Source organism: Centroberyx affinis, unplaced genomic scaffold (assembly GCF_046629955.1).
Source record: "Centroberyx affinis isolate AG114_WGS23_722 - 3 ecotype Tasmania unplaced genomic scaffold, CSIRO-AGI_Caff_v1 ptg004008l_1, whole genome shotgun sequence".
In the NCBI taxonomy this organism is placed as follows: Eukaryota; Metazoa; Chordata; class Actinopteri; order Beryciformes; family Berycidae; genus Centroberyx; species Centroberyx affinis.
The window spans coordinates 1-137,052 of record NW_027281817.1 but is presented as its reverse complement, the minus strand read 5'-3'; the positions used below and the strand labels follow the sequence as shown (position 1 = coordinate 137,052).

The 137,052-nt window shown below is 43.5% G+C and overlaps 8 protein-coding genes across 15 annotated transcripts; 4 read left to right on the top strand and 4 right to left on the bottom strand.

Moving 5' to 3' along the window:
* Positions 1–4,193: 4,193 nt before the first annotated feature.
* Positions 4,194–30,482, bottom strand: pax3b (paired box 3b). Of its 5 annotated transcripts, none has more exons than XM_071542065.1 (9): positions 30,398–30,482; positions 29,437–29,672; positions 28,860–28,989; positions 28,220–28,363; positions 12,888–13,087; positions 11,479–11,644; positions 10,315–10,535; positions 6,404–6,689; positions 4,194–4,228 (listed from the first exon to the last, which is right to left on the bottom strand). In XM_071542065.1, exons 1-9 carry the CDS (start codon positions 30,480–30,482, stop codon positions 4,194–4,196), a joined length of 1,503 nt encoding a protein of 500 aa, XP_071398166.1. The 5 variants fall into 5 exon arrangements, with proteins under 5 accessions (XP_071398166.1, XP_071398167.1, XP_071398168.1 ...); XM_071542066.1 differs by having other exon boundaries at positions 6,404–6,683; positions 10,321–10,535; XM_071542067.1 differs by having other exon boundaries at positions 4,211–4,228; positions 6,399–6,683; positions 10,321–10,535; positions 11,470–11,644.
* A 7,813-nt stretch (positions 30,483–38,295) lies between these two features.
* Positions 38,296–39,136, bottom strand: LOC139663409 (RING finger protein 228). The gene has a single exon (XM_071542064.1). It carries the CDS (start codon positions 39,064–39,066, stop codon positions 38,296–38,298), a length of 771 nt encoding a protein of 256 aa, XP_071398165.1. The 5' UTR covers positions 39,067–39,136.
* A 2,421-nt stretch (positions 39,137–41,557) lies between these two features.
* sgpp2 (sphingosine-1-phosphate phosphatase 2) lies at positions 41,558–51,358 on the top strand. 4 transcript variants are annotated; one of them, XM_071542077.1, is made up of 5 exons: positions 41,558–41,750; positions 43,048–43,185; positions 47,991–48,170; positions 49,986–50,075; positions 50,567–51,358. In XM_071542077.1, exons 1-5 carry the CDS (start codon positions 41,640–41,642, stop codon positions 51,107–51,109), a joined length of 1,062 nt encoding a protein of 353 aa, XP_071398178.1. In that variant the 5' UTR covers positions 41,558–41,639; the 3' UTR covers positions 51,110–51,358. The 4 variants fall into 4 exon arrangements, with proteins under 4 accessions (XP_071398178.1, XP_071398176.1, XP_071398175.1 ...); XM_071542075.1 differs by having other exon boundaries at positions 41,558–41,867; positions 43,024–43,185; XM_071542074.1 differs by having other exon boundaries at positions 41,558–41,873; positions 43,024–43,185.
* Positions 51,359–52,271: 913 nt separating this feature from the next.
* Positions 52,272–64,484, bottom strand: farsb (phenylalanyl-tRNA synthetase subunit beta). The gene is made up of 18 exons (XM_071542073.1): positions 64,390–64,484; positions 63,880–63,935; positions 63,555–63,709; positions 63,249–63,321; positions 62,972–63,087; positions 62,659–62,809; positions 62,452–62,560; positions 62,288–62,358; positions 62,119–62,180; positions 61,534–61,585; positions 61,354–61,415; positions 60,170–60,377; positions 59,975–60,055; positions 59,795–59,887; positions 58,689–58,806; positions 57,953–58,105; positions 53,778–53,925; positions 52,272–53,305 (listed from the first exon to the last, which is right to left on the bottom strand). The coding sequence occupies exons 1-18, from the start codon at positions 64,445–64,447 to the stop codon at positions 52,510–52,512; spliced, it is 2,562 nt and encodes an 853-aa protein (XP_071398174.1). The 5' UTR covers positions 64,448–64,484; the 3' UTR covers positions 52,272–52,509.
* Positions 64,485–70,795: 6,311 nt separating this feature from the next.
* On the top strand, positions 70,796–105,893 carry LOC139663413 (fatty acid CoA ligase Acsl3-like). Its single transcript, XM_071542070.1, has 16 exons — positions 70,796–70,918; positions 76,838–77,020; positions 77,167–77,542; positions 80,702–80,879; positions 86,008–86,117; positions 87,062–87,200; positions 90,290–90,440; positions 92,938–93,061; positions 94,103–94,174; positions 98,613–98,752; positions 99,205–99,377; positions 100,756–100,830; positions 101,468–101,659; positions 102,708–102,822; positions 103,552–103,709; positions 103,804–105,893. The coding sequence occupies exons 3-16, from the start codon at positions 77,168–77,170 to the stop codon at positions 103,959–103,961; spliced, it is 2,160 nt and encodes a 719-aa protein (XP_071398171.1). The 5' UTR covers positions 70,796–70,918; positions 76,838–77,020; position 77,167; the 3' UTR covers positions 103,962–105,893.
* A 1,474-nt stretch (positions 105,894–107,367) lies between these two features.
* On the top strand, positions 107,368–109,721 carry kcne4 (potassium voltage-gated channel, Isk-related family, member 4). Its single transcript, XM_071542078.1, has 2 exons — positions 107,368–107,427; positions 108,167–109,721. Exon 2 carries the CDS (start codon positions 108,205–108,207, stop codon positions 108,748–108,750), a length of 546 nt encoding a protein of 181 aa, XP_071398179.1. The 5' UTR covers positions 107,368–107,427; positions 108,167–108,204; the 3' UTR covers positions 108,751–109,721.
* A 20,157-nt stretch (positions 109,722–129,878) lies between these two features.
* LOC139663418 (secretogranin-2b-like) lies at positions 129,879–133,632 on the top strand. The gene is made up of 2 exons (XM_071542079.1): positions 129,879–129,935; positions 131,425–133,632. Exon 2 carries the CDS (start codon positions 131,433–131,435, stop codon positions 133,488–133,490), a length of 2,058 nt encoding a protein of 685 aa, XP_071398180.1. The 5' UTR covers positions 129,879–129,935; positions 131,425–131,432; the 3' UTR covers positions 133,491–133,632.
* Positions 133,633–134,153: 521 nt separating this feature from the next.
* On the bottom strand, positions 134,154–136,519 carry LOC139663414 (AP-1 complex subunit sigma-3-like; the record flags this gene model as incomplete). Its single annotated transcript, XM_071542072.1, has 4 exons — positions 134,154–134,656; positions 134,746–134,883; positions 135,102–135,210; positions 136,341–136,519. Coding segments are annotated over 4 exons (462 nt in total), but the record flags the coding sequence as incomplete, so codon positions are not given.
* Positions 136,520–137,052: the final 533 nt, after the last annotated feature.

The window sequence follows — 137,052 nt, the reverse complement described above, 5'->3', positions numbered from 1 at the left end:
TATATTATTAGTGATGCAGTGGTAAATAAAAAAATAAGGGTAAACTATATGACCTCCAGTCAGTGACCATAAGGCAAATAACCACTAATATAAACAAAAATCAATTGTAATTGTTTTTTTCCCTTAAAAGACCCCATGCTTATGCAATTCACATCAATTTGATATTACTTACTATGCTGTGAGTTTACATTGTAGAGTTTTATGACGGTGTACAAAGGTGGGTTAAGTCTTTTTAGATTTGATGGGTTTACTCTGATTTGTATGTTACCATGTACTGTGTTCACTTATACAAAGCAACTCAGAGGCACAGCACACATGGTACAGACGCATAGACAATCAGAACGCTTAGGGTCCACACACACACACACACACACACACACACACACACACACACACAACAGAGTGAGAATGACAGAGGCAGCTGTTGGCATGATCTAGAGGTCATGTTAGATCACAACACTGAGGAAAAAAACAAATTCTTTAACCCAGGGGGTTGTCTAAGATGTGAATTACTGGATCACATGGTTATACAAGGCTAGAATGAGTGTTTTTGTGTGTGCGTGTGCGTGTGTGAGAGAGAGAGAGAGAGAGAGAGGGAGAGAGGGAGAGAGATAGCGTCAGAGACAGAGAGTCACTTTGTGTGTGTGTTTGTGATAATGTTTAACATGAGAAAGTTTTACATTTTATTGCATACATTTTACAAAGTCTGAACGATCACAGCGGCGACATATTTAAACTCATCAGGAGCTCTTCTAAAAGAATCAACCTATATCATGTACTCTATAACATAAAAGCTAATTATCACCATAATAAATAATTGTACAAAAACATAGAGCCCATAATTGGAAACTGTCAGTGGCTTTAAACTCTATACAGATATTACTCTTATCTATAAACCAAAAGACAGATGGGAAATCTGTTAATACTAGCGTATTGATATAAAACTAGACCTTTAAAGAAAATAAAGCAAATATGAGAAATGTGCATGGTTAACCGGCATATTTGACCAATGCCAGTGCTAAAAACTTCCTTTAATTGCATTTTTTGGAACATGGAGGGTTTTTTCCGTTGTGAAATGCCAACGAACACCATTTTAGGAAAAAGACTGGTTTGAATACAGTTATGGCAAAAAACGACCTGTTGGCAGTTCCAGCGCTGAACAAGGGCCCAAGGATCCAAAAACTTGTCATTATCTGGCGGTATGAAATGCCATTAAAATAGTTCCATTTAACTACACTCTGGGGTGTATTAAAGAAATAATAGCCTTTTCAGTGCAGGGGGAGGCTTCATTAATAAAAGTAATGTCTTAGCTTTGGAATTTCGCAGGTGTGATTTGTCTTCATCTTTAATGGTGCGGACTGATTAAGAAAGCAAACACAGTGTGTGTGTGTGTGTGTAGGTGTGTGTCAAGTGTGCGCACATCTGTACGGCAAAGCGTGTAACTGCAGTGCCGCGCGTGTGTGTGTGTGTGTGTGTGTGTGTGTGTGTGTGATTAGAGCGCCGCTGAGCTCGTACTTTTCCAGTGTGTCTCGGTGTCCTCACATTGGCCGAATTATTCGGGCTTAGCAAACAGAGCTGACAAGACTATGAGTGATCCTTAACGTTGTTATTGACTTAGACTTTATTTATAGAGTGTGTGGTCCGGCTGCACGAGCTGCACACAGCGCCGCCCCTCCAAGGCCCGGGAGCAGACACGATTAATCAGAAGAATGTTATAATTAGGCTTAATACCCTCGGGCTGCAGAGACACACACCTACACACACACACAGAAACAACACTATATGTGAACATGAACATAATGTATGAATGCAAACACACACACACACACACACACACACACACACACAGAGGGGGCCCTGTGTGTGTAAGCAGGGTGGATGGGTTGCAGAGGTTTTTGGAGGGGCTGGGTGCGCTGTTTGTCCAAAGCGCTCTAAGGCTTGTTCTCCTCATTGGAGAGGTTGTTAAACAAAAGTCAGTTTGTTACAGTAGCAGGGGGCCAGCGGGGGTATTAATACACACCAATGCAGATGTCTGAGCGTTTACAGCCATCCGTGAGAAAAGGCTGTTGTGTTCAGTGTCAAATCGAATGTCTGGTGATCCCCATTTGGCCGCGGCTATTTTTGTTGGAGGGTTCACATGAGTGCTTTCAAAAAGTACATATTTGTCTCCTATAGTGCACTTGTATTCTCCCATAAGAGTGATTCAGAGTCACTTGCTTTCTTTTGGGCAAGCTGTGACAAAAATAAACACAAAGACCCCCATTGACCCTGCAATTACAGCCGGACGCCGGGAAATAAATTAATAACACGGCAGCTATTTTCAGAATTTTTTGTTTTATTATAAATAGTAATAATACTGCGCTTGTACACATGACATTACGTCATATCGCTCTGTCAAATAATAGAAAAAATATATCAAAAATGAAAGGAACCAATGGAAAGAAGTGATTCTTTCTAACATAGACAAATGTACAAAATAACAGAGTGCTCGTATCAAGGCTTGAACGGCAATTTGCTGAGATCAAACAAACTAACATTACATGTATAAAGTATTCTTGTTTTATATCACTCACTTGTACAATGCAGCAAGGTTTACAATTACATTGTTGGCATACAGTACATTGGTGACAATAAATATGTCTGGGACGCATTAGAAACCCTCTTGATATTTCCTGCTTTTGCAAAATAGAAACAAAAAAGGTCCCAAGCGATGCAACACAATAAAAACACAATTTTGGCTTTGTCATTCCTGGTAATTTATTGTTTACCTTGGCATTCCCTTGATTCAATCTTTTCCTCATGACTCTGCAGTGACTTCAGTCGTTAGAAATGTGGTCCCCTCAGTTCGCTATGATAGCAATATTAACAATGTTTTGTGTTTGTTTTGGACCCGAAAGCCTTCAAAGGCACATGTGTTGTTCCTTTCGCAATGTCCCGCACCAGATCCAGAGTGTGAATCCAAAGCGTTGTGTAAGAGGCGTGTTCGCTTCTTTTCGTTTTAATGGCGAGGTCGACTCTTAAGATACGTGATATTGCACTTCTGGTCAACTGGGAGAACGGTCTCTCTTTAGTCTGAGCTCTCTCGGTCTCTCTCGGTTTCTCAAGTGTCTCTCGGTCGTGACTTGTGACCCGGTGGCTTTCTCTCGCTGGGAGGGGATCTTTAAAGGGTTTTCACCCCCGCGATCGATCTCGCCTAACCCCCCCACCCCCCACCCCCCACCCCCAGCCACTTCTTCACCTCCCCCCCCCCTCTACCGCTCTCTCATCTGTCACTTTCCCTAAAGTCACCCCTGACCTCCCCAAGTCCTCCCTAAAACTACAAAAGGCTGGGATGCCTGCCTCACCGTCTGAAACATCAATGAAACAGAGAGAATGAGAGAGAGAGAGAGAGACAGAGGGAGGGAGGGAGGAGGTAGGAGGAATGTTTGAATGAACTTTGTCGGAGGCACAGCTGCGGCGTACATTAGAGTTGTGTTTCTGACACAATAAAAAAAAAAAACGACACATTCGTTTGCTCACTCGCTCGTTTGTGTTCTCCGTCTCTGGAATTCCGCTCCGCGTGGGACGCAGACATCTCAAATAAATGCAACGTCCAATAAAATCAACAAAGCCCTTTTCTTTCCCCCCTGAGCACATACGGTTTGGGGATTAATTTGGAGATACAAGGAATTTCATATGTACTGTGGCCCTAAGACATGTAAACATGCTCCTCCGAGTCTCTGGCTCAAAGGCTGGTAGTCCGCGATGATAGGTTTGGGTTTGCCGTCCCAACACAGACCCCACAGGCAGATTTTGAGTCCATGGTCGGCGTTTGCGTTGCTGGTTTTTTGCTCGGAGCCTGCGGATGGTGCCCCTCCATGGTGCTGTAGATGGTTGGCGCTCAACATGTGGTGAACCAAGCGACCACATTAAGGGACGCAGCTCTCTCCGCCGGCATCTCTGCCATTCATCCGCGATACCGATGCCGCAACGCTCTCGGTAAATCAATCGTTTTTTTGGTCTGATATTCCTTCTTGTGGTCCCTTCTTTCTTTTTCTCGTCCATTCCTCCAGCGAGATTTAATAAAAGTCCCCCCCCCCGGTGGAGAATGCGTCCTGGTGAATGGTAGCGAATTTTGGTCCGGATTTACGTGAAGATCTCCATCAATGTACACACCAACGCGCTCGTCCCTCCGTGGGGCCCGAAGCCTCGGATCAGGTGATCTCAGGCCTCAAATAAGGAAGGGCACCTAAAGAAGGGATGAAACACAGTTGTTAAACTATGGCCTGTGAAAAAAGAAAAGATAAAAAGATGGAAAGATGGTAAAACAGATATATGGCCGCAGTAAATCGTGGGCAAATGTTGTAGCGTGCCATTCCACTAACATATGGCTATTGTTAGCATAGCATGTGCTAACAGCGTGTTGGGGTGTAAGGTCGTTGGAGGGAGCTGGTGAGAACAGAAGCTTGTAAGGACGCCTTGTGTAAACCCCGCTTCAAGATTTATTAAACTTAGGAGGCATGAGCGCCAGCCACTGCCACTACAGTGAAGCTTTGAAGAGTGTTGGGAGATGCTTGTATGGGAATTTTAACACATTCTTCAAAGGAATAATCCGCATAATCATATAAATAAATGTCGGTTTTGCTCTATCACCAATTGATATAATACAACAGTGATTCAATCTATATCCAGTTCATGAAAGCTTTTACATTTGCTGTTCTTAACACCTGGTGTCTGGTAGTCATTTTACATCTCCAGTTTGTTTGGAATAAACAGAAGAAGAGCTGGGTAGTTAGCATGAGCAGTGATAGCCACCATGGCTGAACAGACAAAGAAAAGAGCGCCACCTACAGAAACTCAAACTGCATCAACAGAAAATCCAAGGAAAAATGCCTCAGCAAAGACTGCTAAGCAACAAAGACAAACAAAAAACAAAAAAACAAAGATCTCATGGATTACCACTTTAATTTCCGTGGGGTGGAGAGCTAAATCTAGTCAAAATCTACAGTAGTGTAGACCGGTTCACAGTCTCGTGACATTGCACTGGAACCTGGACCAGTACTGTCCAACGCTGCTTCCCCAGCTGACCTCAGTCCTAGCACCTGTTTCCAATAGCCGCCCTGCCAGAGGCTATTAGGATCCGTCCACCCCCAGAAAAGACCTTTCCTCTGCAGCTCCAAACCCAACCGCACACCGGCTATCCACTCGCACTGATTAATCACATCAAGATGGACTGCTGAGGCTTGTAACAGTGTGTTGGTGTACGTGAATGTGTGCTGTCCTCATGGCTGTGTGTGTGTGTGTGTACATGCCACATACTAGAGGTGGTTCCCGTGTGTCGCCCTAATTCCTTATTCTGTCCACATTGAGATATTTCACCGAGATATCTCATTAGACATTCGCTGCTCTCGGATATTAAGTTAGATATTCATTCGATACCTGCCGCCCCACAAAGCTCCGCGCAGTCAGATCCATTGGACCGCTGCCACGGCTTTGAAGGGCCCGGTTGCCGAGGGGTTGCCGCGAGGTCAGTGGATGAACCTGATTGGTCAACCCCCTGCGGACCAAAATTGGAAACGGCGGCCGCTGTAATCACGCTGCGGCAGAAAATGACGTTGCCTTCCAAAGTTAGACGGAGGTTTTGTTTGAAGTTGACGTTAACCCTTAAGGTAACGGTAATGTGAAGTGAAAAGGCCTTCTCACTGCTGAACAGGTAGGTATTCTGTGAGGGCGAGCGGTCCGGGGGAGGCTATCGGACACTGCTGGGGCTGCACTTTATCCTGATGGGAGCTGATTCTATGGCTAACAGGTGAGGTACCAGCGGATTTGATCCAAAATACTTTAAGTTGAGGACCAGGATACCTATTGAACTACTTAACAAATCTCCCGACTTTCTGTGAAACATATCTCATGAACCAACGATTATCAATTAACAGTCAATGCGGAGGGAGTCCATTGAGAGTGATGGCAAACATTCAAGATAGTCTAATATCAAATATCAAGCCTTTTCCAGCCTTTTGGACTTTGGACCGACTTGCTTGAGGAGCTTAGGCTGCTAAATTTGTATCATTTAAATCACTTCTTAAAACTCATCTTTATAGACTTGATTTTATGCAATGACGTATTCTTCATTGTTTTAGGCCTTCTTTTTTTGGTTTAATTTGTCCCTGCTTTTTTATTTATTGCTTTCATAGATTTTGCTGTTGATTTCATTTCTGGTTTTACTCCTCTGTAAAGCTCTGTAACCTTCTATATAAGTTCTATATAAATAAAGATTATTATTATTAGTAGTATTATCAAATAAAAGTGCATAAACCAGAAGTAGTGTGACACATTGCATTTCTTTGTGTGGGTCTGGGGTCTGCATGGGTGCAAAAGGTAATAAAAGGGGAAGAATAAAAAAGTTGAAGTCTATTGACCTTACTTTGTCCGTACTGGCCGTACTGGTAGGAGGCCACGTGGTCGACGCTGTAGCCCGGCGAGCCGTAGGAGGGCGGGCAGTAGGACTGGGAGCTGGGCAGGGAGGGCAGAGCCGGCATGGAGGGCACGCCGGTCAGACCCTCCAGGCCCTTGATGTGCTCCATGCGCTGGCTGCAGCTGGCCGCCATGCCAGCAGGGGGCTCCAGGCCGCCCGTCAGAGGGGAGATGGCGTAGTCGCTCTGGGGCTGGTGAGGCACGCCGCCCGGGTTCAGCAGGCCCATCACCTGGAAGGAAGGAAGGAGAGAGAAAGTGGAATGATTTTTGGGTGACTTTTTTTGTTTCATTTTGTATTCTGCCAATATTAAGCTGTGTGGGTTTATTGTCCCCCATGTTGAAATCAAGCGGAGGACAATGGATTTGTCTCCTTCCGTGCATTTGTTCGTTCATTCAGACACTGTTGAAGGGATTGTGACAAAACTTTCACCGCGTTGTGGTTTTTTTCAAAATTACACTGACTGGCCCACGCTGGCTGCTACAATTACAGGTCAAAACAAGGTGACATACAGTATTTGTTACTGATATGCCCATAGGGGGGCTGCATCATCGGTGGGGGAATGCATGTTTTCTGTTGTCTTATTATATTCTGAAAAGGCTGTATAGCTGCATTCTCCATTGAATATGTCTCACATCAAGCATAGGCCTACAAGCACGGGAGTGTGCGTAACACACATTCACACACAAACACAGAGACAAACACACGCTCACACACACATACACACAAAGGAAATCTCCCTGCCACGGACATCAAAAGGCTTCCAGCAAGCCCTTCCCAGACAGCCGGAGAGATAGCACCACAGAGGAAGAATTAAGCAATTTGTCTCAGATCCGCGGCTCCACTTATTCTAAAATTCCTCCTCGCCGCCGCTCCAAAAAACCATGGCACGAGATAACGGTTTATCTCCAGCAACGATATACTGACAAAGATAACGCGAGAGAAAAAGGCCTCTGAGAGCTCATGCTCCGTTCAAGCTCAGGATTTATTCACAGTTGGAGAAATCCGCCGGCTCTTGACCTGGTCTCTATTAGTGACCAGATAATCAAATTTGGGGGACTATTTCTTGGCCGGCAAAGGACGGAAAAGAGCCGCGGGGCAAAGTCTGTCGATGGGGTTCAAAACAGACCCGATAACACCGACCCCCCCCCTCCAACGCTCGCTGACTTTACCTGTCCGTCGTCAAAGTGTTCCGTAAACCGTTAATAAGGAATTGAGATCGCCTTCACCACTTATGAAAGTAACTCCAACTTAACCTGCTACCTTTAAATGCATCACATCCCACCCCCCCCCCCCCCTCCCTTTCAACAGAGCCGAGACCTCAAGGCTCTTCTGGCTGTCCTAATAAGAAGCAGGTACGCTGCTCTTTGGGTCCTCTTGGCCCTCTAAGTGACATATTATTCTACATCCACACACACACATGGTCCTGCTTAAATCATTTCCCAAGCAGGGGGGTTAAACGGAGGAGCCCATGTTGATTTGGAGAGGGGAGTTGTGTTTCCTCCCGAGCCCAGTAACATTTTCCTAAAAAATTAACCTGCGTTTGGAAGGTTTGGTTTGGACAGAAAGGGAACAGGGACGCTGCCCTCAAACCGGTGGATTCTACTTACTCTCGTGCTTTCACTTTTTTCTCTCCCTTTATCTCTCTCTCTCTCTCTCTCACCAAACCCCACCCCATCATCCCTCTCTCTCTCTCTCTCTCTCTCTCTCTCCTGTGTCTCTGCCTGTCTCTTTAGCGTGAGATGGCTGCTGGCCGGCCCATCCAGGGTGTTTCATATTGGAACGGTGCCGTTGCCAGCGGCCTAAATCAGTGCGTCCAGGAGTTAGCTAGGGGAAGAATGTCGGGATGGGGGGAAACATCTGAGACGGGACATTCCTTCTCTGCCGTATGAAATATATACAAATAAATTAGAACCTTTGCTTTCGCATGGAGGAATGCAGAGGCAAACATTTTAAGAATGCAATCACGAGAAGCCTCCCTTGAGGCTGCAGTATGGCGCGGTATGTGTGCGCGAGTGTGTGTACGCCCATGACTGTGTAATATTGTTTGCTTGTATGGTGTATTCAGCAGTCCTGTATGCATGTGTCAGTGCATGTGATTGAATGCATGTATGTGTATGTTCGTCCCAGACAGGCACTGACTGCTGCACAAGAGAGGCGAGTAAAAAACATAAAGAGAGGCCTGGCGCGTACATTCAGAGGAAGGGATCACACCCCATGTTTAGACACACACTAATAACCCCAAACTCACACACAGCTGTCTATCCAATGTGTCAGGGAGAGAGCAGAGAAAGAGGATGGTGTGCAAGGAGAACAAAGAATGCAAATGTATTGTTGATGGATAAAGTATATAATTTATCCGTTACTTCAAGATACACTGGCCTCAGTGGACTTTACAGTTTTCCTAATACGCATTAAGCAGCTGAGCCGTAATCCAAACAGAGACGTTAACTGCATGAATCAGATAAAGGGATTTCCATTAGACATTGTCAAATCTTAAAATGTAATATAAATATGTATTTGTTTTGCTTTAGTCCTGCCCACTCAATCACAATTCCTTGTATTGTTGCAGTTGTGTTTCAGTTTTTACTCAAATTAAAAGGTTACATGATCCATTATCATGTAAGTGTCACGAACCCCATTCCAAACCTCTTGTTTAATTTTAAAAACTGCGTATAGTCATCAATCTACCGATCTAAATATAACGTTGAAAAGTTAACTTATGCATGCTGTTCAACCATATCATGTAATATTTGTGTAAAAATTGTTGCAAAAACCTTAACTGATCCTCAAAATGCAATGGGTTGATACATTTTTTACACTATGTGAGTCTGTATGTGTGTGTAGCTGTGACTGTGTGAACCTGTGAGCATGTGTGTATGGCCGTGTTATATGTATGCATGAGTGTGTCTGACCCCGTCTTCATACTGCTGTGGCCTATTCTCTGAGGAGTTAGGAGATTTCAGTCTGTGCCAGGCTCAAATCTCATTTTCTGCCTGTTAAGGTCTTCCTCCATGTCTAGGTGCAGAGGCCCTGGGACTTCATGCCTGGATAATTGGCTGTAATTGTCTTTTCACCTCTCATTTGTCACACACTCCATTGTCCTCCTCTGTCCTTCTAGAGTCATCTCACTTTTCCCTTCCAAGTGCCAATGTGTGAGTCTGTGCATGCGTGTGAGTCGGAGAGTGTGTGTATGTATGGTACACCTGGGCAAAATATTACTCGAATAGATGAAAAAACACAGCGTGTTTGATTTTTTTAAAGCTCCTGATTTATTGTGAGGCTGTGTGTCTGACAGGATAAATCACGCATATCTCAACCGGGTTCAAGTCTTTGAAACCATGTTCAAATCTAATTCTGCCCAGCTTTGGTGTGGTTGTGCATGTCACGGGTATCATTCATGCTAGGAACAATAACTTAGTCTGTGGATGAGTGTCCAGTGTCAAACACATAAGTCCTGTGCCGCCAGCCTTGTACACTGCAAAAAATATCCATCTTAACAAGTTGTTTAACTTAAAATCATATTTTTCTTGAAGCAAAGGAAAATATCTGCAAATTTTGCTTGTTTCCAATGTAAATCAACTGGTTTCAAGAATTTTCAAATGACTTTATCTTGATAGCAGTCACGTTTTTAAAAAATTCTGCATCGGAAACAAGTGAAATCATCAAATTTGTTTTTACTTTCTTTAAGGAAAACAAGATTTTAAGGCTCAATACTAGACTGAATGACATTTTTTACAGTGCAGTCAGCAGCAGTACTGATTGAGCTAATTCCAACCCATGCTTCTGAATTAGCCAGAGAATAGTGTTTCTGTTTGATGTCTAACTTTAACCGGCTCATGTATACACATTTATGGCTCCGGTCTCACCTGCGGAGAGAGTCCGTTCCCTATGGCGGGGTTCATGGGGTTGGCCGGTCCTCCGGGGCCCACGAAGCTGTCCGAGTAGCCCGAGAAGGAGTGGCGTCCGGAGGCGAGGCAGTAGGCCGAGCCCCCGTCTCCCTGCCCTCCACCGCCGGAGGCCTGGTGGCCCGAGGAGGGAGGGAGAGGCTGGGGCCGGTGCACCGTGCTGGGAGGCTCCGACACTGCCGAGGACAGGACAGAGAGAGGGTTAGGACAGTGTTAAGCACTATTGGTACAGTGGTGAAACATATCAGTGGTAAGTACTTGGTGTGGAAAGAGCACTAAAATATCCTGCTCAAGTAGAAGTACTGTTATTTGCTCAATTTTAACTTCAGTAGAAGTAAAATCACTGGTGTTGAAATCTACTTGAGTAAAACTAAAAGGTAGCTTGTTCAAAATGTACTCAAAGTTACTTTTTTTTTTTTTTTACAGTTACATAAAATATTTTCCATGCAACGCTAAAAGGACAAGAGGACAAACTAGGTTATCTTAATAATATTTTTTTAAAAGGTGCATGACTCATTCAACATGATTACATTTGCAATTGTGGACAGTGAATTATAAAATTGTATCACATCTGTAACGATGTGATCTGTAGCAAAGTACAGTACTTCAGTCAAAACATGCTTAACTAAGTAAGTAAGTAAGTAAAATTATTGATTTCAAAAATTACTCAAAACACGACGAGTGCCCAGTGAAGCTACTCAGTTAAGTAACGAGAGTAAATCATGACTTGCTTTAACTCTTATTTTAATGGAGACCAATGAAAACGTCAAACCAGAAGTTTACTGTCCATCTCATACGGCCATTGTCATGTGAAAAACTCAAATCTTTGGTGATTTTCATGTTTTAACTTCAGTTGAATGATGACATGCTCCTCTATGGGGGTGAGGAGGAAATTCTATTAGCCCTTAGAAACCCTTTAAACATCTGTTGGATATAACACAAAAGTACATTTATTGTCAAGCTAAAAACAAGGCTGTTTCTCTTAAGCTTCTGAAGAGTTGACAGTTTTGTAGACAAATGTTTTATCACCTAATAGCAGCGATATTTATCTTTTGCATGAACAGCAAAGAAGACTATAGCTCATGGTCTGGATACGGATTCTATAATCACATCCTCTACCTTGTGCTATAGATGAGGGGGGGTAGGGGCTGTCAGAGAGCTGGTAGGGGGGGATGCTGGACATGGCCGAGGGCGGGAACCCCCCCGGGATCAGGTGATTGAACGCCATCAGCTGATTGGCTCCCGCCTGCTTCCTCCACCTCGCCCGTCTGTTGCTGAACCACACCTAGACAGATAACCATAAGATTAGTGTGTGTGTGTTATTTATGTGTGCTCCTCTCAAGAGTGCAGTTCTTCCAGCCAGCAATGCCCTCTCAATCTCCTCAATGCACACACACATACACACACACACACACACACACACACACACACACACACACACACACGTGAGTGCCATTTTTGAGCTGGAAAAAGTCAGTTGTATAAAAATGTCAGTTCAAAACTGAATGTAAGCTGCAGCTAATAACTGCAACTAGGAAATTAAAATCACATGATTGAATGGTATCCACACACACACACACACACACACACACACACACACACACACACTCACACACACACACACCAGTAGATTCAACAGTAGATTCACATGATCATACCCGCACTTTATCTGTGTAAACTGCAGCAGAAGAGAGAGACAGTGAGAAAGTAAGAGTGGTGTGTGTGTGTGTGTGTTTTGTGTGTGTGTGTGTGTGTGTGTGTGTGTGTGTGTGTGTGTGTGTGCGTGCATTGTGGTTAGCTACGTGCAGTGTGTTGAGTGTGTGAGTGACATGCCGTGTCCATATGGATGGGCCTCATGCTGGGCCTGCTTACACTTCCCATATGGAGCCTGTGGAGGGGAATTTACTGGGCTCCAGATCAGAACTGGGAACCTCCACATTGGGCCCCTGGGAGCGTGGATGAGGTGTGTGTGTGTGTGTGTGTGTGTGTGTGTGTGAGAGAGAGAGAGTGTGTATGTGTTATTGCATGGAGCAAAGGCAGGTCAGTAGGTAAGTGTTGGTCTTGAAAGGTAAGAGAGTGTGTAACGCCACAGGGTTTACCTGTAAAGGAGTGTGATATGTACGTGTGTGTGTGTGTGTGTGTGTGTGTGTGTGTGAGAGAGATAGATAGAGAGAGGACACTCATAGTAAAGACAGGTGTTGGACGAGGTCAGATGGAGGTAAATGTGTGAGCAGGGTGTTATATCGCTGTTGTCATGTGAAAACCCTGTGAAAACTCCAATTTTGGTGATTGTCACATTATAACTTTTTTTATTTTAACTACTTGAAGGATTCCATGCTCCTTTATGGACTGAGATTAATTCTACAAACCTGGTGGCTTATGAAACCCTTTCGCAACCTCATTGGATAAACTCTTGAGCTCAAACCAAGGTTATTTTTCTTCAGTTCCTAAAGAGCTGACATTTTGGAGATACCGAAACGTCTTCACTGACAGCAGCGATATGTCACAGCACCCGTCCGGCCTCGTACCTGCACCCTGGCCTCGGTGAGCTTGGCCCTCTGGGCGAGCTCCTCCCTGGTGTAGATGTCGGGGTAGTGGGTCCTCTCGAAGGCCCTCTCCAGCTCCTCCAGCTGCTCCGCCGTGAAGGTGGTCCGACTGCGCCGCTGCTTCCTCTTCAGCGGCAGGTCCGGCTCCGACTCCACGTCCGAACCCTCGTCCGAGTGACTCGCTGCTCAAAGACAGGGGAGAGAGGGGGGGGGGGGTTAGCACAGAAAAAAGAGAGAACCAGAATAATACACACCCACACAACAGTTACAGGAATGTCAGTCTGTAAAAGCTGCAGTGAAACCTGCCTCACTCTGCCTTAAGGAGCTGCTAACCACCTAAAAGATTTTCATTAGTTTGGCTTTTAGTGTCCCATGATGATCTGAATGGCGTTTCAGAGGCTTTTCCACCCTGACAAGAATAAAATCCTGGGAGAAACACTGAATCCTTGTCATTTGTTGGCATGAAAATAGTCAAATTTAAAGATATTAAATATCACCTATCAGCAGCTTCAATCCAAAGATATCGGAGTTGGTATCGCACTACAAACACTTCGCTACAAACACTCATATCTGTCAAACCTACAGAAGAGCAAACAGACTGACTGTGCTTTCAATGTATCGTTTTTTGATAGCTCAGTCCAGTTGTAAAACCGAGCAGGTGGCATTTGCTGTAATATCACATTGGCTAATCACAATATTTGGTAGTATATGGGAGTAACAGAAAGCAAAATCGCAAATTAGCAGTACTGCCCCCCCTCACACAAGAGCTGATCGTCCTGAGCCATGTGAACTTGTTTGCTCTCTATTTTCTCTTGTTTACTTAAACCTCTTATAGAGAGGGGGAATTTTCTTTTCTTTAGATGCACACACACCATCAGGCATCAGTCCTGCTCATGGTCTTGTGGCCAAACAGACCTCCATTCAGAAGGAATATTCCTTGCCTTAGGAATAATCCCACTGGACAAGATTCCCAGGGCACCACAGGGGGACTGGTGGACTAAAAGCCACACAAAGGGCTAATTTGGATCCAGGGGCCATTCTTTGAGCGTATTTGTGTGTGTGTGTGTGTGTGTGTGCGTGTGCATGTGCGTGCGTGCGTGTGTGTGTGCATGTGTGTGGACAGAGTGCGTGGGCCCAGTAGCCTGGATCCCAAGGAGCAGTCGGCTGGACGGAGAACGGGCTATCTGTTCAGTCAACCAGGTGCATGCTGGTCTACTTTACTTACAGGCTAATTCAGTAGAAATGGTTATGAATCGGCTGTATCCTTTTCTCATCTCTCTCTCTCTCTCTCTCTATTTCTCGCTCTCTATCTCTATCACACATTTGTCAGGTGGTGATAAGAGAGGAGACTACTGTCTATGTCAACCACTTACCCACCTAACCCCATGTCTGTCTATACAAGCACACACACACACACACACACACTCAAAACTTTCAGCAGGGTATAAAGCAAGCTAAAACGGTCATTGGAATGGGGTCATTTATGCTGAGTGAAACACATGAAATACATAACTCAACGTTTCACTTTGATTAAAAATGCCATCATGAAGCCATTTTGGAGTTGTCATCAAGTGTGATCTTCAGCCTGATTGAGCTGCAGTGATATTATCGGCCCTGACAGCTTTTGTGCCTCCACTCTTCATCTCTCTCTCAGATCAGTATTAATACCATTGTGCGCTGTGCTCTATAAGCCCGCAGCTCGGTTTTATACCCAGCACTTCAAACGGCCCATTGGCTCCCTCGCAAGTTCACCGAGGCCACAGCGCCGACTTTTTGTGTCACACTTAATGAATTCCCCCTCAGCACAGGGGAAGTTTTGTGTGCAACACTGTATTAGTTCCCCCTCAGAAGCAACAATAAAAATACAAGAGAGCCCAAATAGCTCGGGGCCCCTCATGTGAAACTGATCCTCTCTCCCCCTTCGGCGGTTTCCCCTTCGCAACACCAATAGCGGTGGGAGTCAACTTAACATGCATTAGGAGCAAATTGGTAAAGAAACATTCAACCATGAGGGAGGCAATGAGTAAAATATTTTGAAAGGGGGAGCGAGAGAAATGGAGACTTCGCCTTAAGCCTCTGGCGAATATCTCGCAATTTTGCACTCGGAGATTGCGAGCTCTTTATTAGCCGACTTGGGAGTTTAGCATTTTTACAGGGATGAAATTTGGTTGGACACCTTCTCAAGTGCATGCAGAGAAAAGAGAAAAAAAATTCAAAACACCTACTGTGTAAAGATTTCAAGTGAATCAAGATAGCAAACTCTTTTATTTACAAGCTTCATCTCTTTGGAGGACCTTTTAGTCTCGACACCAGGGCGACAAAACGCAACGACATTTTACAGGACCAGTGGGGTTGGAGGGCTTGTTTTTTAGACAGTGGGGAAGGAATTCGGGGTGTGGAGCGTGGGGCTTTGGAGTTTTTGGACAGGACGGCTGAAAAACAAGAGACGAGGCCTTTTGTAGCCTCCCCCTCCGGTTCCTGGAGGAGGGCCGGTAGGAATGCTCTCGCCCCCCCGACTTTAGCAGCATGCACGTTCCACAGCATTTCACAGGGATTTGGGCCCTGGGAATGCCGAGGCGGCCGGGAAAATCCTTAATCACTTTGGAATTACCTATCGGTTATGACTGCTACCGGGGATCCGAGAGCTTTTTCAAAAGAAGCGACAGAGTGGCACCTCCGAAGTCTCAGGAGCCTAGTCTTGATACAATCCTGAATCAGATCCTTTATAGAAGATTGAAGCGGGCTGGATTGTTTCACTTCAACACAGCGTTGGACTCCTAGGTTACTTGATGTTAAGATAAGACGATAAGATGAAACTTTAATGATCTCCCTGGGGAAACTGGGTCATTGCAGCAGCAAACAGTAATGAGATTCAGCAAAGAGAAAGAATATGAATAAGCATGGGGCAAACATGGGCTATTAAACACAACTGACAACTCTAGAGCGTAGTAAGTACAACTATTAGAGTGAAAATGACAGTATAACAGTTTAGAAAAGTTAGGAGAGAACTTCAGACCTGCACCTTTGTCCATTCAAACGATAACGAATTCTTAATTCACCCGACAAACTTTTTTGCACACTTTCTCCACCGCACCGCCCTCCTTAACCAAGCACCACCTACTCCCTCTCCTCTCTCTCTTTCTCCCTCCTTCTCACCCTTTCACCCAACTCACTCTCTCTCTCTCTCTCTCTCACAGCCTCTCTTTGTCTCCCAATCCCTCCCAATCACTCCCCATCTCCCTCTCTCTCTCTCTCTCTCTCTCTCTCTCTCTTTTCCACCCATATTTCTCCCTCTGTCTCTCTGGCTCTTTGTTGCTTCCAGAGAGCCGAGGTCTTTGCCGGCGATTTCCACGCTCCATCTGTGGAATCCGTCATGGCTCCCTCGGCCCTTCACAGTGGCGGGCTGTCACCTGCCCCGCGGGGGAGCTGGGGAGGGAGGGAGGAGGAGGGGGGGGGGGGGGGGCATAAAGAGGCTCCGCAGAGGGCTGGGGGGGGGGTGGAGTGGGGGTGGAGTGGGGGTGGATGGGGGGCACAGCCGGGGGCGGTTCTACCCCTCCCTAAAAAACGCCACCCCCTTCCTCCAGAGGGAACAGTAAGAGCACCTGAGGGGGAGAGGAGGGCAGAGGGGAGGGGGGGGGCTGTTGTTGCCGATTTAAATGTACCCATGGGGATAGTCCGTCTGAGCATCTGTGTTGGTTTTTGTTGTTGTTGTTGTTGTCAGAAGCAGAAGAGGTCCTGTGTTCTGCATGCCCTTTTCCATGTGCGGACACTAGTGGAGGTGAGAGGAAGAAGTTCCTCGCGCCGCTCTCTTCCCACCCACTGATTTTTCCCCTCTCTACTTCTCTAAAAAAATAAAAACACCCCTTCTGTCTCTCTCTCCTTAGTTCTTATTGTATTTCTTTTCCATGCTACTGTACAGTGGCTGTATCTAATGCCCCAATCATTCTTAAAACTGTTAAAAAGTAAGGAATCAGCCCTCAAAAAAAAGGAATTGTGCATTGTCCGCATTAAAAGTGCAAATATCTACTGAGACATCAGGTCTGGTAGTCCGGTAATTTAGCTCATACATAATGCTACATACGATGGTAAGATGTTAGATATGAGCTAACTACTAGAAAATACTGTTCATCTCAGCTTTCAGCTGGTAAATACTACTTGGAAACTCTGATGGACCCTGATTTCTCTGACTTCCCCAATTCCAACGTCACCAACAAGAAAATACCTGTAGTCAAGTGTCGGGAATGATATATTTTCAAAGTAAACAAACAATATTAACAGTTTTCCTCACATAACTCATCTGGTGACTATTTGCTTGATTTTTCGTTTGTGGTTGACATTGCGATGTTTGGTTTGCTGTAAAACATGAACTTGTTCATGAGCATATGTGTGAAAAAGCTTATTCTGTTTCTTTTCCTAGCACTGGCATGGCAGTATTTTACTGTTGCACTCATTGTACATTGTTCTGGATGAGAGCGTCAGCTAAATGCCTAAAATGTAAAATGTAATGCAAATGAAATGATGGCAGGTGATGGAAAAGATTCATGGGGCGACACATGGGGTGTGGGGGGGTTCAGTGGCAAAGTTGTGCCAAGACAGAGGGCAAACACCCAACCACCCCTGCCACCCACTGCTCCCCACTGCTTGGCTCAGAAGCTCACACACACACACACACACACACACACACACACCACACACACTCTCTGCCCGCTCTACTCCTGGCACATGACCTTCTACATGCACACACACAGCAATGGGTTTTCCCTGTCCCTACATGCATCTTAAGACTACGGTAATCTAGCTTGTCAGCCCTGAGGCGTCTCCACACACACACACACACACACACACACACACAATACTTTGCGAACGTTAACAAGAGCTGCGTATGAATGCAAAATCATGCCGGAATCTGAATCAGTGCGTCTATTACCTCCCTCGCTGAGACAAAGAGCAAGAGAGGGAAGGATAGATGGGGGAGAAAAGAGGGTGAACCCCCCCCCCCCCCCCAACCCCCCGCTCCACGGATCCTTTCCAGCTCTGTAAACCTGTGGTTTGAGAGTGCCCCGTTTGCCGTCGCCGCCTCGCTACCCCTAAGATCTGATCGCATCGATTTGGCACCGCCGGATAGCCTCGGCCAATCAAATTATCCACTCTATCCCTCCTATCTCTCCCTGCCTGTATACATACGCTATATCTTAAAATGCTGTATTTATAGCCCCTTGTAAACACTTCACTTCTCCCTGTATACTTTTGCTTCACCTCAGCTTAAAGGGGAGAGAGGAGGAGGGGGGGGGGTGTAGATGTGGTATTGGCTCTTGTCAGTTTAACGAAATATGAGAAAATAGGAGCCTTAAAAGGGTAAAATTATCTGAGTGGGGACGGCATTGGAAAAGCAGCCTAGGCAAAGATCGCCCGGGAGCTGTGGAGCATTTGCTTCTTTAAGCCGCAAAATACGAGAGAGAGAGGGAGTTGGGGGGGGGGGGGGGGCAGAGCAGAGCAGGGCAGAAAAGAAAACTGTTTAATTTAACCAAACTGAAGTCCTGAGAGGCACACAGTGCATGGGACTCCAAGCCAAAACAACCTTTCTGGAGCCAAGAAAGCCCAAAATGGCTCCCGCCGCGCAACGCCATCCCAGGGAGGAGAAAAACGAGGAGGAGGAGAAGGAGGAGGGGGGGGTTGGGGGGGAGAATAGAGGATTTAGCTGAAACAGACTGTTGGAAAGACTTCGGCATTGGTGATTTTTGTGGAGGGGAGGTGGGAGGGTGGGGGGGGCACGTCGGACGGGGACAAAAAGGCTTAAATATGTCCACTGAGACATGAGACAGGACGCATTGAGCGTGTGTGTGTGTGTGTGTGTGTGTGTGTGTGTGTGTGAGAGAGAGAGACAGAGAGAGAGAGAGAGGGGACGTCTCAAACTTGGATTTTGGGGCTTGGGGGAGTTGACTGACCATATGTGTGCTATTTACACCCCTCTCTGGACATCCCAGTAACTCTTCTGGGGCTTTGGTTAATAGCGAGGGTAAATTGAGCCTGTGACACGTTCCCCCTCCCCACACACACACACACACACACCCACCTACCCCTCTCTCCAAAAAAAAAAACACAAAACAAAAGGCAGAGGAGACAAACGCAGCATTTATTTGGGCGGGCCGGCCATGCTGCTCCTATTCAGGGGCCGGCGGACTAAGTGACTGGCCGACTGCATTAAACAGTACATAGAAGTCAAGGCAGGCAGATGCTGGGCTGGATAATGGCTTAACTGACAGCTTATGGACCCATCTGCGCCCCTCTTTCTGGTGGGTTAAGAAAAAGATGGTGTGAGTGCGTTCATGTGGCTATGTGTGTGTGTGATTGGTGGGGGGGGGGGAGGACTCACTTGACTTGCTAAGGAGGAGTCCCGACCTTCACAGCTGCCCTGTAAATGAGAGTGTGTCAGAGACGGTGTGTGTGTGTGTGTGTGTGTGTGTGTGCAGCCAAAAAGCGGAGCGTGTGACTATACGAAAAATGATATACGAACAGACGAAAGCAAACCCCGACGTCAATTACAGCCTCGCAGAAAAACGACAGGACACAAAGGTGTACAGAGGGCCGATGCTGTCAGCAAAGAATCATGGGAGTCGTGGGGAGTGTGTGTGTGTGTGTGTGTGGGGGGGGGGGGGGTGAGAGGAAATGGTTACCTGTCACTTGTAGCGAAATGTGTTTCTAACCCTGTTTCCTGTGTCGGGCTGAGGCTGAGTGCCCCCCCCCCGCGCTGCCCTGTGACCCTGCTGCTCTTCCCGTGGCTTTTTAAGTCTGAAACTCACTTCCGTCTCCAGTCAGTGGACAGCTTGTTGACGTTCAACGAGGCAGCTGAGTGCAGGTATACACTGCCACTGAATTTCCCTCTACCACAGTTGACAAGGAGAGTGCGTTTGACAGTTTAATCCCTCTGTGAAACTGCCCCCACCGACTATAGCCGTCATAAATCTTCCAGGTGAAATAATGTGAATATTCAAGAACAATCAACAACCACGACCCACTGTAGGTGTATGTAATGTGCTTTCCCTTTCAAGTCCCAATCATGTTTAGAACTGTTGTGGACCTTTTGAAATGTAAGAAATTAGCCCTTAAAAATATGTATGGAAGTATGTATTGTCTGCATGACAAATGCAACTATAACAATATCGACTGAGACTGAGAATTTAGCTTGGATATAATGCTGCATTCACATTATATGGGTAAGACAGTAGATATGAGCTTACTTGAAAATACCGTTCACCAACTTTCAGCTGGTAAATATGACTTGGGAAATCAGCTTTGGCAGCTGATTTCTCTGCCTTCCTGAATTCTGATGCCAAGGCACAAGGAAATACCTGTAATCAAGTGTAGGGAGTGATATTTTCATTTCAAATAAAATGAATTGCCACAGTGGGACTCAGCTACTTGCTGGATTTTTCGTTTGCGCTTGACACTGCCTTTGCCTAAGCCTCTGCTGTAAAACTTAAACTCAAAGTACATGTGTGTTAAGTGTGATAAAGTCGATCCAGAGCAACAAAAGTCCAGCAAAAACTTCAACCCTGGCATCTTGACGGCTTTGAACAAATTCAAACACATGAACACTTCTGAGCCGCTGCTTTTAACTGTCAGGTCGTTCCATCGGTTATTCCCATATGCTGTGAATGCGGCATAAACACTCATTTTTAACCCATCCCGCCGCGACACAGAGGCCTCCGGGCTAATTAGTTAACAAAGCTCTGAATGAGAGTCAGGCTTCATCAGTCAGGTGATTGACAGCTGCCTGTCCCCCCATCAGTAGTTTAGCTGCTGCATTCACTGGCCTCTGACTGGCCTCTGCAAACTTTGACACCCAACCCTAACCCCTACCCATGCAGATACACACACACACACGCACACATTAATAAGAGTCATGCAGACACATGCTCACAAACAAACACATAGGCACAGATGCATGAAAGCCGTGCACACAGGAAAACACACTCTCCCTTTCTTCCTTACTTTCTCACTAACACACACACACACACACACACATACACATTAAAAAACAACCTCTCTTCCCCTCTCCCCCTCTCCCCCTCTCTCCCCCCCCCAGCTGTTGTGCCTATAGTGCATACTTGCACCAGATAAAGAGGGGCCTTATTCTAAGGCGAGCCATTCTACTTGACCTTCGCCGGGCCTTTTCACTCTTTCACTCCCTTCAAACCGTCTTTGGGGCTCGCTAACTCGCGGCTCAATGTGGCTAGTCCATCACGGGTGAAGGCTGGGGCGCTGGAGAGGGTCTTGAAGGGGGAATACCCCAAATACCCCCTGCCCCTTCCCCCGACACACACACACACACACGCACGCACAAGCCCCCTCCCTCCCCAAAAAATCACCCTGACTTCAAAGTTGGTGTGCATTCATTAATTGCCCTTTGAATTGATATCAGAGGGTCACAATAAGAGTGTGAAAGGAAAAAGAGGCTTTAATGAAGCATAGAGCGGCCATTCATTTGCAGATAACTATGTTTTCATGCTTGGATAGTCATCGTGCATGGGCTTATTAGAAAAAACTCACGAGAGAGGGAGGAGTGCGGGACGCGGAGCGAGGGACAGAGGGACAGAGAGAGCCCCGGGGGTAAAGGAGAGTGATTTGGTGCTCGCCACTTGGCCCTCGTGCCCCCCTCTGCCCTCGTGCCCAGGGACTCACTGAGTGACACATTCATTCATTCAGCAGACAGACAGAGCCCTCTTCACCAGACACTTGGCTCGGGCCAGCAATAGCCAATAGCTATTATAAGATCCATCGAGGGCTTATCAGTTCTGTGGCTTTGAACAGATAGGAACAGTAAAAAGTGAAAAACATTTGAGACATGGTGCACAGCAGCAGACAACTTACTGAATTACTTTAAAAATATCCAAAGTGAAATATGACTTGAAATATGGCAACAAGCCCTGGCAAGTTCATTCCATGTGAGAAATTATCAAAACATATTTTGCAAGTGTGTAACTTTGTCATATCAAGACAGCACCACATAAATTAAATTACCACTGTGACAGAGAAAAGAATCCAAGAGAATTTAGATCATTAATCATTCATTTGCCATACAAAAAAATAACCTCTTCATATTATAATCATGGGCAATGACATAGGCATAAAACATGTAAAGTGCCACTTCAAGTACATCTTTCAATCTCTGAGAAATGGTTCTATTAGTAAACGCCTCACAGTATAAGCACTCAACGTTTCACTGATAACTACTGCAAATAGATGGAGCACAAAAGTTCATGTTAAAAGTCAGCCTCTGCTAAAGCTCTGCAAACACCATCATGGCACCCTAAACACACAAACCCTGCCCCTTGTGCGCTCTCAACCCATTCTCTGCCTCCCCTCTGCTCCCCTCCCTCGCTTCTTATCACTCCTATTCCCTCTATCCTCTTTCTCTCCCTCTCTTTCCTCCACATCCTCTCCTCTCCACTCCTCTCCTCTCCCCCCCTGGCACTGGTCCAGTGTGTGCCCACACATTACATTTGCAGCACGCCATCCTTCGCCCCCGAGTGGCGGAGAAACCCCCGAGTTCCTCGCTCGCTCACATTATTTACACAAACAAAGTCCTGCTCCATTTCTGTGACAAAGCCAGCTAAATCTTTATGGCTCTTTCATGTATTGTCCGCTCACGGTTCCCTTTTGTCCCCCGGCCATTGGCCTGGGCCCTGGATACAATGAGCCCGGGAGAATGGAGGCAGATTGGAGGAATGCGCCTCAATAAACCTAATTATGACATGATGACTGCGCTCACCATGGTAGGGGTTTTTCAAAGATCCCGGGCTTATTCAATTAGCCCTTTCCAGGATCCCCTTTCACCAAATAAAGTTATCCCTTTGACTGTTTGCATTGCAGAGTGGAATGTGTGTGTGTATGTGTGTGCGTGCATGTGTGTGCATGTGTGTGTGTGTGCATGTGCCTGGCCTAAATGGAAATGTGTCGGCCCTCAACAAGGCTCCTCTGTATCATCTGGCTAATTTCACCTAACGAAGTATAGGCTTTAAAAGATACACTGTGAAAATATGAAGCGGGAGGAGAGAGGGGGCGGGGCTACCGGGACTGTTTTAATCATTAACTTTGTCTCTGGGGTTAATTAGTATGTTGGGAGTTTTGGTATAGGGCCCAGCAACAGGCCTTGGGGGCCAACTATACTTCCAAATGTGATATTATGCAGGATCAGGGCCAGAAGAAGAGATAAACGTTTGCAAGCATTTGCAAGAGCATTTATGCTGCATTAACAGTTCAGTTAGGCCTATAGGACACATTTCTGAGAAAGAGGATATAAATCTTTGTTGGAGAATGGAGGAGGGGGTAGGAATGTTTGAGTATCTTTCTGTTTTAAGTAATATTTACTTACTGCATGAGGGATATGGAACAAAAATACACTTTTATTTAAATTTGTCTATATCATATCAAAACATAACCGTTTAAATTACATTAGATTTACTGCGTTAGATCATCATTGTGGTGGTCGAATCTTTCCTTAAGCAAGAAATATTTACCAAATACCCACATTTTTTTTTTCCACAACAAAAGAACTGCCTTGAATTAAAGACAGTTAGGGGATTAGACACTGAACTGTGAAAAACTAAGGGCTGGACTGGTGCTCCACCATTAAAAAAAAAATAATGTTATATTAAATCAATGTTTGGGCTCAATGACGAAAAGGCCTTTTATATAATAATTAGTTCCGGACCTCGGTTCTGATTGGCTGTGACACGTTCGAACCAGTTGTAAAATATCCAATAAACTCACACCTTTCGCATAACAGTTAATTAAAATATTGACCGAATCATCACTCATACCGATGTGTCACTTTGCAAGCACTTAAGCTACTGTTCAAGACCTATAGGCTAAGTAGCAGGCACTTTAAAAAATAAAAGATTTATTGAACAGTTGCGTTATTTTTATTACAGAGGTATTTTACCGCCGCATTAAGCAATAATCATTTCAAATTCTCTAGCTGTGGTATTATTTTCGTTTTTCCTGTCAAAATGTGATGTCATTTTCAACACGTCACACATGTCTAGTGTGAGATAGGCCTAATATAGCCTACAATTCTGTTATTTTTCATTTTTTAATAACACATTGACACAACATGTTATTAGGCTATCTTGTGTTGAAAAGTTAGACAAATGTGTGTTATCTCAAACTAAACACACCAATCTGTTGAAAATGACACATCCTTAATACGAGTATAAACACGAATAAAGGTGATGGCCAACTTTGGAAACGAAAAAGACTTTATTTAGGCCAATGGGCTAAATTGGCATTAGGAAAATGCACCGAAACTCAGTTAGGCCTACAATTAACCCACAAAGGCTAATACAGAACTTAATTAGAAACTTGTTGGAAACAGACTGACTTTCCTTTGTTGGGGCCCTGCGCTCTGGAGGATGGAGCCCAGATATTAAACGAGTTGTGCGCCGCAGGCAGGGAGAAATAGAGAGAAAGAGTAGGAAACAGAGGGAGAGGGGCGGTGTCGCTCTCCAGATGAAAGTGAGATGAAATAAAAGAGTCGATTTAATCTGCTTGAAGAGATTTGGAGAGCAAGAGGAGGAGGAGGGGGTGAGTTTTCGGAGCTGCGCGCAGGACGGGTGGCCGGGGGCCCCATTGTGAAGCTGCGCTCCGGGCCAGGCCGGCGCTCTCCGGGGAGAACATTGGTCCCCATTCACCAAAAACACTGTTTAATACACTCCCTCCGTCATTAAATGTGACATAGCACAATATCGACATCATTTAGAAGACATTAATAATGTTCGAGAGGCCAAGGCCGGGTCTCATCAAAGAATCAATAATAGATCATGCATTAGAGGCTGAAGACGTTTCAATATTCTCAGTCTGAGAACATCACTTCCCTTTCTTGGTCATAACAATTAAAATCCGATTTTGTTTTATTACATCAAAGTCTGAAAGAGGCAAAGAAGCCGACAGTGTTGCTTTGTCTTTCTTATAAGGTACTTAAGTGACAAATGCAGCGGGAAAAGGTCATAAACTATAGCCTACTCAATTATCCAAAACCAACAAGTAGCCTAGTAACTTTTGAGTACAAAAATATTTCACCAAAGTGTTCTGACGGCAGAAAAACTAACTGGAGAGCTACCAAAAATTGATGTATTAACTTTTTATAATGATCTAGTCAACAAGCGAAATTATATACCCGGTATCTAATGGGAAAAGCTCAGTCACTTTTCTCAAATGCACTCTACAGGGACATGTGCCATTATCAACACTTCTAGTCAACACACATTTCGTTACTTTTCGGCACAAGGCCGAAGGCCTATGTTAATAAAATCTTAAGTCAATATGGGCTGTTATTAACAAAAGTTCTATTAAAAGGTAATATGTGCTGTTCCAAACTAGACACACGGCTGTGCTGAAAGTGGCACAAACTTGTGTGTATATTGATGCGTCTTTGTGCGTGTGCATGCGCATGTGTGCGTATCTGTGCGTGCGTATGTATTGGGAGCGAGCACGCATCCCTGGGCTATACGTGAGTCGATTTCAGAGGCCTCAATTGTCATTCTGAATGGCATGCAGTCGGCGTCTTTAGCCGACCCCAAAAAAGAAACATTTTGTAGGTGAAAACGGCCATTTTCCCTCGGTGAACGGGCCTCTAAACCGTGCCGGAGCGGTCCCTGAATAATTCATCCTTCATTGCTGCCTCATAATGTCTTTTGTCGGGCTTTTCTGTGGAAAAGCTCTCCTCTCCCCTTCTTTTTCTCTGGCTGAATTATAAACAGGTTGCCTTCTTCTTTAATGGCGGCCAAAGCTGTTTCCAAGCCGGCCTTTTGTCCGCGCGCAGCCCAAGCATGAGCCCCAAATAGACTCTCGCGCCTTTGTCTCCCAAGTTCATCCTCGAGCGTCCCGTTGTGCGCGCGAGGCGTGTCTTTGTGAGGAGATGGAAACCGTTGAACAAATGTTTGATCAACTCATCTGGGGGACATTTTGTCTCGTCAAACTAGTCCTTTCTCCTTCTGGTCCCTTAATTCGCTTTACTGTCCCTGAGACGAAGAAAGCGGTTACGGGGACAGCTGAAATGCTACCCTAAATGTTGAAATTTCGCTCCTGAATTTGTAGAAAAGAGGGAAAGGGAAGTGATGGAAACTGAACAAATGTTAGCTCAACTGATTAGAGGGACGTTTTTGGAGTTGGGTTGAGTGATATTTTTTTCCAGTAGCCTATTAACGAGGAGTAGGCTATAACGAAGTAGCCTACTATTTCAATTTTATTATTAGGCCTATTATTTCGGTCCCCCTCTGAAAAATCTGACTGAGGTTGAATTATCTAAAAACTATGACTTGTGTTTCCCTCATAATTAGCCTATTAGTCTCCCCCTTTCACCTTTTCAGTTGAAGCAGGCTCACACTAAGCTAGCCCGGCCTATATGAGCTAGCCTTGAGGAAAAAAAACACCCTAAAGTTTACTTTTTCCGGGTGGAAACAGTGGGCTGTTCCCACTGTTTTGATTTTATCGAGCAAAAGGATGACAAAAACATTGGACATCAACGCTGTTTGGTTTCCCCAATCATCCGCACAGAAACACACAGGCGAGGCGACTGAGCTATCCAGATTTTTCAAGATAAGAGAGGATGGCATTTGCCAAGTTTGGAGGGTGTAACGGAAAAGTAATGCATGCTAACGGGTATTGTAACGAATTACTGCTCCTAGGGAGTAGCCTAATAAATAGGCTGAGTAATTAGCCTACTTTTTGGAGTAATGAGCCCAAAACTCTCTCTCTCTCTCCCTCCAATTCGTTTAGGCTACTGTCCCTGAAACTTGTCAGAAGAACGAAGAAAGCAGTTACAATGACAGAAGAAATGGTAGGCCTAATGTTTAAATATGGCAAATTATAATTTGTATAGGCTACTTTCCAGAGTTTTCCCAAAAAAGTTTGGATAGTTGGACCTACACTTCAAAAATGTCCATTAACAACTTATTTAATCTAATGTGGAGTCTTACATCTTATTTTTATTAAAGCAAGTAAAACTGCTGATGGAGGCGAGATAATTCCACTAATTCCACCATCATTTTTTATAAGAGTGGATTAGCCTTGGGCCTCTTCTGCCTTGTTTTAAGACACTGACACTTGTTTCTAGAAAATTCCTGAAACAAGTGAAACTGCTTTGGATCAAGTGGAATTAGCTATCTCGCCCATCTAAATTATCTTCACTTGTTTTATGAAAAATTAGATTTTGTGACTGAATATAAGACAGAATGACTTATTAAAATCGTCACTTTTTACAGTGTAGGCAGCCTTTACATTTTGGCCTGGAACCACTTGGTTAATAAATATTGATTCATTCAACAATAGACGACCAAAATGTGACCAAGAATAAACGGAAATGGACCAAGAGAAAAGCACAAAACTTGTCACCAAAATTGTCTTTTTGGGGGTATTACGCATGTATGATGGCTATCTGAAAACATTATTGCTAATCCACAAGAATGCCAATTACAACGAAAACTGATAAAATCTGAAAATATATGCATAATAACTACGCCTATGCAACTCACTACTTGGCAATCCCTCCACTTTCCTTGCTTTTACGCACAAGCACGCACCCCTGAACATATTAAAACACACGCGCACGGGCGCGCGCACACACACATATACACACACACACACGCGCACACATTCTCCCTTTCCCGCAAAGAGCCATCACCTGCTGTTTGATTTACGGTAAGGCCTCATGGGAAAAGCATTAGCCGGAGAGATATGGTCGATAAAGAATTCCTAACAAAGGAGGACACACACTCTCCACCCCCATCCAACAACTTTACAGCATGCTAAAACTTCACACAGAGGTTAGTTACACGGCTAAATAAAACCACTCTCATTTACACCCTTCTCAGAAGCATGCAGTGGAGTGCGATCAACAGGTTGGACGTGTGGAGACTGAAGGTTCCTATATAGTTCAGTGGTTCTCCAAGTGGGGATCCCCAGGGGTTCATGAGGAGGTTTCCCCCAGCAAAATGAGCAGTTGAATTTCACTTTAATCTAATTCACTAGAAATTATCCCAATTATGAGAATGTAGAATGATGGCTATTTGTAATATGGGGTTCATTCTCCCCACTAATATCTCCCTAGGTACAGCTTCGACAGACAGTTTAGCAATTCAATACTAAATCAACAACACCAAAAATCTTTCCATGTGGGGTCCTAATCTGATCAAATGGGGGTCCATGGGGCTCTAATGTGCGTCGATTTATGAAAACGTTCGACAGCCCCGGCTAAGATAATAACTTAGTTTTTTTTTCCACATGAACAACAACAACGTGAGGAGTTCACTCACATCTGTCTCCTAAGATCCCTTCGATGCTGTGTTTGGCCCGTCGATCGTTGTCCTCCAACTCCTTCTTCTCTATTTCATCTTCGTCGTCGTCTTCGTCTCCTTTCCCTCCGAACTTACTTCGCATGATGCGACTGATGGAGCTCACTGAGTAAAAAAAATCGTACACAAATAATAATTAAATAATAATTAATGTGCTAAAAATACATTTAAAATGTAGCCTAGTTAATGAAAAGCATTGGCAAAACAATTACATAAATTATCAATAATTTTAAAAAAAAGTTGCACCAAATTTATTTTGGCCTAAATAAACTTTTTAAGACTAATAGCATAATGTCCTAAAAAATGAAAACTTTGACCGAAAAAAATGTAAGCTGGCATAAATAAGTTAGAGAGGGGAAACTTTTAAATTATTTGTTTTTGCATCAAGATAAAAACAAATACATACTATGTGGACAATGTGGTCTATGATATCTTAATGGTTAGGTCATTTGGGTAATAAAGGCTAATCAATGATGATGATGATGATGATGATGATGGTGACAGAAGAAAAAGATGATGGCCAACTACATTCTGCCTGCAGACACTCAGGACAAGCGCCTCTACTGCAGCAAAAAAAGTTTCATTTCTGGCTGTTTTTTACCTGAAGGAACGGTGTTGCGGTCACATATCCCATCCTTCAGTAATTTATCCCGAATCTCCCAGCTAAACATACCCGGGTTGTCCCGCTTGTACTCCTCTATTCTCTTCTCCACGTCCGGCGTTGTGCCCTGCTTCAAAGATCAGAAATAACCCAGAGTTCATTCACTCTGTTGTGGCCGTTTGGGGATCAACCCAAACACACATTTTGTATTAATGGGGCTAAAAAGTGCTTAACAATACTCAGATAACTTTATGACGAGTCCAATAATGTAGGTGGTAAATCAAAAAGTGGGTAGCTGTGACTTGGAGTCGGTGATTATCTTAAGGCACCACAGCCACCGTTATAAACAAAAGCCAGTTATATGATCAGAAAAGCATAGATTTAGACCCTATCCTCATAACTTACATGCATGGATGCAACTCCACACTATGAATTTACATCATAAAGATTTAAACCAAACCTAAAATGGTGGGTTTCTACAAATAAAAAGCTTGGTGTACTGTGTTTAGATGAGTTAACCTTCCACTACATCTATAGGAGCCCTTGGTGCCGTCGTTCGTGCTGTCCCATAGCCTACCTTGGGTTTGCTGCCACCGATGGCCCCGGGTCTAATGGAGCCCGTCTCCTGGTACCGGCACAGGATTTTGGACACGCAACCGTGGGAGACCCGGAGCTGCCGGGAGATGACGCACGGCCTGATGCCGTGGTGGGCCATCTCCACTATCTTATGTCGGATGTGGTTGGGCAAAGGTCTGCCGTTTATGAAAACCCCTCCGAGCTGGTTCACTCGGCCTTGACCCAACGGGGTAGACACTACATCAAATGAAAATAAGAAATTGTCACCATATAGACGTAATGCATGTAGACCTAGTACAGAATACCACGGGGGCATCTAATTTTGAATTAACCCAATGGCAATTGAATATACTAATATCAATGACAATATATTTATTTAGAGTGAAGGCCGCTCTACGAAAAACTGCACCAAAAATAGCTGTCAATAAATATTTTATAGGCTACCTACTTAAAATTATATTATAGCCTAGTTAAGGTGATCAAATTAACGTATTCAAATTATGACATTATTTATTTATTATTTATTTGGAATTACTAAAATATCATAATGCCAATTTATTCAATAGGCTACTGAATTTAGCCTATTTATTTCATATACAAACTAGGCTGGATTTGTTAAAAGTTCCTATAAGGTCCAATAATGCCAACCAAATAAAAAACAGAATCAACATAGGCTATTTACTTGTACCAAATACAGTAGATAGGCCTCAGCTGTAGAAATAATTGAATGCATGAATTGCAAAATATGGGAATTAGGTGAGGTGCAATTCTTTGAAAGTTGTGTAGCCTACAACAATTGTAGAAAGTTTTCGGTCATAAGCTGAAGCTTGGGAGAAGAGTGTGTGAGAGGCCTGTGACTATCCGATAATAACTTTTCAAACTACAAGCATCGAAGCCCAGATATCTCTTGTCTGTCAACATCCAGCACTGTAAATCGTCCTTTTGGCGTGGCGGTGTTTTACCTTCCAGTGGGAAGCCACTGCGGGGGTAGTTCTGAGCCAGCGTGGGTCGCATCATCCTGGGTATTGACCCCGCCAACGCAGTCATACCTCCACCACCCCGATGGCTACGGATACCTCCTCCTGCCTCCTGCCTCCCACCTCCTGCTAACGCGGAGGCTGCTGCTCCACCGCCGCTTTTGGAGCAGGAAGACTTCGTTGAATTCGCGCAGAAACGTCTCGTAGCCTATTACAGCTCCCTGGGAGGTTAGCTTCGGTTAGGGTTAGCCACACAGGGCTAAAGCCAAGCACCAGTGTCCCGGGAGAACAACTCCCGCCTCTAAGGAGTTAAAGTTGACCAAAACAGAAGAAAATGGAGTCAGAGGGAGTATTTTCTCCAGTTTCTCCAGTTTGCTTCCCCGGTCTTGATGCTCTTGGAGACGTGGATGCCACTGCGGTTTAGCCAGGACGCTGTTGTTGTTGTTGTTGTTTGTTGACACCGGTTCAAAGTGAGAGGAGACGGTCAAAAGTAGCGGAGCTCTTCTCTCGCCCAGTCAGCGCTCCGGGCTGTGATTGGTCGAGAGAGGGCAGCCGGTCCGCAGCGTTGCGCAACAATTGGCTGACGGTGAAAACTTTCCTCCTATCAGGGAAGCTGTCACAGTTCTGCTCTGGACAGGACAGGGGCGTCAATTCACTAAATCCCAAGCTATTTCAAAGTCAATGCATCTAATATTATTTGCCATCAAAAACTTCCAAAACTCGCTTATAAACACACTGGATTTCTAGGGACAAATTGGAGCAACAACTGGTGATTAAGAAAGAATATTATTTGATTTATGTGATCAATTAGTAGACGCAGGTCACCAAGCTATGTTACACAGACGCACACAGCTCAGAGGAACACTGGTCCTGGTGTGACTTTTTGGAATCTGGGTTTCCAATACATTTCTGGCGATTTTTGTTCTATCTTTGCTCTCCATTATAATGATAAAAAATACAAGATCAAAATTGGACTCACTGGGCTTAGGACATGGCGAGTACCACACCATATTCATTTGAGTCCATCTATCATTGGTCACCAAAACTCTGGGGACAAAGTGGAGCAATGACTGATGACTAACAAGCCTTTAGCATTTGGTCAATGTGATAAATTATTAGACGTATAGGTCATTCAACTATCTTACACAGACGCATACAGCTTAGAGTAACATTGCTCTTGAATGTTTCCCTGATATGAATTTTGTTTTCGGATAGCTTCTGTCGATTTCTGCTTGATCTTTGCTCTCAGTTATGATATGATAAAAACAAAAAAAAAAAATTAAAAAAAAAAAAAAAAAAATCACTTCTGGACTCAGGCTATAGCGATTACCACGATTACTTTTTCTCTGACAGATGTGACAGAAGTCACATGTTTACGCATAAATAGTTGATCAAACAAAAAAGAATTTCAGCTTTGGGATACCTTTATTTCGAATTGTATCATCACACTGTGCGTAATATCATCTCCCAAGTGTTTACTGCTGTACATTATCGCACACGACCTGTAATTTGTTCCCACCCCATGGTCTCATATATGACACAAATGGTGCCAAAGTGTGTGCACCTCAAGGAATTTATTGTGGTTTTCAGACTGAGCACCAACCAGCCGAGAACAGTCTGAAGGGGGGCGTGCGCCACAGCAGGGTACGACGCCAGGGCGGCCGTAAAGGCAGTCTAGCTCTCTGGCACGGCCGGATAAGTGTGTTAAGTGTATTTTCATCACCAAATGTCTAATAACCAATACTGTCATTGCCCAAACGGGGGAGGGGGTGCGAGGGAGTCGGTGTCTCTCTCTCCTTACTCTCTTTAAAGTTCAGCTACTCTTTTTACGCATTGAGTATCGTGGGTCACAGCATCCCTTTAGTCCCTAATCAATCACCGAAGCAAGGGTTCCGTTCCTGAGCTTTGAAATCAGACAAAAGCTCGCTTCCCTTCACTGTCCATCACTGCAGCCCCTTCCTCACAATTTGACCATCAAAGTTGTCCCACTGTATGAGAGGCGTATTCTAATGAAAAACCTAACTTGATGTTTGAAATTAGAATCTTACAGTTTGTCATGCTTACAAGCCTTCCCGATTAAATTAAAGGCCGGAAAATGTTTTTTTGATTATTGTAATTTAATTCATATTTGTTCGCCTATTTGTTTTATCTCCAGCTCCTGGTGTGTCTCGTGCGCCTTTGGACACATGACAGAGCAGCAGCGTGATCACACCTACTTCACGTCGGTCAGGTGAGGTTTTACAGTGCGATACCTCGTGGAAATATGGCACAGTAATCAGGATATCCACAATAATATTACAAATGAACCAGTACATTCGAAGATCTGAAACGGTTATAGTTTTTTTTTTTTAATCGCCAGCTAGGAGACGTAGGCCTATAATAAATATTCTCTAGATAGAAGTGCAGTTGGAAATAGTTTTTTCCGCCTCTGAGTTTGTTCAGCGCCTTGTAGGAAAGCTTTGAAACCCTCCATGTGATTCCATGTGCAAAACAACAGTTGAAAAGCACCCCAAGCCAAGCACCTGATCAGCCCTTTCATGTCGGAACCCACTCACCTATAGGCTACAGAGCAATACCGGGGCCCCAACGGGGGGCCACTAGAGGCACTGTCATTCACCTCTATTTACGCAGGGAAGAGGTATCCCACAGGCTAAATAGGATTCAATTAACATTTGCCTCTTTTAGTGGCTTTGAAAAAGGCACTTCAAATGTTGTCTTTTCTGTCAAAAACGCGCACAGACAATGGCTGGACTGCTGGGTTTAAAATAAGCATGGCAAACGGGGGGTCTTTCACCTGCTAAGGAGACTATTATTATCTTCATTCAGAAGATTATTATTATCCTCCGGGATAAAGAAATCGCACAAGATAACATAACATGGCTTCAAAAGGGAAGGGAAATGTGAGTTGTTTGCGACTGCTTAGACATTTGTAACTACTCTAGATAAGCTTTGGGGGATAACCCAGATAATTATTTTCGCCTTAATTTACGCCAAATTGGCCAAGTGCTTAGTCCTGCATTTCATCGAATGAATGACAGCACAAACACAGGCATGTAGGCTAAAGGTATTACAGGCTGTATGACACTTGAGGCAAAAAAGTGCAACTGAAACAGGCTCAATACCTGTTCTGTTAACCTAACTTTGTAGACCTATGTGGTTTAATAAAATTGTTTGAGCGGTTTGAGTATCAGAATAATAATTCTGAGGGTGAGCTATATGCATTATAGCCCTTAATATGAGTCCCACTATACTGGGACAAACTTAAGGTTTGCTTGCGCTTCTCACATTTGCATCGAGTTATTCCTAAAGGGGAAAACATCAGTGTTACGCTGACGAACGTGACGATTTAGAGGGTCAATGATCTTATTGAAACTGGATATTACAGCCAAGAAAACAGAGGGGGCGAATGGAAAACAGAGAGAGGCATGATGCATACCTCGGCCTTTCTTTTAAAGCGACACTGAATCCCCGTGTCCAATCCATTACCGGGGGATGAAATTCAAAGTCAGAAACCTCGCTTGATGAGAAATAAATTAGTTGCATCACATGCTCTGTGTGGAGCGCCGCATCTACAAACACATTTCTGTCAAATCAATTAGTTACCACTGCATCCTATTATGGTCATAATTCATAAGTCAAATCATGATATAAGACTTTTGAGGCCAAGGGCCGTCATAACGAAAAATCACTGTAATATTCCTATTGAGGCTTATAATGTGTCTGTGGTAGCCTACTCAATAGTGAGTTGACAGAGTCTTTACTGTGTTTTATGGTATTTAATTATCTCCAATGATATCACTATAATATTACTATAATATCTATAGCTCAGATATAGTAATATTATAGTGTTATCATTGGATTACTCAATGGCGAATTTATAGTGACTTAATCGTACTTAATGATATTTTAGATGTTATCACTATAATAGTACTATGGTATTCGTATAGGAATAACATATATTTTTTCTGTGATTTATGCATATACTTCAAAAATGTAGGGTTAATATAGTTCTTACTCATTTGGCCTCTGGACGTGTAAATGCTGAAAAATGTTATGTGTTTCACTGTATAATTTCAATATTTTCATGAAGTGACAACACATTCTATCCTGGATTAATATAGAACTGAATTGAACTAAGCATGTCTCATGATTGCAATATCGAGATATTTTTTTATCGAGCGTGACATATGGGAATACAAAACACAAGCTATAGGCAAAAGAAATATGGTTGAAGAGGCAGTGGTAACGCAAATAAACAGAACACTCCTGTCAAATTGTTACTGATGATTTATAACCTTATCCTATAGCGACACAGGAGTGAATGGGAAGGTTTGAGTTCTCAAAAAGCAAATAGCCAAGCACACAAATTCAAAGAAAAAGGCCTATAAAGTCTGATGAGGGGCTTTAAAATTAATTTGCCCCACATCCCCGCAAAAATATCTACGTTGAAATTTTCTTTGGCTTGTTGTCATGGTTAATTTGTAAACACACATTGCCTCAAACTATTTTCCAGCAAATCAGTGTAACTGTAACTAATTGAAAAATGCTGCTAGCCTATACAATACAATACGTTTTATTGTTGTAGGTCCACACTGACTTGACCTATCAGCTAATGGAGACTTGTTTACGTGGTGTTGAAAGGGTGAAAAATAGAAGAGACAGATGCTGTTTGAGGAGAATACTGTGTGGCATTTACCTAGTTAGCCTTAATTTATGGGGCATAAAACATTTGGCTAAAACATGTTGAAAAGTATGAATGAAGTATGAAGCATGCCTGAAAGATTAACAGGTAGGAGCCCTAATTAGATGGTGAATGGTTAACTGCAGTTTCTGTCTGTTCTATCTGTCCCTTATGTTCAGTTGACCAAAATCTTCTAAAAAAATGTATGGGAAAAGGAAAAGATTGGTGGCTGAATAGCTGAATTCTATGCAAACTAAAAGGGAGCCTTGTTTGGATAGGTAAACAAATCTGGAAAAGAAAAAAAATCTTAGCCTATGATATTACAGGCACATCAGCATCCAGCCCATACTCGAAAAGGTATTTCCTTTTACTCAACTATTAGAAGTTTACACAACTAGACCTACATAAAAAAAACTCAAACACAGTTCACACTGTGGGCCTATATGCTTTTTATAATCTGTAGTATCATCTATCTTCCAGCAGGGGGCATGTTTGATACACAGCAGGATGCTAAAAGTGTCCAGTTGAATCTAACTCAGTTCATTAGTCATTATGTAAGACCAAGCATGATAAAATAGCAGTGGCCCTACATTCTCCTGTTATCAAGCTATTCTCTTATCAATTATATATGGACATGCTATTATTCATGTGAATTTCACTGTACCAAGACAATGAATGAATGCAATAAATATCCATGTTTCCTTTATTACTGAAATGTGTTTATGTATGTAAAACAGCACATAAAGAACATTTCTCTGTGCAAATACATTTGGTACCTTAACAACAACCACAGATTCTCATAAAAACCAACAACATTTTCTAGGTCCTCTTAAATAAATACAATAAGCTTACATTTTTCAAAGATACCCTATTACTTGTGTCAAATAAGAGGGTGAAAGTGCATCATCTAAAGTTGGAAAAAAGGTAGAAGAAGATGATTGAAGCAGGTGTGGGAGTCAGATTGGGGGAAGTTTGAGAATCATTTGTTGACGTGTCTTTGCCATTTCCCCAGCAACGAGGTAGGGATACAATGAGCGTGCAAGGGCAATAAGTGCTTGGATAAAACCACTCGGGTGTCCTAGTCATCACGAAATTGAACACTTTGAATGCTAAATGCTGACAGGAGGGTCAAGGGGCCGTAGTGTAATGCATTAATCCCATTCACAAGCTCAGTGGACCACAGTACATTAGAATGTCACTTTTATATCTAGGGCCACATTTTAAAGGCGTTACACTGTACCACCAGTAAGGTATCAGTTTTTGTTATGCCATATTTAAGAATGTTGTATTATAAATAAATAACTGTATATTGTAGTGACAACTACAATACACTGAATTTACAGACAGCGCACAATAATATTTATACTAAGATGTTAGGCCAGAATAGGCCTTGAGTTTCAGTTTTTCCATTAGGCTACATTGCTTTGTCTGAAGTTGCTTTCTTTGAAACACTAAAAAAGTCAGTTCAAGGTCCATATACTGATATTGGCTGCCATAATGTGCTGCTGAGGCAACAGCCCCCAAATAGACCAGATTCTATTAATTGCAGTTCAGTAAAGTTCAGTATTTGCAGTGTGGAGATATTGCACTAACACAAACTTTCTGGGCCCATATTCTAGTATTTTATTCTTCCACACCTCTGAATAATCTCAGCCACACACAGGCAGCCGATGGGGCTTTTTAAGTTCCCAGAGTGAACTATACCCTCTAACCAGACGTCATCATCATCATCATGTCTGACCTGACAGGATACACATAAACCATAAAAAATATCAATTCTCACTTGCATCTTTGAAAGAAGCCATCGCAGAAGAGAGATGCTTTTTGTCTTGTAAACAGGTCAAAGCTGGTTTGAATTGAGCTTCAGCCCACCACCTGTGGAGATGGTGAATTGAAGCTAGACTTAAACCCAGATTCTACCCGTTTAGACATACACACACTCACAATAATCTCTTCAGCTAGACCTTTCTTCAAAGCCAGATGTGAAAAGCCACATTCTTCACAAGTATAAATAGCTGCAGAGATGGGAGGCAGCTCCATGTTGGAGACCCTGTTTCCAACTTCCTTTCTCTGTCAGATCTGTAAATGATGTGACAGGAAGAGGAAATACTCCCTGACATCCCAGCTGGATGCTGGCTGTGACAGGAGGCCCATGTATGATTTTCATCATGATTAGGGCCTACCATGAAGTTTGATTGAACTTCCTATTGATTGCTTGAGCAGCTGATTGATTGATGGTCGGGCAACTTTGGAGAGCAACAAGGTGAGGCACACAAGTGAAGACCTGCGTTTAAAAAAAAAAAAAACATTTAAAAGGTGTCGCTCCACCCTGGCGTTGACCTACCAGTAGCCTAACATGCACAAAAAAGATAACAGACCGTAGGTCACTTGAAATCTCTTCCAATCACTTTGAGCTTTGCTGTGGATTTGAGATGGGTGAGGTTTGCATTTCTGCATCAATGGAAATGATGGCATTTTCCAGGAAAAGTTCACTTGATGACAGAAAAGCACAAGGACTAGAAGCATTTAACCCAGGTTTGCAAAATAATCACACCTATCCAGTTTTACACCAGTCTCCAGTTCTCTGTGTAACAGCTATACTTGTGGACTATTTACAGTTTTGATTGTGTATACAATTTCTTTTTCACTGAATGACATTTTAGAGGCTTCTCAAATAACCGTATAGGCCTTGATATAAAACAAAACAAAATCCATCATCTCAAAACTCAGAAGTGAAATATCTGTACAATACAATAGTGCTTTGTTGAGATATAAGAGTGAATCATGGACAGTTATCATACAGTGAGTGGCATAGTGGCATATGCATATTATTGGGGGGGGGGGGACAAACCCTGGAAATGAGCACTTCACATTCAGTCATCAAACCAACCATAGCTTAGTCCTACACCAAAAGAGGGTCTAAGTCTTGGGCAAGTTCTCTCATCAAGACACCTAGTCAACTAGGCATACTGCAATTTCAAGTGCATAACTTAAGTACAAGATTATCAAGGATCATGTCGGCCTATTGCTCCAAACAAGATGAAGGCCTTTGGGTGTTTGCTATACTGTCGAAAGGCCATTTTTGGACGATATTTATTCCTAGAAAAAAAGTAAAGGGAGCAGGAGTATCAGTTGCCAGTAGTATGTACATAATCACACACCCACGCACAACAGTAATCTTCATCGTCAGTCATAATCATCATCAGGCGTTTCTCCGGGAGTTACTGGTGGCAGATGAGCGGCCTGTCTCGTGGTCGGGTCTGTATTTGAGCCAGCAGATCAGCCATGTGACGACCACCGAGAACATGGCCAGGATGCTGGCTACCGACAGGCAAATGGGTCCCGCCGGCGAGGGAGGACTGCTGTGACTGTGCACAAAGATCAGGCCCATGAACAGCAACACCAGCATGGACAGAAAGGAGAAGATCACGCAAACGCAGCCGGTGGTCAGCGCCACTCGCTTACAGCTCTGACAGCTGTCGTAGCGCACCGAGTCCTGGGAGAGGGTCGTGGCCGTGGACACGGTGGTGGACGGGGTCGCCTGGCTGGCGGTGGACGCCCCCGACGCCTCCTCCCGGCGGAGGGCGATGAGAGCGGGGTGCAGCGGGGGAGGGTACGGCGGCAAAGCGTCCTGAGGCAGCGGGTCCGAGTCGATGTAGAGCGGAAAATCCTCCGTCACCTTGGTGTTGTTGGGCAGGTTTTGTATCCGGTAGTCCGGCACCGGGGTCCGGTGGCGACAGACGGGGCAGCTGATGCGCCATGGCCGCTCCTCCCGGAGGTGCAGCGTGTTCAGGCACTCCTCGCAAAACGTGTGCAGGCACTCCAGGATCTTGGGAGCCCGGCGGTCAAGGTCGAAATAATTGTAGCATATTTTGCATTCATACTCCTCGTAGGGAAACGCCGAGGAGGCCTCGCCGGGGGGTTCCGCTCCGTTTGATGCCAAATCTACCTCTGCCATGTCATCTTTCGCCATTCACATTCTCCGGTGAACACAAAGGGAGCTGGCGGACAGATGCTGATGACGGTGCACGTCTCTCCTCCTCTCCCCCACCTCTCCTCCCCGTTCATGGAAACACCATCATCCCAATGCAGACGTTTGATGTGCTTTTATAATCCCCACAGCGTCCTTTATAAAGATCCAGGCGTCTGCGTCTGAGCCTAAATGGTCGGGATCCCGCTTAAATATTAAAAAGGTCTCATTTCGTGCTCGGTTGTGTGGGAATGGATGATGTAATGGTGGTGACTCCAATGCGAGGGCTCATCCATCCAGAGAGTGTGCGCATCCCACGAAACAGAGAGGGGGGGCGGTCAGTCGCTCACAGCTCACGGATGTTGTTCTCTCGGTTTCCCGTTATAGTCCCTCTAGCTGGAGAGAGAGAGTGTTGTTGTTGTTTTCAATCCGTTTGGTGTGGAGGACTTATAGACACAGACCAGACGATAGTCCCATGCTCGATCGCACTTACCCAGCATCCCAGACAAAAGGATGAGCTAATTTGCTTAAGTCAATCAGGGGCGTCAATTCACTGAACCCAAAGCCACAGCAAAGTCCCTGCATCTAATTTACCACTCAAACTTCCAAACCAAACTTACATCGACCTAAATTTCTGGGGACAAAGTGGAGCAATGATCGAGCCAATATTTGGTCAGTGTAATAAATGAAAACAGATAGCTCAATTAGCCTGAGTTTCGTAGTGGTTCTATAAAGTAGCCTACTACGATGACTCAAATAAACATGTGATTTGTTAATATTAAAAATTGGTAAATCAGAATAAAGAATCCAGTGTGGTTGTTAAAAAGTTATTTTAACACTGATACTTTCATGGTTCTTTACAGCACCATAATGAGTCTATCATATATAGAACCATGTGAGCATAATGCTATAGAGAACCTTTCTAAATTGTTCTGTTATGTCCATCAAAAGAGACATTTTCTGGTATAGAGCCCTTTTTGTTAACAAGGGTAGGTCACCAAACTATTTTGGACAGACGCACACACAGAGCAAACATTGGTCCTGATGTGACTTTTAAAAGATGGCTTCCAAATAGTTTTGTGAAGATGTTTGTCTCAGTTAGTTAGGCTGAGGTAGATTATGGCGAGTACCACACCTTCCCATACCCAATTGACATCCATCAATACTGCTTGCAATAGCCTTACATGGTCAAATGACATGGTCAGTAAAAAGTGATAAAGTTGCTATAGCCTATGACATAGTTTGCTAACATAAATTATCCTATGATACATACATGGCCTACAGTCCATTTAAGACTTTATCTCACCCGCAGGTGAAGTGACAATTGGGTTTAAGTTTTTATTTCAGCTTCCAGAGAGACAAAAGAGGGTGGCACTAGGCAGCAATGACTAACAAACATTTTTTATAACGAGACCATAGAAGACCCCTATTGGATTTTGTCCCAGGAAATCCAAGGACTGTTGTTGTTGATTTTGTATTGATTTGTATAACTGTCTACTGTACATGAGTGAGATAATCATGGAATAATCATTCTTATAGATTCTCCAAGGGGGATAATTTCTAGTGAATTCAATCATAGTGAAATTAAACTATTCTCCATTTACTCTGGCATCCCCTGAAACCTCATCCAGTCCCTTGAGAACAACTGATCTACATTATGGCCGGTGACCTCCAAGTAGCATTTGGCCATGGAATCCTCCTCCACCTGTTACTGTTATGAGATTTCCTTTAGCATGGTGTAAACTATTACTAGATGGCTGGTGGTGGGGAGACAACAGTGGGGACAGATGCCAGTTCTAAGGAACACCAGGAACCACTTCAAGGACCATATTGCTTATAGCCTGCAGCATCCAGTTTTAGAGCTGCTAGTCATCACAGTGATGGTGATGATGGAGAGTTTTCAAATTGTCTCTCTCTTTATCTAAAATATTTGTAGTCACATTTTGTGAAAGTGATATGCTACATTCCAAAGTGCCCCCCCCTCTCTCTCTCTCTCACACACACACACACTCACACACACATCTACTGTCACTCAGTTATTGAACAAAAGGGCTTGCAGATTTAAAAAAAAGAATTCTGAAAAATTAGCTCTGTGGTTTGTCAAATCAAAATGCTCAAAACACTACTTGACTGGAATCTTACAAATGTAGACTGTTTTTTTACAGCTGAAAGCCTAAATCTAAAGCTCTTATTTGGCTCTGGATCAATCTTTCTCTCAGTCAAATCGACAGTTTAATAAATGAATCTCATATTTGCCTTATTTTGGGCCTTTAAGGATGACTAACTTTCTTCATGGAATACCTTTACATTACCTACTGTGTGTGAGATGTGATCCTGCAGCTCATTGATATGTTCTGATATGTGTACCATTCCAGTCTAAAGGTCGGGACAAACACTGCTCAACTTACTCAAGACTACCTGTCCTGCCCCCTTCTAGCCCCGCCCCTCTGCGCACACCTGTTACACACACCAGCCGCACCTGAGCGCAACTCTTTCCACCCTGCGCCTGGGATGCGCCCTCCACTATTTTCAAGTCTGCCTCAACCCGCTCCTGCACTCCTTCAAGTTAACTTGACATGCTAGAGCTCTTGGTTTACCTCCATGATCCGGAGCTTGTGGCCCGGTTCCAGAGAAGATGCGGACTCTTCCTCATCGAGGCCGCGCATCACAGCGGATTGAAGACGCGCGTCTCGACGGGAACCCAAACCCACGCTGACAAACCACGTGGACAGCTGAAGGACAGACGCGACCACCAAGACAAGCATTCAAATTGTAACGTTAAATATGAGGAAAATGGAGGTGCCGTTGGTGTAAGTCGTTCACTGCAAAAAATGCTCGTCTCAGCAAGTCATTTAATGTTGTATTGAGTTTTAAAATTACATTTTTCTTAAAATAAGAGAAAAAACAATCGTCCAATGGGGTGAGATATTACCATTTATTTGCATTTGTTTCCCACGCAAATCAACTTTGATGAATCGCCTTATTTCAAAACACTGTCACTTGATTCTTGAAAAATTAAAAAAGAAAAAATCAAAATGTATAGAAAACAAGTGAAACAGGTTAGAAAAATAAGATTTCAGGACAGAATACTATAAATAACTTTAACATTAAGATGGACATTTGGATGTATTTTAAGTGTATGCAAATCACACTGACTGGCTTTTCTCGTTTGTCTAGCTGTCTGTCTCGGCCTTCAGATTGTCTGCGAGATTACAAATTGTTTGGGGTGTTTACATTCTGGTCAATCTCGGTCAACACCCTTAATTTATTAACAAAGTGACAGTGACTTCAACTGTCTGACCAAAGTTGCTTTCTGGCATAAAACAAATTATTGTATTATTCCCCTGCAATTTGGCGTTTTTAATCAGAGGATATCATCTTTAATTTCTTTAAATGCTTCTTAAGATTATCAATCCAAATAGCCTACTGCCTTTGTCTGTCTATTAGCTGCAGTATATGCCTATATTAGAAACAAACTGCAAGTCAGAAGTGTTTTGCCTGAGGTCAAACTGACAGAAGCAAAGCAGCTCGTTTTAAGGTGGCTCTATATGCAAATACAGTATCTTACTGTGATCATTGAAAGCTGTTTATTTAGCAATGATCTCAGCATAAGGAGATAACTTGACGCAGGCTCTTGAGATTGAACAAGATGGCTTTAGTCCTAAAAAGAAAGTCGAAATAGATTTTGTATGGCAGGGTCACCTCTATGTTTACCACAAGTCTATAAAACACTAACTGTATGAAACAGCTGCAAAAAGATGCTGAGATCCTGGCTTGATGTCATTACTTTTGTCATACCCCTCCCACACTGCATACAGGAAAGGGGCGTAGCAAACGGAGTGTATGCACTGGACTGTGGGATGAGCCTGGAGGACCAAATGACATCATGTCAGGAGGTCGCCATCTTTATGCACCTGGCCCCTTAATATCTTGTGGTCACAGGTGTTTGTTCCCTTGCAGGGCCGTGGCAGGCCTCAGTACGAGGTGAGGAACTGGCCGCTCTACTTCCTGTTCCTGCTCTCAGCAGGTCTGGGGCATGAATTCTTCTACATCACCTGTTTGCCCTGCATCCACTGGAACCTGGACCCCTTCCTCTGCCGCCGCCTCGTCAACATCTGGACCGTAAGTCACAGGCAGTGCGTGTGTATGTGTGTGTCCAGGCGTGTCGGAGGGAGAGGCTTGAGTATCTGCATGCCTATCTGTCGGCCTGCCAGTCTGACCACCTCAGTGAGCTCGCACGCTGGCCGTCAGTCTCATGTCCATCTGTTTCACAATGCCACCTCTCTTCTCTCTGCCCGTTCCTTCTCCCTCTCTTCACCTTTCAACCTCCTTTCATCCTTCTCCCCTCTCCCCTCCGTCCCCTGGGTGACCTGTCTCTGACACCACCATGTCCATGTCCCCAGGCCTGGGGCCAGTAGGGCCAGGCAGGCCGGGGCCCCTGACAGGGCCAGAGGCCACACATGAGGACACATCAATGGAAAAAGACAGAATCTCTCCCTAAGATGTTTATTCGAACAAAATGCAGTGTATTATGATGACACCCCGAAAAACATGTCAAATACATTCCCAGAAGGAGTGCGTTTGACGTGTCAAGAGACACGCACACAGACACACAGACAGCCATACACTCTCATTCCCACAGAGTGTGTGATGGGCAGTGTGTTTGTGTGCCCTTTGTGTCCTCGCCCCGAGCGCATGGTGGGTGCCCTGTGTCTGAACCCCTTGTTTGGGCCCCCAGGGGAGGAGATGCCATTCTTCTGGAGTCCTGACTGCACCAGACCCTTGTGAACTCAAACACTGCTCCTTTCAACCACACATAAACACACACACACACGCACGCATACACACACACACACACTCTTGCCAACAAAACGCACTCATTCCCCTCCCTCTAGTTAGACATTACCAGTTTTCCTCTGTGTTCTCCTCCCCCTAGTCTACCAGCAGTGTTTTATTGGCCTCATCACTGCTCCGAGCTTTCTCTCTCTGGACCCACCATTTGGTCTGTCAGCCCTCGGGGCGCGTCACACCGGACATCTAACAGCACCCTGCCATTGTGCTGGTGGAGTTATCTAAGGTTCACAGACTGCACGCACACACACATACACATACACACACACTCACACGCATGCACACAAACACAAAATAGCCAAACTCATGCCGACAATTGAAGTGTAAACATGCAGAATAAGACCATGAACATACACATTGTAGGCACACATAAATGCACATAAACACACAATCTAAGCATCTGTTTGTATGTATACACACTCACACACACACACACAAATTTGCGCGTGCATATGCACACTAGTGTCCTCGACTACCCTCTGTTGGCATACTTACAGGGTGACTTTGGTTGACTTAGAAAACAATGACTGTCATTAACCATATGGTCATGAATTACATTAATGTGTTATACGGTATTAATGTTGCTTATTATGCAAATCATAAATTGAATGAGCTGTCAGCAATATCAAAAAGTTGTACTTTGCATAATGGCAGATAGGGCATACACTAAGATAGAGATTACTGAAGAATGTGTAGAAAGATAGTGTGCTCATTGCAGCTTGAAAACAAAGGAACAGAAAATCATTAACAAATTATCAGCTATAATCAAGGGAAGACTTGTATTACTGGTGCCATTGTGGCCTGCTCAGCAGAACAGAGACTGTACAAGGCTATGGAACAGTAATATTACAACATAAAATAAAACAACACAAATGTATCTTAAAAAGAACACCAGAGGATTGCAAGTCCATGAGCAGGTCAGCAAAGGCTAAGTGCAACTTCAAACTGGACCCAGAAGGACGACTGCTGGCCCATTAAAGCCTTCTCAGTAAATTGCAGGAGCCATGCTGTGGGGATATGGCACACTGGCTCCGCAGTCCCACTCCACAGTGATATTATGGAGGTAAATGTTATATATTTGCAGCAAACACTTCTTAGTTCAAGGGAAGGGGCAGCAGTATGACTCCCAGTACAACTAGACCAAACTCTATTATTTGCTGTGAGTGGGAATTTTGGAGGCATAGTTAACTTCTGAAACTGCCAAAAAAAGGAATAGCATTTTTACATCCTTTTTATTTGTTTAATTTCTTTTTAAATCACTGCCTCTTATGTCTTGATTCAACCTTTTACTCTTTGATTTTAACAAAACTATATGTCTCCTAAGTATAGCTTTACCATAGTTCAACTTCTTCCAAAGTGTAGTAACTGGTGGCTTGTAAAACTTTGAAAGTAGCCTCTCCAACCCTGGTTATCCTACCTGAGCTGTCATGCACTGTAAAACTATAAACTCGTGGCCAAACCAGCTACTGATCATATCACTCTGGAATAAAACAAACATCTGTGTGTGTTCTTCATACAAACACTGACTTGTGGAATAGCCCCTCTTCCCTACACACACACATACACAGTCCAATCCCACACACTCACTCACTCCTACCCGCATGTTGACAGATCAAAGTCCAAAGCCACACTGGGCTCGATCAATACGCTTATTCACGAGAAAACACACACACACACACACACACACATACACAATCTAGCGTGGCTATCTGTGTGTGTGTGTGTGTGTGTGTGTGTGATCTGACCTATCTTTAACTCTTCTCCTCATGTGACCAGGCTGTCCCTGGGTCAGTCCTTTGATGTGACCCATACAAAGACGGCAATGAGAGGCTGGGGTGATGGCTTTACTGGGAACAGTTGGACCTGGTGTTTTTGGTTATGGAGGGGACGGGGCGGGGGTATCATATTATGCAAGCACTTGGAAGTAGTGGGCAGCCGCAACAGTGTGTTGGCAAAGAAGTGAATCTAGATGATGTAAACACAGTATTTCTTGTATGAATACACTGTCATAGTGAATGGACGGACTCACAAGTGCTAAATGGTTGTGCCACTGTCTCTCCTCTGTGTACGGTGCAGTACATGGTACCAAGTATTGTGTGTGTGGGTACAGTGTGGGTACATGCAAATGTTAGAATAGTGAATTTATCATTCAGCCATGACTAGAGGCAAGGACAGATGGACATTTGTGGAAAGAACAAGTCACTTATTGTAGTAATGAGAGATATTCTGCCTTTGTCCCTTCCGCCCTCCTCTCTCTGTCTTTCTATCTACTGTCTATCTACTGTACTGAGCTAGCTCGTTATCTCTCTCTCTCTCCTCTCTCTCTCTCTCTCTCTCTCTCTCTCTCTCTCTCTCTCTCTCTCTCTCTCTCTCTCTCTCTCTATCTATCTATCTATCTATCTATCTATCTATCTATCTGTCTATCTCTTTCCTTCTCTCTCTCTACTGGTTTAGGTTGCTGTCTGTCTGTCTCTCTCTATCTCTCTCTATACTGGTTTAAAATGTTCTCTCTGTCTTTCTTTCTCTCTCTGCTTACTGGTTTAGGTTGTTATCTCTCTAATGCGGTTTAGGTTGCTGTCTGTCTGTCTCTCTGTCTGTCTCTCTCTCTCTACTGGTTTAAATTATTCTCTCTCTCTCTCTCTCTCTCTCTCTCTCTCTCTCTCTACTGGTTTAAATTGTACTCTCTCTCTGTTTCTCTCTCTCTCTGTGTCTCTCTCTCTGTCTCAACTGGTTTAAGTTGCTGCGTGAACACCGGGTCAGTAGACCTACTTTTATATCTCATTTGCCATGGTAACAAGCATTTTCTAATTACAGTGTCAGTAGAAATGGTAATAACAACCTCTCTATTCTCTCGCTTAAACACACACATTAGTCTCTCTCTCCCCCTCTGCTCTCCCGCTCTGCTCCTTGCTAAGACAGCCATTCATTAAATATACAAGGCAGAGCCTTAAATAAACCTCTAGCTGGAGCAGCCTGCCCCTCTGAGTGCCACTGGGGATCTCATGAAAGAGAATAGGCAGCACATTTGGCAGGACACACACCCATACACTCTCCCCATACACACACACACACACACACACACCTTGCACTGAGTGTGTCATTGTGTCAAGAGCGTAAGCCCTCTGTCTCCCCACCAGCTGAAGACGCTGTGTCAGCAAACCATGCCTAATTCGATTCCTAGTTTCCTACAATAGATTTTGTTACTGTACGACTGCAGTATCTGCAGTTTTTATCAGGGCGGGTCTCCACTCCCGCGCAGGTTTTTTTTCTTCTTTTTGTGGAGATTGTGATTACTTATTTATGAAAGTGTGTGGTTAGTGTTATTACAGCATAGGCTAATCAGGACTCCACTTCCTCTGCTCATTCCTTTATATCATCTTCCTCCATCTCCATTTTCTGCTTTTGTGGCCAGCAGAATGGAGAATCAAATGTTAGCAATGCTCTTCTGTTGTCCTTTTGTTATTCAGTTGTAGTGATGTTATGGTGCTGATTTTGATATGTTAAGCCTACAATACTGCGAGAAAAGAAAACAATATCAAACTAGGATAGTTTCTTAACTGAGAATGTCTATTTTTACTTCAGAATATAGAATATATTTCAGATCAGAATATTTACCTTTAAAACAACGTACTAGATGGCACAAAAAAGCTGTACCTGTACCCCACTTGGTATTTGAAACAGGATCTTCTATTTAAATTTTTAGTACTATATAAAGATCCAACATAAAAGGGTTCAATGTAGCACCGAAAAGTGACCAGAATGTTTCTATACAACACCACAAAAAAAATCTTAAAAATGGCCAGTATTCAGTATCTTTTATTTTGAAGTATTCAGTTTGTGTTTCCCCAGAATTGTATTCTTGGCAGGGTGGAAAAGCTTCAGCATTTAGACCACGAGACACTAGAACTCTCCCTTGAAACTAATAATAACAATAATACATATCCATGCATAATTGTGTGGAATCTGATCAGCCCGATATATCAGCAAACAGATATTTGGTCTAACTCTACTTCTAACATTCAGATCTCTCCTCTCCTCTCCTCTCCTCCCCTCTCCTCTCCTCTCCTCTCCCTCAGTTGGTGATGTATGTCGGCCAGGTGATGAAGGATGTGCTGAAGCTGCCTCGCCCTCTATCGCCCCCGGTGGTCAAGCTGGAGACGCGCGTCGACGCCGAATACGGCCTGCCCTCCACCCACGCCATGGCCGCCACCGGCATCTCCTTCACCCTCCTGCTCAGCGCCACCTCCAGGATACAGGTGGGTGTCACCGCTGGCGTCTCCACTGGCACCGCACACGTTGCTGAATGATCAGGGGAACAAAATGGCATCGATGTTCAATGTTCTTGTCATCCTTTTGCTTGATGAAATCAAACTAGTGGGTATACTTCCATCCAGAGAAAGTAAACTTTACTGGCATCAACTTATTTTTTAAGTTGAAATTGAAAGTAATTGGTAAATTATGTACTCCTGCCTGCCTTCCTATGAGGGCTATGAGGCAGAGGCTTTTGTTTCTGCGGCTAAGTAGACGTTGAGCCATAGTTGTAACGCTGGTTTGGTGTCTCAGAAGTAATGCCAATGGACACTGTTCCTTTAGAGTGAGGCAATAGTCAAAGTTAAACTGGGAAGGACTAAGCAAAACAACAAAATGAACAGCTACCCTCCAATAAAAGAGTTTAAGTGTTGCAGTGATGAACTTGCAAAGAATTGGAGGTACTGTGGCACTGGGAGCCTGTGGAGGGAGTTTGTTTACTGGTATAGCTGCGTGGGATGAGGGGTGTGGCCCTCCTGTCCATCACCCAGTCCTGACTGAGCTGTTGGACAATGGGCAGGGAGGGGCGGAGCCGGCAGTCACCATCAGTCACCATCAGCCACACCCACCCAGCTGCTGTTTGGTCTTCTGATGGACTCAACTGAGTCAATGACTGTCAATCTACATCTCCACCTCCCTCCTTCCCTCAATTTTTCTCTCCATTTTATCTCTCTCACTCAGCCGCCGAATCAATAAAAGTCTCAGTCAGTGGCTCAGTCAAGCTCTGTGTTCAGTCACTTGACGTGCCGAGTGGCTTATAGGTCAATTTAGAAAGCGCTGTATCTTTCACTCGGTAGTTTACAGTCCATACAGCTCTCAGGCTGATTTTGCTTTGCAGTCACATCCTTTTGGCTACTCTGCCATCACATTTTCTCGCAATACTGCTCTCAAGGTCAGAGAAATCAACTCAACTCGAGAGACCCACATACAGTAGAGCACTTAACTGCGGCATAAATTCCTCAAGGATTCCCTTGAAAGGGCACGCATAGCTATAGATGAGTAGTGGGCTGTTGCAGAGGTCCTGAATAGCCACGAGGCCCCGGGGCGACTTTCCTGGTTCCCGGAGCAGGTCGGAGGTCACGACAGTCAATCACAGAGTGACCCCCTCCTGTCCCTGGCATCCTTTGTGCCCATTCAAAAAAAAACCTCTTCATGAACTGCCAGTGAATAGGCTTCCAGCTGCAAAAGACAGGAAAAGACACAGGAAAAGGAGCGAGAAGAGGAGGGAGGGGGAGGGTGGAGGAGGTGAATGAATACACAAGGCCTCTCTTCTCACTGTTATTGAAATGGAGGGGGGGAAACAAAAACCTGCCGCCATAGGTAAAGCAGGGAGGGAGGGAGGGGAGGGAAGAGAAGACGGAGTGGACAGTAGAGGAATAAAGGAGTAGTGACTTGATGATAGGCCCTACGTCAACCTGGTAGAATGGACGGCTGGCAGAGGGAAGATTTATACGTCTTCGTTAAGAGGATTGACGAATGGACGATTTGATTACAAACTAACAAGAAAAAGAGGAGGATAAGCTGAGGGGGGGAAAGGAAGGTAAAAGAAGTGGAGGATGACAACTGTTTTTGTGTCTGCTTGGAGGAATGTTAGGAATTTTAGGATGGTGCCATGACACATTGCACACAACTACTTTCACAGATTTGATCTTTTATCACTTTATCAAGGAGTGCTGTTTTGTCTGGTCAAATGGTTTCTGAATATTAGTTTCGGTGATTGTTCATGATAAGTGTGTGTGTGTGTGTGTGTGTGTGTGTCTCAGTTCCAGTTTGAGGTGGGTCTGCTGATTGCAGTAGTGCTGTCCTCTCTGGTGTGTCTGAGCCGTCTGTACACTGGCATGCACTCAGTTCTGGTGAGCTAGTCTCTACACACACACACACACACACACACGCTACAGTATGCAACATTCAAACCCAATGCAGGATTCATAATTCATATCTGCGTCTGGTTAGACTGTCTGGCTGAGGCTCTGGACCAGGAGTCCAGTAGTCTAATTCAACATGCTCTTTATGTAGAGTCTTTCATTTAAAATAATGCATTTTATTGATGACATCGTGTTTAGTCGCATTAAGAGTTATTACAGGCTCAGTAATCCTTAATTACACATTTATCAGTGGTAACCTCACCACTGAATAGTACTTTATGAGTATGAATTTAGCCAATAGTGTTGGCTGCAAGTTTTAAAGAAAAAGAAGTGACAACTCATTACTGGCTCTTTGTAGGAGACACATTTTCTGAATATACAAATAGTAATGTATTCAGGAGTTAATGTATGCATTACTGTACCAGTAATACCACATTACTAGTTCATTCTTGCCATTGTCTCCTCTCTTCTGCCTTTAGGATGTGATCTGTGGCGCTCTGTTCTCAGCCATCCTGATGCTCCTCACCTACCCATACTGGGAAACCTTCGACCGCTTCCAGCTCACCAGCCCCATCTCCCCCGCCGTGGCGCTGGTACTGCCCCTCCTCCTCAGCTACACATACCCCGAGCTGGGCCATTACAGCACCACACGGGGGGACACGACCACCATCCTAGGAGCGGGAGCCGGGTCCTCCGTGGGATACTGGGTGAACGAGCAGCTCGGGCAGACTTTTGAGCCTCGAGGGGTTTTACCCGTACCCCTACCCACACTGACGGCAAATGCCCTGGCGATAGGCACCGCCCGCTGCTTGGTGGGCGCTGTGGCATTAGTGGGAACTCGACAAATAGTGAAGACGGTGAGTCTGCAGGCGTTGTATTTTTGGTACGGAGTGCCACAAAGTGACAGAAATGCCAGAAGGAGGAGAGAGATTGAAGTACCGTACAAGTTTGTCACATATACATGTGTTGGCCTCGTCAATTCTATATTGGTCAATAGAGTCTTCATTCTACTGGGGCTATGATCCAATGGTGTAATACTGATATGACTGTGGTACATAAGGATCTTGTTGGCTCCTTAAAATGTACAATGCCAAAATGTACCTCATATTTATCTCCATATAAATCAAAAATAAAACTTTTTCATATAAGTGAGCCGTTTCAGTTGGGAATGATTCACGTGTGTACTTGTGACAGACCTGTAACTGTGAGCTGAAAGCAAATAAAATAGTTTGCTCACATAACAAATGTTGACATTTTTGTTCAGTTTATTAAAACAATTAATTAATTCTTGATTTGACCAATGTTTGTATTTTGTGGAGGTCTAAACCAGTGATTCTCAACCTTTTTAATATCAAGGACCCCTAATTTAGTCCACATTAGGGCCACGGACCCACATTTGATTATATTTTTTCTTGCGGACCCAAAGCTGAGAATATTTTTATTGTTAGATATGATTTTGTCCAGATTTCCTTGACTATCTGTATTGTAGGCAGAGAGATAACAGTGAAACTATGACCAAAACAGTCATTCTTCTACATTCTAATTGTGTTGAATGAAATAATGGTAATCAATTTGCTGAGGACCCCCTGGCACCCCCTCATGGACCCCTGGTGGTCCCTGGACCAAACGTTCAGAACCACTGGTCTAAACCATAGCAACTTTTTTTTTCTTTTCATAGAGCCAACACATTTTCTATGTCAAAGTTCACTGCCATTTCCTCACGAGGGAGAACCCCACCTTGAGCCAGACAAGCTCATACCAGTCAGGAAAACCAGATCAAAACCAGTTCAACTGAAACTTTGCAACTGTGTCTTTGCCCTGTAATGCATATCACTTGGTGGGTCAGAGCAGGCCCTCTGCTATCCCATATTGTTCTGTTTATACTCAGGGACAGCACTGCAGGAATGTAAGAGTTAACTTCCCTTTGCTACAGTAGAGTTTGAAGGAATGCCGGGGCACCTGTCAGACTTCATTGCAAGTCGTCTTGCTATCTGCTTGGCTCGCGGTCATATAGAAGGCTATTGGCAGGAAGAATTTCACTTTGAGGCGACAGACAGCACTGCTTGAATGTTGCCGTCTCAACAGATACAGTGGACTTGTGGAAGTCTATATGTACTTTTAACTTGATATTAAACATGTAAAACACATGCAAAAAAGATGCAAGGTACTCTCTCAAAAGTTAGGATGGCTTTATTTGATGGACGTAGGAAAGAATGATTTGACCAAACAGTGGAAATTTTCCTCTTCAAACAAATGACCTGAGATTTGGCTATCGTATTACATGGACAGGGAAGTAGTAGTGTAATTTTCCGATCAGTCACAGTCCGGTACGTTTCGCCTGACTCGTAAAACAAGACCAGAAATCAACAGATGTCATTTTTAGGGAACTTTACTGCAGCAAGTGTGTAGGCCTACGTGTGACTCAGATCTTATTGAAGGCGGCCACGTCCATTGACTGAACATACTCGTCGAAGGCGGTGATGGCGTCCTCCAGCTGATCCGTGCCCACTTTGTCGTCCTCCACCACGCATCCTATCTGCAGCTTCTTGATGCCGTAGCCCACTGGGACCAGCTTGGACTGCCCCCACAGCAGCCCGTCCATGCTGACGCTGCGGACGCACTCCTCCAGCTTGGCCATGTCCGTCTCGTCGTCCCAAGGCTTGACGTCGAGCAGGATGGAGGACTTGGCGATGAGGGCCGGCTTCTTGGACTTCTTGGCCGCGTACTCGGCGAGGCGCTGCTCCTTGATCCTGGCTGCCTCGCCGCTCTCTTCCTCGTCATCCGAGGCGAACAGGTCGATGTCGTCGTCGTCGTCGTCGTCGTCGTCGTCGTCGTCTTTGGGTGAAGCGGGGGGACTAGTCGCGTGGACGTACTGGCTCTTGCATAACGGGAGGCCGGCCCTCTCCCTGTGGAAGGTCTTGATGTGGTTGTACCAGCGCAGGGCGTGGCAGAGGGCTGGCGAGGGGGCGGAGGGGATGGCGTCGAACATAGCCGCGTCGGCCCGGGACGCCGCGAAGCCCTCGATGTAGCTTTTATCCACCAAGAAATCGTTGAGGGCTTTCAGGCCGGCCGGTGTGCTCATGTCACCGAAGACCGTTTTAGTGGAGGCGGGCGGGGAGAGCGGGGCCCGCAGGGATCGGTCTTGCGTGGGGAACTTGTGCTTGATGACCTCCTGCATGGGGACGTCGTGTGTGAGCAGGGTTTCAGCAGTGTGGCCACTGGAAGAACCAAGGCAACAAAGCAACAGGTAATGAGTCACCGAGCTTAATTACCATGCGCTAACCCCCAGGCACAAATAACCCAAATTAAGAACAGACATGCATGCACATGCCCACACACACATGCACACCAATCACACCACAAACTCAAGGCACAATGGATTCTTGTTCATTTTAATTCTTCTGACTTTTGGAAAAACAGCCACATCACTGATATAAAACACTGGCGCTCCACATGATGCTGCACCAGGCGGTTCATCACTTTTCCCATGCTGAACAGATAATCTGGGGCAAAATTCAACCACACAAGCCAAATACCCTCTCAAATGTCAATTTGTGATCTAGAAAAAGAGTCTTTTAAACATGAATTTCAAGCCCCATATCATATTTTCTCAATTATTCCTGTACTGCACTGATCTGGGCTGAGACTGCTGTGCGTTTTATGCGTAGGGGTTTAGGAATGTGAAATCACAGGAAGGGTTCGATGTCGATCTCCACGGCGGAGCAGGGCATGGTCAGCTCGAAGCGGTTGATGACGTCCGGGTGGAGGACCCCGAGGCGTCCTACGCTCTTCCCGCGCACAAAGATCTCTGCGCAGCGGCCGGGGAAAAAGGTGGAATCTGAGAGAAAAGGAAAAAAGGGAAAAATATTAGGGAAAAAAAATGTGCTCTGTGGTTTTGGTACAGAGACACTGTACCAAATGGATTAGGCCTCCATTCCATCTGGCGCTGACATGAATTTCGTATCCAGATTGTGTCCAGATATGATTTAGCTGGATTACATTTACACCTGGCATTAAAATACATGTCTGGAATGCACACTGAAAACAGATTTCTCTTTCCCTTGCCACTTCCTTTCGTAATATTTACCTCATTTAACACTGACAGTAAACACCTCATCTCAATTGTTCCCATCTGTGACTATAATGACAATCCATTTTTGAGCAGCAAATGTAAAAGCTTTCAAGAACTGGCTATAGGTTGAAACATCAATGTATTAAGCAACAGAGTAGCACAACTGATCCAGTCACACTGTATGCATGTCAATGCCAGGTGTCAAGGAGGTCGTTGAGACAAATTCTTCACAGTCCAGATTTGAATAAAAAGCCTCAATAGCCAGTGAGATGAAAACACCCTTGTCAATCTGAGAGGCATTTGCTCACTTTGCTCACAAACATGCAGACAGACACACAAACTGGTCAGAGACTTTAACGAGATACAGGGTTGCTATGGCGACAGCTCCACACACAGACATGGCATCTTCCCATGGTGCACTGCTCCTTCCCACGCTGCCTGGCTAATGGGTTCCAGAGCCCACTGCTTAGATGTTCACTCATCACTATGGATGAAGGCTTACAAAATACATGGGCTGTGCTTGGGAACGTGTGTGTGTGTGTGTGCGTGTGTGTGTGCGCGCTCAGGCAACTACAGTAGGGACTTTTTACCATTTGCTTCATTTGCCTGCGCTGCGTCTGTTAAGCGTATTAAAACGGTGGAGTGTGTTTGCGTGGACGCACACGTCATGTACTTGTACCCCGAGCAGGGTGCCATGGCAACCATATAAATAGCTCTGGTACATCTTAAATAACCAATCAGTCAATGAAAATCCTACACTTGAGCCAAGCCACTTCCGCCCACTCTGCTCTAACTTTCAGCGAAGCTCTCAGCAAGAAGTGGAGTTAGACCGATGTATCAGTTTGCCAGTATAACCGGCTGACACCGGCCTTTTATTAAGACCTGGAAATCAGCCAGTCAGTGTCGTCTACCTCCGATATGATGGACGTTCCTCCTTGAGCACAGCTAGCCAATGTTTTATTATTAAATGTCTGCTAAGAGAAATCACACAATGACTCAACAGCTTCAGGGGTGTCAAGTCTGTAAAAGCCTGCCTCACCCTGCCTTAATGAGCAGCCAGCCCATCAAGAATAATTTCATTACCCCGGCTTTCAATGGAGAGTTTTAGTTTCCCCATGATGGTCTAAATGCTGTTTCAGAGGCTTTTTACACCCTGACAAGAACGCAATTCTGGGGTAAACACTGAATCTTTGTCATTTTTGGAAATATTTGACCTATAAATGATCAGATTTAACCATATTTGAATATCGGCAGGTCCACATCCATAACATCTGTACTGGCTCTCAGAACTCCACGTAGGCCGAACCCTCAAGGTCTCAAGGTCACTAACTGAACAGAGAGGAGTCAGGACGAGCAGAGTGTCTCCCCTCATGATGGGTGTATGGGCCAGGACCCTGCATTGGACACAGTTGTTAAGTGAAACGTGGGCATCTGCTTCTTAAGTGGTTTCTTCCTCCACTTCTGATCCCCTGACTGCATATTCCTCCCCCCCACCCCCCTTTCCCCTTTGAGTGGAGGAAACCCAGCTGACATGTATTCCCACTGCGGGCATCTTAGCCAATCGCTCTCAGTCTAGCTGGGAGTGGTGGTGGACTTTGGCTTGGCTAGTAGCGGTGTGTGTGTGTGTGTGTGTGTGTGTGTGGGAGGGGGTTAATAGTGCCATCGCACCCTGCTGATGGACAGAGGTGGGTGAGTGTGTGTGTCAGGTGAGCTCTTAGATGGGGTCATGACCTTGTAATGGGGTTAAGGACACGCTGACATATGTGTGTGTGTGTGTGTGTGTGTGTGTGTGTGTGTGTGTGTGTGTGGGGGGGGGGGGGGGGGGGGATTAGACTAATGGTGCATGAAGAGTGGAAAAAAAAAATAGCATAGGAGAGAGACAGAGTGTGTGTGAGTCCAGCACACTTGTGCATCAGTGCGCACTGTGAGAGCGAAAGCATTTTAGTTCCCTGTGTGTGTGCTTGTGCGTGTGTGTGTGTGTGTGTGTGTGTGTCAGATGGGCAGTGCGAGCACCCGTGGGTGGGTGTTGTATGTGCCAGTCTGTCTCGCTGCACGGCACTGCAGCGGGTGACGTGACTCCCGTGCGCTCTCCCACACTGCAGACATCACACGCTCCCGCACCCCTCCTCGCCCACGCCTCCGACCACTCTCCTGTCATCCCTCTCTTTTTGCATTCTCTCTCTCTCTCTATTTGCCCCTCTTCTCCATCTCCCTCCGTCTTATTCCTTTCCCCTGTCTGCCTCGCTTCATCTCCCTCAGTGATACTTGAGCCCATTGATTTGCCTGCTGTCTGAACGGGCCAGCAGAGCCATGTAGCTATCCTGTGGTGTGACCTTGGAGCGAGCGAGCCAAGGGGAGAAGGGAAAGGGTGGGGGGGGCAGGATGGAGTAAAAAGAAGGAGAGAGAGAGCGAGAGAAAGAAAGGATGGAGAGAGGAAGGATGGAGCAAGGAATCCAAAACCCAAATGATTTATGAGAGCTACTTTAGGAAAATGAGAGCCAAAATTTGCTTGTGTGGTACTTCTGTCCCTCAAGCCTGACTTCTGATCTCAAAGCATTGGATCATAAGGGCTCATAAGAAATATGAAACCTAACAATCATACAGCCAACTGTGCCTGTCACATGTCAAAACTGGTTAATGTCATTTTCCTATATAGTAGTCATTTATGATACAGTTTACAGGATCAATGTACTCTATTAGTGTGAAAAGCAGCCGTTCAGAGAGAAAAAAAAAAGACTCTTCAAAAGCTTTTGAGGTTTGGAGTGCTGATGCAAGAACGCTGACCTAGCCATCTCATTCATGATGTCTTGAGAGAGAGAACTTTTTGAAAATTGGCACTCTTACTCAGATATATTTCATCATTAGAGTAGAGACGCGCAACACGGCAAAGTGGTCTGGAATGAGCTCTGGCTCACAGCCCCTCGTCCTCTCTCATTAAACTAGATGACAAATGGTAGAAAAGTTGACTCTCTGGGTGGAAGCATTCACAATTATATCCAGCGAAAGGATGACAAGAACATTGGACATCGACGCTGTTTGGTTTCCCCAGTCATTCACAGAAGAGGGGAACCAACTTATCCCGATTTTTGAAGGTAAGAAGATACAATCAACAACTTTGGTGCAACAGAAAACTAATATATGGAGTAGTGTGACGAGCAGGGTTCACACCATGGCCTGAGGTAAAATTCCATGACTTTCCATGACTAACCTGGAGCGCTTCCATGACCTTAAAAATGTTCCTCCTTCCTGGTTTGTTCATGTTATTTTTCTAAAGGGGTGAACAGTCTGGTTTCCACTACAGATGGACTGAAAACCCATCGACTGCAATGACTTTGTGAACCAAGCTGTAAAACACATTCTGGTATGTTCCTGTCAAGTGACCCAATTGTAAAATTCCCTGATACACCCTGACTTCCCCAGAGAATTCATCAAATTCCCTGACTTTCCTGTCTGGAATACGCCTCTCAAAGCTCCATGATATCCACAACTTCCATGACCAGTGGAAACCTGTTGTAACAAGTCCAACGCTGCGTAGTCACTCCTAATCATAGGCTGGATTTACATAATCACAACGAAATCTGCCTTTTAACCTCACGCGACCCACATTCGTGTCTTGTTCCTCACCAGCGTAGCGAGGAAATAAACATGATTTGAATCACAGAGGGGCTCTGGGATTTCCTTTTTCCTGTATAAATCCAGCCTTAGGAGGAATTTACCAACACAGCACTTTAAGTACTACATTCCCATATCCCCGGGTGCTGGTTCCCATCCCTCCTCCCCCCAGGCGTCTCACCGTCTGCAGCCTGGATGTGGTAGCCCTCTCCCCGGGCCGGCTTCACCTCCAGCAGCTGCATGGCTCGGTCCAGCAGGCCGTGGATCACCTCGAAGCCCGGGCTCTTGTTGTAGTAGACGGCACAGAGACGCCGACTGTTCCTCGCTCCTACGTCTGGACCGGGGGGGATTGAGAAATTGGGAATATGGTTATAGAGATGTATTGGCTTGCTGATATATAGAGTATATTGGGTCGATATCAGCCAGTCAGTGTGGTCCACCTTTGATATGATGGATATGATTCAGTTTGATTGATTACATATTTATTGTTGAGTTGATCAATACTACACTGGTTGTCTATTGGAAGCCATTAATCTGAACTGATTCTAATGTGACTTTTTTATCGATTGCACACAAGAATGCATGAATATTATTTATTATTAGTGGTAGTATTATCCTGGATTTCAACCTGGAGTGTTTTAGTATCCCATGGTCTAAATGCTGTTTCAAAGGGTTTTCTTCCCTGGTGAGAATAAAAACACTGAATACTTAATTTGTTTTGGGCAGAAAAATTGTTGATACTGAATTGTGGCATAAAATATCAGCTATTGGCAGCTTCAGTGCACAAATATTGATACGGGAATTGGGCTTCAAAAACCCTTATCAAACCTCAATTTAAAGGGTGAGTTGGCCACTGTATGTGATAAGCAAGTCAAACGGGCTGTCACTTTATAATGCACACACACACACACACACACCTTTGGTCTCATCCTTCAGCACCACGTCAGATATCTCAAACAGTTTCAGGGGAAGGGGCATCTTCCTGTTGGCTGCTACTGTTTTCAGCAGGCCAGGCAGCAGGGTGGTGCGTGCCACCTGGTGGAGGAAAACAGCAGTGACGTTGGAAACATGACAGTCAGTCAGAGAGGCAGAGAGCGCCCTCTTATGGACACAGCCCTACCTACCTAGTTATGATTAAATGGGAGCCCCAGGACTTGTTTTCTGTGCTTGCCATTTAAAGTATAAGAGGTCTTTCAAAATGAAAAACATTGCTGCAAGTCATTTAGGCTTTTTCTCCTTTTTCTTAAAACTTCATCTGCAGTTTTTGTTAAGTTCTTCAAAGTGTCAACATCTTAAAACAAGGCAGAATAAAGCAGATCACTCTACTACTATCAAGATAATGACACTTATCTCAAGGAAACTATTGAAGCAACTAGCTCGTAGTGTCCACTAAACACACACAGCGTCGTAAAGCATGACCCACGCAGCAATCGACATGAATGCAAAACACACAGAGGTGAAACCGGTATTAGTCTTCTCAGTGCACAACTGCAAATTGATCCAATCCGACTGGGCCAAAAAAGCCTTGAAAGTTCCTTTAAAGCTCTGCTACATGGTTTTGAGAATGATTTGTAAACCCTTGGATATTATTTGTACTCTCATTCCAAATCCAGAAAATAACCTTTCTGAGCAAAGTGAGCTGATGTACAGGAATAGTTCACCCCAAAATGAAAATTCAGGCATTAACTGAACCCCATGTCAATCGAAAAACTCTATTGAAGTTTGTACGAAAACCAAACCTACAGCGCCATAGTCCAATCTCAGCCTTCTCTCAAACTATTGTTAACTGCCATCTTTTTTTCAAATGTCTCCAAACAGCTTGTGCAGTATAATCTGTGTTTTGTAGCCAAATGACTGCACTGTGGGTCCAAACGTCCAATATTTACCTCATTATCTCCTACTTACAAGCTGTTTGGAGAAATGTGATGGACATTTTATGGCTTTTGGAGCCACTAAACAGCTATTTTCTAGTTTCAATCCGTGCTCCAGGGTCTACATCTATTCGCTGTATACTCTACGTTACCTGGAACTCGGCGGTCTTGGGGTTGGAGATGTGGACGGCCCTGGTTTCGGAGAGCTTCTTCCCGAGCCTGTCTGCGATGTCCTCTTGAGAACACTAGGGGAAGAGAGAGGGGACAAATGACTATCAGCACTTCAGAGAGGAAAAGAGTGTTTGCGTGCGTGTCTGTGTCTCTTTTCTCACCAGGGCGAAGTTGAGGGCCTCTGTGAATCCAGCGGCGGCCAGGTCTTGTCTCAACAGCTCTGTCAGCTTATTCAGGGGGAACTATGAACATATAAAGCAAATACATAAGAACACACACCATGTTTTAGATGAGTCACATTGGTATTTGGGTACGTGCACAATCAATCACACACACGCAGAGGGAAATCCAGGTACCTGATTGGCTACGGTGTAGGTGCGTGGCGTGGTGCGGGTGATGTTGTTGAAGCCGTAGGCCATGGCGGCGTCCTCCATGATGTCGCAGGCGTGGATGACGTCCGAGCGCGTGGGAGGGATCTCCACCTCGATCTCGTCGCCGGCGCCCGTGGGCTGGGACAGCAGGCACATCCTGGTCAGCAGCTGGGCGATGCGCTCCGTCGACTCGCTGGGGAGGGAGGAGCGAGGAGACGGCCGGTCATCAACAGGTTGGATCCAGAATGTTTCTTAGGGCGCGTTCACACCAAGCATGTTTGGAGCGGTTTACTCTGCGGTTTACACTGCTTTAGTTTTATAGCTATAAAGAGATGGATGTTGACAGTTACCCGTGCTTGGAAGGCTTTGCATGTGAAAAATATAAAGTAGTCCGCACACTGCACTACTCCCATTTATACATTTATTTACCAAATACTGGCTATCTTGTGACGTTTCGAGCCTTTGTGCTCTTCAGACAGGAAAGTCTAGCACAACAAAATATAGGAAATTGGGTTGTTGCAGCAGCAAATAGTAATAGAATACAGCAAAGAAAAACAGAAGACATATGCAAAGAATATGAAAATGGGGTGTCATTAAACACAACACAACCGACACAGTATGAAATAGATGACTAAAAGGAATGAAAATCTATGAAATATAGAATGTATGACGGCACGCAAAATAACAGTAGATGCACAGGGAAAAAAATGGATGAAAACTATGTACAATACGGAAATATACCAAAAATACGAAATCCATGCAGTATGAAAATAAATGGAAAATTCTAAATATATGAACATACTGTATATGCATTATGTAACAAATGAGAAAAATATGAAATGTGACAGAATGTGTGATGTGCGTTGTATTCCCAGTCAATGCCCACTAAGGTGCTTCAGATGGAGTATTTTCTTTCTTTTCTACATACATAGTGTATAGTTTGAGTGCCAAGGTAGTGTTCCTAATTACTGCCCCCATTTACAACCCCAGGTGTGAAGGTGTGAAACTGTGGAACTGTGGGAGTGTGAAGTAGGGTGTTGCTCCATCAGCTGTTCCCTGAGTTAATAAAAGATAATTAAGTGGACCGATGCCCACACAGCACTCACTCCATAGTAAAATACATTTCGTATAATGTTTCAGTTGTTACTGAGTCGGCTCAGATGGCTCACCTGATGCCGACTTTGCGGTTGATGAAGTCACTGGACAGCCTCTCCTTCCTGTAAGCCAGCTCCTACAGTCAGTACAAACAGGGAAATGACATAAATTAGACAAACCTAGGAGGAATATATCTCACAGTAAACTACATAGGACCTGCTACAAGCTGGTTGTAGTGGGAATGTATGCAGTACCGGGTATACACAGGTCCTGCCGTCTGGGTACACCACCTCAGCCTCCTCCACCCTTAAGGAGAAATAAAGAGGGGAGATGAGACAGAATATAGAAAATGTTATCCTCACAATAGCTGTGCTTCCATCTAACCATTAAGAGAAGTTTTGAAATTACAATGTGAATCAGGCGCGTTTCAGCTGGACTGAAGAGAATAAATCAGCATCCTGAACGTAGAACAGAGCTACTACAGAAAACACATCCACAAGAAAAATGGAAAGAGGCTTTCAAGAATTGGGCAAGTTGTTATTGTTCTTCAGAGTCGGCTAATGTTGGCCATATTTCATACTGTCTGAGGACAAATACAAAGAAATACACTTGCCAAGATTCTACTGCACAAACTACTGTCCATACAGAACATTAGTCAAGTCCAAAAACACATTTGAACTGTTGTGAAATGAGACTGAACCAAGCCTTCATTGTTATTTATTGATTGAACAAATGCACTCCCATTGCTATTCATCATCGAAAACCAACTGGCTGTTTCCATTCAGCCTTTCTAATTGGATACATAAATACACAGATGAGAAGCCAGATATTGGACTCACGTGAAAGGCTGTGAACAGTACTCGCTGAACATGGTCACCATCATGTCCAGTACGATCTTTGCCTGGAGGGAACATGGTCAGATTTAAGTCAGTTTTCACCAATAACAGTGACTGGAGGCTTCATGTTATTCGGGCAATTCTCATTTCTCTGTTCTCCTCTTAGCCGTACCTTGGTTACGTCTGTGGCCGTGCACTCAATGAAGACGTTCGTTGTCTTTAGGGAGATTTTTGAATGGTCCCCTGGAAGACAGAAATAAGTGTTTGTTAAAAATTACAAATCAGAATCCATTTGGTCAGAGGTGAAGAGGGAGACATGAAAACCACAGCACTCACCGTTGATGATGGGAGGCATGGACAGGACGACGCCGTTGCTGTCGTAGATGACTGGGTACGCTGGCTTGTCTTCAATAATGTGAAGGTAGTGCCTCAAGTGGCTGTCAGTCTGTAGGGATCGGGAGCACAGCATTGGGTTAAGTGTGGACAAGCTATAGCAGCACATAACTGCCCATCTGACTGCTGTCCAGCCAATCAGCTGCTCACCTTGTAGAGGCTCATGAGCTGGGTGGCGGTGTACTCTTTGGTCTGGTTGAGGGGTTTGAAGCAGATGTCTCCAGGAGGCTTGGCCGTGTACGTGAAAGGGCCTGAGATGGTGTCCAGGTCATGGGTCCCGATTGCCACCAGGGACCTCTTCCTGCAGATACATCGGTTAATGGTGGAACAATATTAAAACAACAGTGAGTCATCAATCACACACACACAAACAGCAGTCAAGGTGACATCATCCAGCATTGCAGCCACAATGATGCAGTCAACAACAATAAGCGAGTGAGGTTAAGGCAGCGGCTGATCTCACCTGCAGATGTTCTGGTGGAGCTTCTCCTGCAGCTCGATGAAGCTGTCGTAGCGCTCCTGGGTGAAGGTGATGTTCCTCAACACCGCCGCCACAGCGTGGGGTCGCACCGCCGCCGTCTGCACAGGCACACACAGGACACACAGTTATCCAAAGACTATTGCCACATTCTGACCAATGGACAAGACAGTGACACCTGTGGTTAGCTTCAGTTTACGGTAAACGATTTGATCTCCAGTAAGATTTTCCAGTTGATCCCCAAGTCCATGTTTCCACCCACCTCCTTAGTGATGATCAGCCTCTGAGGCTCTCCGCTGGTGGGGCTGACACGCCTGTAGCGAGGGGCCTCCATCCTGAGTACACAAATGCAGTCAGTATGCACCAAACCCAATATGGAGAATGAACTTGTGTCTATACACCTTCTTTGACACAACCAGGAACAAAACACACGCCCTCACCCACAAGAATGCTTTAACTAACGCTGTTAATGCATAGTCATTTAAACTGAAAAGGTGTTTCTTCCTGAATATGTCCAGGGGTTTAGTGTCCATCACATAGTCTGCCCATGCCAACACACACAACTCACTTGTTCTTGAAGACCTGCAGTCCCCGGACCAGCCCCTCCAGACACAGCAGGTCATAGCGGTTGGCTGGCACATCGATCTTGTACAGGATGACGTCAGACGCTCCGGACGCCTTGGAGTCGCCTTGCTCACGACTGATTATCTCCTTCTCTGAGGTCTGCATGGGGGTCAGAGCAGAGGGGCCACTGCTTATATGTTGTAGTACAGTAATACTTTTTTTTACATTATTTACTTAGGTGACTGATCAGCACTTATCTGGAATTAATGAGAGGACACTCAATAGGATCATTAGACTGGCTTCATCTCTTGTGGAGTCACTTTACTTACAATCTCATCCAGCTCCAGCCCAAACTCAAAACACAGCTCGTCAAACTCCTCATCGGCTAGAAAAAGGCAGAAAGTCATAATTAAAACAAGTCATATACTGTACCTACCAAGTACCCACTACAGTTTCTGATCAGTAATCTATCTAAGTTTAAATGACAGGAGCCAGGAAATGATGCAATCACGTTGAAATCTAACGCGGAGATGTCAGCATGTCAGCAAGTTGGACACTATGAACAATTCTAACCACAACAGCGCAGAATAGTGTAAAACTAAATTAATATCTAGTATTTAGTCAGTACTGCCATGAAATACATGACTGTATTTATTTAAGAAGACAGCAGTGGCAAAGCTAACTCGGTAGCCGCTCCATTCATAAACATCTGCTACGTTGCTAACTGGCATGCTAACGAGCTTAGACAGTTCTCGGTTTATTTTCCAGCGTCAAACGGACGCTCGTTACCGAAACAGACCGTATGTCCAATAATTGAACATGTAGTAAGAATGACTTACTGTATGTTCTGCCCAAAGCTTGGAAGAGAAGATCCCTTTTGACACCGACAGTCGGCATGTTGGCTGTTGGCTGCTAATCCTCCTCAGCCCTGTGGAAAAGGACCCTACGAGCCGGCTGTAGCTGTCTAGAGCGGTGCCTGACTGAAAACCAGCCTCCTGTCAGTATTGCGTTCAATACTACGACTTACTTTGGAAACACTGTGTCCACAAATGTAACGACTGAAATTCCATCCCTGTTGGTGGTTTAAAAATGACACCCACAAAGAAAAACGATATCAAACCATAACCAAAATTAAAACAGTTCCAACCAAAAAATGACCAAAATAAAAACTCAAACCATTGTGACATCCTACATGTACTCGATATTTATTTCAAACAATCTTACACATATTTTAAAATACAAAAAATACTACTTTCAAGTCTCTTCACACAAATTTAGTTTGGAAATTTTTAGACAAACTACAAAACATGCAAAATAAATTGAATACATATTTCAGATGCATTTAATTAAAATACTGCTCTTCTCTGACTCTCAGAATATGTCATAGTATAAATATATGCAGATAGTATTTGCAGTTGTTTTCTTTATTCAGTTTCCTGTTCATGCTGTTTATTATTTTTTTAACAATAAAGCAGTTAGTGGCCCATTGGTATGAGGTACAAAAACGTATAATATCGGACTTTTTCTATTGTTCTTCCACAGATTGAACCACATGAGGGAGCCAAAGTCTTGAACCTACAGAGTCCAGCCTGCCACAAGCACATCTGACCTCTTCCACTGCCTTTTACTTTCTAACCAAAAGTAGTTTATTATCAAGGTAGGTATCCCTATTAGTATCTCATGGTTTCCTCAGTTTTGAGTTCTTCAGTGTGTGTGTGTGTGTGTGTGTGTGTGTGTGTGTTTGTTCAACCAGGTTGTAAATCATAGTTCACCCTTAACAAAAACCAATATAATATTCCTATAAATCCCTTTGTCCCTAAATCCCTATATATTCTATAGGGATTTATAAAGATGATAATGACCTTATCATACTTTATGATATTGTTGTTGTTGTTTCATCTGTTATGGTATCATTATAATGTTTACATACTATTTGTATAGAGACTTATTGTTTTGCTGTGATAGTTTTATGCCTTCTAACTTTCATTATAGAATTAGTATAGTTTGTTATAGTTTGTGAAAATTAGGCAAGTGAAATAGATGTAGGCCAAGGTTTAGGCCCTAATAGTTGCTTCTCAGTGCAGTTTGGCATGTCTCACAATTATGTCAGTGTTTCTTTGTGTTTGTGCTTATGGCCACTGGACCTGACAGGTGTTCATGGGAACATCTTAGTACAGCAAGCCTACAGTAGACACACTCGTACCATGTTGTGCCTTTGTGTGCAGATGACACCTGGCGGCTAAAATATGATACTACAACAGGGGGCAGCGCGGCACGAGAGGCAGGATTGTACGACTCGTGTTTACACTGGGGGGAGATTCGTGTACTGGGAGGCAATCCTGCACAGAACACCGGCACTCTTTCGACTTTGGCATTTTCTTTAATTTCCAAAACTTTGGCTAATGTAAGATTATTTACAGTTCAAACAAAACTATAATGTCTTTCTCTTAGTAAATCCTTCAACAATTCATAACAAATGAGTCTATATGTATTGGCAGTGGCACTACAAGTGTCCCTTGGGTAAAGTGTAGTAGGCCTACTGGTGATGGCGCCACTGTTGGCTACCGTTAGCAAATTAACTAATTGGCTTCCTGTCTGGAATGAGTTTGACATGATTTCTATTTACATTTTTTTGAGGAAACTATTAATTTTATATAGCTATATTAGAAAAATGATCTGTTCCTGTTATAAAATGTTGCTCTTGTCTTCCAGCTAAACCGTGTGCCTAACCATGCTAGTGCTAGCTAGCCAGAGGATGCCTCCAATTAGTGGCAGGTAGGCACACCTGTTTGCTCATTGGTTTTAGTCATCTAACTAAAGCCTAATGTTCAGTTGGGTTTAACCAATGTTTTTAACATGTGGTGTCTAACATACACCGAATGTACAAAATATTAGGGACGTCTTCCTGATATTGAGTTGCAGCTCCTTTCCCACAATCCACATCTGAGCTGTCTCAAAGCTTAAAAATCCTTCTGTGACTGGTCTGCTTCACTTTATCTCTATCTCCTCCTTTGTTACTGGTAGGCTATAGATTTAATAAGGGAAATCAATAAGGGATAATGACTGTTATCAAGATTACTTATCAGTGGACTACATGAAAAGAGAACGTGTCTGATGTTTTGTACATTCAGTGTAGATGTCTTAATAATGTGACATCTTTCTTTATCTCCTTTTGAAACTTACTTACAAACATAGTCACAGAGGAATAGTGGTGGTGGACCATGAGACGAGACACTGGGTCAGATATAGGCTAACAGTCCCAAGTTCACACCCATGAACTTCCCCATTGGTCGACTCCTACAGTCAGCTGTAATACGGGTCACCTTACTCTCTTCCTGGGTAATCTGTGAAAGAGATTAAATTTATGAGTAAATCAAGACCAATGAGCCTATTATATTGCTCATAAAGTATCCATACACTGTGCGCATCGTTCCTCTCTATCAGAGTATTGTACAGTGTGTGTGTGTGTGTGTGTGTGTGTGTGTGTATGTTGTGATTCTGCTGTATGGCTGACTTAACCTTAATTAATCCAGGGAGCATGGAACGATCTGCTTCACATTCATACAGATACACACATTCAAATTTAGGATTCGCTGCCCAGTACAACCACAGTCCTCTAATATAGCAGTATATAAATAGCTCAAATACAGGCCAAAGCAATATTATACAGGTCAGTGGTCCACATCAATAATGCCAAGTGGGAAAAAATATTCAGCCTTCCCAACAGCTCATTGATACATTTTATTATACTGTATCTGTATACTTATCTTTCAACATGTAGCCTATCTATACTGGATAGGCCATGCACTATGATATGCCATGATTAAAAAGTTTCATTGTGAATTGTTGATTTAGTGTAAAGCGAACTACTTGGAAACCATTCTCTAGAGCATTCAGTGTTCAGAACCCCGACTGAATGTGATTTTCCGCTCTGTCATGTCCCCTCCTGCACACCAGGCACATTGAGGTGTGATCTGGACCCATGGGATATTTGTCTTGTTGTTGACAGTCAACAACAAATAATAAAAAATTATAACAATCATGGTTGGACAAGATAGGAAGAGGAGATGATGCCTGTCAGTCGTTTGGAAAAGAAACCTGGGTTTGTGTTCATTAGTAACAACCAAATCAGAGAGCAACTGTGACCTCATTAACTTTTTAATTATATGAAATCAAAAGCTCCTTTAAAAATATGAGGTGGCCGACAAGTTTGGGGTTTTTCCATCTCCACTAAGTCCTTCTACATTTCAGGTTGTGGGTGTTGGGTTTTCGGTCATAAGGAGATGAACTGACAACAGGAACAGACTCGTTTTTAAGGGACCGATGATATTCAAGGCTGATAAGCAAAGACTGTTAGAACTATTAACCAAGTCATATGTTCAGAGGAAGTGGGGGTTTCTGCTACTCAGTGCAGTGAAAACATGAAAGTTCATCAGCAGATTGATTGAATATCACTTGTGGTGATATTCAGTAAGTATCTTAATGTGTATGGCAACTTAATTGATGTAAACATACAGCATTTGTGTGTGTGTGTGTGTGTGTGTACAGTATGTATTTCCATGAGGGAGAAGTATTATACTCAATGTGGCTCAGTGGCCCTAGCCTATTTGAGAATGATTAGCCCCCTTCTGTGCCTCTGGATGTTGGTAAAGTTGCAGCAACATAATATTATAGGGAATGTAAAAGTAAAAACAATTAAAAGCTGTAGTGTTTACAGTTTTATTGTTAATCAAACGACTCTTATGATAGCATCCCTGTCCTCACATGAGACCATAAATTATAACGAACAGCATTTTAGTTATTTTTATTCATATGTAAATCATCAAATGTCTGTTACAGCACATGCTCCAGGCTTATGAATTTGACAATGTGTGAATGAGTGCATCTTGAATCATTTGCCCATATGGCCATGTGAACATAGGAAGCAGCTACATGCCTATGGAGGTGCTTTTGTGTCTTTACTTTGAAAGAGAAATGGTTGAAAAAGAAAAGGTTGAAAGAAAAGAGTTTTTTTCACTTTCAAACCTTTTTTCACTTTCAAAACCTTTTTTTCTCCCAACTTTCAAAATAAAAATACAGAAGTAACACCATGCATGGCCTTATACGAGAAAATCCCTCATGATTTCTGCACATGACTACTGAGCATAACAGATGGTGTTCAGATTAGAGATTTGAAAGAATGTGCCCGAGTCATCTGACTGGGTGTTTAGTGGCTAAAACCAATGACAGATACATTTGGATGGCGGATTATGCATATTCTCCCATCAGTAATTTGCTGAAGGAGTGGTGGGAATGAATAATTAGCATAACTCTGATGAGAGGGAGGAGAGCAGCATGCCCCATTTCATTACATTTCATTTTTCTCATAGCAGGCAGCCAGTGAATCTGTCAGTCTGCTTGTCTTTCTGTCCCCTTGATATTTCACTCAGCCGATGCATGAGAGAGTGGATCAGTGAGTCATCATCAGGCTGTCAGTGGCACTCTCACTGACTCACACACACACACACACACACACACACGTGCACATTCAGACCCACTCCAGTTTGTTTGGAGTCTAACAACACACAAAGAAAGAGAGATATAATAAATATAATCAATAATCATATTGCATGACAGACATGACATATTGTACATCAGATAATACTCAACTTTATTCCTCTTTCCTCAAATCCCCCAGATAATATCATGTCATCATCATACTGCCATACGCATCATACTGCCATACGGCCGGGCTTGTAACCAGAAGGTTGCCAGACAAGTGCATTCCCCGCCCTCATCAACTCTGTGTGTGTGTGTGTGTGTGTGTGTGTGTGTGTGTGTGTGTGTGTGTGTGTGTGTGTGTGTGTGTGTGTGTGTGTGTGTCAAAGAAGAGGAACATCCGAAGCGGAAGGAATTGAAACTTTCAGTGTAGTGCTTGATTTCATGGATTTATTGTGAAATATCTGTGTAAGAAAAAAGGAACGCAAGTTCTCTGATAGTCATCTGTACCAAATGGGTCAGATGCTGGGTCACAAGTCCCCCCCCCCCCCCCCCCCCCACACACACACACACACACACACACACACACACACACACACACCTACCTGCCAGCAGAGCAGGCATTTGAATCATGTCACAAGAAGTTTAAATTTAGAACACTCTGACACATGGGATGCTGAGGAGTGTATTGTTATTGCTGAAAAAGCTGCACCGTATCCTCGAACAAAAAAGAACAATAGTCCTACAATACATTTTAGAAGGATGCTGTACAAATATCACAACAAAACTAGAAGTCCTTATAGGAATATTGTTGAAACATTATATAGGCTATTGTAAGGGACAACATAGGAGATAAAAAAGTAAAAAAAGTACAATAAGGTTTGTGCAAACTGTAAGTCCTTGAACATTACTATGATTTTTCGTCAAACTTATGCCAGCATACGGTATAAAAAGAATAGAAGAATAAGTTTAAGAGTTGACACATTTGAAATTGAACTGAATTGAGAAGGACTGATGAGAATTCTCAAGGCAACTGATAAGACCACAAAGTAATATTGCCAGCTAGGTAATGTATTGAATAACACAAATCCATTGACTGTACTTGGAAAGTGACCGTGGCTTTCTTTAGCAAGAGTTGCCAAACCCATGTCATGTCATCAGAGTAGCTGGAAGAATGTGATGAAATCCAACCACCCAACGACCCAAGAGTCCCTTGGTACACTGTGAAATAAGCTTACGGCAATGCCTAATTAAACTAAGTGCATATAATCCGGGGCAAAAGATATGTAAGAAAACCTATGCCTGGCTCCTGAGGAGGTGATGTGTTGTGTTGGTGATGTTCATCTGACATTTACAAAGGGTTACATTCATATCTTGGTATGGAACGAACTGTTTACACCATACTGCAGGCAGCTTTCACAAGAATTGTAACCTGACTGACCTTTTATACTGGGGCATTAGTGTTTCCCATTAAAACATTCTCATTACCTTGACCTTAGGGATAGAAATGACAATGCTTATGCTCTTTTTACACCTCAAACAACCTGCAGCTGGGACTAGACCATAGCGCGCGCGCGTGCTCTAGCTCCCTCTGAACGACAGTAACCTCGAGCCTCCTTTCCACCACGGACCGGCCCCCAGCACGCGCCACCTTGACGAGTCCAATCAAAAAGCAGGGAATGCCCCCCCTCTCCTCGTGCAATAACACAGGGTGACGACGCGCGTGTCACTTCCGGGCTCAGATTACAGAAAGCAATATCAGCGGACAGATTCGAGCCGCTGCGGGAATTCAACTGCAAAGCGCCGTTTCAGAGCGTGCCTGAATTCAACGGCGTTCCGCGTCGTTCCTCCGTGGCTGTAGCCGGAGTACCGGGGGCGAAACATCCCGAGGTAAGCGTTTGTTTCGTTGACGTGCCCTTTTTATGATGTGAGCGGATGCCCAGATGTGCGGGATGCAGCAGCTGCGTCAAACTCTCGCAGATAGACAGGAAAACACCCGGAAGTAAGGCGGCTTGACCTTCAAAGTAAAAGCCTATTATTTGTCACTCGTAAAAAACAATTCTAGATTCTGTAGTCCCACGGTGGAATACGCTGATGATATATAGTCCTAATTAATTATCAGTTTATTTGAATGTGAGATCATCTCGCTCACTCCTTAATTGATCATCTGCCTAATCTCTTCTATTAAATTACAGTAACATAAAGCTACTCGACTTTGTAGTTAACAGTAGGAACGGAACCATTAGAAGTGGAGAAAGTACTAAAAGTTTAAGTAGCCTACTGTTACTTTGTTTAACTTTTTCTTGAGTAGAATTACTGGACAAATTGAAGTAAAGCTGAGCAGCTCAAAGTAAAAGACATTTTCACACAGACAGGTTCTGAAAAACGCTACTCAGTTACAGTAATTACAGTAATTGTAATTTATTACTTCCACCCTTGCCTATGTGGTTCTGAATATATGCTGTGGAAAGGAGATTTTGGATAAGACAATACAGATTCCTCCGTAGATATTTTCTGGATTTTAGTCTGGTACTTGTATTACTCAAAAAAACATTGCAACACGTGGTTTTATTTTGGAAGTTGTAACCGGAAATTATCTTTTCATTCTGGCTAGCTTGACACTGGTTTGGAGCGCTTGGTTTGGAGCGTGTCTCTGGCTCACTATTGAGAAATTAATACCTTGACACCAGCCTATGCACTAATGAATAGTAATGAAATCTATATTCACCATGCAGTATGTGTGTTGTGCTCAGTGAGAAACTGGAATAAGGAATGAATCATTTATAACTGTCTTCGTTACAATAGTTCTGTCAGTGAGCAATGTGCACATGAATAGCTTAGATTGGGGATGAACCGGGATGAACCCATTATCAGCACACATTTTTTTTACATTGCCTATGCTTTTCTGACAAATTTGTACAATTATGATAAAGAAATGGCAGCTAAATAGGATGTATTCTTATTCATTTTTAAAATCAGTGAACACACCCCTCTCAACAGTCCTCCTCACTCTAACTTTCAAAACCTCAAGCTGCTTCCCATGCTGGCCAATTGTAGGGCCTGTTTGCACTGCTGGAGTGAATTGGCCCATGGCAACGGTTATCAAATTGTGGAGGTCCATTAGGGAGCGCCTGTACGTACACAGAGATGCTATTGTCTCGCAAGGATGGTCCGATGTGATTTGAGAGCACACAGACACACTGTCTCCCTCCCCTAAGCCATATTTCCCAGAATATGCAAGCAAGGAGGACACAAGTCTACGTCATTATGGTGTTAAAAAAGATATCTCAAGTAAAGATGATATTTATGAACTCAGTAGGCTGTTGAGTGAGGGGTGAAAAGGGCAAATGTTGTGCCTTAGCTTCCTTATTCCACCTGTAACCAAGATACACATGGTAAGCTGCAGCACATGTCATTGAATGGATTAGCTACTGCATATACAGTATAACTTGCAGTCCAAGTCAGAAACACCTAGAGAGCTTATAATGGACAAAGAAACAGGTTGGTGACTGGCATGTCTGCCAATAGTTTGTGTCACCATGCACAGAAAAAAAAAGCTGCAGTCTGATCCACATAATCCAGCCAATTGTGTTTTGTGCTCTCACTTTCAGTGAAATCATGCTTAAGACTCCTCAGAGCTTTTGCAAGCATTTGATTACGCCATTATCTGGAATGGGTAAATACACTTAGACTTAGGCTAGTGTGTGCCTAGCTATCATGCGCCCACGCACCCATACACACAAACATTCCACAGACACCCTTTTTACAATCACACACACACGCACACACACACTCACACAGTCTGACCCTTGGCAGTGGGACTGTGTCGTGTGCTGGCATGTCGTTTCACCACAATGGCCATGTTGAACTTTTCTGCAAGACTTCAGCCTGCCTGCTTAGCTGAGTGGGTGAAAACACGATGACGTCGGCACACAAAAGAGCCCATTCACACAATCCCTTAAGGAAGCAATGGTTCCCTCTAACACACACACACACACACACACACACACATAGACACACAGAGGCAAATGCCTGCTCACCCCACCTCTTAGTAGGCCTTGTCAGAATATTACCCAATTAATCCAGTGAGCGGAGGCTGTTTCCAAAGCTCCTGCTTGTTGGAGAAAGCTTTCCATTGAGCAATGACATATTGCATCTGCCCGTCTACATTATTCTTTAAGGTAAGACATTAGGTTCATGCTGGCTTGTGTATCGCTGTGGTGCAAATTCTAAGATTAGGGTCACAACCTATTGCAGAGAGAGAGACAGTGAGAGAGAGAGTATGAAAGAGAGGAGTTAGGCTTGTTAGTCAGGTTGTTCAGGCGTGGTTGGATCATTAGGAAACCCCCGGCGCTGTCAGTGTGTGTCTGAGTTACTCAGCCTGCCAGGCTGAAACCACTGGGGGAACGGGCTTGTCTCTTCTCGTTGGTGAGTGGCTAATTAGGATTGCAGATAATGCAGATCAGATTAAATGAAGAAATTACTGGTGGATTGCGATTGATGTTCTGCTCTGTGTGTGTTTGTCTGTGGGTGTGTATTGTGTGTTTGTGTAGAGATTTAAGTGCCAACATGTGAGCACCTGGTGGTCCTGAGTGTGGTACTCACACTGCCAGGGTTTGGGGTGTGATTCCTACTGGGTCATCCTAAAATGTACGCACTCATGGTGTTGTAAGGCAATAGGCAGACACACAACCTCCTTCCCTCTTTGACTGTATCACCTTATCTCCCTTCCCTTGTTTAATCTGAGAGGTTGCACCTGGCACAGCACACATGGCACTCCCCACTGCTATATCATATAGCCTAGCCTGTTGACATATTGGCTAGCCCCAGCGTCATACAGTTAAACATCAACAGATCTAGAACATCTTCAAGCCTCTTGATTCAGTTCATACTTCTTTGAACTAAATACTATTCCTATATTTTTTGTTAAAATTGGGTATACTAGATGTAGTTCCAGGAAACAATATCTGGAAATGGAAAAATTCAAGACTTTGTAATGGCACCACTTTTTGGGCCCATAGACACAGGCCTATAGCTTTGGCTAGCACAGTGTACAACAGGACTTTTTACCTGTGCTTTTTACCTGTACCTGTGCAGAGTTCATAAGAAAAAAAAAGAAAAGAAAAGGAAGTTACTTGGTAGGTGACATGAGGAAAATTCCTGAGCTCTATAGTTGTGTAACCAGGTTACTGAGCTGTCTGTCATGAAAACATATTCTCACATTATTGTTTAAAGTACGTCAAGCCAGTATTTTCTGACATGTCACATATGATATTCAAATTTTGAATGCTACAGTAGGTCTATTTTTTGACAGCAGACCTAGAGCGCCTTGTGTAAGACTTGTAAAACTATGGGAAGGGAAACTGTGGTGAAGCCAGTTCACGTCCGCTAGCACCCTGACCTGTTTATTCTATTCCACCAGACTGATGTTTAGCTTATCCTAGTAGACTACAACTGTAGCCTCTATGCCATCGACCTTGACTTCTGGCATAAAAAAGGCCACAGAAAGCGAATCCAACAAAAAAACAAAAACACATTGGATGATACTAGGAAGAGGAAGCGCCTGTGTCCCCAATGCATCAGTCAGCCCCAGCGACCTCTGATGAAGCGAGGCGTCCTGGCTGGGTAACGGGACACCAGCGCAACAATGCTGCTGTAGTTTGAGAGGAAGGACGCCGTCCCAGAGGGAACAGATGGCAGTTTGGGAGAGCGCTGCCGGTAAACTCTCTGATTTATTCATAAGTCTCAAAGGAACACTTCAGGGATGAGTGTGTGTAGGTGGGAAGTGGGTAAGGTTTAGAAAGGGGTAGGGAAAGGATGCGATCTTCAGGGGAGAAAATTAGATTCTCCCTCAAATGAATAATGAATTACTGCTGCTAAAATAGACTATTGGAGGTCTAATTCAGTGTGTGTGTGTGTGTATGCGTGTGTGTGCTTGCACACCGTTTTGATGGGGGACATGATTAGTTTAGCTGCAGGACAGTAACGGTAGTTGATGATGAAGTTATGATGAAGGCCCCAAATGGCAACGAAAGGTAACTGTGTGAGTTTTGAGGACTTCATTACCCAGAAATGATGTAACATGATGTCAGTGAAAGAAATGTCTTCTTCTGTGTGTGGTGGGATGGAGGAGGTGAAGAGGTTCAGCCATCTTTCTCTGGACGGAGCGCTCACTCTCTGCTGTTTAGGAGATTGTTTGTATTTCACTCTTAAGTTTTGATCCGTCACTTTCTGTGTGTGGAGAAGATTTCCCACCAGTGACCATACCTGAAAAAATAAATAAATAAATAAAATAATAATAGTAATTTAGGCAAATAGGCCTAATCTGTGGTGTCTCAGTTAGTGGAGATGGGACACGCTACTTTGTTGCAGCCCTACTTTGTGATTCAGGCAGATAAGATGGGTGTATTTTTACATACAAATCTTGCCCAGTGCAGCTTTAATGCTAAGCACAGCCTTGGCACATGGTGACATACATAGGTTCAAGTAGACAGAACTACAGCCAGCCTGTCAGCCATGGCAGAGGGTAAACGCTGATCTCTGTTCAGCACCCCGGACAGCTCCGAAACACTGCCATCATCAGGTGGTGCAGTCTCCACTCACCACCCTGGTAAATTAGAATGCAGAACTCTGTGTGTGTGTGTGTGTGTGTGTGTGTGTGTGTGTGTGTGTGTGTGCATGTGTGCACTAAAGAGATTGTTACAATAGAAACTGGGAGGTGACATGAACTCAAAAACCACACAAACACACATGTATAGACCTAACACTGTAAAAGGTCCACTGACAAAAGTTCAGTCATTGCTATACATTTGCACACACACACACCTTTCACCCAGCTGAGGGAGTGTGTGGCAATCCATCCCTCTCTGTCTCCTGCCGTTGCGTCACGGGGTTTAATGGGTGCAGTGGGGCCAGTCGATCCACTATTAGGCAGAACGCAAACACTTTAGATACAGCTTGTTCTGTCTGTGTCCTTATCTGTTCCATCTCTGTCTGTCTAGTGGCTTGTACCCTGTCACACACACTCACACACACGCTCATTCAAAAGCCTCTTACATATGCCATCTCACACTTAGTGTCGTCTGCTTCTGCCGGACTCATTCTCTTTCAGTTTCATTCTCTTTCACTTTCTCTCTCTCGCTCTCTTCCCCTCTCTGCTCTCCTCTTCTGCTCTCTCGTACGGGGCCGATAATAGCCTTTTTATAAAAATTTGGATAGATAGATAGACTTGGATAGATTTTTTTCTTTTTCCAAATCTCATCACTTGTTTCTCTTCATCAGTCCCACTCCACTTTTCCATGGCTTATTTCATGACATCTGCTTTCTCTCTCTCTCTCTCTCTCTCTCTCTCTCTCTCTCTCTCTCTCTCTCTCTCTCTCTCTCTCTCTCTCTCTCTCTCTCTCTCTCTCCCTCTCTCTTTCTCTGTCTCTCTCTCAGTGTCAGGCCAGGCTAACAGTGGGGGAGAGTGTCAATGAGTTGTGCTGTGTTCATGCTGTGTTCTTAGTTAGTCCACTGGATACAGGGGTTACAGGCAGGGAGAGGAACATTTCAACAGAGAAACATAGAGCTGAAGGGTGTGTGTGTGTGTGTCTCACCGTGGTTTGCCAAAATTTCCCTTCTGCTTTTTGGCGAGTGGAAGGGGACATGTGACGCATCAGCCTTTTGGTTGCGGTTTCAGAATGAAAGCTGAGGTTCTCGAAGGCTGCCAAAGCTGAGCAATCTCAGGGCTCTGTCATTTTGAAACTGTTTTAACAGTCAAAAGGAAATAAACCGTATTCTATTACTGAGTTAATGTCATTTATTTTCCAGAGGTAGCGCGGACCTGTGGACACGTTATCGACGAGGAGTATAAGCGCTTTCTAACAAAGAAACCGAAGGAGGGGACAGAAGAAAAGAGGGACTGACTCGACTAGAAAGAAGAGAACAGCAGGAGGAAACTCTCTCTGTATCATCATTGAGAAAAAGACGAAGAAAGACAACAAGGAAGAAGAGGTGAGAGACACATAACACTAACAACCCTTCCTATAGGTTTTCTTCCTCCTCACTCTCTCCCACCAGTCCCCCCTCACCTAAAGTCAAACGTTCAAACCCATCAAACCATCCGCCACCTCCCCTCTGCTTTCACCCACCTTCCCCAGGATGAAGCTGAAGGAGGACCTGAACCCCATGCTGCTGCTCCTCTTCCACCTGATGGTGTGGATCTACACCTTCATCACCTTCCTGCCCTCCTACCTCCTCAGCTGGATCTCCGGCCCTGACCCAGGCTTCGGCGGCTCCGAGGAAGAGCGAGCCCAGAGGGCGAAGGCCCGCTCGGTGTCGGGATGCCCCGAGGGACCCTACCGGGCGGTGAGTGCCGCCAAGAGGCTGGTGATGTCACTGCACCCCGGGGTGGACACCCTGGACAAGGTGTTTGAGTACGCAGCCCGGAGGTTCCCCCACAGAGACTGCCTGGGTACCAGGGAGGTGATCAGCGAGGAGGATGAGCGCCAGAGCAATGGGAAGGTGTTTAAGAAGGTATGTATGGAGGGATGGAGAGATAAGTTAAGATGGAACTCAATAGGTTTATTAAACATAACACAACTAACAATTACAACATAACAGGGTATTAAGCAGAACTGTAAGAATGAAAAGTCTGATATATATGAATGACAAAATAACAGCACTAAAGCATATTGAAACAACACATGAATGAAAAATATGTCCAATATAAAATAAACAAAATACATGAAACATGTTCAGTATGAAAATAAATGAAAAATCATTAATGTGTCATGTCAAAGGAGTTTGGACCAATTATAACTCAAATGGTTATACAGTCGTATTTGGCGGAAAAGGCTCTGCTCTTGAGGATGCTCCCCAATGAATCCAAGCAGCATGTAAGAGATCCTGCTAGGAGCACAATAAACCCCCCAGACATATATCACTCAATAATATGAAAACCAACATAAAACCAGACATAATTCGGAGATAGCTTGCACAAGCGTCCTGTGTACAGATAATAGCAGGAGGAGGGAGTTTTTTGCAGCAACCTGGTCTATAGCAGCAGTGGCATGAATGATCAGCAGAGTGTGTGTGTGTGCTGTCAAATTATAAAAACCACCTCACTGACTTGTGAATGTGATTGGTGATTGAGAGTCAGCTGATACAGCTGATGTGTTGTTTGGATGGGACAGCTGATAGCTGATGGCATGCACCACTTCAGTGTTCTGCCTGAAGTAACGCGATGCTCCAGTAAAAATGTCAAGATACATGCAATATAGAACAGATGAGAAGAATATGAGACTATGTAGAAAAACAAATATGTGAAATTACAGCATATACAGAGAGTGTGTGAAATGCATCATACTTGTATTACAAGTCTGCAGAAAGCTGCACATATGTGCAGGTCGTGTCTCGGCATGCAGCATTCACCTTATTAATATACTCAGTTTTACAGATGTAGATAACTCATGTACAGAATGTGCAGATTTGTACATATGCATTACTAGCTGTTCACCTTGAAAAATGGAAAGAGATAGTAAGGCCAGTGGAGGAGTTACAGAGGGAGAGAATGGAGAATAGATAGAAAGACAGACAGCATGGAGGGACAGTGTTTAAAAAGATATGGAGGAGTGGGATGGGATGGATTGTGGAAGGAATGCAGGATGAGAGATTTTATGGGTAGTATTGATAGAGGATGAGAGATGGAGTGGTGGCACTGTGTTTTGAAGCTTCACAGAGGAAAGAAAGATGGATGGAGGAAGGAATCGATTTGAAAAGAAGGTGAAAAGAGAGGGAGAGAGTGGGAGAGGAGGTAGTAAAGACGGAATCAGGATGAGAGACACAAATGGGGACATGTGGGGGGGATGGCAGAAAAACAGACAGAAACGATTGGATGAGGAGAAGATGGTGAACAGCAGGGTGCTTTAAGGGATTTTAAATTGTTTTTCTTCACTTGAGACATTGTGGGGAAGAAATGTGTCCTTCATATTAAAATTAGATTGTTGGTATCCATCAGCATTCCTCATTTCAACCAAGGAGCATGGCAAGCTGCAAACTATTTCTTTAACACTGGAAAGGCCAAGCCATCGTTAATTGATAGCTGTTTTGACTTTTAGAATTGAAATATCTCAACTTTCAAATTGTCCCTCTGTGACTTTTCCTGGACCCACAAACCAGTGTTATAACATTTTCAAAATCAGTTCAGTTATAATCAATTATGGTAGTAATATATTTTCCCCTTCAATTGATGGCTTATTCACCTTTTTATTAGAGCCCCAAAATCCATTGGCCTTTCTAGTGTTGAGAGGAAAGAATTGGGGATACAAGCTGAAAAAGGAGAACGCTAAAGACGGAAGATGGCAATGGAAAGTTGTTCAAAAAGAGAGTGGGGGTAGGGGAAATGGAGTGAAAAGGAGGCTGCAGAAAGGATGAGAGACAAGTTTGACGCTGACATTTAGTGGCATGTTTGGCATTGTGTCATCTCTGACATTTTGGATTTGCTTTTAGACTATGCACCAGTCTAAACTAACACCCGCATCCTCAGATCAACTCAAATATGTTGCCTCATCGTTCAGTCTGAACTTTACCCAAGCAGAAAGCTTTGAGGCAGCGTTTTGTGTATGTTTGTGTGTATGAGCCAACATCGACGTGCACACTTTAAATTACATCTGAATTACCCCACTAATCCCAATTTCCTAATCCTTCTAATCCACTTACACCCCGCTGTTGAAACTCTAGTTGTTGCAAGAAAAAATGTCTCAGTTTCTTTTAGCTATTAACAATTGTTTCCAACCTGTAAGACTCTTGGGAAACAGTACAGTACAGTAAACTGTACTTACATTTGTGTGTGTGCATGCAAGTAGTACATTTATACTGTAGGTATGACAGCATGTGTTCTGCCTCAATTGCTGCACTAGCAAGTATGAACCATTGGGAGCCAGTATAACCCCAGTAATGCATGTTTAATAAAGTGTGTGTGTGTGTGTGTGTGTGTGTGTGTGTGTGTGCGTGTGCACGCGTGTGTGCGTGCGCCTGTGGACCCATGTGATTTATGTCATATCAGTGTATGAGTGTTGGAGAGTATATCCAGAAGTCTTATGTTTATTTTCCCTGTCATGCCCCTCTGAGCATGAAATACACAGGCAGGCCTTCAGGCTTTCTCAACACACACAAAGACAGTCGAAGAAGAAGTTGTCCTCTTTGGTGATAGATACACTCAGTGAACTTTTGTTCCTGTTCCTGTCTCTTTTTCATACGCAGCAAGCAAAACATAACTCCCACTACTGCGCTTCTGTGATGAAAATGTCCCCCCCCCCTTCACACAGAGAAAGGAGGGTTCTCTGGTTAGGGTTGTGGTTCTATATGTAGTGACTCAGCTGGTAATTGAAGACCCCAGTGTGGTTCTTAAAAAGACCCCATAAAGGGTCTGGGTAGAACCATTTGAGCATGGTGCGATAGAGAACCTTTCTAATAGGGTTCTTTATAGCACCAAAAATGGTTCTGCTATGGTACAATCTTAAACAACATTTCTCAGGCGCTATATAGAACCCCTTTTAAGAGTGTGCTTTTACCTTCTAGCTGAGTACCTCTCTCTCTCTCTCGCTCTCTCTCTCAACCATCTCACTCTTCTCCTCCTCCCCTCGCTCACCTGCTCCTCCTGCCTCTCCCTCTCTGCCCCCCCCCCCCCCGCAGGTGATCCTGGGTGAGTACCGCTGGCTCTCCTATGAGGAGACCCACACGGCAGCGTCCCAGCTGGGCAGCGGTCTGGCATCGCTGGGCCAGCGGCCGAACAGCAACATCGCAATCTTCTGCGAGACCCGGGCCGAGTGGATCATAGCCGCCCAAGCCTGCTTCATGTACAACTTCCCACGTGAGTAGAGGGAATCTATGAATACAGAAAGACGGGGATACACATGTTGACTGAGGGTTAGATCGATATATCAGTTTGATGATATTGGCCTGATATCAGCCAATCAATGCCGTCCACCTCTGATATGATGGATAAGACACAGCTTGTGATCAATACTACACTGGTTGTATATGGGAAGCTGTCAAACCCTAGTAAAAATACCCCAAGCTACACACAGACATGTACATGGATCAGACAAATATGTTGTGGGCACACCTGTCCATGCAAATGGATGTGTGTGTGTACGCACACACGTTCCCACTGAGCATCTTCCAAATGTGTGTGAATTATGGTGAATTTATAGCCATTTCTTTGTGTATGTGTGTGTGTGTGTGTGTGTGTGCGTGCATGTTCCTGTACTTCTGTCTCTGTGAGAACCAGTTTGAGTTGTAAACCAGAATGAGGACATTTTTACGAACTGAGGTCAATTTGGCCGGTCCTCACTTCATCAGGGGGCTATTTTAGGGTTAGGACTTGGTTTTAGGGTTAAGTTTAGAATCAGGATTAGGTTAAGGTTAGGGGATCTGGAACAAATGTAGTCAATGGATGGTCCTCATGAGGATAGGAGTACTTGGATGTGTGTGTGTGTGCGCGCATGTTCGAGCTTGCAATAAATTGAGGGACAACTTGTAATATGCAGAGCCCAGCTGAGACAGAAGAAGGTCAAATTGTCCCTTCTGCTCCGCGTTATATAAGTGTCCCACTTCTGCTCCTCCTCTCCTCCATCTCATCCCCTTCTCATCCCTCTCTCTCTCTCTCTCTCTCTCTTTCTCTTGTTTGACCCAGAAGCTGATTTGTCTTCCTTGTGATGGAAACACATGCACACACACATACACACACACAAGAGTGCATTGTTATGTTACATATTTGTCACACAAAATTGGTCCTAGTGTATCAGAAAATGGTTGTTTTGGCTTGTAGCATAGCAGCACTCTTTTTGGTGCAAAATAGTGCATAAAAAGTGCTAAATAGTGAAGAATAATTACAGTGAATGCCTTTATTTAAGGCTTCATTTAATGGCCAATTCATCTTGAAATCATGTTTCGGTAGGGCGTGCCTTCATAGGGAGTTAAAGCAAATGGAGAGTGTGATGAACTGGCTTTTTAACTTTTTCACTTCAAGAAGTGTCACCTTGGTTCTTTCTTCCTTGATTCATGTCTTAATATATTCCCTATCAAAGATCACCTTATATATTGTGAGTTTCCACAGCAGCGCTTTCTGTTAGTTAAAGCTTTCTGTTAGTCCTTGAACAACCCTTCCTTTTCTCTGTGTGCTTTAGTTTATGCTCCATTAAAATGTCACCGTTTCTGTAATAATAAATGAAAATATGCTGCAAGCGCAAGCCAAAAAGTGTATTATTCTCCCTCGCAAAGACAAATACTCTGACAGTCAAAAGCCTGGGGCAATGAATAACACATCCAGTGGGGGGTAGAGAGGGGTGAAAGGTGAGAAAGAGCGAGAGGGGAAGAGAGGCAGGGGGAGAAAGAGAAAGTGATGGGTGATGGCGTCAGAGGAGGGATGAGAGGGTCTACGTGAGCATCTGATGTTGACAGAGGCATCACGGAGTCAGCCAAAGGCCCCCAGTGAACTCAAACACTTGGCGTGTGTGTGTGTGTGTGTGTGTGTGTGTACTGTATGTCCAGTATTGGCTCTTTGTCAAAAGGCAGTGGTGTTCATCATCCGCTAGCTCTCTCCACTTGTCACTAGATATGTGTGTTAAATCAATGGAATATGCTGTGCAGGAATTAACCTGCAGTGCATTTGTTCTCTAAATATGTCACAGTTGTCATGTGGAAAGCTCGTAACTCCAGTTTTGGTGATTTTCATGTTTTAACTTAAGCTGAAGGACATTGCTTTGACCCTGGGCTTATAAAATCCTTTCAAAAACCCATTGGATAAGCTCAAAACTGCATAGTGGTCAAATACAAGGCTGTTTTCTAGGTGACATTATACAGATAGGAGGTTTTCAATATGCAATATGCAAGCCTGTGCAGCCTGAAGGTGTTTGATCTTCTGACATGCAAATGAGTTTTATAGATAAGTGTGTGTGTGGCATGCTGGAGCCCAAGCTAGTGTTTAGATCTCACGGCTGGAGGTGTCATGGCCCTCGTCCACACACACACATACACACACACACACACACACACACAGACACAGGAAGCATGAAATATTGGACTTCTGTGACACAAAAACAGTTTCTGTGTCTGTGTCAATGCAGGGTTACATTAACACTCTCTCTCTTTGTTTCTCTATATCTCTCTCCTTCTCTCTCTCTCTCTCTCTCTCTCTCTCTCTCTCTCTCTCTCTCTCTCTCTCTCTCTTCCTCTCTCTTCACTGTTGTTTCATTCCTTCACCTTCACCTCATCCTTCCTCTGTCACCCCTTGTCCCACTGAAGTGTACACACACACACACACACACACACACAGGCACAGGTATGCATCAATTTGACCATTTTTGTGCAAAAAAAAAACCCAATTCCAAATATTAAGTGTTTCTCCCAGAATAGTATTATTAAGCCTATGAAACAGCATTTACACCATCACTAAAACTCCATTGAAACATCATAATACTACTATTGCTACTGCTGCTACTAAAAAAAATAATCACAATAATCATAATAAAATATTCATGCATACTTGTAATCTGCTCAAAATGTTGTACTAGAATCAATTCAGGTTGAGGTCTTCCCATAGTAGTATTGATCAGTTCTAGAATAAATATGTAATCAATCAAACTGCGTCATTTCCGTCATATCAGAGGCAGACAATACTGACTGGCTGATATCTAATTTTTAATAAAACTACAATATCGGCCCCATATATCGGTCTAACCCTAATGTATAGGCCTGAATGCTGATGCACATGCAAGTGCACATGTACGCAAGCACACACACAGACGCTTAGTCACATATGCACTTAGTCACAACACACACACACAAACATTCCAGTAATGTTTATTTCCCCAGAAGAGCACTCATCAGGCAGCGAGAGCTTGCTTCCTATTGGCTGAGAGGCCTTGTGAGGCCTCTGAAGGTGCCAGATGAGGTCATCAGTGTGGGACAGGCCAGAGCAGAACTGCTGAGCTGTGTAGACCGAGAGCACGTACATTATCCATCTCCACACATGCCTCACTGTCTATATGATGACTCTCTCTACAAACACACACACTATAGGCTAGCCCCAGAGTCCACCATGATGTACCTGCACACAGTAGTATAGAGTAGTATCCAGTGTGTGTGTGTGTGTGTGTGTGTAGTTATTTATTCATTAATGTAGCTATTTATTTCTCTATTTATTTATTTATTTAGCAATCTTTGCATGTATTCATTGATTGATTGATGGGACCTTCAAGTGGGCCTATGTTACAATACAGAAAACCCAGCTGCCTCCATAGTAGAGTCTAGTCTAGTCTAGTTTATTTGTATAGTCCCTTATCACAAGCATGTCTCAAAGGGCTTCACATAGTATCATATACAGTATATGTCACATACATACTACATCATATACAGTACTGTGCAAAAGTCTTAGGCACATGTAAAAGAAAAAAAGTAAAGCGAAGATGCTTTCAAAAATAATTAAATGAAAAGTTTCTAAATATCAAAAAATGTACTATAAAGAGCAGTCTACTGACACACTAATGCAGAAAAAAAATGAATACATTTATATAAAAACTCTTTGGAGCCTAAGACTTTTGCACAGTACTGTATATCTACACACATCATATAGGTTACATACTTCATATACATACATACATACACATCATTTTAGATCTAGATTATATACATTATATACGATACTACACAAACACAGCATGTCTTTGGACTGTGGGAGGAAACTGGAGCGCCCGGACAAAACCCACGCAAACACGGGGAGAACATGCAAACTCCACACAGAAAGGACCGGGGTAGAGATTCTAACCTTCTTGCTGTGAGGCAACAGTACTAACCACTAGTGTGAGCTCAGTTCCCTTGAATTTGGCTCAGACAGCATGCCGCCATCCTCCAGAGACCTCAGGAGAATAGGCGTAGGGATGTGCGTTTTTTGTGGACAGTGAGGCGACTCACAGAAAAGCATGAGTTATCTGTTTCTTCCAAGAAGCATGGCTTATAACCGCTATCTACTGAAAAGACACATGAATGACAAAGACCAGACCAGGATCGGATCTTGCAAAAACTATCTTCCTGTGGAAACCCTTTCTTGTAAAATGGGTCTGTGTGTTTTATTTCAACTTTATTTAACCAGGTTGGTTAAACATGTAACCTAATGTAAAAATAATATTGTAAACAAGAATTTGTTCTTAATTAGATAAAGGTTAGGTAAATAGAAATATTGAAAGTTTGCAACTAAAGAAATAAAATGATAATAGATGACAAAACTAATTTTAGCACACATTTATTGCTATTCAAGACCTTAAAGGATGCTCTTTATGCTCTTTAAATCATTTACTTTAAATCACTTTGCAGTGATTTCCACGAAGATGGAGATATTTTTTGCCTAATTCATTTCTGACCTTAGGGACAGATAACAAAAACAAGAGGACGGAAACAGTAATTTGCACCAGGTTTTTTCACTTATAAGACCCAGAATGACCTTGTAGAAAAAAAAACTGAATCAATGAGTAAGTGTTTCAGGAGGATTGTTGATTAAGGACAGCTCATCCTCCTCAGGAATGCTTTCACATGTCCGCACGCACACACACACACACACACACACAATTTCCCTATTGACACCTATGTCGAACAGACGCAGTAATGTAAAGGAGCACCGCCTGGTTTAGCCCAGTCCCTGGACTACGATCCCACATCAGAACCAGACATGATGCCATCACTGAACCATCACAGTGTATTGTGCTACTTATCAGACCACAGGCATAAACACCAGGGGCTGTTAGATTATGTCTCCTGAGTGCAATTACACCCTTAGATAGCAATGATAAACTCTGTGACATAACTATGATATACCGTAATATAAATACATGATCAATTTGACAGAATTTCTCAGGGATGTACAGTAAATATGTGTCATATCGAATATTTGTGATTATGTGTATGTGTGTGTGTCTGTGTGTGTGTGTGTGTGTGTGTTGCAGTGGTCACCCTCTACTCCACTCTGGGAGGTCCGGCCATCGCTCATGGGCTGAATGAGACCCAGGTCACACACATCATCACCAGCAGAGAGCTCCTGGAGACCAGACTGAAGGTGAGAACACACACACATGCACACACACACACACACACACAGGAAAGGTGATGAAAGACTTAACAGTTTATGGGCAATGTAGATGGGCAACGATAGCAGTAACAACAAAGTAAAACATAGATTCCAAAGCAGTGATGTAGTGGGAAATAAAAATGTGGGTAAACTATGACCTCCAGCCAGTGATAATCATATGGAAAACAACCACCAATATAAGCAAAAATTAATTTATGCCTGTATCCCCTTAAAAGACCCTATCTTCATATTACTGTAACCAGTTTGATACGAGTTACTATGATGAATACAAGGAGTGAAGATTCATTTCAAGCTATAAAGGCTGGTCAAAACCCCTCCACTACATCCCTAGTCCAAAGTCTATAATCTATATTTCCTGCCATGAAAATGTCATATAAAATGCATAAAGCATAATGTTGAGGCAACTTCTAGGCCACTGTTGTCCATCAGTCACGCAAAAAGTTCCTAAACAGATTGATGAGTCTATAATCTGTATTTTTGTGGCACATAAATGCACCAAGCCATTTTACTGAGACATTCAGTATTGGGAGGGAGTGTTGAGGAAAGAAAGATAGAGTGTGTAAGTAAATGAGGAGGAGGAGAGGAGTGTGTCAATACGGTAGAATGAGAAGGAGGAGAGGATGAGTGCACGTGATGGGTGTCAGGGCACGTTTTGGACAGATTCCACTCCCCAAAGACAGACGATGCTCTGGCATTTGCAGTCCACTTTTATCGAGGTGGCATAAACACATCTCCTCCTCTGCTCGCTCTCACACACTCCCTCTCAGCCCAAATACTGATGAAGATCATGTGCACGGGATTTTCATCTAACCGAAAGAGGACACCTGGTTTTCATCATGTGTAAGTGTGTACACGTGCATGCTTTTTATGCTTGTGCTCATGCATATTGTTTGTGTGTGTGTGTGTGTCAGGCCATCCTAATGGAGGTTCCCAGGCTGCAGCATATCATCGTAGTGGACGACACACCCACCACGTGGCCCGGCTACCCACGAGGCATCAGTGTTCAAAACATGGCCGCCGTTCAGGAGCTGGGAGCCCGGCCTGAGAACGGTAACCGTTTGTGTGTCTGCTTGTTGTGACAGTGTTTCTCAGATGATACGTATACCCATTTGGTCAAAAGAATGTCCTTTTTCCTTTCTCTTGATGCAGTTTGAGTTTCTGTAGGTGGCGCTCTTTTCTTTGTCTGTTCAGCCATGGTGGCTATCACAGCTCATGATAACAACCCAGTTCTTCGTTTACGCTATGCTGTGGACTTCACCAAGAAGTTGCAAACCAAACTACAACTAAACTACAACCCCAAACCAAAGAGCACCTTCAGCAAATGTCTCCACACCCGGAAACCCAACAGAAGCACACGCCATCCTCTCTTCTTTGAACCAAACGTATCAGCATCAGCCTTCCGAACGGCTTACTAGTCGAACCTTACTCTCCACCCTTGTCTTTCACACACCGCTTCTCCCCTGTTTCGGTCAGTATACTCGAAACCTCACTAACGGACTCTCCCACTCACTCGATAAACCGGGGGGGGAGGGGTCGGCGGATCGGCCCATTAGGTCATGTGAATGAGGAAGCGCTCACATCTGTGCCAGATTAAGGTCGATCGGGAGGAAGAGGAAGAGGAGGGGTGCTCGGTCGGTCGGCGGACGGACGAGGAAAGCTTCACCCCCTACTTTGTTTTTGTTTGGGGTTTTTTTTTTCCCAGTTGTTGTTGGCCCCTTTAACCGGCTGACCCCAAACAAGAGGAGCTGGTACTGTTACGGGTAGATAAAAAGAGAGGGAAGGAGGTTACGGAGGGGAGGACAGACCACTGGGATATTGGGTAGGGTCATGTTTACACACACTACTGTTAACTTCACATGACATCAGCGCTCGGAGCGACACACACACTCCTCCACGCCTCGCATCCGAGCGCCGAGCGAACGTCAGAAGAGAGGCCCGCCCCTCGTGATTGTCACGTCCGTTTTCCTCTCCCTCCTCTCCCTCCTCTCCCTCCTCTGCGCCCTCTCCTTCGTCCCTCCCTCCGTCTTCTGTTTGGCTTTTTTTTTCGGGGCCCGCTGTGCTCGGACGACTCAGTACTGTTTGTGTTCCACACAGCGCCGAGCAGAGAGGGAAAACAAGAGCGAAACTTTCATTTTCCCACATGAAGAGCGCACTGCTGCTGGCCTTGCAAACCGCCGACTGGTTTTGTTTCCTTTTTAAATGATTTGGATTTTATTTATTTATTCAGACGGTAGGAATCCTAGAGAGGGACAGAGAGGAGGCAAAGTGTACGGGCTTGTTGCGGGTTTTGAACCTTTGCCACAAGGGGGTTCAAAAGTCTTCTAGGCACCTGACTGTGTTTTCAATTATGCTCCAGTTCCACATTCTTTTATTTCTACAAACATCCACTGTCTGCTTTTCTGGGTGCAGTTCCTGGGATGGCAGTCTTTTTTGTCACAGTTTGTCACATGAGGGTGGATCGATATGGGTTTTTGAAGGTTGATATCAATATTTTTTAAGTGGATATTTAAGCTGATATTTTGTGCCAAAATTCAGTATCTTTAAATTTGACCACTTTCAAGCCACAAGTGCTCAATGTTTCCCCCAGAATTGTATTCTTGTCAGGGTGGAAAAGTCTCTGAAACTGAGTTTGGTCCATCATGGGACACTAAAAGTCTCTATTGAAAACCAGGATAATAATAATGCTGATAGCAATAATAAAAACATTAACACACAAGGCAAACTTGTGTGGAATCCAATCAAAATGTCTCATTAGAATCAGTTCAGGTTAAGGGCTTCCAGTGTAGTATTGATCAATTCTGCAATAAATATGTAATCAGTCAAACTGCATCACATCCATCATATCAGAGGTGGACAACACCAACTGGTCAATATTAATTTTTGAATAAAACGGCAATATCAGCCTGATTTACAGATTTACAGATAGAGATTACAAGCCCTAGTCAGATTGCAAATAATTGTCAGCATTTGTTTTAACCTGCATGGATAACCAAATGTATACAGCTTCTTGCATGAAGACGGTTCAGAAGTGAGTTAACATTCACAGAAAAGAAACTGACCTTCAAATACTTTCTTGTGATGGTCTAAACTTTCTGGCATCCATTGTGTCATCCTGTGGCCAGCCACACCTATCTGGCATCTGAGTAGGCGAAAACAAACCTGCTTGTAAGTAATGTTTGGCTGATCCCAGTGCTGAAAATTGAACTCACGTGTTTGGGATTGAGAGCTGGCACTGCAGCCTGTAGACCGCTCACTTCCACACCTCCCAGTATCGACCCAACTCACAATCTACGTCTTTAAGAGTCCTAGCCGCATGACATATTGTGGTACTTGAAGAGGTTGGGTGCAATATGAAAAATTTACAAGGTGTCTGGGATGCGTTAAGGGCACACAGACACACACACGCACATGTTTTAAGCAGACAGCCAGGACTGGATTTGCTTAATATGAGCTGGTGCCAGCCAAATGCACGTTGAAGTCCAGAGAGTGAATGAAGAGAGAGTGACAGAGGAAGAGGAAAGACAGAGGGCAGAGAAGCAGCAGACGAAAGAGAGAAAAGACAGGGAGAATGAAAACAAAGAGCAAGTGAGTGAGAGACATAGAAAGACGAGTGGAAGAGTGGAATAGAGGAGGAGAGATGGCGTTTGTGGCTGGCCCAGTCAGCTTTCAGACACATACTCTCCACTGATAGTGCCAAGAGGCTTAAAGAGGTTTACTGAACGACGGTCTGCTTGTTTAATATCACAGCTGACTCTTTTTCCATCTCCGTGTAAACTGTTTGGGCTTCTATACAGTCTCTATTGAGCTACAGACACTCTTAAATACTTCTTGGGCCTTTTGCACCTGTTTGCATTTTGTTTTGTTAAATCTGCTTTTCCTGTGAACATGCACTAAATTATTTCTAGCTTGCCGAATAAACTTTATCCTTGACAGAGAGTATTATTATTATTCCAAAAATGTGTGTGACAGCGGATGATTTAACCATTTGTGCATTTGTGTGCATTCTTGGTGCTTTTCGGTGTGTTATGCAATGAAAAAAACATCATAAATCGCAAATCACAGTGTTGGAAGCCTGCAATGTGGTACCACAGCATCCAGTTAATGTGTGTGTCTGTGTGCTTGATCTATTCATAATACAGTGGCGCGTGGGCGTAAGCAGCCGCTGCCCTCAGACATCGCTGTCATCATGTACACCAGCGGATCCACAGGCATCCCGAAGGGCGTCATGATCTCCCACAGCAACATCATCGCCGGCATCACGGGAATGGCCGAGAGGATCCCCAACCTGTGGTAGGCACTGCAAACTCTGCATTACAGTGGCATTATTACAGTGGATTACCCTGTGTATTTAGCAATGGAATTAGATTTTAGTACCATACGTTCGTGCACTTTGCTCTTATATTCCAGGGTTCTTACACAGAGCTTCAAAGTATAGAAAATGGTGTATATTCAAGAATAGTACCATGGCAATTCTACTTAAAAAGCCTTTATTCACTGGCTAATCCATTTTGGAACAGTTAAAAATCCAACATGTTTCAGCTAACACGCCTTCATCAGGGAGAGATACAAATGCCACTACACTCTCACAGAAAATAGAGAATACTCCCACCTGGAAGGCGGGACAATCACTGATGGGCCAATAGGCTTCCACATTCAGGTAGCAAGCAGTCACCAGCATATGTACGTTGCAGAGCACTAACGAGTCACAAGAATAGATTTGAATAAAACCCCCTAAACAGGAACAGGTTAGCATCATTTATAATTTAAAGCCATGACAGCAAAAATAGATAGCAATATTGATTCCTGATTAAAAATGAACACATCAAAGGAATGAAAGAATAAGAGAGCATACTTCACCAGCCATTAACATCTTAACAGTGTTATTCCGTATGAACAATACTTTTCCAAGGCAGAGGAGAGGAGTGTGAGCATAGCAGAATGGAGGGAGGATGAGTGCACGTGATGGGTTTTACAGCACGTTTTGGACAGATCTCTCTCCCCAAAGACAAACGATGCTCTGGCATTTCACGTCCAGCTTTTATCATATAAACACAACTCCTCCTCTGCTCACTCTCACACAGCCCAAATATTGATGAGGGATTTACAGTCGCTTTTGAAGGAAGAAACCTGGTTGTCAACGTGCGTGTGTCTGTGTGTGTGTGTGTGTGTGTGTGTGTGTGTGTGTGTGTGTGTGTGTGTGTGTGTGTGTGTGTGTCTGCGTGCAGTTTTGTTTTCCCTACATTAATATGCAGCTTAATACACTGGAATAATGCCAAGTAAAGCATTACCAAAACAGCTTCATGCATTTTCTTTTTAAAGTTTATTTCAAGGCAGTTGAATGATGCACACAACATAGAGTAAGCATACACACATGAACACAATCTAGCCACATAACAACATGTAGAGGAAAGTACAAAAACAATAGATAGCTGAGGAGAAAATGAAAAATGTGCAAAATGGCATAAAAATAATGAGTGCATAGTTTTTGATCATGTTCATTAAAATGTCCATTGTCACTCTAACATGACTGATCATGTAAAAACAGAAAAATCTGAAATATGGCACAGTAATAAAACATATTGCAAGCCTCTTCTACCGCAAACAAAAGCATAAGAGTTTTCCATTAAGTCTACTTTAAAGTGTAGATAGCAAATAGTGGAAGTGACAGGTACACATCCCCATATCACTGGTGCATTATTATTGATGTGAGCAGAATCATGTACCCTTGCCTTTTTAAGTTTCTTCAATATTTTACTCACAGTGAGTATGGCGCTGTATTATTTAACAACCCAAGCCAGTGCCTTCCATCCTGAGAACGCCTCCTCAGCATTTCTGAAGTAGAGATGAGCTGTTTAGATTAGCATTATAACTGTTTAGTAATCAGCACACTTAAGAAAATAAATTCCTCTAATCTGCAGTTTCCAACTCCTGTCTCTCCCCTTTGATTAATATCTGCCACCACTGCTTACATGCAATATTAGCATTGTTGATTTAGAGGTTGCATGATAGCACTGCGTCTAGGGAAAGACGCCAAATGATCTATTGGGCTAGCTTCCTGGTCGGGGCCTCCGTGTCAACCGAGCACGTGCGGAGGTATGAGTCTCATTGGCCAGTCGGCTAACCAGCACCATCACACGACATAAGTGTTTAGTTTAAAACAGAAACCAACCCTTCTCTCTGGGGAACGAGACGGGGGTGAGAGGAAATACAGAAGGGAGGGAGCGGAGGATGGAGGGGGAAAAAACGGGAGGATGGGAGTCGGGGTGAGAGGGATGGAGGTTAGAGGGGTTAGGTCCGTTACGATCTCAATCAGGCTCCTAATGAAAACGATGGCTTCGCTTTGTGTATTTTTTGTCGTCCGGTTGTGTAAACCTCCCCCTCCCCTATGTATGCCATGAATTTCACACACATCCATTGAAATGTGATTCCCCAGATTTTGGCCTATCTTAAGTACATCTGGTCCATCTAAGGGCCAGATGTACTTTTGTTCAGGCAAATAAATCGCCAGTAAATCATATTTAAATCCAAGCAAAAGAAAAGATGGCTTGGATTTTGTAGATATGCAGCCAGATAGTCTTTCTGGTGCACAGTATCCATCTTCTATTATGACAGTGATGTGATTCATGATTCCAGATCATGATGGTTTGTATTAAAACTGATTATACAGTACACTGTGCAATTATACAACATATTAATTTAGCTTGATGCTATGAACTAGAACTGATGCTTGACTGAAATGACATTGATTAGCTTTAGGACGTGTAACAGAGTGTCTTTGTGTTTACAGTGAGGAGGACACCTACATCGGCTACCTGCCTCTGGCCCATGTGCTGGAGCTGAGTGCTGAGCTCGTATGTGTTTCTCATGGCTGCAGGATCGGCTATTCCTCACCACAGACTCTGGCTGACCAGGTACAATAAGACTCAGTGAAATAGGATTGTCCTGTGTATCACTTGACAAACCTACTGTATACTCACTCATACGCACTCATATTACATGAAAAATACTCCCTTTGGGCTATACAATAATGAAATACAGTGGTAAAACTGCAACTAATCTTGTTGTTGCACAATAGTATGTTGATTACAGAGCTCATTTGGCAAAAAGCTGGTGTATTCCCATAAAGGGAAATGCTGCCCATTTTCAGTAGAAAATTATGTCTTTCTCCACCTCTTGGGAGTCCTGTGATAATAAGCAAAGAGTTGAACTTGGTTCCAGAGCCGGAATTGCCAGGCCCAGCAGGGTCAGGTCCATTGGACTGAAAAGGGGGCTTGCCAAATTCACATTCAAGGTACATAAGCTGCTCATGTGACCTGACCCAGCAGGGCCACAGTACTCCCCAAAGGGTAGAGAAAGACATATTTTACTACTGAAAATGGGCAGCATTCCCTTTTAAGGGAATACACCAGCTTTGTGCCAAAAATGCTTAGTGATCAAGTTACTATCATGCAACAAGAGGATTGGTTGCATTTTCACCACTTTCCACCCATTTCCATATTGTATAGCTCAAAGTGAATGGTAACAAAACTGTCAAGCAACTCATCCTGAAAATGTATGCACTCGTAGTACTTTAAGGCACTTTGGATAATGGCATCCACAAATTGGCATATAGACACATAGATAAAATATTTAGTGTGCGATGGTCATTGATAATGCTTTGTCACACTATGTTTAGTGGACAGCACAACTAAGCTAAGCATTATCTCAAAAGCTTTTGCATATGCACCGCAGCACACCAAAACCTATGCACTGCTATCTTCTCATTAAACAACAGTAAGTTGATCAATGAGCTTATATGCAGAAGAGTCAAGGTTTTGCTTTTATTGTACTTAAATGCAATGTTGAACAAAGATCAGAAGAGACTAGGTTTCAAATCTCGGATGAAATGAGAAGCATTGATCTGAAAGTGTGCTGTCGTCATTGTGATATTTGCTAATTCTTCTCATCTCCAGTCGACCAAGATCAAGAAGGGAAGCAAGGGAGACACCAGCGTCCTGCAGCCCACTCTGATGGCAGCTGTCCCGGTACGACAAGACATAACACTGTGTATTATATAATGTTGCATTCATCTCCGATTCAGTTCGATCACTCCCCACTCAGTCTGTGTCACAAACACTGCTGCTGGCTTGACTTCATAGTCCAGCTGGAGTCGCAGTGACAGTGTCCAGCAGGCCTGGATTTGCCTCTTTATTGGCTGTGACGTAAATCAAACTCTCTGGCTCCTAATGCCGGCCAGCTCTGGTCTCTATCACTAAAGCATTACAGTCTCATCACTCAGGGGTTAAATTGGAATATTAGACGCCCAGGGGCTAAAGTGGCATGTTAGAGATGGGGTAGCCCTGCTCTCCTTTGAAGTCTGTGTGAGTTATTAATCCATTTCAGCAGTGATGACACTAGGACGGACTTTACAAAAACTCAGCATGGCTGTATTTATTTTGTCAATGACAATTTTCCAACGAAACAGAGGAGCGGGTAGTTCACCCTTTATAAGTGCTTTGTTGGTTTTAGCAGGAGTTTACAGTGAAGAGAAACAGCAAAAAAGTAGAAATACAACCACACAGTATGAGCTGAAAAGTGAAGCCTTGCAGTCACAGTGTTACCTAGTTTGCCCTCTTGTCTACTTTCCCTCATGAGGCCTCAGCTCACTAGGAAAAGCCTTAATAATGTCATGGAGAAAGGGCTTGACTTTACTATGATCACACATACTAACACACTGCATGAACTCAGTAGCTGGGTTTCTATCAGTGGTGGAAGAAGTATTCAGATCTTTGACTTAAGTAAAAGTAGCAATACCACAGTGTAAAAATACTTTGTTACAAGTAAAAGCCCTGCATTCAAAATCTTACTTAAGTCAAAGTACAAAAGTATTAGCATCAAAATATACTTAAAGTAGCAAAAGTAAAAGTAGTCATTATGCAGAATGGCCCATTTCAGAATCATATATATTATGTTATTGGACTATAATTATTGATGCATTAATGTGTTCATCACTTTAATGTTGCAGCTGGTAAAGGTGGAGCTAATTTTAACTACTTTATATACTGCTGGGTAGCTTAACCTATAAAAATATATCATAATTTATTAGTTGATTTATAATTTGTATTAATAATCTAAATCTGCAAAGTAACTAGTAACTAAAGCTGTCAAATAAATGTAGTGGAGTAAAAAGTACAATATTTCCCTCTGAAATGTAGTGGAGTGGAAGTATAAGGTAGCATGAAATGGAAATACTCAAGTAAAGTACAAGTACCTCAAAATTGTACTTAAGTACATTACTTGAGTAAATGTACTTAGTTACATTCCACCACTGGTTTCTATGCATGTATTTTACGGCAAGTATGATGTTCAAATAAGAGAGGGTGAATGGAACTGGCAAATTGAGGTAAAATGCCATCAGTTATCATAAAAAAGTTTTTACACTTGCTTGAGGCGGAAACGTATTTTGCCAATAAAGGAATGATGCGATAGATAGCGACGGCAATGCATGTGTCAAATGAAAAAAGTGGAGCTAGTCACAAAAATGTGAAGACCAGGAGAATTTGAGAGCTGGATTTTTATACAAATGTGATTGGTTCTTGCAACATGACCATCGCGCTCGGTTGCATAATATTTGACTTTTTCAACTTTTCTCGGAACATTGCAGGCCCGTTTCACAGCGTTAAAGCTCATTCACAGATAAGGGATGGGATGTTTTCGTATTGATCGGTGCAGTTGTGCTGCGAAACCCAGATATGATGAAACTTTAATGAGCACCGTGGGGAAAGTGGGAATGAGTAACCCACTGAAATTGGGAAATTGGGATTAGTAATCCATGGCTCCTGTTGGCTAGACTCTAGACTGTAACCCCCTCCCTCTGTATTCTCTGTGTCTCTCACATGAGGACCACCCCCCCATCTCCCAGGGGTCGTAGTGTAAAGGGCAGAGGGCCCCAGTGTCTGGAACCATTCACAGCTGTAAACAGAACGTGAGAAAGCCCCGTGTGGTTATCCCCACGACTCACACACACGCATACACACACGCATACACACACACATACACACAAATTGTTTGCTGTGATATGACAACGGGCTGTTGCATGAATCCCATGTCGACTTCCTCTCCCGCACTGCTTTATCTTCACATACACACACACACACACACACACGCACACATACACACAGGGACCAGCTGGTTTTTATTGTTTGTTGTTTGTGCCCTTTCCCCCATTTAGGCATAACCCGGGCTTTTTAAGACACTCTGCTGAATTGGATAATGAAGTGTTCTTGGTTTTAGTGGGTTTCAGACTGTTCTCTCCACTACAGTCCCTTTGACAATACGAAACCATGACACTAAGTCAAGTCACGCAGACCTACAGCTGGGTTGGGGCCAGACATGATACCAATTCATCCCATTCCCATCCTATTCCCATCACCAATTCACCTAACCCTAACCCTAACCCATTCATCCCAGTTCATCCAGTTCATCCCTGACCTTTGCAGTCTCCTGCAAAGAGAAACCTGAGAAAACAAATAACAGTCCCGCAAGGAATTTGTAATCAATGCAATTAAAAATTAATGCAAATTCAACTGATCTCCAAAATATTCTCTATTCTTGCAATTTTGCATAATAAACAAAAAATTTCCCACATGAAATGATAATCAACCATCAATCAGTTTGTAATTTTGGCCAGTCATTGCACTTTTTCAACATAAAATGGTCCAATCAGACCAGACACCAACGAACTATGTCTACCTTGGTCTTCTTCTACAACCAATGACTCAATGGAGGAGGACTCAATCCACAATGAGTTGGACTTTCATATGTGAGTTTTGTTCACTGCTATAGATGGAAGAAGCAGATTGTGCATTCCTTTAACCTGCACTACAGTTTCCATTTATCCTAAGCCTTTGGTTTGCATATTGTTAGTCACAAGAGCATAAAGTCTACCTCAAACATAAATGGTCACTTTTTTAATGAAACTACAGTTTTATAATCATGGAACATATTCAGATGGACTGATTTATTTGGTGCTTACAGTGCTGATGTTGAGTTGAACTATGCACCAACCATATACATTTCCTTTTTTATAACGCTGAGTCCATGTTTTTATTTCTGTTAAGGAAATTATAAATGCATATTGAAGTATTTCCAGTTTCTTTGATATGCAGTATGTGTATTATCACAGAAAGTGATTTTATATGACTCTTTCTTACTAGGAGGTAGTTCTTAAAATCCCATTTTTGGCACCCCACACATTTTTGGTATTTCTTAAGTACCATTTTTTCTTGACTCACAATTTTTACCATTTCCTGCAGTTTTTCTGGAAAAAAGCACCCCCATCTCTGTAAATTGCGTCACAGTTATTGAAAAAAACGTCAAAATATATTTTTTTTGACAATAATCACAAAATACCCGAGAGGGACTGAAACTATCTTGACATTGTTTCCCTCGAATCCTCTATCAATCCCTTCTGGAAATGGAGTCACCGTTTGCCTTGTCTGCTGTGCCCAGGGACTCACTCTAGGCATATTGCTTTCTGGTGTAGTTGGTCATTTGTTGTGCCTTTGGGCGTATTGGTGTTATATAACCGAACTGTAAGAACACATGTGTTGCACATTGGACACATCCAAGTTTGGTATTCTTGTATTCTGTTCTTTTAAGAGTTTATGAGCTCTGGCTTCCATCAATTTAACCTTTAGTTGTTTTATTACTTGTAAGCAAATATGGTGCTCAATGCTTTGACTGCTAAATAAAAATCCTCCATCTTGTGAGGTAGGGCCATGGTAAATACATACAGCTCTGGGACCACAGACCTACCTGGAACTTCCAATAGTCTGCCTTTCAGCTTTCTTACTGTCCCAGTAAAAAGAAAAATAGGCTTAACTTAAGTTTGTGTGATATCACTGTTCTATGATTGATTGTTGATCAGTTAGATCTAGTTAGGCTCTTTCCATTGAGACATGCTTGATGAAGGTCTGCAAACCAGCCCTAAATATAACACGATATACCAAACATCCTTGGTTTGGACCTGGATTGTGCATCTGTGCTGCAGAACCAGTAATCTGGCTGTTGTATTTGGAGTGGAGACATTGATGCCTTGGTCTTATCTGGATCCATACCAATGACTGGACCCTCCACATTGAGGTCTCAGAGCTCTGTCTGGGCCCAGTACAAAGCCCCATATTAGGAGCTGTAATAGCTATGCAACTATGCAGCATGGACAATGGTATCTTTTAGCTGGGCAGACCGCATATGTACAGAAACAGAACTTACTGACGAATATGTTCCATCTTATCTCCCCTACTTTCTGACTGTCTCTTCCTCTACATCTTTCTTACTCTTATTCCTCTTTCTCTCCCCTCATCCCCTCTTTTTCTCTCTCCATCTCTCTTTCACCTCTAAATCTATCTCACCCATTCTCTCTCTTCTGTTTCTATTGGCTTGCTCTTTTCCTCGATGTCTCCCCTCCCTCCCCTTCGGCAGGAGATCATGGATCGTATCTATAAGAATGTGATGACCAAGGTGGAGGAGATGAGCTGCGTCCAGCGAACGCTGTTTACTCTGGCGTACAACTACAAACTAGAGCAGCTCGCCAAAGGATACAGCACGCCTCTATGTGACAAGTAGGCAGCATAAGTGGATGAATACAAAAACACACACACACACATAAACGTGATTGCGCTCATATCCTTGATTACAGATACTACACGTACACAAACATCACACACCGTGGTCCTCTTCCAACACATAAGCTGGTTAAGCCTACATCGTCCTACTGTGTAAATATAAATGTTTTTTCCATATTGAAGCTGCAATATGAAACTTTTTTCACATGAAAATAACAATAAATAAATAGGATATATTATACATTATGTGTCATTATCAGTTTTCATGTTATATCAGTGATATACATCCTAAATTATACACACATATATATTACATGAATTCTGTGTACCATATCCTATATTACACATTAAATATATACATTGTACATTATCTGTACAATTACAATTCCATATATATACACATACACATACATATATTAAGCTACCCCCCCTTCCCTCCCTCCATCCAGGCTGGTGTTCAGGAAGGTGCGCTCCCTGCTGGGCGGTCGGACGCGGGTGCTGTTGTCGGGCGGCGCGCCCCTCTCCGCCGCCACCCAGCGCTTCATGAATGTGTGTCTGTGCTGTCCGGTGGGACAGGGCTACGGCCTGACGGAGACCTGCGGCGCCGGAACCATCAGCGAGCGTAAGCGGGGTTGGGGGGCAAACAGTGGCCAACTCTGACACACTTTTGATGCGGTTTCCAGTCTTTTTTTCCCAATGTTTCTGCTGCAGAAAGGCAAGAAGAAGGGAAAAACACACAAGAAGCTGGGTGCATGGCTGGATTTGGCCATGGATGTCCATTTGGCCACTGTTATGTTTATTCATTACACTACTTCAGGGAAACCAAATAGCATTGATGTCTAATGTTCTTGTCATCCTTTTGCTCGATAATGTCAATAGTGGGAATATTCCCAGCCAGAGAAAGCAAACTTTACTGCCATTTCTCATCTAAGCTGCTGTAGCTCAATGTGAAAGGACAGTGAGTCATTATGAGGAAAAACAATCAGATGGAAGATGGGGTGGGATATAGCTTTTGGGTAATTCAACATCAATCTGATATTTAGGGGTGATATCAACAACTTATTTTTTGATTGGTAACTGATTGGTAAATTGAAATTGTAATTTGTTACAATAGCCTACTTGTTAATGGGAAAATGAATACTTTACAGAGTAACTGAGGGAAGTTACTGAGGGAAGGAACGAGTTCCTGCAACATGGAAGCAAAGATAAAAGCACTTTTTTTTACATGAGGGGATGGGAGAGGAAAATGGTTAGAAGATGGATTGAACGTGGGAGGGAGTAGGCTGTCTGCTTTGAAAAGGAGGGTAGAGAGTTATGGAAAAACAAACATCAACAAGTCATTGTACAGTATGAACTCCAGTCAGCATCAGCTACTTAGCCTGCCGTGAAGCTGTCACATCACTGTTCAGTATGAAAATTTGTATGTTGCTTTGCAAAATATAAACCAAAAATTGGAGGCATTCCTAAATGCCGAAGCCTTGATGATTTGAAACTGGCACGCAAAGGATTTGAACACAAAAGCAATCCTAATATTTTCTGTTACCACTGCCTTACGTAAACAGAGAAATGAAAAATGTGTTTTTTTTCCTCTTAATTTGCGTAAAAGCATGCCACTCATATCTCTGGTGGTGATGGGTGTCTACATAATCTGTTCTGAACTATGCGGCTGATGTTTTGACTTTCATTGCCAGCACAATTGTGAAATAATGGAAATATTCCCAGCCTTTCCCAGGCAGACTAAACCAACATAGTGGCCCGCTGCCCGTCACTCTCCACTGCGGTCATTTGAACAGAAAAACACTGTTTTGTGGACATTCCTTTGGGATGGGGTTACCATGGCGAGGGAGGAAGTGAGGTCCGGTTGCCATAGTGATAAATCAAGCTAGTGTGCTTCTTAATCATGTTTGTGTGTGTGTGTGTGTGTGTGTGTGTGTGTGTGTGTGTGTGTGTGTGTGTGTGTGTGTGCGTGTGCGTGTGCGTGTGTGTGTCTTTTGTTCCAGTGTGGGATTACAGCACTGGGAGAGTGGGAGGGCCACTGGTTTGCTCTGAGATCAAGCTCAAGGACTGGGTGGAGGGTGAGTGAGACAGAGAGAAGAGCCACACACACACACACACACACACACACTTCATTACTAATTTATACACTCACACTGTGTCACACTGAGTCACAGAGATGTGCATCAGCCTTTCTTTCTTTCTTGTCTTCTCACGTACTTGCAAGCGCACACAAACACTTTAGTCAGTTTTCTAATCCATCCACCATTATTTCCACTATAGCTAATGAGAATGTTAGACAGCATTAAAACAGTGAGATCACTCCTTCTCATTATCAGCAGCAGCAGCAGCAGCAGTCACCCCATATCCTTGTAAGGAAATCACACCACTTTTCTCCATTCTTTAACAGCTTTGTCTTTTCCATCTTTTACGTCACGCATCATGATTCATTTTTATTATGCTCTGTTAAATCTTAAGACCTATCATGATGCAGTTTTATTGCTCGATTGTAACTTGTTGGACAGGCACAGAATTTAAAGTGAACATGCTGTCAGTTCTTTATCTCCACAGAGTGATAATGCAGGAGAAACAGGAGAAATGAAGATGAGATAGTATACAGTATTTACTATGACCATCTGCACCATATTGACTCTATTCTGTTGCAATCTATTCAAATTTCCACTTGTTATGCACTAATAAGTTGAACCCTACTCTCAGGTGGTTACCGTAGCACCGACAAGCCCCACCCGCGAGGAGAGATTCTGGTTGGCGGACCCAACGTCACCATGGGATACTATAAGAACGAGGCTAAAAAACAGGACGACTTCTTCGTCGACGAGAACGGCCAGCGGTGGTTCTGCACAGGAGACATCGGAGAGTTTCACGAAGACGGATGCCTCAAGATTATCGGTGAGGAGAGGTGGACGGAGGGATGAATGGATGGACGGAGGCATAGGTGTAAATGGCTGGTGGGTGTGTGAATTAGAGGATGCACGGGTGGGTTGGAAGGTGGATGGATGGATTGACGAGGTGTGTGAATGGATGGATGGACAGATTAACAACTAGAGGGCTGTGAAAAAGTGTCTGCCCCGTTTCACTGCCTTTTCACACATTTTTCATTTTATTTTAGTGGGAGTCTGATAGGGAAATGGCACCAAGATGTGTGCACAAGTTAATCAAACATGCAGTCTCCAGGTGTAAAATGTAATCACCCCCCCACCCCCTCTCCCATCTCCTCAAATTTTCAAAATTGAATTGCATGGACATTAGAGACAGCTCGTTAAATACGTTGGGTTAAGAAGTCTCAAGTTTATTTTCCATTTACATAAAAATGCATTGGAATTCTTGTTCACGAGCTTCACAATTCACATTCAGGCAAAAAACACATAGGAGACAGGGTAAAAAACAACAAGGACACATAAGCAACAATCTCCACTCATCCAGTCAGAAACTCAAACTTCATCAACAGAAAACCCAAGGAAAAAGCACTGTTTGATTGGCAGGTGATCTCTGGGAAGTGCAGAGCAGAAGCACCACAGCAATGAGCGCTGAGCACCAAAGATGGAGGCAAAATAAAAACAAGGATCTGATCAAACTTAATGCTACTATGAAAGCACAAATTATCAACATAGTGCCCCAGATTCCTGGACTTCTGCCAACCTCCCTGCTCCACTTCCATCCATCACTCTGCCAAGCCTTCTCCCAGAAACCTTTTAACGAATCAGATTCACCTCACTTCCCAGAATTACTCCCCACTTCTGTTTACATGAGCCAGCCAGAACCCCCAACTTCTCTGTTTTATCTACATCAGATTGGTCAGACGTACACAGTTGAATGGAAAATGGGTCCGTCCTGTAGTTTCCCCTCCTCCTTTTGAAGATACACACACACACTCACGCTCAAAGATATGCACGTACGCACACATTGTGACGGCTTGTTTTCTCTTCTGTGTGTCCAGATCGTAAGAAAGACTTGGTGAAGCTGCAGGCAGGAGAGTACGTTTCCCTGGGGAAAGTGGAGGCCATGTTGAAGAATTGCCCTCTGGTCGACAACATCTGTGCCTACGCCAATAGGTCTGTGTGCGCGTGTGTGTGTGTGTGCGTGTACCTTAGGGTGGGGACGCACTACATGACCTTTAGGGTGATTATAGCCATCCCAACTGATTGTCAAGATGGGACCAATTCAACACTAGTTTGGGGCTGCTGTACAGATGATCTTATAATGTGTTAAGGACTTTCTTGCCTCCTGATCCAGTCAATACCATCGCAAGTATTTCAGTGACTCAAATCTGAAGCGATACCGGCAACAGCCAATGAGAGTTGTGCAGGAGAAAAGGAAAGATGTGGAAAGAAAAATGCTCCACGTCCATGCTTCGTTTGGTTCTGTTTTCGTAAGATTTGTGGGTTACATGGCATTAGAGTTCAGCTGGTGTGTAATCCCTAAATCCAACTTTTTTTGTCAAGTGTGTGTGCCTCAACGACGCAGGATGAAAGAATGGGCGATTGCCAGGCACTAAGTGTGTGATGTCCAGTCTTTTCACAGTCTGTTTAGGAATGTAGTGCGTCCACAGCCTTATAAGGGTAAATATCTCCCTTGGCCAGGCGCTGATGAATGTATTGTTTCCTGCAGAGTCTCCTCCTCGCTCTGTTGTCCATGCATGCACGTGTGTGTGTGTGTGTGTGTGTGTGTGTGTCTCATGACATCACCTTATTTGGCACAATGCTAGAATACACGCAAAGGCCGACGTCAATTAATAAGTCTATGTTCTGTCTGTCTTTCTCTCTGACATCACGTCTCTGCAGCGACGAGACCTACGTGATTGGCTTCGTTGTGCCCAATCAGAAGCAGCTGCAGGCCCTGGCCGACCAGTACCGCATCCGCGGCTCATGGGAGGAGCTGTGCAACACCAAGGCCATGGAGGAGCTGGTCCTCAAGGTCATCACGGAGGCAGCTCTGGCAGGTGAGAAGAGGTCAAAGGTCAAAACGACCTATGAAATGGCCCATGAAGTTCCTTACCCGTTTTCATTTGTGTTGTCGTCTTCTTTCCGCTGCAGCCCAGCTAGAGCGGTTCGAGATCCCCCGCAAGATCCGCCTGAGCCCAGAGCCGTGGACCCCCGAGACGGGCTTAGTGACCGACGCCTTCAAGCTCAAGCGCAAGGAGCTGAGAACACACTACCAGGACGACATTGAGAGAATGTACGGTGGGAAGTAGCAAGCGAAGACCCACCGCAGCATATTTCATCGTCCAAGCACAGACCAACACTTGACTTACTGGATTACTCCCCCCCCCTCCCCTCCCCGTCCAAAAAAAAAGCCAGAATGACTTGAATCTTTGGTACATCTTAATTCTCCTAAGACCAAAAACATGATACTAGAGGTAATGAGATGGAGAGACCAGAGAAAAGAGGCCGAGTTGCAATGTTCCCCTTTACTGTGCACGCGTTGACTAATTCCATCTCAGAAGCAGCTTTTACTTGAACTTCTAATAGATGGATATTGGTCAGCTTTGAAGACGGGTATAAAAAAGTGCTTAAAAGGAGACGTGATGAAGGAAAACAATATAAAATGTCCCTGTCCAGTGCTGCCTTTCCTTTTTCTCATCCAGGTGTGTGAAGAGATCTTTATTGTTCCAGATGTGAGTTATGAAACAGAGCGTGTTTAATCAAGTTGTCTGTTGAACTCTTGTCTGAGTGCCAAAGCAGAAGCTCAGGTTGGGGGAACAGGCTTGTCTTGTTACTTTTGTTTGGCCATCAACCTTACTTGTGTTGAATCAGCTAACCCATGTTAACACACTCCAGATAGGTTATGTCAAAGAAATCTCTCAATTTGTTATCGGATGATCTGCTTTCCTTCGGTTCATTTTCATTCTCTATCCTACATCCTTTTGCCTTTGAGGTTTCAAATTCCTCCTCCCAATCCTGAGGCCTCCTATTGGTTTATTTCTCATTTCACAGCCGAGTTCTGCTTAGCGACTAGTTGTGTTTCCTGCAGGTCAGGAAACGGTTAGTTTTTCTGTGTCTTTTTTGTTCAGTTGTTTTGAGTTCTGCGAAGGGTTTATTTTGTTCCCCACCCACAGTCAGGCTTTGACTCCCAAGCCCGCGGGACGTCTCTCCCATCAGCAGATCTGATACCAAAAGCACAAAGTCATTTGAGGGCAAATGAGAAGAGGCTGGTAAAACGCTGAGGTCATATCTGGCCCAATGAAGCTCGTCTTGTCATGAAATTGAAGATGTTGTTCTTATATAGGACAATGCCAATAATTGCACCTAATACTTATAAAGGTAGAAATAATGATGCACTGTTGTTTAATCTATTCATTTTTCCTACAGTGGTAGAGTATATTTTTCTACACACTGTGCAGAACACAGTGTGCACGTACCGAAATGCACATTTGTAGTAATCATTGCCATACTTGATCAAAAAAAAAAAAAAAAAACATTGTGCAATATGAAAATGTAACATTTCTATCCAAATAAGGCAGTTGGTTACAGATAGAAAGACAAACAAAACTATCTCAGTGTCCTGGTTGAAAAATTAGCACACTTTTACAAGTGCGGCCGCTGTGTGTACGGCTAACATTAATTCTAAAGGATTGTCATCACTCATTTATAGCCTTGTTGCTATTTTAGTCCTCCGCATGTATATGACTGAGTGCGTGCTTGAGAAAGACTCACCATCTCCGGCACAAACATGGCTCCAGCATCCCTCACAATGTGACACCTGTTGCCTTTTCTCGTGATTCTGAGTCAGTTCAGTCTAACCACTTCTGCGATATTCCAAACAAAACTTCACAGCCACGGACGACAGCGTTTTTCTCGACGGTGTGCGTCGAGCCGTTACCCCAGAAATGACGGGCCTTTTCTAATCCCTGAATGATTTTGTGTTGATGGTTCTCCTCGACTGTAAATACGTGTTTGTGCGTGTGTCTGTGTGTGTGGAGCTGTGATGACTGCAGAAAGCAAATGTATAGTCTCTATTTTAACTCTATTTAAGCTTTATTATCATAGACCAGTTCTGGAGCTCCTCTCCCTCTCTATGTGGGGAACCTGCCTTGTAACATAAGTGCATCCAACTGTAGCCTATTTATTTGTAATTTGCCTTGGAAAATGATCAAATGAAGTAAATAAAGATTGTGTTTGGTCTACATAGGCTGTATTTTATTGTTTTAGAGGAACACATTCATTATTCCTGCCACACTCACCCAATCTAAAGAATTCATTTGAAACTATAAAGAGCTATATTTCAAAGTGTCTGAGTGTATTGAACATATTAGCACCTCATTCTATCATTGAAATTGATGCCTATATGTGATTGATGCCAAAAAAGACGGATGATGGCACATTTACATCTGGACCGCCCAGCTGAGGCAGGAACAAACTGAACAAACTCACACTAGACTGATTCACTAATATCAGCACCTGCTCCAATTCAACACTTAATGCTCACCATTCATTACAGTTTTGAGGCTCAAATTCCCAGTGTTGACAACCTTTCACTTGGCTGTGTCTGATGAAAAAAGGAGGAGTGCAGTTCGACTATCAAACCAATTCAATCATTTGGAGATACAATTTTCAAAGGAAAAAAAATCCATCCTTAAAGTAAAAAAAATCTTGAACACAGTCTTAATAAGTAATAAAACCTGGAGCTGTTCCATTGAAAATGAACTGGAGATAAATTTTATGTTTGAGCTTTTACATCTAAATGAGCTTTGTTTCGTTGTAGTCCTACCAATTATGAATCTGTGCGTATATTCCTGTTCCAACCATCACTGTGTCCACAGAGTTGGTCTCACATCTGCTGTCAGAGTCATATTGGCTCTATAATGCCTTGCTTTGGGACAGACTTCATCATGTTACTAAATGTAGACTGAAGTGCCCAATATCTCAGGAATAGCAAGAATTCTGGTGAAGCTGACATTTCCCTTCAGCAAGGAAGTTAATTTGCAAGGGAACTGAAATATCTCAGGAGAGGAGATAAGGAGATCCTCGTGTCGGACAGGATACTACAGAAGCCCTGGGAGGTCTTGGTGGAAAAAAACTGTGACAAGATGGTGGAAAATAAAATGATAAACACTACTAGTCAAAAGTTTGCACACATGCATTTTTCTATATTTTTACTATTTTTCACATTTCACACATGGAACACATATGGAATTATGCAGTGACCAGAAAAGTGTTAAACAAATCAAAACTATCTTATATTTTAGATTCTTTAAAGTAGCCGCCCTTTGCCTTGATGGAAAGGCAAAGGCTTTGGAAAGAAATTCATACATAGGCATCGACTTCACTGTTTATATTGTCTAAGAAACTAATTCCAAGCATTTAAGCATAAGCCTTTAGATCAAAATGGCTTTAAGATCATGAAAAACTTTTTTCAGTTTCTCCCCACAACTGGTTTCCTGCTAGTCTCCTTGGGGATCCCTTAGTAGTAAAGTATCTGTAAAGCATCTATAGACATAGACTGATTCCTTAAAACCCCCTCAGGGCTTCCGTAGGATACTCCTCATCTTACAATAATTTATTTCCTCGACCGTAGAGGCCCCATCACGTGATTCATGACACCCCCTGGGTCTCTGTATAAATATGCACATCATTTAGCAGTGCTGTTAAACTCCAGCAGAGCATACAGGAGGATACAAGCCACATAGAAGTTCACATGACCCCTAGCTATTCAATCTGGTGAGTTCACCATTTACCAACACTATACCTAATGTAACTTTTAATACTGCATATATTTGTTATTATTGGTTTATAACACAAGAAGGCAATTATTGTGTGATGTAGACATTTAGTAACTTATTCTAAAACTACAGGAATTTGAACTGTTTTCTTTCTTTCTTTATTTATTGAAGTACAGAAACACCAGTAGGTCTATACATGAAATACATACAACTTTCCTAGAAATAGGCATAGCATGATTACAAGAAAACTTTAAAGGAAAGACAAAAATGCATCAACTTCACTTTCTTATAGGAAGAGTGCAGGAAGGCATTCATATATTGGTCAATATCCTTATTGAGAATGTTTTTATCTGTAAAATGGCATTTGTAAATAGGAAATTCAGGGGCTTCAATTGAATAACTACTAAGTTTTGGCAAACTCTGCATCTAATGCAATTTAGCGCCAAAACATCCAAACCAAACTTATATATCAACTATACATTTCTGAAGACAAGTCGACAATTTTGAACTCTTGAATTTTTCCATAATAGTAGGAACTTTCTGCAGATGTGGTCGATAATGATTCTGCACACGTCCATCCAAACTTTCCTTAACAACTTTAATAAAAGCAATACTGTAAACCGTGGAAATGCGTGCGTAAAGCATGCGTAATGCGAGTGTAAAGCATGCGTAAAGCGTGCGTAAACTTAAAAAAAAAAATCCTCATGCTTAAGGTTATACTTCTTTCTCTTTTTCAGCAAACTGTCAAGGTCCTCCTCGTAGGCTGCACTGAAAGATGGAGCACCCAGAAAACTCCACAGCATCCAAAAGTCTCTTCCTGCACACACAAACCGCCGGGGAGTCCCAAACGGACAAAGGCGACGGGAACGCATACCTGTACATTTTAATAGTCATGTCTTTCTACGGAGTCTTCCTCTGTGGTATAATGCTGGGCTACTTCCGCTCCAAGAGGCGGGAGAAGAGGAGGTTCAACGTGTTCACGCGCCTGGTGCACGAGGAGGAGCAGCGGGAGTGGGGCGCGCTGCCGAAGAAGCACAGCCTCACCTTTCCCGCCGCCGTCTCCGGCCTGCGCGCGGTGCAGGTGTCCCTGCCGTTCTGCGGTGACCACGGTAACCACTGCGGACTCTACCGCTACGAGGGCGCGCTCCCGTCACCGCTGGCGTGCGGGCTGTGCACGGAGCAGAGCAGCGTCAGCTCCCTGTGCTCCTCCGCGGACACGCGCTTCGCCATCGAGGAGGAGGAGTCGGACAGCGGCACCGCGGAGGGGCCGGAGGAGAACCTGAAGGGAGGCTCCGACAACAGCAGCGACGACTCGGCCTGACCCCCGCCCGGGAGGACTGTGTCCCTCCGCGGCCAAAGGAGGAGAGAGGGTGACCTGGAGTTTAGACCAGGAGGTTCTCGACCAAACTTGCCTTATCCATCATACTGTATCAATTAAATGTCTTGGAACAAAGTTAGGCGATGGCTTGTGACTGACAAGATTATTATTTGGTCAATGTTATAAGTTACTGCACTTATTGGTCACCAAACTATCGGTTTAGACACTAGTCCTGAGTGCTGATGTGAATTTTCTGTCTAGATTGGGTGTGGATGGATTTCTAGCAACAGTTGCTTGATCTTTGCTCTCCATTTTAATGAACTATAGGATCAATTTTGGACTCAAGTGCCACCCATACCTTCCCATACCCAATAGCTGCCTGTGGTCATGGCATGGACCCCCAAATAGACACACATTAGGCCACCATTTGATACGATTTTGCCCATGGACCCCCATATGGGAAGATTTTTGTTGTTCATTTAGTATTTATAGCTGTCTACACTCTAGATAGGGAGATAACAGTGGTGAGAGTGAAACCGATGATTACTATAGTCATTCTTATCCATCCTATAGTTGGGATGACTTCTAGTGAATGACATTGTAGTGAAATTAAATGATTCCTCATCTTTCTTTGGACCCCTGGAGTCTCCTCAAGGACCCCCGGGGGCCTCCACGCCCCACTTTGAGAACCACTGGTTCAGGCTGACGACTCTAAATCACTCTGAGAAGGCTTGGCTATTGGACTTTACCTGAACTTGACTGCTCTTGCCGCCCGGTCTTGAGTTTTGAAACGTACCTGGAACCCACTTGAAAGATTGTCTAGGCTTGTTTGTCTGCAACTAAACCTTAACTTGTTGTAGCTTCATGATCTACACACTGCGCACTGTTCATATACAGTCAATGTAGGTTTACTTGATGGAAGTAATGCACTGTACATATTGTTTGTTACTTTTCACTCTGTAAGGCTTAATTTAAGACCGACTGTCTCCTGTGTTTCAGAGAAATAAATGCTTATAAAGTGATGCAAGTTGTACTTTTCCCACTTTGGAGTTCTTTGTTGCACTATATTGTTTCACCAGTGGAGGGCAGTCTTGTAGTGCTTACAATTTAGAGCTGATGCGAACAGATTAAGAAGATGAAAGGGAGATGGAACAAAAGGGAAAGAGTGACTATTATTATCTCGTTATTTTTAGAGGCAGCCTACTTTAGATCATTAGAATAATGCAGAATAGGCCAGTCATAACTCATTCAGCTGCACCGATGCACCAGAAATCTACTTTTTTAATTCATATCCCCAGCTAAATCTCTCTCTCTCTCACACACACACACACACACACACACACGCACATAAAGCAAGTTTAATGTCCCAGTTATACCAATATGCTATTATGATTAAAAGTGTCTACATGATGACTCTCAAACTTTAGGATCCTGGAACAGAAACCCATTTTGGCTCAGAACCGCATCAAAGAAAACAGAACTTCTTAGTTTATTCTCTAACTGATATATCAGAATATACTCATTCATTGTGAATCATTTGGCTGTGTGTGAGTGTGTGTGTGTGTGTGTGTGGTCAACGACCCCCAGGGGGGATCCTGGACTCCATTAGGAGAACCACCAGACTGGATTATGACATGTCTGTATTAAATGACGATGGACAATAGGCAAATCTACAATACACAACCACTGATGCTGCTCTCTCCACCTTGACTGACGAGTCTCTTGTCTCTCTCTGAAGATGAAAAACAAAACCCTGGGAAACAAGCCAGGAGGCAGGCAACGTCAGTCTTTTTATCCCTCTAAGGCCACGCTCTTTTATGTTGCCTCTGTGCTGCGTCACTACCCCCCCCCCCCCACACACACACACACACACACACACAGAGGCTATCAGTGGCGCTGCAGGCCCTCCGCCTCACAACTCACTATAATGACAGCCTGCCACACCAACATAGGCGACAATAACAGCCGCAGGGAATACGCATAGATTTTATGACGTGTGTATTGACAGTGTAATAGACCTAATAGGCTCAAAGACGTCTGCAAGCGTCTTTGTGTTTGTTTGTGTGTGTGTGGGTGTGGGTGTGTGAGAGAGAGAGAGAGAGAGAGAGAGAGTCTACTAATGAATGGATCTAGATTGCTTTCTCCCTCTTTCATTTAGGCATTTTCATTTTAGCAGTGATTTAATCATAATTGAAAAGATGGGTAAACTGAGAAGCATCATTAGGCAACCAACCCCAAATATAAACAGAAATCAGTTATATTGTCATTTTTTCACCCCATCTTTACATAACTTAAATCAGTTTGATTCCACTTACTGTCATGTATACTCTGAATATCATATCATAAAGCTTCTTGCCGTGTGGGTAAGATGAGTTAAAGTGGGTTTACCTCCCTGCATTTTAGGCATTTAACTGAAGCTCTTTTCCAGAGCACTGAGTGCAACAGTAGAATAAGGTTAATTTCATAGATTTACAATCATCCAAAATATGGAGGTCAAAGGTCAGGGCCTTAGTGCACTTACAATATTCCTGTGACCATAGAGCGATCATGTAAGGGCAAAGCATTTGGGAAAAGAAATAGAATTTGAGCTAAGGAGAGAGATAGAAGGATTTATTTTTCACTTCTTCATCTCTCTCCCTCTCTCTCTCTCTCCCTCTGTCTCTCTCGCCACAGCTAGAAACTTGTTGAGGCATTCTGAATCTTATTTCCAGCGCAAACATAAACGTTCCGCTGAATAATTCATGTACGACAAATACGAACGTCCCCACAGTCAACCACTCATTTATTATCCACAAGGAAGTCGAGGGGATCCACCGCTGCGCCTCTGCCGCCGAGCAGGGGAAATTATGCAAGCGGCATCGTCCTCTAGCATGCAACGAACAGACTACAGTTGTGTGAATGTGTGTGTGTGTGTGTGTGTGTGAGAGAGATAGAGAGAGAGAGACTGGAAAAAGAAAGCGGTCTTTTCTCAGGAAAGGGAGAGAGAGTTTGGGTGAGAATAAGAAGCAGATCTGATGCGCTGAGGAGCAGGATGTTTGTCATTATGTTGGATGTTAGTCATCAGTCTCCTCCTGTGGGAGTCAATGCCGGGCCCCGTCTCCTGCCTCAGGCCTCACACTTATGCACCATTAATGAGTCTGGAAATGAGTCACTCCGAGGCCCAGGATCGCTCTCACCATTTTGATTCTCTCTCTGTCTCTGTTCTCCCCCATTCTCTCCACTCATTTGTCCTTCCTTTTGTTGAGAGAGCAGAGATTTAGTCAGGAAGGGACTTTGTTTTCAAACTGCTGTAGGATTGGACCAATATGTTGGTTTGCTGATCTATCAGGCCGATATTGGCTTTTCTTTTGTTAACAATCATCAACCACATTTACCTTCACCTCTGATGACTCATTCAATTCCCAAAAGTTTTCTACTGTGAGTGAAGTTTTAATTTTCAGCAAAAAGTTTTTCTTATTTAACCATTACCAAAACCTTACCCTAACCTTAATGAAAGTTGTTTTACTTGCCTAAACTTAACCGTTTCCTATGATGAACAGATGAACAATATGTGCTATTGTCACATAATCCTTTCATTGTGGAGGAACATAATCTTCGCATAATTTGTGTCCACAACACATAATCTGCTTTTCAGAGTTCGTGCCCATTTTCCAAAATTAAGAGACCGTGTTTGAATATTGGCCCAAAATATTGGCTATCTGCAGGCTGAGAGTGTCTGGGCCATGGTGAATGAGCCAAATACAATATGAATTGAAAGCAATCCAAGCAATGTATACAGATGCATCTCACATACATTTCACACATTCACTTACACTGGGTTGTACAATTGTTGCCAGGGAACAATCTGGAGCTCTACACCACAAGTAGCTTTAAAGCCATAGCTGAAAAAGTCTTAAAATGTCTTATTTAGTATTTTAATGTTATAAGGTCAAGGCCTTAAATGTGCTTCAATACAGCTAAATAAAGCATTTCATGTCTTAAATTCAGTTTAAGGGAACTTTAAAATGTTGTGGTGTCTTTGTGCGCTGTGCCAGTCATGCACACTTCTCATTCTGATAGGTCTACAGTTGTTTTCATTTGCACATTTCATTTGAATAATTGGTCTTGTATTTCATGGCAAGTGGCCTTAGAATGGGTTTAAAAAGTCATAGATTTACCTTCTGACTGGGAGAGCAAGCATGGAGAAGCTGACGTGACATTAGATGCTATTTCAGTATTGGAGGTATTTGTATCCTGACCCTATTTAGTGAATACAGCATCCATCTGTGAGCCCTTGTGAATTGCCAATCCGGCCTTTGGTTCCTTATCCAAACCTGCACACACACCTGTCCACAGAAAGAAGGGAAACAAGCTTGAACATTTGTTTGTCCACAAATCAAATGTGTCTTCCAGAGAGTGGGTAGCTTTGCTTTCCTTCACACAAACAGCCATCAAGAGTCAGCCTGTTTCAACCTTTTACCTAATGAGTGTTACTATGGAAACCTAAGCCGAGGGCTAATTTGCATCTGTGGTGCTGGTCGGAGGAAGTTGAGAAAGAGGAGAAGCCCCGAGATGCTGAATAAATGGAAAAGAACATATGGCTCATTTCATTCTTATGCTGATTGTAATATGAGCTGGGGCAAGTTCACTGGACAATCAATCTAGTACTGTAGGGTTAGACCAATGTACCGATATTGGCCTTTAATTAGAAATCAGCTGTTGTCCACCTCTGATATGATGGATATGGTTTGCTTGATTTATTGTATTGTATTTTATTGCTCACTACTACACTGGTTGTGTATTGGTATCCCTTAACCTGAATTGAGTTTTAGTGTCCCATGGTCTAAATGCTTTCAGAGGCTTTTCCATCCTGACAAGATTAAAATTCTCAGGGAGACACTGAATTTTTTGGCATGAAAATTGTCAAATTTAAAGATATGGAAAGTAAAGAATAAATGATTTGTATCAGTAAAAACCTCTATCAGTCAAACCCCACAGTCTTGAAGCCTACGGTCCATGCTTGATCATTTATGAAAAAAGGTCTGCCTTCTAAATACAACTTCTTCCACTTCCTTTGTGATTGTTCAGAAACATTAATAGCAAAGAAACTTCTCAAGTTTGGTGTGACTGCTCCCTTGCAATAGCATGTCACCAACCGTATGAGCTGTTCGTCCTATTAAAGTACTGACACCAGAGATTAGTCTGTGAGACACTGCGTTGGTGTGTGGACACGTGTGCATGTGTGTGTGTGTGTGTGAGTGTGTGTGTGTGTGTGTGTGTGTGAGTTCCCAGAGATCACGCAAAGGCCTAGCAAGCCGTAGCCAGATTCGGCGATACTTGTTCAAGGCTTCATTAGCGCTGTGTGTGAAGCTTCGTTAAGTCAGTGGGAGGTGTTGCTCTCTCCTGCCAGTCTTGCCTGGATCACACGACTAATGAGCACACAGCTAGTTCACTGTCAAGGTGAAGAAAAGGCGAGATCTCCCTTTATTTCACCCAGAAACTCACCGGACCGAAGTGGGCGTGGCTACATGGTCGGAAACGGTTGAAAAGGTGCAGCCGTCGTCTTTGACGGCAAACAAAGCAAGCCGCTAAAGACATGGCTTTCTATTGGCTGTCTAAACACACCTGCCTAATGAATGGCAAATTGAGCTACACTGGCTAATTACTGCAGGAGCTGTCCCCTATGGGCCGGTTACCATAACAACCATGCATCGATGCATCAGAGTGTCTCTTCCCTGAGTGAACGCTGGACTGTGTTACCTACACTAATAAGTACAATCGCTTCGAGTAAGAAAAACAACACTTGGAAATCCTTTGTCTCCTTTGCACTCTCAGCCTGTGTGTCTACAATTAGATTAAACTCTGACTGGGGTGATCTGTCTTTACTGAGTCACATTTCTGAATAGTTTACTGTAGAGCACACTGGTAGATGTGGAGGGATTAAATGGAAGTGGTGTCTCTGCAAAATACAGATATCAGTCATTTAGTCCGGAATACAAGGATCAAGGAGTTCAAGTCAGGAAGATAAAGCCTACGCAAGTTCTTTTTTACATGCAACTTAAAAAAAAAAAAAAAAAAAAGATGATATTGTAGAAACCATGAATATCTTCCTACGTGCTCCTGTTTGATTTGTGTAGCATTCTGATCATTGTTTTTGTCATGTACACATAGCCCGGACTGATAGTCACTTTCATTGTGCCAATACATTAAATCACCAAAATCGGGCTACTGATATGAACTTGAAACAGCTTGTTGAATCCAGTCTACAGTCATCGTTACTTAACAGCCGATACCATGCAACCTTATCATCTGCCTAATTAGCACCAAGCAGGTAGCAGCCTCATGTAACGGCGGGTGCCGTCGGCTCCTGATGCTATAACTGGCCGGTTGGGGACTAATGTGATGTAAATGCAAAACAACAGTGTGTGTCGGGGCTGGGTGGAGGCACAGACTGTTTATGTGCTCAGGAGATGGGTCTGCGGAGCAATTATTTGGTACTAATGAACAAGGGCTGGGAGGGGATGGGGGGGGGGGGGGTAACAAAGCAAAGTAGAGAAAGATGGAGTGAGTCAGACTGAGAGAGTGACGGGGGGAAAAAAAAAACAGATTGCGAAAACTTACAGACAGGGAACATTAAAAAGAAAGAGGATAAACCGGCCCTTTTATTGAGCTGCTGCCTCACACACACAAATGAATTCAGCTGAGCGGGAGCAGAAACACATCAACCTGCCTCCCTGTAAAGAGGAGAGAACAACAAACAAAGGAGCGCGGGGGTGGGGGGCGGTGGTGTGTGTGTGTGTGTGTGTGTGTGTGTGTGTGTGTGATGAATATGACGCAGTTTTGTTTGATTACATTTGTATTTCTTTATTGTAGACTTGATCAATACTACACTGGTTGTCTATGGGAAACCTTTACGCTGAATTGACTCTAATTCGTTTTGCTCGGATTCCACACAAGTATGCATTAATGTAATTAATTATTAATCCTGGGTTTCGATGTAGAGCGTTAGTGTCACATGAGGCTGTTTCAGAGGCTTTTCCACCCTGCAAAGAATACAGTTCTGCGGGAAAGACTGAATGCTGCTCAGTTTTTGGAGTTCTGTGGCATGAAAATGGTTTTCAAATTTTAAATGATTGAATATTGGCACAAAATCATGGCATCATCAGAAGCCTCAGTATTACCCAGCAAGCATTTGACCGACAGAGGCAGATGACATTATGTCATGGTAAAAATTCACATTCAAAGCTGGCAGCTCACAGAAACTTTCATTTTGGTTTTCAACATTGGTGCAGTGACATCTATTAAATGACAAAATATTTTCTGGCTATCAATATCGATCTTGAAAAACCCATATATCAGTTGAACTCCAGTATACATGCTGCAGTGAGGGTGGGCTGCTGCCTTAGTAGCATCATCAATCTCCGTGCCACCGGAGCGGCCTCCAGCAGACTCTCCAAATGGCCGCCTTAATCTGTCCCGACAGAAAATTGATCAGCACCAGCACTGTTATTCTTTCTGGGGCGTGCACTGTAGGGGCAAACACAAATCATTTGAAAGGTAACTATCTGTCTGAGATGGGGAAGGTGGGGGGGGGGAGGGGGGGCTTGAGTAAGGGAACTGCTATTGATTGTTTATTATTGCCGATAACACTGATATTTATTGATGTTGTTTAATTACGACAAGTTTTGTTCACAGTAATTGATTCTATATTACTTTTGCAACTTTTTTATCATGCCGACAAAGGAGATTTGAATTGTACTGAATTGAGTGAGAGAGAGAGAGAGAGATAAAGAGAGAGAGAGAGAGAAAGAGAGAGAGAGAGCGAGGGCAAGCACAGTGAAAGCAGCGGATGATGACGCACCCAGTCAGGGTATTTATAGATAAGGAGGACAAAACAGGGCAATAATGATGGAGGGGTGTTGGGGGGGGGGGGGGGGGAGTCATCATAAAATGGTAAACACATTCATGCAAGCACAGTTATACTCAATTTAGTCCAGCCCCTAGAGTGAAGCTTAATGAAGAGAGAGAGAGCCTCTGGGATTTGGGAGTTGTTTTCACAAAATCTCTAGTGTGAGGAGGCCATGAGTCTTAGTCTCTAAGTTGTAAGTTAAAGGTGCCACATGTAGCACTTTAACTTCAATATATCATTAGTATAATTACTGTAAACAAACCATTGGCAAGAAGATTGCCAGCCTCTACCAGTCTCTACACTGCATTTTACATTGTGTGTCACTGGGACAGATTTGGCGGGAAATCTGCTGGATCGCTTTACGGCACAAAACAGGAAGAGAGCGCTGTTCTTCCAGAGCAAACTGAGATAAAGCTTTCAGAGTTTCTGAGCTTTACTTTTGCATGAGTGCTTAGCAAACTCAACTGAAAGCTAACGTTAGCGACGAGGCTAACGTAGCTTTATCAAAGACTGTACTTCTCTCTCTAGCTCTTCTAGTCAACATTAGCATTTTAGGAATCCATGGCAGCAAGGAGCCAGAGAAGCTGCTTTGGTTCTTGCTGTAAAACCTCTCACTTCAGTGACTTACCGTAAGTTGTGTACAGAAGCTAGTCCAACGGTAGGCCTACACATAAAAATGGCCACTGCTCTGACCATCTGGAATGTTGATTTGAATGGGAATGACCATTCTATCCATTCAAGTTCCAACATGTTTATCCTCTTCAGTAAAGATAGAAAAAATCTTTGACCGAAGAAGCAAAGATCCTCTTTATGACTGGAAGCAACATGGTTTTTTGACTATGGTCTCATTTGTTTACAGTAATTATTCCAAGATATCATAATTAATTTGACAATGAACTATCGATGTTTAACAATGCTATATGTAGCACCTTTAATTGCAGCCCTCAGAAAACACCTGTTTTGAAAAATCACAAGCAACAACTTTCAGACAGTTTCCTTTCCTCTCTGATTTAGGCTGATAAATTTTGCCTGGCGCAGCTTTAAATTATAAACTATTTCTGTTTTTGTTAGGGACCCGCTGGAACTCCCTCAAGGACCCCCAACACATGCACACCTGACACACACACATACACACACACACACACACACACACACAAACCCAGTCAATGAGACTGGCATCAGCACCTCTACATTGAATGCTTTTTATCACACCTGCTCTTGACATTTCTGCTTTTGATTTCGCTGGAATAGCAGAGCACAAGAAGGTTCTTCAGGTGTGTACTTCTCATTGTTTGACAGAACTACACATATCACTACCCACTGTTACTATCGTCAGCAACACAAGTCTTTTCCACCTCTCTCTACCTCTCTCACTCTCTCTCCCTCCCTCTCTCTCTTCATTGTGACCTTCTATCCTCACTGGCATTTTCAGAGAGAAGCTGCTATTGAGATATATACATATAGATCCAAGTATCAAGGCTTCTGCATGACAATAACCATGACATAACTGCTGCTTCTAGTGGAGTGGCACACAAGAGGCAGCTTAAATCCTACAGATATAGTATCCCAAATAATAAAAAGTTGATAAATGTGTATATACTAAGCATATACAAGGGTAAGAAAACAAATCAGAACTTGCCACTTAATCGCTTTGTTCTTTCTTTGTCCATTTCCAGTCATTACGAAACATACTTGATCATGACATTTGTGGCAGATAATGGGTGATGTAACTCTCCGTAAGAGATAATATGAAGTGGACAGTGAGTCAGCTAATGAGCTCAGTTTTGTATAGTGGTAAATGGAAGGGATAAAAGGTAAACTATAATCTCAAGTCAAGTGATTATCATAAATCATCACTGCCAATATGAAAAAAAATCATTATATTTCCAGAATAAAACATTAATTAATGTTTTTTTCCCCTTAAAATACCTTATCCCCACGTAACTTTCTGTGATGCATAATATACTAAGATTTTTGTCAGGCTACAAAGATGGGTAAACTCATCTGCATGATAAAGAGTTATTTAAACTAAGGCATAACATTCCTGGAATTAGTGATTGTTGCTGACATGACCGAATCACAGCATTTAAAAAAAAAAAAAAAAGCTGTGCAACATCATTCTTTCTCTATACTTCTTATGCAATGCTGCAATCGATATTAATTCAAAATCGACAAAAAAAAGGTGGAATGTGTAGGCTATTTACACCACTGTGTTGTGTAATGAATTAATGTCTAGATGCTTTGTTTTTAAGACCGTTTTCATGGCATTTCTGTTCCGAGGACATTATACAGAGAATGGACAGGAGAGCAACAGCACAGATGTGATGTGAAGGCCATGACATTAATCAAAGTCTGTTCCTGAACTCCTGACATCGAGAGAGCGTGTGATTGCACTGAAGCGCTGCGAGCTCCCTGTATTCTTTCACATGTTAAGTGGTGCTGTGTTGTTTGTGTCTTAAAGCTGCACAGCACAATCAGACCATGTCATTATGCTCTAAACATAGCAGAGCATATCTGTCACCCTATGGCTGGCTACATTTGCCAACAATTATGAAACCATTTATACACCATTTTTGGCTTGGGACAACAACTTATTAACCTATATTTTAAAGCAACAATATCTCACATTTCCAATGATGATTGTAATTGCTTTGTACAATGTAGTATTGTTTATATAATGTTTTAAAATCTATGTTACTGGCTGTTTGAATGCTGGAATGTGCAGCTGAATTGTTGATTTTGATGTTAATGAGACTACCTGATTAAATAATGTGTAAAAAAATAAATTACATTAATAATTAACAACATTAATAATGAACTTTTATTAACATTTATTAAGATTAATAATGTACTTTTCAACACATCAACGTGTTCAAAAGCAAATAATAAATGTCGCTGTCCCAAATGACACAAACAGATAACAACCATTTTTAAGAGTGTGAGGACATTTAATCCTAAGTGTAGAAGTGTGGAAGAGTGTGTGTGTGTGTGTGTGTGTGTGTGTGTGTGTGTGTGTGTGTGTGTGTCTTGTGCCTCCCCGGAGCTCCAAAGCCGACCCCATCACACTTCATCTCACCTGCTCCTCAGGGGGGTGTTCACCAATGGAGCGCAGTCTTTGGTCTCCATGGATACCGGCTGTGCACCTTAGCAAGGGGGCATTCATGGTGACAAAGAGCCGAGAGACGAGATGACACACGAGATCAGCAGGTGCATCTGTGTGTGTGTGTGTGTGTGTGTGTGTGTGTGTGTGTGTGTGTGTTCCTATCACAACCAACGGATGGCTGAGGATAATGTGACTGTGTAACAGCGAAGGCTGAGTGTGGTATGTTCAAAAGACCTCGCCCAATGGAACATACACACACACACACACACACACACACACACACCCTCTCTCTGCCTCGCTTTCTCTCCCCCAGTGACTCAATATAATTGCAGTCATTTTTCTCTCTCAGTAATCGAACTCTTTGCGTAGGCGTCAGCATGACATGACACGAAAAATATAGGGTCTCAATTCTCACTTTCCAGCGCCCAGGGAGCTAATTGAATTCACAATGAACTTCTGTCAACACACCTTAGATAATCCAGTTGTTTTGACACTTGGCAGAATCAATTCCTTCCACCAAAAGGTGTGTACAGTATGTGTGTGTGTGGTGGTAGTAGTGGTGCTCGGGGTGAGGGGGACATAAAATGAGAAGATGAAGCAGCAAATGTAGAGAGGTATTAGCAGGGTGTTTCAACCGTTCTGCCCCGACAGCCATCTAATGTGTGACATGGGAGAGGAAATAGGTCTGCGTACGCATTCTGACAGCCAGGAAACACAGCTCATTTGTTGGCCTGTCAGGGTTGGTTTGTCAGCTAAATAACCTCCCGATTGGTCAAAGTATCCAGAGGAGAGAGATTAAACAAAAACACATGAAAACGTAGTTTGGGAAGAGATGGATGGCTTAGAAAGTAGCATGTGTCTCCTTAAAGTTACTTTAAACTCTTTTGAATTTTGATAATGTGGCGCAAAGTGGTACAGAGAACATCAGTTTTCTTATGATTCATCCACTGAGTGCACCATAACCCCATACACACACACACACACATGCACACACACACACAGACACACAGACACTTCACTCTCTTCTACCTGACCAAACTTTATTTAAGGCTTTATTGATCTGGTTCTCTCTCATACTGAAATCCAGTCTCAAGTGGGTCAGTCCTCACAGCTCTCCCTAACTAGCCGTCTGGTTCGATCGCAGTGGTTGTGTGTCTGTAGGTGTGTGTGTGTGTGTGTGTGTGTGTGTGTGTGTGTGTGTGTGTGTGTGTGTGTGTGTGTGTGTGTGTGTGTGTGTGTCCTCTGCTTTCTCAACCTGAAAATACACCCGGCTAACTGTCAAGGCAGTCAACCCGTCACTTGCCAGAGGTGAGACTCAGAGCTCATACAGCCTTCAGTTCACATTATAAGAATGCTCTCCTCCCTTGGCTCTCCATAACTATCACACACCTGATCTATTGGACCATTTTTTACTCTGTTTATAAAGTAGAAGGAACAAAATGTGTTTTGTGAATACTGGGCATCATTGGAGATTGTCCCATTGGTCAACATACCTGTTAAATGATGACAACATAGACACCAAAATCCTTGTGTCCCCAGTAGATCATCAACAAAAGTAAAGGAATGTTAAAGGCATACTGAGCAGGATTCCCCCCCTTGAAATAGCATAAACTGATCCAAAAACACTACTCAATCAACCACTCAATGATTACTTATGACCCATTGGTAGTCTGTGACAGTGTGTGTGTCTGCAGAGAGCCTGCCTTCTGCCTTATTTCTGAATGTTCGGGACGTTTCCGGTGGTTGGAGAGTCTGACCTGTAATCAGAAGATGTCAGGTTGGATCATCATGAGCCACGTGTGCTATATACTCACTCAAACCGCTCTCGATACAAGCATCATCCAAACGCCTATACTGGAAATGTGAATGTAGACCATGCATGACACACTGAGGTCCACGTGCTGAAAAAAGTAAACGTTCCATCGAAGAGGAATATCACCTTGATGTATTTTTATCAGTGTTGTAAAACCGCAGCCGGTGAATGATTCACAGAGTGCCGCCACAGTGTGGAGGGTCTGGGCTGAGAGGGACCTGGAAGCAGATGGTGTCTGCTCTCCCTCAGAAACAAATTAACACGGAGGCACAATTAAACATAATGTGCATATACAGAGAATTGTGATTGCACACGCACGCACAGGTACACACACACACACACAAACCACTTTCTCATTCACTCACGCAAATCTGACCTATGAGTCATTCTGGCTGTACTTCCCCTCGCTCTCTCTCTCTCTCCTTCCCTCCCTCCCTCCCTCCCTAACCCTCTGGATGTCACAGATGGATGCAGCAGACAGCCGCAGTCCTAATGCTGCTTCCTGTCTCTCTCTGGGCACTTAGCAACCGCTGGGCTCAGGCCGAGTTTAACCGTCAATTAGGGGAGGCATCAGTCATCGTTCACCATCACGGAGGAAGAGGAGGAGGAGGAGGAGGAGGAGGAGGAGGAGGAGGAGTAGGACCAGACAAAACAAAAACAAAAGCCTCGCAAAATTACCTGTCACCCTTGAATGGTGTATGTCAGTGGATTTCAATCATGTGCAAGCATGACCTAAGGTAAATACTATTTGGACTACTTGGTTTGCTGATGGACCCCAGTTTCTCAAGGAAATACCTGTAGACAAGTGTAGGGAATGAGATATTCATTTCAAATAAAACAAACAAAATGAATGAATTTCATCACATAAGCTATTTTGTGATCCTAATTCTTGAAATGCCATGGCAGGAATATATCATCAGCAAACTTCACAAAGCATTTGTTAGGATGGAGGCTTCTGCAGTTGTCTGTGTGTAGAATGACCCAGCAGTTATTTCAATGTTGAATAGATATTGATACGACAACATTTGAAACCTGTGTAAATATAGCACCAAAATGAAAGTTGAGACTTTTGTGAAACCAGAGCCTAAATATCTGATATCAGATCTAAACTATTTCCAAAGCTGTTTTAATATGAATTTTTACCAGGCCAGAGGCTATAATCATATTGTGGAAACTTGGGTTGACATTGAACTCGGTCACCTCCTGCACGTCACCATCTGTCAAACGGTTGCTGGGGAATATCAGGGGTGAAAGGATACGGTGCTGACGGCATCCTGAGGTCAGAGAGCCTATTGACGACTATCACTCTCTGAGACTCTGAGGCTTAGGAACCTATGATCCATCAGCTGCCAGTCTAGGTAGAAGATAGATAGCAGTTTATTGGCCACACCGTGTACCTTCAGGGCATTGAAGGCTGAATTAGCCGCACTGAAACTATTAACACTATTTGCTTTCCTGCACGCAGCAGTCCAGGAAAGCACTGTCAGTGTGAGTATGAGTGTCAATGTATGTATAGAGCACATTTCATACAATGATGCAACGCAAAGTTTGCTACAAACATCTAGAACCATCTAGAGCAGGGATGGGCAACCATGTACCATGCAGGGCCAAGAATCTGCAGGTTTTCTTTCCAACCAATCACTACAGCAGCTGATTTCACTGATTAGTCCCTCCTCTCTGGTTGAAGGTGTGCTTATCAGTGGTACATGATTGCCCATCCTTAGAGTTCTAGTGTTTCTATTCCAGAGGCTAAACACTGCTTGCCCAACCTTTATGTTTCTCACTGTAGGAGGGCTTAAAAGTCCAGCGCCACATGATCTGAGATATGTGTTTGACTTGCTACGTGCCAGGCCTTATAAGAGATTTAAAAACCAATAAACAAATTCTAAAGGAAAAAAGAAGAACACATCCAAGGCATTCTCCTCTTTATAAAGTGTTCCGATACATATGGACTGCCCATATTTCCTATAAGCACCTCCAGTGAACAGGTTTGAAGCCCATGCAGTGTTCCTCATCTGATCAAAACAAATTTTAAAAGTGATTCTGGAGCTGACCGGGGGCCAGTGTAATGATTTAAGATCCGTGCTGCTGCATTTTAAATAAGATGCAGGTGACCGAAGCCCAGAGAACCGTCCGCAATCTAATCTACTGGTAATAAAAGCATGTACAACTGTAGTTTCTCTGAATCAACCTGAGAGATAAAACCCCACACTCACACACAATTTTGTTGACATGAGCTATGAAATTTAATCTGACATCCAGAATCAACCCTTGTTTTTTTTTTACCTCATGATGGGAGTCAAGATGATCATGGATTTCTTGCCTATGAGACCTAAAGGACTGAGGTGTCTTGTATTCCCAAAGGCTTTTTGTGATCAGATTGACGTCAATACAGAGATTATTACTGGAAATGACACTGTGGATATGCCAGGTGACTGGAACTTTGCCGTCTCAAACCTTGCATAAAACTGTTTGAAGACATTTGGGATCAATAGATTTTGGCCTTGAGACTTTAACTTCATTCTGTCATCACCCATGATTTGTCGTATGGGAAGATATTGTTCAAAACACCAAAAGGAATGAAAGCACTCAATAGCATTGCATTTACTCCCTCTGACTAATATTAGATTAATTTGACTGTTGCACTAATTATGAGTCACTTGGATAAAAGCATCTGCTAAACGCCTGCATTTAAATTGTCGTTTTATCTCATTTAATTCACACAATAACAAAAACACCCCACAGCTGAAAAGGCACAATAGGAGGCGGAGGCGGAGGCTGGAGAGCAGGGACTGATTCTGTCTACTTTGACCTGAGAATGGAAAAAGCTGATAATAAATGATTCAGGAGATCTGTGCAGTGTGGGAGCTCTGGGAGCGAGGGGAGAATCAATAACCAGAACGAACAGACACCGGGTCTAAGGCAAATTCATAAATTGGAAGGAAAACGGGGGGAAACGGGAAGGTGAAGCCCCAACAGTTCAGCCAATTTGAACTGGGATTGAAGTGTGTGGCGCTTCTCTGTCATTGGGATATCATCTATGTATGTCACAGTCCACAGTTTCAGAGATGTTTTCCATGCTGTGGGTTCCCCTGGTGTCTATTTGGTTTCCACGCTGGCCACAGAACGGAGGCTGAATTCCCTGTAAACGGACCGTGTGATGCCCAGTCAGCTTTTGCCTGTATATGCTTCATCCAGTCAGGAATCAAATCCTCTAGAGGTACCAGTCCTCACCCTCTCCTCTCTATCTCTCCTCTCCATCTATCTGGAAAAATGCTAAATGGCAATGCGATGTTTTTATTTCGGGAAAATTCCCATCTGGCCCCCGTTGCTCTTTTACAAGTATTACCGCTGTTTGCCGATGTGTCGCAGCGGGAGAGGAGGATGTTTCTCAGAAATGCCAGTGGGGCAGCGGGGGGAGGGAGGGAGGGAGGGAGGGAGGGAGCGATGGGTTTATTTTTATCTTTCAGGAGGAGGTAAACAAAACCGCGCGACTATTCCCCCCCGTGTGCCAATAAGACAACATCTGCTCAGTGACTTTAATCTAAGACAGAGGAATGAAACGGAGGTGTGGGATGAGAGCCCCGCCCTTTTTTCACAGAGCAAACCTCAAAGCCCAGGACCTTGAAACAAGGCCTGTGTTGCTTAAGCTGGATCTTAAGCTTCACAAACAAAATTCAGTGTGTCTAACAGTTGTGTAACCATATGGGAAAGGACGCTAACACTTTCAGACACAGTAGCCTATAAACCCAGCAAAGAAGGACAATGCGCTCCCTTCTTTTTTTTATCCCGTTTTGTTTATCTTCCCTCTCTTTTTTTTCCTCTGCGGCCCGCCAGCTGCCTTAGGCAAGAAAAAAAACATGTGATGGGGAGAACAGAGGGAGACGTGGGATACATCAGAGGTAATGCAGAAGAAAGATCATGCACCATTGTGCCGTGGCTGTGATAAAGTCATGTCGCTGCATGATGTGTTGTGACAGCACTGATGAAGAGTGGCCAAGAATAGACTCTGGTGAGTAGGTGGTGAAGAAGAGAGAACATTGATAGAAAGCATGTATTATTTGTTCTGAGACTGTTGGAAGTTAACTTTATAGAAAATGTGATATTAGCCCATATTCCATGAATAACAAAGTTGGTCTGAATCAATATGGCATGGTAAAACATTTGTGGGTAATCAGTTTTGCAAGTCGACGATGTATTGGAGCTTCATACAATAGTATTTGTCTGCCATCATTATCTGTTTTACCTCTAAAACTGGCTGTTTTCCTGCATCATTAGGTTCCTGCTTTGATTTCCCATACAAGTTTGCTCTGAATTCATTTTGCATATCACCCAAAGCGGCCTGATTGTTGTTGTTGTATTCTCCACACAGTGTCAGCAGACTGAGTGACTCACCCTCCTGTCCAAATCGCTTTTACCTGCAGCAGCCCTCCTCCTTTCAGCGCAACACAAAGCCGACACAGCGGTGGATTTGCGCGCCGTTACATAAAAGCTGTATCTGACTGAAGCAAATCAAAATTAGCACCCTGGGGTCTTTTTAATGAATGCGTTACAAAAATAACATTTCAAAATGTCAGTCTCTTTGATCCCTCAGTCAGTAGCGTTCAGTCTCCTGTAGTCAGGTGTAAACAGTGAGACAGACCTGCTTAGCGTGGATTATTGAATGGCATATTGAATGGCTTAATGGTTTTCCCAGTTTCAAGCAAAGGTGAGAAATATGCGAGAACGTTTCATATATCTGGCTGGCTGCTATTACTGAGCACAGAGTGACACACACACTCACACGCGCACACACACACACACACACACACACACACACATAATCGACCAGAGAAAAGAGACTATGACGTCAAACCTAGACCCATTCACAATCTCTCCCTCTCCCTCCCTCCCTTTCTCTCTCTCATTCTCTCTCTCTGTCTCTCTGTCTGTCTCCCTCTCTCTCTCTCTCTCTCTCTCTCTCTCCCCCTCGTCCCTGCCAGGTCACTGACAACCTGGGTTAAGGAGTAGAATTATTGGCTGTCAAGCCTGGTGGTAATGAATGGGGCGCAGCCAGCTGCCAGCCAGGGGACGACAGAGGAAAGGAAAGGTTAAAAGAGGAAAGAGGATGATGCCTTGAAAAGGGAGCGGGGCGGGGGGGGGGGGGGGGTGAGGCAAAGAAAAGGCTGGCTTTTCAGGTGACTGCTACTGAACTGTGGCAAAATAATGATGAAATCCATTGAAAGCTCAGATGCTTTCACGGACCCTCGACTAGACACACATTAGGCCACAGACCCCATTTCAGAAGATTTTGTCCCATTTTTGTTGTTGTTGGTTTAGTGTTGAATTGTATGACTGTGGGGGGATAACAGTTAAACTGTTTTATGGGGAAACCTATCATTACTAAAGTCATTCTTACACATTCTCTAATTAGGATAATTTCATGTGAATTATAGTGAAATGAAGCTATTCCTTAGACACAAGACACAAAGAGGATCTTTGCTTCTTCAGTCAAAGGTTTTCTCTTTGTCTTTACTGAAGAGGATAGTTGGAAGTGAAAATCCACCCTAAGATACAATTTCCACATTATTCCTATAATCTTAGACAGGTTAGTTAATACCTCTGCCCACCTGGCTCTCTTAATAAACCCAGGAGCACGCCCATAGTGAAGCCTTTTCCCTGTCAATCCCTATGTAAGGGGTAAATGTTTCAATACTGCAGTCCAGAGAAGCAAGACTCTAATCTCTGATGGCATTAAACACCAATAGACTGTATGTAGAGGCTGACTTTGGCTATTTTTGAGCTTTTAAACCGAAATGACCTTTATTTAATTTCATAACAGCTCTGCACTGGAGGCTGTATAACCATAATGCCAGAAAATCACTCTGTACTTGTACTGTGACAGTGTCCACAAAGTTGGAAGGGTCTTTTATTCATTTGTCAGTGGAAGGGCTCCAAGAAAAGTTTTGCTTTAATGATATCAGAGATGAGAGTTGTGGTTTTCTCGTTTCTTTGGGAGACACTTGTTGATGTTGATAAATCTGGACTGATTCATAAGGTGAATTCTGTTTTAGCATTAAGTGTTAATTTAAAGGTTTGTCATGTTCCCAAGGCAATATAAGTTTATATCAAGCATTTGGAATAATAGATAAATAAGTCACAGGTCTGTTTCTGCTAAGTTCCATATTAGAATAAAACTAGTATTCTGTAATGAGACTGGATCCTGAGGCGGGTCCTGGGTCGGAAAAGTGTAAGATCAACCGACTTACAAAAATGTGACCTCAATCAGTAGTGCCACACTGCTGTGTGAATACGCTTGGTGGGTGAAAACTACTAATTGCCTGTAAGAAAGTTCTCATCTGACCTTAGAAGAACCTTGTTTTTTACTGGACAGGCAGGGGGAATGGGGGTGGAACTGAGCTGTAATTGGTTTCTGTTTACTAGTAATCCTGCCACATACACAACCACAAGCAATTAGCCAGACAGCTTGGGCCTTATCTGTCCTAAACTGGTACTGTGTGTGTGTGTGTGTGTGTGCGTGTGCACGTGTGTGTGTATAGTCATAAGGGAGAGTGTAATTAGGCTGGGGAGACAAGATTAAAATCAGCTCTTTTGTCCTCGTTTCATTTGGTCTGCTGGTCTGGAAGTGTCTGGGATGGCAACATTAGCAATAATTGATTACATTTATATAGCGAGCAAGGTAAGCTTTATGTATTCCAGTGCATGTTGTACTCTCAATGCAACAAAGATCCACAAGATTCTCAATGTGACAGGACTGAACCATCCATGAAGAAACTTGAACTCCTTAATGAGTTTTAAAAGATGCTCTTATGATTCATCAGTTTCTTTCTATCTGCACTCTTAACAAAAAGGGTTTCATATAGCACCAGAAAATGGTTCTCTATAGGCTTGTACCATAGCAGAACATCTTTTGGTGCTATAAGAACCATTTTAGAAAGGTTCTCTATAGCACCATGCTCAAATGGTTCTACATAGACGCTTTATGGTGCTGTAAAAAACATTTGAGAATGTATAAAATGCTTGAATCCAGCAGCATTAAAGGAACTTTTCAGTTTTTTATTCTGATTTGCTATTGTTTTTTCCTTTATTCCAATAAATCAGAGGCTTCTTTGAGGCATTATGGCTTTATATATAGAACCACTATCCTAAAAAGAACCCTGCTTTTCTATGTGTAGAGAACTGGGTTATTTATATGCTGCGACTGTGACAAAGCTGAAAACAAAGTAAGCTACAGTGGAAAACAGACAGTCGATGATAAGCAGGTCAGTGGAGGGGAGCTTGGGCTCACATCAAACTGAACCGAGGGGAATTTATGAATGAAAGTGCTGGCAGCACGCGCACGCGCGCGCACACACACACACACACACACACACACACACACACACACACATACACACACACACACGCTAGACAAGACTTGACAGGCAGCCAAAAATAGAGAGCAGAGTGCGCTAGCTGACGAGAGTGCAGTGTCACACACACACACGCACGCGCTTACACACACGCACACACACACACCTCTCTGCAGTCCCTCCGTCACCCCGCCCGTCCCAGGCTTTGGCGGAGTCCGTATGTGAGTCATCGGTGGACTTTAACTGTCTCTGTCCCTCGGTGCCGCAGCAGAGACACAACAGCCGTCAGAGACAACCGCCATTCAGTAGCTACTACACCCGCTGGTGCAGTGGTAAATAAAAAGGTGAGTAATATGACCTGCAGTGAGCTGGTCATCATGAGGGAAACGCCCTTAGAAACATAAATCAGTTAGATTTCCAGTAAAGCAGCCCTACTCTGCAAATAAAAGGTGAGTAAACATCTTTGACTATGGCCAATGACATCCATCATGTCTGATGCTTTACCAAACTGCCTACATGTCTCAATGTTAAACAGGTTTATAGTCAGTACAACCCCATCTTGATGAAAGCAATATTCCCTAATTGCGCACAGCCGAGAACAACAGCCTGTTAACCATTCAGTCAGTCACTGGTTTTAAATATAGACCCGTCCCCCATTATGAAATGAACTAACAGCGGCGACAAAAAGTCATAATGAGCACAGTGAGATGCGGAGAGTCGCTGCTGCTGGGTCAGTAATTAACAAAACACTTTCAGTTCATATTCAAAGACAGGGGCAGTTGTTTGTGGATCCGGCTGACTCAAATGAAGTGTGTGTGTGTGTGTGTGCGTGCGTGCGTGCGTGCGTGCGTGTGTGTGTGTGTGTGTGTGCGCGCGCGTGCGGGTGTATTGCGTATCTCCCAGCCCTCTGACGCACGAGTCAGGTGGTTCTTCTTATAGCATCGGGAGCTGTCCGCGGTGCTGAAACCAGACTCACACTGCGAGAGAGATGCTCTGCTCACTCACGACCCTCGTTACAAACTAACTGCAAAGGTAAGACTTCATTATGATTATTGTGATTAAGGCCTACTCAGATTACCCTGTTCTGAATTTGTTTTCTATCAGATGTCAAGGGATTGAACTCTTTTCTTTTCTTTTCTTTTTTTTTTTTTATTTAATTCAGCTTCGCTGGCAGCAGCTGTTTGCCAACCTGATGCATTGCAACAGATGTTCAGGCGGCGAGGTTGCATTGTGTATTTCTTTGTTCTCATTCCCGTTCGGATAATTCGTCGATTTATCTCGAACGAAGTGTTATTTTCAAGTAAAAATAAATAAAACATTGAAATAACTAGGATAAGTGACGCTTAAAGATGTAATACAAATTCAAAGAGGAAAAACGGTGAGGAAAAAAAGATTAAAAAAAAAAAAAAAAGATAAATAAATAAAAAAAAAAAATGTTTGTTATGCATCATTGCTTATGTTCCGTTATGCCTTTTTCTTATTTGACCGCTCTTAGGTGAAAACCTCGTATCTCCAAAATACCAACTTTTTAGAAACTTAATAAAAAACAACCTTTGTTTTTAGCTCGATCACCATGCATTTTTGAGTTTATTCACTGGAATTTAAAAAGGTTTCATAAGCCCAAGGGTCGTATAATTGACCTCAACCCACAGAGGAGCATGTTCAATTGAAGTTAAAACGTGAAAATCCCCAGGATTTGGAGTTACGAGGTTTTCACATGACAGCAGCGGTTTAAAGGAGAAGGTCCATGGGAGCATCAGCCCTACCGGGTTACCGTGACAACCGGGCTGTGACTCACGGAGAGCAGCAATTTAACGACTAATGAGATTTGCACGGGAGCTGAATGCCGGTGCTATGCTCCCAGCAAACACACTGCGATGCACACTGATAAACCTATGTATTATTATTTTTATTATTATTATTATTAGTAGTAGTATTGGTATTAGTATTATTGTCTATTATCATTAGCCTATTATCAAAATGGTTCAGAAAACATAATGGCATATATCATATCATATTAGATCTAATATTAGATTTGTACTTGATACATAAGTGCTAAATAAAAGCATGAGTAATAAATAAAGAAGAAAAAAGAAGAAAATACTAAAGGACAAATGTGCATATCAGAAACAACAAATGAAAACCATAAGTAAAATCAAGCCTAAGTAAATGTGTTTTCAAAAGTGTTTCAAAGGAGGACACTGAGTTGGTTTAGCCAGTTCTCATCAGGCAAGTCGTTTAATAGAAATATTGTAAATTAAAGATTTTGACCTAGATTTACATCAGAGCAAAAGTCATGTGCTAAAACAAGACCTTTGTTTCAAAATTCAAAGTATCATTTACCTCCCAAATCAATACAAATGTCTTTGCGGTCTGTGATTTCATCATCAGACCAGACATTACAAGTGATGATAAGAGCAGAGGACATTTAAGAAATGCCAGAGCGGTGACCGTTGTGAACCTGTTAGCTAAATGTGTAAAGGTCAGCGCTGACATATCCCTCCTTGTCTCTCCTCCCCAGGCGATACCATGCCGTCACTCCCCAAGACCTCCACGGCAGGGAAACCTCTCCTGCTCTGTTGTGCCCCCCTCCTCTTCCTCCTCGTCCTCCTCGGTGCTTCCAGCGTGCGAGGGGCTTCGCTCAGAGAACACAGACTGAGGGGAACTGAGCCGAACCCCCACCAGGCACCCAATGCCGACATGCTCAAAGCCTTGGAGTACATCGAGAGCCTCCGCCAAAAAACCGGCACGGACCCCCAACAGCGCGCGCCCCTCGCCCCGGAGTACGATGCCGGTCGCCTGGATGACACAATGAAGCTGCGCGCCATGCTGAGGCTGGCTTCTTCCAACCCCACGCAAAGCAAGGGTCAGGCTGAGCAAGATGAGAAAGAGGAAGAGGAGGCGGAGGAGGGAGGGGAGGCTGATAAGGAGGATAAGACTGAAGAATGGCTTCAGGCCGTGCTCAGCACCCTCCAGCAGACGGAAAAAGCCCCTAAGCCGGCCTCACTTCGCCCCAGTGCCGCCCACCTCTCCCTAGGCGACGATGGAAGACGAGCGGACGAAAAGGACGGCGCGTACCCCTGGGTGCAGCAGCAGCAGCGTGGCATCAAGCCTCACAAGAAGCAGCCGCTCATGTTTGAGGACGATGAGGAGGGAGAAGGAGATGAGGAGGAGGAGGAGGAGGGGGGAGAAGGGGGCGCAGCTTCGGACCACGAGAGCCCCTTCAAGCGGACCAACGAGAACGTGGAGGAGAAGTACACGCCCCAGAACCTGGCCACTCTGCAGTCAGTGTTCGAGGAACTGGGGAGGCTGACCAATGCCAAGGTCGCGCATAAACGGCAGGCTGAGGATGACCATGAGGAGGTGGACGATGACGCAGAAGATGACGATGACGAGGATATGCTTAATGTGAGGAACCTGGCTTACGAAGACGTAGCCGGGGGGCTAGGGGACTGGGCTCCGCTTGAGGAACAGGAAGAGGAGGAGGAGGAGGAAGAGGCGAGGGACAACAAACATGAGGCTGACCGAGGCCTGGATTATGGGGATGATGAGGAGGAAGAAGACGATGACAACGACGATATAGAAGATGAAGAGGAAGATGATGAGAGCTACCCGGTCAAGAGATCCTCTAACCCTCGGGAGGATCCAGATGACATGGCTAACCTGGTGGACTACTATCTCCTGAAAGTGCTGGAGAAAACAGAAGAGGAAGAGCAGAAACGAGAGCTGGAGGAGGAGAAAAAGAGGGCTGAGAGGAGGGTGGCCCAGTCGCAGTACAGAGACAACATAGACCCGCGGGCCATCTACCAGCTCATCCAGATCTCCCAGAAGTTCCAGATACCGCCGGAGGACCTGATGGACATGCTGAAGACGGGAGAACTGACAAATCAAGACAAAGCCCTGCTACGAAACCAGGCGCAGTCGCGTAAGGCCAACGAATTAGCCAGGGTGGAGGACAAACTGTCACAGATATCCTCAAAGAAGAAACACAAGAGTCCCGAGGCAAAGTTCTACAACAGACGCCTACCTGACAGACAAACCATTAGCAACCCGGAAGACATGAGGACACAAGAGATCCTCAACATCCTGGGGTTGGGAGGCGTGGGAAGTCAGGATCCAGCTCCTCTCCGGAAGCAGAAGCAGCTTAAAAGCTCTCAGTCACGACTCTACACTCAGCCCGGGGGGCGTTCGGGGGAATCCGCTCCCACGCAACGGCGCCTTCCCGACAAACTAAAGGACGACTACGACGACACCGTGGACGAGGACGAACTGGCGGCGTATCTCGCGGCTCAGATCCTGGCGCAGTACCCCAACCCTGCGTACAACAGCAACAACAAGGCCAGCCAAAAGCGGGACGAGGCGGGACAGACCATGCCGGGGTCTTTCGAAGAAGCGATACAGGATTACTTTGATGAAATGGACTCAGATAAAAGCCCGCCTCAAAAGAGACAGTCCGAGGACGAGGTTACGGGCGGCGCCACGCAAAGCTTGGATGACGAAGCGCTGATGATGAAACTGCTGAGCTACCTGAACCCAGAAACCCAAGAGAGCGATGATAATGACGCCAAAACTGTCCAAGGAATGTAGCTAGATGGCGGGGCTGTAGATACATATATTGTTTTGCTGGAGGGGGAGGGGGGTCAAAATAAAGTATTTTGAAAAATTAAACACACGCCGTCGACTTTAGTAATTCAGTAGGTTTACGAAAGTTCAGGCTTTATATTCCACTTGTTCCTTTTATGATTAGCTGAAGCAGAGCTATAGGAGTGCGAGGTCTCATATTCGTGGTGGTAAGTGGGTTTTCGTGGTTCATTCGATGTTTTTTTGATATGAGTTAGTTGCTCAAAAACAAACTATAACAGACCACTAAGTACATGTGGCTCACCAGCCTTGCATTTCAACGCACACACAACCAAATCAGTGTTGGATCCCTCAGATCCACTTGTGTTTTTTTGTAAATTACTTAAGTGTGGTCATATGTGACATAACTGAGGTTAATAAAGCATTGACTTTATTTTTTCCTTACTGTGTAGTGTTTCCTCATTTGACGAACATGGAAAATGGTGAGCTAGATGCTCAATATCACACAGTGCAATGCTTTCAAAACTGAATGTAAATGTATCTTGTTTACTATGAGCCTTGCAATGGGTTAGGCACATTTTGTAATATTATTTTGGGCAGAACTTTATTTAACACAAAGACATACTTTAATATGAAAAAGAACATTTATTCAGATAAAATGGAAAAAAAGACAGTGCTGTTACATAGTTTGCCTGTTTCTTTTCAGTCCATATTTCATGTCTTGTACCCCTGAGATACTTAAATATGAAGCTTAAAAGGCACTTATGGATGTAAACAAATTCCAGTTATCCTGAAAATGTTTAAAACAAATGTGCATGGTAGTTACAAACTTGATTTGCCTGAAATAAGCCTTAAATATTGTCAAGGTCGAGTGAAAACCACCATGCATTTTTGTGTTTATCCAAAGGAGTTTGAAAGGGTTTTATAAACCCAAGGGTGGCACACTTTACCTCGACCCCATAGAGGAGGATGTAATGCTTAAAATACGAAGAACACCAAACCTGGATTTACTAGTATTCCACATGGCAACAATGGCTAAATGAACCATTTTGTTAACTACTAACTGAGAAATAAACCTTACAGTGCACATTTTGAAATGCTGGCTCTATAGTGGAACATCCTTGTCTTCTCTGGGCTCAGTAGGCAGGTTTGCTCATATATTCCTCCATTGTCTACAAAGAAAGCAGAAATATGAGAATACATTTTGTATGAGTAATAAACAAACTGGGGGTCATTTAAGGTCTGTAAAACCTTACTGTACCTCTTGGAGTGTGTCAGCCTCTTCCAAAGAAGCACCCACAGCTAGTTTGGAGGTTTCTAGAACTTCTCCACCCATCAGGAATTCATCCAGGATGAAGTAGGCCTTCTCAAAGTTAAAGATGATGTCCAGCTCACAGACCTGACAGAAAACCACACAACACGAATATCCCTTCTATTCGAGACAAATCCAAACAAAAATATGCACTTCAGTTTCTTGATTAATGACTCGTCTAGTATATACAAAAGTAGAATTACACAACAGAAAAAAAACATTCTTAGAAGAAACAGTGTTTGCGGGCCAAGGTTGAGCTTGTCAATGTGAATTCTGCTTATGGCTTTAAATTCAGCTGTGCTTACATTGCCAAAGTATTTGTCCAGCAACTCGACATATCTGTGCAGCACTTCGAGGGTCAGCAGCTCATTATCCTGGTCCTCCAGACCAGTACAGAAATACAGGCTGGCGTACCTGCAGTCCAAGAGGTAAGAGGGTGAAGGTTGTCAAACTCCATGAAAAATTAAAAACAGCTTGTTCTGTTATTTCATTTAGTAACAAAGTTTAATGACAGTTGGCGCCTCTCTGAAACAAATGACCAGCTGTTTAGGGGTTCATAACTTTATTATCTTATTAGCTTTATTATCACAGAGACTCCAACATTAAATATGATTCTCCATTGGACTAGTTTTGGCAATTTTACTTACCAGAAGTACTGAAATAAAATAGCTCTAAAAACGCCTATAAATTATACCACGGGATACATGTTTTTGAGCATTCATCTGTTCTGTTGTGGAAGGATTTACCCTCATATATTGACACATAAACAGACATATAACTCTTAATAGGTTATATAGGTTGTGAGCATGTCTGAAATGAATACCCACCACGCACCAAATGCTTGCAAAATGTGTCTTTGGCAGATAAATCAACACCAGCCAGTTACTTTTTGAGATGATGACATTTGAGTGGCTCGGTTATATTTAGTTCTGCTGAGCTTTATGATTAATTACAAACTTGATCCATTGCATAAGTGACTGAGGAAGTTTTAAATGAACACACAGTACATGAAATAGCCCTGAAAACAGGTAGGGTGACACATATCTATGAAAAATGTGCATTCATTATTTAGGACGGTAAAAAATCATTCTTGGCAGGTAAATGAGGCTATTTCAGTTTACCAGCCCTTGGCAGGTCAGACAGAAAGTTAATTAAAGGGGATGAAAGGCCGTGTACCATGAAAGGATATGCACTAGGCTGAGTCATCACTAACATGGGCCTGTCAGAGAGGTCTTGGCCATATTATTTTGTGTGCTCTGTATGTTTAACTAGACCTTTACTCTATTAAGGTCTTGTTAACCCATTGTTGAGAATGGGTGTGCCTGTGTTCTGTGTCCAGTGTGTGTTTTCAAGCAAAAGCAAAGACGGGCAAGTTAACCATTAAGCATTAATAGAGTCAAGGGTGGAATCCATATGCTGCTTAACACCCATACTCAGACTATAGCTGCCAGGAGAGGACTGCTGTTTTGTATGAGGAAACATAAAAAGAAATCATAAATCATAAAGACAGGGAAGAGTAAAACACTCAGAGAACCCCCGGCCACCTCTTGTAGACGATCTTGAGGTCCCGCCAGTGGAGGAAGTTGCAGGAGCGAGGCGGCCGGGACAGCACCATCATGGTCATGTCCCGGATCACCTTCTTCTTCTCCCGCTCCGTTAGCGGCGTGAACCACTTCTGCAGCCGCAGCTTCCCCTGCCGGCTGAACAGCAGCAGGAAGCGCAGCTGAGGACAGGAAGAGGGAAGAAGAGCCGCATGGAGCCACAACACAGACTTGTGAAAAGAAGAGTGGAATGCAGAGGCTGTGTGAATGAGCTTCTTCTCTGCACTTTGATGACTGAAATGTACTGAAACTGTATAAGTCTTACAATAAACTGTGCAATTACCCTTGAGCAAAAGTTAATTGTGCAAAAGGGGTGAAGAATATCTGTTTTGTCTACCCCTTTCACTGTGATGCACTACTTTTTATCTATTTATTATTATTATTTATTTATTTATTTATTTTGTATGATTATTTTATTTTTATTTATTTATTTATTTATTTTTATTTATTCTATCTTAATTTACTTGATCATATTTTTACTATTAATATTTGTATCATTACTCTTATTATTATTACTATTAATATATTATTGCAATTGTCATTATTGTGTTGTATCTCTTTATTGATCTTTTTATCAATAAAGAGATTACTGATCTTCTTGCAATCTTGCACTAAAGGTGCTATATAAATAAAATTTGATTGATTGATTGATAAC

Excerpts from the sequence above, each read along its gene's own strand:
- LOC139663413 (XM_071542070.1), top strand. The coding sequence starts at position 77,168 with ATGAAGCTGAAGGAGGACCTGAACCCCATGCTGCTGCTCCTCTTCCAC. Across the intron at positions 94,175-98,612 it reads CTCTGATGGCAGCTGTCCCG|GAGATCATGGATCGTATCTA; the intron begins GTACGACAAGAC and ends CCCCTTCGGCAG. Across the intron at positions 100,831-101,467 it reads GCTCAAGGACTGGGTGGAGG|GTGGTTACCGTAGCACCGAC; the intron begins GTGAGTGAGACA and ends CCCTACTCTCAG.
- farsb (XM_071542073.1), bottom strand. The coding sequence starts at position 64,447 with ATGCCGACTGTCGGTGTCAAAAGGGATCTTCTCTTCCAAGCTTTGGGC. Across the intron at positions 62,181-62,287 it reads CGGCCACAGACGTAACCAAG|GCAAAGATCGTACTGGACAT; the intron begins GTACGGCTAAGA and ends TGTTCCCTCCAG. Across the intron at positions 58,106-58,688 it reads GCTGAAGGATGAGACCAAAG|ACGTAGGAGCGAGGAACAGT; the intron begins GTGTGTGTGTGT and ends CCCCCGGTCCAG.
- sgpp2 (XM_071542074.1), top strand. The coding sequence starts at position 41,640 with ATGCTAGAGCTCTTGGTTTACCTCCATGATCCGGAGCTTGTGGCCCGG. Across the intron at positions 43,186-47,990 it reads GCCTCGTCAACATCTGGACC|TTGGTGATGTATGTCGGCCA; the intron begins GTAAGTCACAGG and ends CCTCTCCCTCAG. Across the intron at positions 50,076-50,566 it reads CTGGCATGCACTCAGTTCTG|GATGTGATCTGTGGCGCTCT; the intron begins GTGAGCTAGTCT and ends TTCTGCCTTTAG.
- LOC139663409 (XM_071542064.1), bottom strand. The coding sequence starts at position 39,066 with ATGGCGAAAGATGACATGGCAGAGGTAGATTTGGCATCAAACGGAGCG.
- LOC139663418 (XM_071542079.1), top strand. The coding sequence starts at position 131,433 with ATGCCGTCACTCCCCAAGACCTCCACGGCAGGGAAACCTCTCCTGCTC.
- pax3b (XM_071542065.1), bottom strand. The coding sequence starts at position 30,482 with ATGACTGCGTTGGCGGGGTCAATACCCAGGATGATGCGACCCACGCTG. Across the intron at positions 13,088-28,219 it reads AGGGATCTTAGGAGACAGAT|CGAGTCACTCGGACGAGGGT; the intron begins GTGAGTGAACTC and ends GTCTTTGAGCAG. Across the intron at positions 10,536-11,478 it reads CCCCTCATCTATAGCACAAG|TGTCGGAGCCTCCCAGCACG; the intron begins GTAGAGGATGTG and ends TGTCCTCGGCAG.
- kcne4 (XM_071542078.1), top strand. The coding sequence starts at position 108,205 with ATGGAGCACCCAGAAAACTCCACAGCATCCAAAAGTCTCTTCCTGCAC.